This window comes from Cavia porcellus, unplaced genomic scaffold (assembly GCF_034190915.1).
Source record: "Cavia porcellus strain 051 isolate PalLab524CR breed Dunkin Hartley unplaced genomic scaffold, mCavPor4.1 scaffold_16, whole genome shotgun sequence".
NCBI lineage: Eukaryota > Metazoa > Chordata > Mammalia > Rodentia > Caviidae > Cavia > Cavia porcellus.
Window position 1 is genome coordinate 34,084,218 of NW_026947499.1, and position 121,896 is coordinate 34,206,113.

General features: G+C 47.1%; 5 protein-coding genes, 1 long non-coding RNA gene and 2 pseudogenes across 29 annotated transcripts in view; 4 read left to right on the top strand and 4 right to left on the bottom strand.

Annotated features, from left to right (window-relative positions):
• Srrm2 (serine/arginine repetitive matrix 2) overlaps positions 1–1,109 on the bottom strand; it is a 19,745-nt gene extending 18,636 nt beyond the window's left edge. For 7 of the 11 annotated variants that reach the window (XM_063226346.1, XM_063226345.1, XM_063226348.1 and 4 more), the window contains exon 1: positions 893–1,109. The gene's annotated coding sequence lies outside the window, so the exon portion shown is untranslated. The remainder of the gene's footprint in view (positions 1–892) is intronic. The other 4 variants (XM_063226349.1, XM_063226343.1, XM_063226342.1 and 1 more) reach the window with 2 other exon arrangements.
• Positions 1,110–5,540: 4,431 nt separating this feature from the next.
• Positions 5,541–10,996, bottom strand: LOC134470821 (protein PHTF2-like; annotated as a pseudogene).
• A 3,578-nt stretch (positions 10,997–14,574) lies between these two features.
• LOC134470708 (uncharacterized) lies at positions 14,575–28,231 on the bottom strand. Its single transcript, XR_010039807.1, has 2 exons — positions 27,672–28,231; positions 14,575–14,810 (listed from the first exon to the last, which is right to left on the bottom strand). It is a non-coding gene; the product is annotated as an uncharacterized LOC134470708 (long non-coding RNA).
• Positions 28,232–61,138: 32,907 nt separating this feature from the next.
• Flywch1 (FLYWCH-type zinc finger 1) lies at positions 61,139–88,676 on the top strand. Of its 4 annotated transcripts, XM_063226356.1 has the most exons (11): positions 61,264–61,402; positions 61,990–62,095; positions 63,720–63,834; positions 73,001–73,406; positions 74,448–74,915; positions 75,876–76,301; positions 76,448–76,711; positions 79,839–80,102; positions 81,238–81,492; positions 83,974–84,043; positions 87,637–88,676. In XM_063226356.1, exons 4-11 carry the CDS (start codon positions 73,082–73,084, stop codon positions 87,674–87,676), a joined length of 2,112 nt encoding a protein of 703 aa, XP_063082426.1. In that variant the 5' UTR covers positions 61,264–61,402; positions 61,990–62,095; positions 63,720–63,834; positions 73,001–73,081; the 3' UTR covers positions 87,677–88,676. The 4 variants fall into 4 exon arrangements, with proteins under 4 accessions (XP_063082427.1, XP_063082425.1, XP_063082426.1 ...); XM_063226357.1 differs by lacking the exons at positions 61,264–61,402; positions 61,990–62,095 and adding an exon at positions 61,139–61,263; XM_063226355.1 differs by lacking the exon at positions 61,990–62,095 and having other exon boundaries at positions 61,263–61,402.
• A 10,495-nt stretch (positions 88,677–99,171) lies between these two features.
• Kremen2 (kringle containing transmembrane protein 2) lies at positions 99,172–104,036 on the top strand. Of its 4 annotated transcripts, none has more exons than XM_005007446.4 (10): positions 99,173–99,385; positions 99,908–100,131; positions 100,371–100,545; positions 101,345–101,436; positions 101,522–101,646; positions 101,842–101,995; positions 102,362–102,697; positions 102,765–102,890; positions 102,984–103,065; positions 103,332–104,036. In XM_005007446.4, the coding sequence occupies exons 2-10, from the start codon at positions 100,044–100,046 to the stop codon at positions 103,540–103,542; spliced, it is 1,389 nt and encodes a 462-aa protein (XP_005007503.1). In that variant the 5' UTR covers positions 99,173–99,385; positions 99,908–100,043; the 3' UTR covers positions 103,543–104,036. The 4 variants fall into 4 exon arrangements, with proteins under 4 accessions (XP_063082436.1, XP_005007503.1, XP_063082435.1 ...); XM_063226365.1 differs by having other exon boundaries at positions 99,912–100,131; XM_063226366.1 differs by lacking the exon at positions 99,908–100,131 and having other exon boundaries at positions 99,172–99,385.
• Positions 104,037–104,675: 639 nt separating this feature from the next.
• Paqr4 (progestin and adipoQ receptor family member 4) lies at positions 104,676–108,030 on the top strand. Its single transcript, XM_003477693.5, has 3 exons — positions 104,676–105,220; positions 106,483–106,704; positions 106,796–108,030. The coding sequence occupies exons 1-3, from the start codon at positions 105,055–105,057 to the stop codon at positions 107,227–107,229; spliced, it is 822 nt and encodes a 273-aa protein (XP_003477741.1). The 5' UTR covers positions 104,676–105,054; the 3' UTR covers positions 107,230–108,030.
• Positions 108,031–108,043: 13 nt separating this feature from the next.
• Positions 108,044–116,844, bottom strand: Pkmyt1 (protein kinase, membrane associated tyrosine/threonine 1). 8 transcript variants are annotated; one of them, XM_063226360.1, is made up of 10 exons: positions 116,625–116,838; positions 116,100–116,204; positions 111,817–112,325; positions 110,882–110,974; positions 110,481–110,794; positions 109,693–109,799; positions 109,389–109,561; positions 109,129–109,286; positions 108,351–108,428; positions 108,044–108,269 (listed from the first exon to the last, which is right to left on the bottom strand). In XM_063226360.1, the coding sequence occupies exons 3-10, from the start codon at positions 112,261–112,263 to the stop codon at positions 108,158–108,160; spliced, it is 1,482 nt and encodes a 493-aa protein (XP_063082430.1). In that variant the 5' UTR covers positions 112,264–112,325; positions 116,100–116,204; positions 116,625–116,838; the 3' UTR covers positions 108,044–108,157. The 8 variants fall into 8 exon arrangements, with proteins under 8 accessions (XP_063082430.1, XP_063082431.1, XP_063082433.1 ...); XM_063226361.1 differs by having other exon boundaries at positions 110,481–110,974; positions 111,817–112,184; XM_063226363.1 differs by lacking the exon at positions 109,129–109,286 and having other exon boundaries at positions 110,481–110,974; positions 116,625–116,844.
• A 366-nt stretch (positions 116,845–117,210) lies between these two features.
• On the top strand, positions 117,211–117,333 carry LOC111754032 (small nucleolar RNA SNORA40; annotated as a pseudogene).
• Positions 117,334–121,896: the final 4,563 nt, after the last annotated feature.

Sequence of the window (121,896 nt, forward strand, 5' to 3'; positions counted from 1 at the left end):
TGAGAACGAAATGAAAGACTAGATTTTCGATTCAGGGTAGAGAACAGTAAACGGAAACCGAGGCTTAAGAGTTTCATGCAAGGTAATCCCTCAAACGAGACACCAGAACATCCAGAGTCTAGAATTTTCTTCTCAACGAAAAGCTCCAAAAGCTTTCCCAGCTTTAACACTTTTAGTATCAAACAAAAACAGCACATGGCCTACCTTACGAACAGACTATTTTTTTCTTTTTTGATTTTCAGTATTTGCAGCTTTCCCCCACCCCTTAATAATTTCACAGCTAATACTAACGAATCCAATCTGCTGCAATCCAGGCGAGCTAGTGCAAGGTCCTCTCCGCGCTGAATAGGCGTAGAGGACTATTTTCGGCCTTGAGGAATGGGGGAAGGGGCGCGGCGTCCCGCAGTCTAGGCGACTCCGGGCGGTTCACAGGCCTCCCCTCACCCCCAGAGCGTCGGGAAAGTAAAAGGCCTAGAATCGAGAATGGATGCAGGCCAGGAGAATGGATCCCTGAACAGCCTCCTCACCACCTACTTCGCGCTACTTAAAAGCCGCAAAGGGCTGCAAGAGTGAACACAGCTCCAGCTGCACACGCGGGGGAGGCGAGGAGCCGAGTCTCGCGCGCTCCCTTCCTCCAAGGGCGCGCGCAAACCCGAGCACAGACGGCGGCACGCGCTGTTGCCATGGGGGAGGGGCGAGAGGACCTAAGGCCCCGCACCAGAAACGCGCGAAGGGGGAGGGGAGGCAAGCAAGGGAGGCCTCCGCGCAGGACGAGCGCGGAGAGCACGAGCGCGTGCGCGCGGAGGACTGGGCCGCGCTCCGCGCGCTTTGGCCCAGTGCCGGGGCCGCCACCCCTCCCCCACCCAACTCGCGCGCTCCCCCACCCTCTCACCCGCCGCCGCCTCCTCCTCCGCCTGCCGCCTTCGAGGAGAGGTCCTGCCGCCGCTTGACCACCTAAGTGTTCTTCAAGGCCTGGAGCCGCTGCCTAGGCTCCCCGGTCCGCCCGCCTCAGACGACACGGACGCCACCTCGTTTCCTCAGGGGCCGCAGCAGGCTCCGACTGCGCCACTCGCACCCAGCTTGGGCCGCGCTGCACGTCAGCACGACTAAGTGCGTCAGCACGCAACCGCGCGGGCCGCAAGGGCCGCCGGGAGCAGTGGTACGCCTCAGGACTTTGTGCGCAGGCGCTAAAACTACCCCGGGAAGCCTAGTTTCTTAAAGAGAAAAGGAGATTGGGCCCGGTTGCCGAGAAACTACCAGTCCCGTCGGCCAGTGCGGGGAAGGGCGGGGGAGCGGGTCCAAGCTGCAACGTCTGCTGTAGTCTTCTGCTGGGGGAGGGGCGCAGAACCTAGCCTCACATCTAGTGGCGCCCCCCACCTTCCAAGCGCATCTTGGGCTCCGGTTTACAGCTGGCCTGGCATGGCCTGGAACCCATATATAGGCCCAGTGTGAGGCACGGCCATTTTGTGTCCATGTTCAGCAGCAATGGCTGGAGATAGGAGAAGGTGCCCAGTTCTTTGTGACTGTGACCCTCCCCAGACTGCCCACCACATGTCTTCCCATGCTTGGGAGGAATCGTCTCAGACCCTACCTAGCGGATCCCGTTGGAAGCCTTGAATCTAGCAGGGTTTTCCAGCTGGAGACCTGGGAGGCATTTTTATTATCTTCTGGTGATGAGACCAGGCATGATGCAGTTTTTTCACCTGGAGACTCTTGGACGTATTGTATATAAAAGTGCACACACTGATGAATGTGGCAAGAGATAATGTGAAAAGCACCCTGAAAGTACGGTGGGAAGCCGGGTGAGGTGGTGCACACCTGTAATCCCAGCACTCAGGAGGCTGAGGCAGGAGGATCGTTGCACGTTTGAGACCAGCCAGGAGCTACACAGTGAGCTCGAGGCCAGTCTGAACTGAATAGCGAGACCCTGTCTCAAAAAGACAAAAAGAAAAAAAAGCACACGGGGGTTATATGAGGACCAACCAAGGGCTCCTGCATACTGGGCAAGTAGTATATTTCCCCGCTGACTTTCATGTTAAGTTTTCCAATCATTTGCATATATATATATATATATATATATTTTTTTTTTTTTTTTTTTTTTTTTTTTTTTCGTGTTTTGAGACACGGACTGGTCTTGAATTCTGGCTTGAGTGAGTTCAGGCTGGCCTTGAACTCTGGTCTCCAATTCGTGAAGATCATCCTGCTTTAGCCTTCTGAGACGTGAACCACTATGTCCGGCTTCAGAGTCCTTGGGAGGATGGAGATGTTGAAAGTTAACCATTACCAGTGAAGTAGACTTGCAGAAACTTGCGTTTCAACTAGAATCCAAATTGGCTCCCACTGGCTAGTGACATTGGACTTGCCTCTTGCTATCCTGGTTATCACAAAGTAAACAGTTAATGTTCTGCATTGTTTGAGTGTAAGGAACTGACTTTGATACTGATATAGGAAAAATACAACTGTTGACCTGTTCAAAGTCAGATGTGCAGAGTTCCTGTCCACTGAGATCAAAGATTGAATTCCAAGGGGCAAAGAAGATTAAGAGTAGGAAAGGTTTAGTGAGAGCTCCTGAGACACAAGAAGGGTCCAGAGTGGGTTGTCACTGAGGCCCTTTGTCCAGAATAATTTATTCTGCAAAGTCACAATATGGATACTACATGGGGTCAAACTATAATCAATAAGATTAGAAATTTAGCTAATATTACTCAAAATAGGAAGCAGGGCTAAGATTTTATGGTTAGCATCACTAATTTTAGCATCTAAAACTGGAACATTTTTGAGGAAGGGATGGGTCCAGTCTGATGTATATCTGGATTTAATGGACTGGTTGGTATTAATTACAGTATAGTCTCAAGTTTTTCTTCTTCCCTTAGGAGAGAAGTGACTTTATCTTGAGGCCTTGCATTCTTCAAATGCACTTCCAGAAAGTTTTCTAGAAAGAGTAGAGACCATTAGTTCAATTTGGATTTGTCTGATATATTGTTAGATTCAGGTTTTACTCTTTTGGCAGGAAGACCATAGAAGAGAAGCGACATTCTTGTAAGTGATTTGTATGAAGAGGTTTGTACCTAGTGGTTTCATGATTGCCAGCACTAACTTATCTGAAGTATGGCATATACCTGTAATCCCAGCTACTCAGGAGGCTATGGCAGGAAGACTGCAAGTTCAAGGCCAACCTGGACAACTTAGCAAGACCTTGTCTCAGAAAAGGTTGGGGATGTAAGAGTGCTCCTGGGATCAATCTCCAGTACCACCAACCAGTTTCTGATGGAAACTTTTCAATTTACTCTTCTCCTATGCCTGGGTGATGGTTTAAGTGTGGCACCGCCCCACCACCCACCCAAACGTTCATGCATGATAGTTTTGGTCCACACGGTGGCACTAGCGGTACCTTTACTTATTTTTTTGTTTTTTAGGACCTTTAAAAGATGGAGCTTAGTGAATCAGTCTGGAGTATGCCCTGAGAAGGTATTAGGGGATCCCAGTCTATACCTGCTCCCTTTTTCTTCCTTATTTCTTCCTCTCATATATGCTCCCACTATTGCAATGTATCATGAAGTGATGCAGCCAAGGGCAGAAGGCCCTTACAGCCTACACAAAGCTATTTGGCCTTTCAACTTCCAAAACTGAGCTAAATAAGCCTCTTTGTCATATTAGCTTGTTCAGATATTTCATTATATAAATGAAAAGCAAACTAACATCAGGAATCATTACTTCTGGGTCCTCTTAGAAGCTGGAGCTGAGAAATGGATAAGATATATACTCATCACTATGAGTTCACACTGGTATCTTCAGTTTCTAGCTAATGCTGCTGAGTTTATTCGGTCTTTTACCTCTTTACCAGTTCCTTTCTCTTACATTGAGAAATGTGGCATCTACCTCCCTAATTTGTTTGCTGATTTGCTTCAGCTTAGAGTCATAAAAAGTAGCCTTAGAATTGTTCCTCCATGTTTCTTACGGGGGTCAGTGGAAGAAACCTACCAACTGGGGCTCAATGGTTTTTTTTAGTTCTTTCTGTCTTTTGTGTGAGGACATATACTTTTTTTTTTTCTTTTTTTTGTATTTTTACCGGTACCAGGGATTGAACTCACGACCACAGGCTTGCAAGGCAGGCGCTTATGCCACAGAGCTAAATTCCCAGCCCCAAGGGCATATACTCTTAATGCTATAATCAAAAGTTACTCCAGTTTTTTATTTTATTTTTCTCATCCTTTAAGTGATTTATGTTATTCATTTTAAATATAGATTCATTTTAAATATAGTTTGGTTCATTTGTTTCTGTTTTTTGTTTGTTTGTTTGTTTGTTTGTTTGAGACATGCAGTTCAGGCTGGCCTTGAATTCACAGTGATCCTTCTGTCTCAGCTTGGAGTGCTGGGAATACATGCGTGTGCCACCACATCTAGCTTTATCATTTTTGTGTGTATCAGCATATAAAGTAATTCCAATATTTTGGAGGGTTTTTTGTTTGTTTGTTTGTTTTCTGGGGTTTTTTTTTTTTTGTTTGTTTCTTTGTTTGCTGGTTTTTTCTTGTTACACATGCTATGTAGTTCAGGCCGGCTTTAAACTCAGAATGTAGTCCAGACTGGACTCGAATTCAAGCAATCCTCTTGTCTCCGTCTCCTGAGTGCTGGGATATAGGTGTGCACCACTATGCCCAGCTAATTCTAATATTTTGTACTTACCAACAACCCTTCACTGAATAACCAAGCGTATATGTATTTTCATATTGTTAAAGACGTATCTTCATTTCGATCCCTGGTACCGATAAAAACGAAAAAGACATATCTTCAGAATAATTTTCTAGAAGTAGGAATACTGAAACAAGAAAAGTGGCATTAGGAGTTTTACTGATGATGCCAAATTTCTCTCAGTAAGGGTTAAATTCATTTGCATTTCCAGCTAGTAATGAGATGCCTGCTTGCCCACGGCCTCACCAATAGAGGGAGTGCTGTACTTCTGAACTTGATGAAATGTATGAAACACAAAACTTGCCATTTTAACCATTTTAATTACACAGTTCAGTGGTATTAAGCACATTTATGATGCTGTAAAAACACTGTCCAGGGCTGGGGATTTAGATTTAGCACAGTGGCATAAGTGCCTGCCTTGCAAGCAGGCAGTCGTGAGTTCGATCCCTGGTACCGATAAAAAGGAAAAAGACAAAAAAAAAAAAAAAAAAAAAAAAAAACACTGTCCAGGGGCTGGAGATTTAGCTCAGCAGCATAAGCACCTGCCTTGCAAGCAGGCGGTCGTGAGTTTGATCCTTGGTACTGATTTAAAAAAAAAAAAAAAAAAAAACACTGTCCAGTTCCAGTACTTTTTAAATATTCCCAACAGGAAATCTATACTGTTTAAACAGTAACTCCAAAGCTAGGCATGATGATGCAGGCCTGTAATCCCAGCATTTGGGAGTTGAAGCAGGAGGATTGTTGCAAATTCAAGACCAGCCTGAACTCCAAAGTGAACTCAAGCTCAACCTGAACTGCATCTCTGAAAATCAGAAGAAAAATAGTTTGCTGATGAGGTGCTGGAAGAAATCTTTGGGAAGAAGGCCATCTGAGCCAGTCCTGGATCAGAAACCCCGCTAAGTGGCAGAGACATCTGATGATAGCCTATGGGCTTGTGGGATGTGAGCAGAAGAACTGCACACTTACAAACAGAGAGGGACACAATCCAAAGGGGTCACGATGGTTGGGAAGCAGATGAGGCTCTGTGAGGAACTTAGTGAAGTCCAGCACCTGGGCCAACATGGAGAAGCAAAGGACAAGCAAGTGACTGAGTCTGATGCCCCTCACAGTTTAAAGCTTATCAAAGCCCCTCTCAGAGGCCACAGCATCCTGCAAATACCAGGGTATCTTACGGATGTGTGACCATTTTCCTGCCTGTTTCACTGCAACCTCTGCGATGTTATCCATAGCCAGCCTTTATCCTTCCAGCATTTTCACTGCCCAACACCTGCATCCTGAGGCAGCTCAAAGTCTATGTAGCATGACCCACACCTTGGCAGCAGAGCTGAAGCCCTAGGATCCACAGATTTCTTGTGAAAGGACGGTTTGAGGGTATCTGGCCACTTGCAGAAAGGCAACATGATTGGTCTCACTGCATTTAATGCGTCTTTATCTACCTACTCACTGTCTGTGCATCTGTGGGCTGACAAGGCTAGGCTGCATTTTGTCTTAGTGAAGACTCTGGAACGTAACAAAACTCCTGGCCCTAGGAAGAAGTTCTGTGTTTGTATGTCCTCACCAGACTTGTGTCTATAGCAGGTGGCAAAGAATAAAGTCTTCCTGCTCCTAGGGAGATCCAAGAGTGTACCACTACAGAAGCAAGCTGTGGTCTCTGCTCTGTAAGCAGTGAGCCGAGGTCTTCAGCCCAGCTCATCTCTCTAGCTTTTTCCACCTCTCCTGACATCTCCAGGCAGGTGCAAGGACCCTGGGTCCCCAGGACAGAACTCCCACCTGGCCATAGACATATATGACTTCTGTGTTGCTGGGCACTATAGCCCTGGAGTGTAAGGGAAGCCCTCTGGAAGTCTGCCGAGCATCTTTCCACTTTCACTTTTGATTCTGGAGGTACACAGGAAGAAATAGAAATGCAAGATTGGAGGGTCTCTCAGAGGGTCCTGTTGATAGAAACATATCTAAAACAAGGCATCACCTTCTCTCTGACATGTTCCTGTCATTCCCATCTAGATAGGTTATACCACCATCCAGGTGAGAAAGCTGACAGCTGCTCCTCAGCCTTTCCCTCAGGGTGAATCAGGGCTCAACTTCACTAACTGGATTAGTCCATTAATGAGCTCATAATTTGATGGCATTATAAAGGAAACAGGAGGTTGTCCTTGGGGACTGTTTCTGGCCCCCGCATTCTCGTCTCTCTCTCTGCTTCCCAGCTGCCATGAAGTGAGCAGCTTTCCTATGCCGTGCCCTTCTGCCATGATGTTTCTGCCCTCACCTTGGGACTAGAAGCAAAGGGACTAGAAGCTGACCATGGACCAAACCTTTAAAACCATGAACCAAAAGAAAGCTTTACTCCTTTGTTTTCCTCAAATAGTTGGTTGCAGTCTAAAAAGCTGACTAACAGTGTCATACAATATAGTGGGTTGAACAGTGATGCCCAAAATTTCATATCCACCCAGGCATGAACTTTGGATTTAAAATAAAAGGATGTACAGATGTAATTGAATTAAGGATCTCAGGATAACAATGTCATGAATTTAGGGTGGACCTAAATCCACTGACTGGTCTTCTTTTAAGAAGAGAAGGGGGACAGAGACATAAGGACAGAAGCCCACGGCAAGATGGAAGTAGACTGGAGTGATACACAAGCCAAGAACACCAGGAGAAACTGAAAGAGACAAGAAGGACTCTCCCCTAGAGCCAGCAGGAATCTGGCCCTGCTTCTCCCTCCATCTCAGACTTCTGCCACCACAACTGTGAAAGAATCCATTTTTGTTGTTTTAAGCCTCCAAGTTTGTATTATAATATTAGGACAGGATCAGGAAAGTGCTACACACAGTAAACCATGTTCACCACAGGAAACATGAGGACATACAGAAAAACAAAAGTGGGGGAAGCATGAATGTAGACAGTTCTTCCCCCAGAAACAACTACTGTGAACATTTTAGTGTGTGTGACAACAGAGCAGTATGTATTTCTAAAATGCAAATTCTCAAAATACTTTTTTGGTTTTGGCTTTCTTGTTGTTTTTTACTTTGTTTTATTTACTTGTTTGAGACAAAGTGGTGTTGTATAATCCAGGCTGGTCTTGAACTCATAATCCTCCTGCTTCAAGTCTCCCAGATGCTGGAATTACAGTATCTGGGAACTACCCACTATGCCTGGCTGGCAACTTCTGAAATACTTAAAACCATTTCCCACACCTACAGAATAACATCCAAACTTCTTAATAGAGCCTTTCCAGAGCTGGGCCTTTATGGAGCCTCTTCTCCTCCCACTCTGAGAAGCAGGGGTATGCACACCTGCCTGTGTGGCTTCTCCCAGCTGGCTGCAGGTCCCTGATGGAAATGGTCCTCCTCTGCAGCTGCCTGATGTGGCTGCTGGTAGACTCCTGTGATAATGGTAAGTAGAGCTACCCCATGATCCCTGAACTGAATAAATAGGTGGTTAAGCAGGCACTGAGGCTAAGTGCTAGGGAGGTGTGGCCTATTACAGGGGCGGAGCATCCAATTACCCATCTGAGGGACACTAGCCCCAGGCAGGATGAGCAACACTTAGGGGTCAGGCTACCTGTGAGGATTTGTAGCATTAGCTTTTCACCTGGAGGCCTCAGCCCCTCCCATTGGCTGCAGCAAGGTCTCTGAGAAACCTTTTAGTGTCCAGGCTCCATGTACCTTCCTAGCTCCCTGGACATGGCCACATGGCCAGGACCAGGCCAGTGCACAGTGCACAGGAGCATGAGGTACATGGCCAGCAGAGCACTTGTGTAAACAGCCGTCTCAGTATCTGGGACCCAGAGAAAACTTGGACCTTGAACTCCTGGAACACACCCTTGTTTCTATGCCCAGGATACCCTGGCAAGGAGCCCAGTGTGAAGGACTGGCTACCCAGAGTCACAGGGCCACTTCCTTCAGCAGCTTTTTCAGCTACAGTGCCATATGTCTGCCAGATTGGCCCTGTCCTCCCCTTACACACTGATTCTCTGGCAATGTTCTCTGGGATTGGGGGTGTTCAAGATATTTTAATGTACTAACTTTATTTTCTTAGGATTATTTAAATGAATTATGACAGCCAACCTTGGCAGTTTTTTTTTAATTAAAATAACTATTTTGGGCTAGGTGTGATAGTGCACACCTGTATGCCCAGCACTAGGCAGACTCAGGCAGATGGGTCACCATGAGTTTGAGGCCAATTTGGGCTACACAGCAAGATCCTGTCTCTAAAAATATAAATTAAATTAAATTAAAATAACTACTTTTTAAAAATCTGGGTCTCAGCTTTATCCCCCTTTATCAACTAAGAATATCTATGTTTAAAATTAAAATATAAAGAGTAAAATAAATATTAAAAAACAGTGAACAAATAAAAATAAATATAGGAATTGCACAAGACAATCTGATGTAAACACTTCAATTTCCCAGTGGAGAGTCTCAAAACTCAAGAGTCAGTGATTGCTTTCCCACAGCTTATCCACTGCGTGGATTCTGAAAGAGAGGTTACATCTTCCTCTCTCTGCTTTTTTTGTTTGTTTTCTTTTGTTTGGTTCCGGGGGATTGAACTCAAGTTTGCTAAGCAGGCACTTAGACCTCTGAGCTAAATCTCCAGCCCTGACTCTGTGTTGTTTTGTTTTGGAGGGTTTTTGAGTGGGGAGGACAGGATCTTACTACATAGCCCAGGCCGGCCTGGAACTCACAGAAATCCTCCTGCCTCGTATTCTGATTGTTGGGATTAGAGACATGTGCCATCATACCTGATTATTTTCCTTTTTCTGAAGCGTTATGATTTAGTTTTACACAGTTTTAAATTAAACTCAAGCAAGTTACTGATATGCCAGAAACAGCTGACAGGATGACAACCTGGGAGATTTATAAAGCAGTGGATTCATTATAAACCCATAAAATCTAAAGAGGCTGTCCAATTCCTTTTGTAGTTTAGTAGCCAGTGTAAAGACATTATTCACAGGCTGGAGATGTGGCTCAGTGGCACAAGTACTTGGCTGGCAGACACAATGTCGTGAATTTGATCCCTGACACCAAGACAAGATAGGGGCTGGAGCAGGTAGTCGTGAGTTCAATCCCTGGTACCGATAAAAAGGAAAAAGACCAAAAAAAAACCAAAAAACAAAAAATTATTCACTAGTGTCAGTCCCTCCTTTTTGTTAGGTATCTTCTCCATTTTCAAGTAGAGGTTTATTTGTTCAGAAGTAATATTGAGGTACTGCTTTTTAAAAAATCTTGTTTCTGGGGGCTGGAGGTTTAGCTCAGCGGCATAAGCGCCTGCCTTGGAAGCAGGCAGTCGGGAGTTCGATCCCTGGTACCAATAAAAAGGAAGAAGACAAAAAAAAAAAAAAAATCTTGTTTCTGACCGCAGGGTAACAAATCATAAGAGAAAAAGTATTAAGGAGATACACCAGATTACCAATCCCCAATCATAGTGACAATCAAGGAAGAGCTCATGGATGTGAAGCAGCTGAGGAAGACAGACAAATAGGGCTGGAGATTTAGCTCAGTGGTGTGAGTGCCTCCCTGGCAAGAACAAGGTCGAGAGTTCAACCCCCAGTACCACAAAAAAAAAAAAAAAAAAAACCCAGGCGAATAGAACTGAGATATGAAATAAAAAAAGCAGGTAAGATTATTATGTCAACTGGCCTCTGAGGACCTCAACAGTTAAATAGGAACAGAAAGCTAGCCATATTGTTATACTTTGTACTTTCTTCAACCAGAAATGAGGACCACCATATTTTCAAGTCCTCCCTGAAATTAATGTCCAATGAGTTTTTCCAAAAGAAATTGCTGTTTATAAGTTATTTCTGCTATGCAGAGCAAAAGAAAAAGAAAAGAAAATCCTTACTAGAGACACATAAACTATAAAACTTTCTATAACCTTAGAGAACCATAATGTCTTCACTAGAACCAAATCCAATCACATAAATTTCTGAAGCAGAATGTGCTGTGAGTTGTTACAAGTCTGTAGCTTGAGAGAGCCAAAAAACAACATTAAATACAAGTTTAAAGAGATTGTGCTTCCAAAATCTGGTATCCTAGTCTTGGTGTAGAGCTGTTTACTCATTTACTGTGTTCATTATCATTCCACTGACTTCAAATAGAGACATGTCTGCTTTTTTATAGTCATTGCTTTCCCACACAATAGTAATTAGTTTTCTAATCCCAGGTGAGAGCTATGGAGCTAGGGTAAATGACTCTGATAAAAAGGGTCATCTCTTTATTCCTTTTTCACACATAGGTCAATTCCAAGGATTTTCCACATCTGTCTCACTGCTACCAGATGAACAGCATTCTTCTTCTTCTTCTTCTTCTTCTTCTTCTTCTTTTTTTTTAATCGGTACCAGGGATCAAACTCACGACCTCTGCTTGCAAGGTAGGTGCTTATGCTGCTGAGCTAAATCCCCAGCCCCATGAACAGCATTCTGAAAAATGCTATGTCTTCCCACAATACATCTTTTGGACTTGTGCTCTCCGAATCCTATCTGGAACTTCAACAGCAAAAGCTTTAAACAGTACCCAATTTAGGCGCATCTTCATTAGGATAAAATACTATCTTTTGTTTTTGTTTTGTTTTGAGTCAGGGTCTCTCTATGCAGCTGAGGCTGACTTTGAACTCACTAGGTAGCACAGGCTGTCCTTAAACTTGTAGCGATCCTCATTCCTCAGCCTCCCAAATTCTGGGATTATAGGAGTGTGCCAACATACCAGGATAAAATGTTTTTAAGCACTGAAAAACATGAGGCAGAAGTGGTAGGGGTTGGGGTTCAGCTCAGCGGCATAAGCTTGCAAGCAGGCAGTCGTGAGTTCGATCCCCGGTACCAATTAAAAAAAAAAAAAGAAAGAAAGAAAAAGAAAAAGACAAAAAAAAGAAGTGGTGGCACACACTTGTAATCCTAGCACTCAGGAAGTTGAGGCAAAAGGACTGCTGTAAATTTGAGGACAGCCTGGGCTACATAGTGAGTTCAAGACCAGCCTGGACTACATAGTAAGACTCTGTCTCAAAACAACAAAAAATTAAAAATTAAAATAGAGCGAGGCATGGTGGCACACACGGTAATCCCTGTACTTGGGGGGCTGAGGCAAGAAGGTCACAGAGTGCAAGGTCAGCCTGGGCTACTTAGTGAGTTCAAGGCTAGCCTGCTTTGCATAGCAAGACCCTGTCTCAAAAGACAAAAACAAACAAATTAATGAGAGTAAAAACATGTAAAAGATTAACTAGCCAATTTCATCATTTAATTTTTTGTTTTGTTTTTTGAGCCAGAGATTCACTACAGAGTTCATTGCAGACTGGCCTTGACTTCACTATGTAGTTCAAACTGGCCTCAAATTCATGGTGATCCTCCTGCATTAGCCTCATGAGACACTTAAAATTGTAAGCTAATAGAATTTCAAAATCTAAGGTAAAGTTCCCTGAGAGCGAAGCTCAGCTCAACTCAGCTCAACTCCACACTCCATTGTCCAGAGCCCAGGCCACACAGACAGCACACTGTCAACCTGGGGGAAAGGAGGCAGCCCAGTTATGAAGCAAGTGTTCATTAAAGGGGAGCTCTCTTCTCCTGGTTTTTGGTTCTCAAAGCCCCTGTGAGGCAGTCTGATTTCTCAGCAGTGGTAGGTAGGCAAATGAGGGAAGACGTGGCAGGCTCAGAGGTCCTGATGACTTCTGGCTTGAGCGCCACCTATGAGGCTGTGAAACTCTGTTAAGATCCAAGTTCAGCTCTGGCTTTGACTCTATTAGGACCCACTGTCCCTGGGCACACGCCTACCCTGAAGCCTTAACCCACCTCAGCTCTGATTCTTCAGAAATGAGAAAGGAGCAACTCAGCTCTCTGTGGGAAGATGTTTGCCTCTGTTGTTTCCAGCCAGCACTAATGTCCTGAAATAGAATAGGGGAGATCATGATAGGTAGAAAGGACACAAGGAAATTGTGATTTTAAAATTTACTTTCAAGAAAATTGCTGCATCAAGATATAAAGTTATCCAAGATTATAGTGTCTTTTTCAGCCCTTGGCCTGTTTTCTTTCTAGGCTCACTCCTAAATTCCTCAGTCGTGTGTCCCCGTGTCCCCCCCCCCCCCCCGTGTTTTGAGACAGAGTCATTATATTGTTTAGTCTAGGCTGGCCTCAAACTCATGGCGATCCTCCTGCCTCAGCCTTCCAAGTGTTGGGATCACAGGCTTGCACCACCGTGCTCAGCTGAATTCCTGATCTTTATTTTTTTAAATAGCCCTCTTCTTTTATTTCCCAGAAAAATGTCATTCAACAGAAGCATGCAGGCAAGCCAGCTTCTTACCTGAAACTGAATTTTTCCCTCCTTTTTTTGGCCTCCCTGAGGACACACAAAGCCTTGGCCCAGAGAACAGTGGCAGATGCTAGATAAATGTCAATAACTAAAATAGACATCCCAGATCACCCATCTTGACAACACCCAAGACCACATAAATTATCTCCAACCCCAGACATCTTCCCTCATCTCTACTGGGAATTGGGTTATATCTGGAGTGAGGGTAGATTTTATCTACCTAGGGTTCATAAACTTTATACCAATAAAGAACTAGGGTTATGGGCCGGGGATTTAGCTCAGTGGCATAAGTGCCTGCCCGGCAGGCACAAGGTCCTGAGTTTGATTCTCAGTACAAAAAAAAAAAAAAAAAACAAACAAAAAAGAACTAGGGTTATAAGTTTAGAAGGAGAGACAAAATTACTTTATCAAAAAGAGGAAAGAAATGATGAAATAGACAGCTACCTTGTTGGAGTAATATAAGGAGCCTAGAGCCAGTGCTCGAGGGTCTTTGTTCTTATATGGTAAGAAAGGGACGCTATCCCTTAAGAGTTGTTATAACTTGATTGGCTCTGAGACCACTGATTTGGCCATTAACCCTCTACATTGTCTATATGCAAATCCTTAAATAAGCTTCTTTTTACCTTCTTTGTTTTATCAAGGTGATATCTGTGGAAATTTATAGCAAAGCCTTACAGTTAAGGCCAAGTTATCAATTAATGAAGGGATACATGTACATTTTAGTGTATTAACAGGGTGAGAAATAATAATACATATATATGTGTTTATAGATAGTTGTGTGAGTGTATATTTTATACACTAAATGAGAGGGAGCCTTTTGTGCCTAGAGTTGTGGTAAGCAGTGGGCAAGAAGCACACAGCGACCTGAGGTGAGAGGAGGAAGCTGAAACACAGACGCAGGTGAGACACAGCTGTTGTACCCCCAAAACAAGGCCCCAAGATGTTATTCAAGAAGAAGACATCTTATTTTAAAAAGAAAAAGAGCACTTTTATTTAAGTTGACACCAGCGACGCAGTACAGATGGAGTTTACAAACCTGTGCAAGTGGGTTAGAATTTTGACAGATTTTTATAGCGATTAAACCACAAAGTAAGGAGTGATATGAAGTGAGCAAGAATGCGGAAGGCCTCTGTTCCCTTCGCTTGGGTCAGAGGCCTCTCTCAGTTAGTGATTACCTCTTTCTTTCCTTAATTTACTGCCCTTGGTCTGCTAATTCCAGGAACATTTGTCTCTCATAAAGGGAACAAAGGTTGACACAGCAAACAGGTTACTAGGGTGAAGATGCATACAGAACAGTATGATGACCTGTCAGTTAATCTATAACTGTGTGGTTGGTGCTCCAGTCAATCTTTTTAACTTTGTATTTTAGGGGAGATTTTTTGTTTTGTTTTGTTTTTGTACTCACGACCTTGAGCTTGCCAGGCAGGCATTTAAGCCACTGAGCTAAATCCCGAGCCCCTGCATTTTAGTTTTTTAGCATTTTAGTACAACAACAGCTCTCCCCAAAAATTCTGCTTCTCTCAGTGATCACTCCCAATGCAGTGGTCTGATGAATGGAGTCTCCCACCTCCTCCTAGGCAACAAGCCCCAATTCTTTTTTTTTTTTTTTTGGTCTTTTTCTGCAACAACAGGCACAGAAGCCTCTCCAGGGTATCATCTTGTGTTTGGGGGGAACTCATCACACTCCATCCAGTGGCATCCAGTGGTTCAAAAATATAGTCTGTAAAGCTGGACATGGTAGTACACACCTGTAATTCCAGCATTTGAGAAGCTGAGGCAGAAGAATCACTGTGAGATCAAAGCCAGCCTGGGCAACACAGAGAGATCCTGTCTCAAAAACACCAAACCAAACAATATATATGAAGAGGGAGAGTATCTGTGGAAAGAACTCTGATTTGCATCCCCCCATAGGTCACCACCGTGGTTAGTTGCTTCCACAATTTAAAATTGTCTGTACTTGGCAATGATCTTTTTTTTTTTTTTTTTTTTTTTTTTTTGGTACCATGGATTGAATTTAGGACCTTGGGCTTGCCAAGTAAGGGATTACACTACTGAAAGGATTTTGGCCCAATTGGGACACTGTAAAACCTTGGAGGCGAAACCAAGGGGCTCTATCTTCCCCGCCCTTAGGAATTTACCTGTGGCACATTTCCCAATGGGCTACCTGTACATCACTAACGCCCCTCAGGCACCACCCCAAACCTAAGCTACATGTATGCCCCCACACCATGTGTCTGGCGGAGAGAATGCCAGCCCCTGGAGACCCTGGAGGGTTAGGTGGTCTCTCCCTGCATTCTTAAAATAAAGGTCACTTATATTTCATACTTCTTATCTTTTCAGCCACGCCAAAATTCTATCAACTACTGAGCTAAATCCCTGGTCCCACAATTTATGCCTCTTCAAATAAAAATAAAACTGCTGCCAGGCATGGTGGCACATGCCTGTAATCTCATTGCTTAGGAGGCTGAGGCAGGAGAATTGCCATGAATTCAATTCCAGCATGGGCTATACAAGCAAATTCAGAGCCAGCCTGCACTATATAGCGAGACCCCGTCAAAAAAAAAAAAAAAAAGCTGCTGACTTTCTTCTGTAGGCCAAAAATGTAGCCTATTACATCCATAGAAAGCCAAAGTGCCCTGGCCAGAGGGCAACCCCTAGGTCAGAGGCAAGCATATTTATGAAGTCACTCTGCCCCTACCACAAGCACCAGCACATTCATTCAGCACAGTGTTGCTGATAGATCCTGTGAACTTCTGTCTCTGTCCTGGAGGGGAAATGGTTTCTGTGGGTTTTGTTTGCATCCTCCTACTTTAAGGGCAGTTGGCCATCCTTGTGCCTGAAGGCTCATTTTAATTTCCCTTCCTGTGAAGCACCTTAGTTCAGGCTTCTCTATGAGTTTCTTGTTGCTGGACCAAATGGAGTGGCTTAGAACAGCACAAACCTGTTATCTTACAGCTCCAGAGGTCAAAAGTCAACATAAGTTTCTCTGGGCTGGGCCAGCAGGCAGTACCGCTTCCTGGAGGCTCCCCTGAGAGTCCATTTCTTTCCAGCTTCAGAAGCTGCCAACCCCACTAGCTCCAGGCTCCTTTCATCTGCCACCCTCCCCAGCAGAATGAACACAGCTATTCTCATTGCTGAAACCTTATTTAGAGAAGCAGAGCTCCCCTGGGATCCAGTTTTCCAGGACTCTTAGACATTATAAAATGTTTGTCTAAATAAAGTGCACAATCACTTTCTCCTAACAAAGCCATTCCAGCCCACCCAAGTATCCCTGCCAAATACAGCTCTTGCATAACAGGGTTTGTCTCAACCTCCATTCCCAGCTGGGGGCCCAGGCTTGGAGGAAGAGTGCTGGGGAGTCAGAAGGGCCCAGCCAAATGACAGTCTTCTGAGTGCTTCCATGGGTACCCTGGACTCCTACCAGCCCAGCAGTGAAGAGTGTGGTGACCTATCTGTGGGAGGCAGGTCTCAGAGTCCTTGAGTTACTGCCCTGAGGCCACCAGCTGATCACTACAGGATGGGAGGTGGCTGGGAGCTTGTTCTCCCCAACCCATCTGAATCTACTGTTCACTGCTTGCATCTGTCCAGGCTCTGAGGCCATATGGCTCCTACCTCAGTGGTATCTTTGTGAGAATTAGATAATGATGACCCTTCTTGGCTATCCCACTGACCAAGGTAAGGACCAGGCCCTTCAGGGTATAGTCTGGACATGGCCTCTGTTGACCCAAGCCAGGTGCCCTCAGTGGCCAGGCATTCTAGCTGTCTCCCTTCCTTCCCTGCAGAGTTTGTGATGTCACCTAGCTGCAGGCCAGGCCAGGAATGAGAAGGCTGTGGTGTCTCCTAGGGTCTCCAGGTTTCTGTATAGTGTAGCCTGGCTTGCACTATCAGGGCTGTTACTGGGGTTGGTGCTGCTTGGGTCACCTTCACAGGAGTGTCACCAAGAAGCTGTCCTGACATGGCCCCTTACTTGGTCAAAGAAAGATGGTTTGTGACTCCTGTGACTGCTGGGGCTCGCACACTGTTTCCTCCTATTGGTCTGGCCCAAGCAAAGGCTCCTAAAACCTCTGGCAGGAATGGGGTGGGGGGAAGAATCCCTGAGGTTTCCCTTTTCTTCTCCCTTTGGCCTAAAAGGGACAGTTGGGGCTGGGGATTTAGCTCAGCGGCATAAGTGCCTGCCTTGCTAGCATGCAGTTGTGAGTTCGATCCCTGGTACCAGTAAAAAAAAAAAAAAAAAAAAAAAAGGACAGTTGTCCCTGAAGGTCTCCTATAGGGTCTGTCTCCATGATGTGCCTTGGCCACTACCCTTCAAAGTCCACATCCTCCAAGAATCTCCCAGGTCTGCTGGCTCCTGGCTCTGACCTCACAGAGGTGGACTTTCTCGCAATAGGGCAGCTCCAGTGAGTATCATGTCAGATCAGTGCCACGACAATCTCAAGGGTCTCTTAAACCCACTCTGAGGTTAGTAGTGTTATGGGCTTACTGTATCCCACTGCTTGCCTCCTCTGCTAGCACTGCCTTTGCATGCTGGGCCTTCACCTCCATCCCTTATCAGCCTGAACAGCATCCTTCCTAAGCCCTTAGTAAACTTAGAACCAAGAAGTAGTCAAAGAAGTAGCTTTCATTTCTGATCAAATGAAAAATAAAATAAAGTAGATGAACCAAGTTCAGAACTGGCTTACGTCATGTGCCTTCTGAAAAACCACTGTTATTCTAACATGGTAATATCTGAAAAGAAAAGACAAGTAGGCGTGGAAGAAGCAGCCACCCAGATTCTATTTCCTGGTCCTGGCCACCAGTCAGAGTATTGTGCTGTGATTGGGCAGAATTGCCTCCTTGCCCAAGTGAGTGTGAGGACACAGGCCCAGAGGAGCCAGGAGGGAGAACCAGCCCCCAGGTAAGGGCTCATTATTGGGAGGGGACATGGAGTTAGTCTGGGGAACAAATGGGTCTTTGGAAAGGGAGGTTGAGGCTGGGGAGGGAGGGCAGACAGCAGGTTGAAGGCTGGAGCTTCGCCTTCCTCCATACCCACTCAAGGAGCCCCAGCCCCTTAGGCTTTTCCCTGGCAGCTCTCAGGCCCCCTGGGTACCTTAGGGCTCCACAGAGGAGTGAGGTAGGAGCTAGGAGCCAGGCAGCAGAGGAAACCAACTGGGGACAAGCAGGGCAGAGGTGGGGAGATTGTCTCTGAGGACCAAGGGAACAGAGGAGGAGGGCAAGGGCCAAGCCTGGAGTACTTGGTGGGCTGGAAGGACAGTAGAGGTCTCAAATCTTCCCAGACGACACAATTTTCCAAGGTGGGTCAAGAGATGAGAAGCTAGGAAGCCCCAGAAGGTTCACAGGCTGGCGCCAAAGGGAGTAATCACCATTCCACAAGCTATGGAGACCCTAGGGATAGTCAACTGGGGCTAGGGCTTGAAGGCGAGGTGACAGGAGTTGGCATTCCACCTACTTATTGCTGTCTAAGGCCCTGGGCTGAACTTCCTCCCCTGCTCCAACCCTCTGCAGCTGCTTTTGCAGTCAGAACCTTCAGGAAGCCACAGGGTGGGGCAGGTGGGGTTGCGGTTAGAGAACAGTTTTGGTGATCAACTCTGGTACACATCAGCCAGCACAGGAACCCTGAGGCTGGGAAGGGGCTCAGGCTAGGCTGAGAACCACTGGGGGTAATTCCCAGTCCTTGATCTTGAGCCTTTCCCTTGGTCTGCAGAGAAGGTCCTGAAACTGCAGAGTCAAGGCACGGACAGTGCTGTATGGATGCACGTAGAGTGGGCTGGGGCACCACCTGTGGGCTCTTGGGCCATCCACATTACCTCTTGGCTGGGTGGCCCCTTCAGGGCTGACCCTTGGGTTGGAATGTGTCATGATTTGGGGCTCCAGGGCTTGCAGGGAGACATGGTGAGGGACAGAAGATGACTTGGGTTTTCCTCCCAGCAGGAAAGGAAACCTCTCACTTGCCAAGATGGGTCAAGAACTATCTGCATTAAGTTTATCTGTGGTAAGAGTCAAAATTCTCACCTTAGGAAGGCCACACCCAATTGTCAGCTCCGGAGGACAAAAGCAGGACTCTCCACATCCCCAGTTAGCTGGAAGGATTCAGGTTGAGTAAAGGCCTCAGTGGCTTAGTCAACTGTTCCCGTTAGAGCTGAGACTCCAGGACACCTGATATGGGAGTGTCCCTAGCCTCAGCCCTAAAGCTCTCAGGGAACCTGAAGGATCTGTCAACTTCCATTTCCTGCTGAAGGAGCAGTGTCAGGGCCTCAGAGAAAACCGATTATTCAACCCTTGAGCCTCTCTGGGGCCTCCTGGCTCTCACTAAGACCACTCTGAGCATCTCCATGTGTCCTCCAGGCTCCCAAAAGCCTTGATAGAGGTTTCGATCTCTGACCTGTGGAAGGCTGGGCTCAAAAGGGCTAAGTCACTGTCCTGAAGCCACCAGCTGGTCACTACAGTTGGGAGAGGAGTTGAGGTCTGGCTGAGTTCTTCCTTTCTAGCAGGGGTCACTGTGTTTTTCTTTGATCCTGCCCCACTGTCCAATGGAGACTGGGCCCAGTCTCCTTCATGCCCACAGTCTGTAGGACAGGCATGGGGTCACCAAGGTCACCTGGCACATTCTTTTCCCATCCAGGCAGCTCCTGGAGTTTCTGCATCACTGATATGCTCAGGACCTGTCACGTGGCTTATTGGGGCAGGGGTGATTGTGGCTGTCACCGTCGTTGGTGCCGTCTATGTGGTGAAGTACATCAAAACGGTACAGGGGCAAGGCTGGACTAGGGGGCACGGGATCAGAGTGTACGGAGTAAAGTGAGGCCTGTGAAAGGTTGGAGCAGCCAAGTGAGCTTGGGAGGCCCAGTCCCCTTGCTCTCCCCTAACAGGCCCCTCTCTTGCAGCAGAATACGAAGAACAGCAATAAAAGAGACTAACAAGATCCTATCCTGGCCCCGGAGAAGTGAAGGCCACCCTCAGAAGAAATGGAATGTAATGAAATCTAAATTTACAGCAATATAAAGTTAGAGAGCAAAATAAGTAAAAAATTATGATTGCATTGCTACTGTGTGCCTGACTTTTTCCTAGGACCAGGCTCTGAATTCCAGGATTCTGGGCCCTTCAAGACTTGTCTGTAAGCCAGGGGTGGTGGTACAGGCCTGTAATCTTAGAACTCTGGAAAGATGAGGCAAGAGGGTCACAGACTTTGAGCCCTGCCTGGACAATTTAGTGACTTAGCAAGATTCTATCTCACAAAGAAAGAAAGAGGAGAGAGAGAGACAGAGGGACAGAGACAAAGAAAAAAAAGAAGAGGAAAAAGAAAAGGTCTGTGTTGTACCTCAGTGTGATGGCCCTGAGTTCAGTCTGGGTGGGGAGAAAGGCTAAAAAGAGAAAAGACAGAATGGAAATTAAGCTCCAGCATTAACTAGGTGGTCCCTGAGGTTTCCACTTCCTGTTGTTCTTGTCCTGAAAGGAAGAGCTCTCCATTAACCCCTGACTCCCTGCAGAGGCTGCAGGACAGGTCTGTGGGTGTCCTTGTCTGAAACCGGTTCTCCTTTTGCTTGTGATTCTCAAGAATAATGGTGAAATGTAGTAGAAAGGCCACATCCTGGGAAAGAATCACCAGAGCTGGCCCAGCACTGTTCTGGCCTCTATTGGGTAAGTAACAGGAAGGGACTGTGGGGACAGCTTGGGTACTCTCCCTTCCTCCCTAAAAAGCAGACTGTCCCTCAAAACTTTGGCCAGTAATCATGTGATCCCTAAGGTAAAAAAACAGGATAGGCTACCTGCAGGCTCCCTCCACAAAGACAAAAAGGAGGTTCACGCAGCAGAGTCCACCCACACAGCTTCCTGCTGTCCCTTGCTGTCACTCATAAGTAATAAGCTGCTTCAGTTTCTTTGCTGTGTATCGGCTCGGTGGACTCTATGCCCTCAAGCGTGGACAGGGGCACCATCCTTTCCCTCAGGACCTCTTTCCCAGCCTTCCCTGCTTTCCTTCACTCCTCAAATTTTGTCTGAGGATCTGAAAAGGTCACATCTGTTCTTAAAGTCCCCAGTCCTCAGGCTGCCAACCAACCTCTTACATATGGCAGATATGCCAGTTTGGGCCCCCTGTCAGGGTCCTAGTTCTGTTTCCCGTCTGCCCCCCACATCTCACCCACCTGCCACCACCAGGGACCTGTACTTAACTGACAGTCCATCTTGGTGTCCGCCCCACTCCCCACCCCTGCTCCCAGACAGCACCCCAGATGCTCATCAGCCTGTCTTCCCTGGTATGGGATATACAACAGCACCTGGGTGGGACCTCAAAAGGCCCCACTGGAGCTTGCTCTAGCCAGAGGATCGGCCACCACTGCCTAGAGTCAAAGGAAATTCGAAGATGCCACAGCCTTAGCGACAGCTTCCTAGCATTTAGGGGAGGCTGCCGTGTGGTGGAGGAAGCAAGTCGACTCCCTAGGAGCAGGGCACGGATGTGATGCTGTCTGGTGGATGTCTGGCTTTCTCCAGTTGGCCCTGAACTGAAAATTGGAGAAAAAAAAGTCTCAGCTGGGCATGGTGGTGCACACCTGTAATTCCAGCACTCTGGAAGGTGAGGCAGAATTGTAAGTTTGAGGCCAGCTAGGGCAATTCAGTGACTTAGTGAGACTTTATCTCAAAATTAAAAACAAATAAACAAACAAAACAAACAAACAGCATGGGAATGCAGCTCAGAGCAAAGGCCCTGAGTTCAATTCCCAGTACCAGTGGATGAGTGAGTAAATGAATGAATGAATGAAACCATTGGTCCTACTTTATTTTAAAAATATAAACAAAGCGGGCCTGGGGATTTAGCTCAGCAGCATAAGCACCTGCCTTGCAAGCAGGCGGCCGAGAGTTCAATCCCCAGTACCGGAAAAAAGAAAAAAAAAATATATATATGAACAAAGAAACTGAATGGTGTGTGCCCTCATCTGCCATTTATATAACAATACTTGGGCAGAAATTTCAAACTGTCAGGAAAAACAAGATTCAAGATATACTTATGTTAGGATTGAAAACAAATTCTGAGGAAGGAGAGCCATCTCTCATGCATGTGCATATAGGCCTGGGCTCATGGCATATTTGTAATTCAAGTCTGACCACACAGTCCCTGGACTATTATACATTTCTTTCTCACTATCAAAAGGCTAGGATGTTCCAACACTGAAAATACTGGATTGAGGAGCCAGGGATACAGCTCAGTGGCATAGCGCCAGCCTGGCAAGCTCAAGATCATGAGTTCGATTCCTGATACCAAAAACCAAAACAAAACAAAATAAACTGGATTCAGTCAGGCCTGGTTTCATATACTGGTAATCCCAGTATTTAGAAGGCTAAAGTAGGAGGATTGCTGAGAGTTTGAGGCCAGGCTGGCCACATAGTGAGATGCCTTTCTCAAGAAAAAATAACAAATAAATAAATAAATAAATAAATAATTTTTAAAATGTAGGAGTATGTATTGTGTGCCAACCTTGCATGATGGAGCCACAGAAAACGCCAGTGTTGATATAAAATACAGCAATGACTTTTTAAAATTACTATGCTTCATAATTAGCCTAGAGGTAGCCAGGTATAGTGGCTCATGCCTATAAACCCAGTACTAGGGAGGCTGAGGCAGGAGGATTGCTACAAGTTTGAGGTCAACCTGGGCTCCGCAGGGAGTTCAAGGCAAGTCTGGATTACATAGCAAAAACCTGTCTCAAAACAAAACAACAATAATAAACACACCTATACACAATTAGAGTAACAATTAACAAGTAGTTTAAATAATTAGTGATTTTAGTATAAAAAGTATCGAAAGTGATAGAACTGTGGGGGACCGGCGGCGGCTGAAAAGATAAGAAGTATGAAATATAAATGACCTTTATTTTAAGAATGCAGGGAGAGACACCCCCACACACACACACCCCCGCGGGGCATGGCATCTCCACCCTGGGGTCCGAGATCTCTCCCTGGAACACGTGGAGTGAGGCCCATAAGTAGCCTCGGCTTGGGATGGAACCCAAGGGGGGCATTAGGGATGCACAGGTAGCCCATTGGTCTTTGTTTGGTGCCAGAGGTAGATTCCTAAGGGTGGGAGAGATAAGAGCTCCTTGACTTTACCGGCTACAGTGTCCGGCTTGGGCCAAAACCCTTTCAGAAAGTATACAGGAAATACATGTCAAAACAACCAAGGCATATTGTAGTTTTACTTTCTGGTATTTGAAATTAATGATGTAGCCAGGCATGGTGGTGCATTCCTGTAAGCACAGCACTAAGGAGGCTGAAGCAGGAGGATCTTCGCAAGTTCAAGACCAGCCTGGGCTACAAAGTGAACTCAAGGTCAGCCTGAACTGCATAGTGAGACTCTGTCTCAAAAATAGAAAAATAAATACATTAATGATGTAGAAAAATTAAATTATGGGTGCCCATAACATTGACAGAATTTTTTTTTCACTTTTTTTTTTTTTTTTTTTTTTGTCTTTTTCATTTTTATTGGTACCAGGGATCAAACTCACGACCGCCTGCTTACAAGGCAGGTGCTTGTGCCGCTGAGCTAAATCCTCAGCTGAACTTTTTTTTTTTGAGACAGTGTTTTATTGTGTAGTCCAGTTTGGCCTTGAACTTGCTGTGTGTCCTCAGCTAGCTCAAACTCATGATCCTTTTGTCTCAGCCTCCAAAATCTGGGATTACTGGGATTATGCCACAACCATCAGGGCAATCTTAATATATTGCACCATATGTGCATACGTGTGTGTGTGTGTGTGTGTGTGTGTGTGTTGCTCAAGATGAAATCCAGAGCTTTATGTAAGATAGGCAAGCACTCTACCATCAAGCTACAGCCCTAAGCCCACTGTATGCCACTTTTTAAAACCCTACATTTCTTCCTCCTCCTCTTTTACCTCTTTTGTTTGGTTTCAGTTTTGGTTTTAGAAAGGATCTGGCTGTGTAGTCAGGTCAGCCTGGAATTCACTGTGCAGTCCATGATGATCTTGAACTCACACCTCCTGCCTCAGCTTCCTTCACATAGTACCCTGCCTTTTTCTTTTTGATTGGGATTTAATCCACAATACCATTAAACTCATCATTTTAGAGAATATAGTTCTTGGCCTTTAGTGTATTCACAAAGTGATTGAACCATCAGCCCTTGTTAGACCGGTGTCGCAAGGAAGACTCCAAGGGCCTCGCTCTCATGTAAGAACAATGGGGTTTTTATTTGTCCGTGTACACGGGGTCCTCCAAACAGGTGGAAACAGAGAACCCTGAGTTGGGGCAGGGCTGGTGTTTTTAAGGGGGAAAAACTGCAATGTAAGCATTTATTACAGAAGCCAATCATTACAGTTAGTGTGGAGCGGTGGGCATCTTATCTATCTGCTATTGGTCAGTTTATAAGGGGTGACCAGCAGGTCAGAGTTAATTAACTGTCTTTGTTCTGTACAACTTGTCTTTAAGACACCTGGTTTCTGTAGACTTGAGTCTGACATATTTTACAACCTTGATTAGCATAATGGCAGGCTCTATCTCTGAGTTCCCTGGCACAGCACATCCCCAGCATATCACAGCCACAGAGGTTGTTTTTATTTCTGCAGGACTGAGTTAGGACTGAGTCAGGAGGCCCAGTGCTGTTTCTAGCTGAGAAACAGCATCTTGTTTTTAACCTTTAAATTTCTGGTTCTACACCCTATTTCCAAAACTTTCTCATCATCCCCCAAAGAAGCCCAGTTTTACTGGCCTCAGCAACTATAGTACTAACCTACTTTCCATCCGTAAATGTATGCATTCCAGACATCTCATACAGGTGGACTCATACAATACATAGTCTTTTGTGCTAGTCTCTTTTCACTTTGTATTCATGTTTTCAGAGTTCATCTATCTAGTTGCATGTATCTGTACTTTCCTCCTATTTTGGTAGAGTATCATTCCTTTATAGGGAATATTACCATTAATTCCATTATAAAGATTAAGATCTCACTATAGGTAATTTTATCATTCATCATTTGATGAACACGCACATCACTTTTTTTTTGCTTGTTTTATTATTTTTGTTTTTGAGATAGGGTCTTGCTTTGTAGTTCAGATGGGCCTTGAACTTGTGATCTTCCTGCCTCAGCCTCCTAACCGCCTGAATTATAGGCAAGTGCCACCACACCTGGTGAGTCACTGCATATTTGTGATACTGTTATAAATAATTCATACTCTGAGAGGCTGAGGCAGAAAGATCACAAGTTCAAATCCAACCTAGCAACTTAGACTGTCTGTTATTGTTTGTGTCTAGTTATCTCCTCCAAGCTTCATGGGTCACAGAGGGCAGGCTTTTCAGAGGGAAAACATCTTAGATTACTCATCTTTTTTTTTTTTTTGTCTTTTTTGTTTTTATCCGTACCAGGGATCGAACTCACGACTGCCTGCTTGCAAGGCAGGCGCTTATGCCACTGAGCTAAATCCCCAGCCCCTAGATTACTCATCTTAAAGTACATCTCCAAGGACACATATATATCTCCAACCCCAAGTACTTCTTTAATAGGTAGCAGCATACAATATAAGGGATGAAAAAGAGGCTTGCTCCTTTCTTTTTGTTTTTGTCACTTTTGATGTCTTCCATACCATTAACTGCTGTCTCTGCCATGCTACCCTGCCTTGGAGCGAATCAATTATGGACTATGAGCTAAATCCTTCCTCCTTTAAGTGTCAAGTATTTTGTCCCAGCAACAAGAGAAAGGTAACCATGACACTATCTCAAAAAATAAATAAAAATTAAAAGAGCTATGCCAAGCATGGTGGCACACACCTGTAATCCCAGCACTCAGGAGGTTGAGGCAGGAGGATCAATGTGAGTTCAAGACCAGCCTGGACTACTACAAAGTGCGCTCAAGGCCATTTAACAAATGCATAACTAAATCCTGTCTCAAAAAGACAAAATTTAATTAATTAATTAATAAAGGGGCTAGGAATGTAGCTCCATGCAAAAAATCCTGAGTTCAATCCCCAGTGCAATATAAATAAATAAATAAACAAACAAACCCAGGTCTCCAACCCGACCATAGTGTGCCTCTCCATTTTTCGAGTGTGTAGTTCTTTAACTCTGCCTAAAGAGAAACTTGTCTTTGCCTCTCATTGGTGCATCTTAAAATTCCTTTTTCTGTGGCCAGAGTCAAGATTTGGCCATCTCTTTTTGGAGGAATTCTTTGGACCCTGTCCAGTGAGCAAGGCATCCTATGTTTAATACCACATCTTACAGACATTTCCTCAAAAAGGGAAAAATAAATTGTGAATCTGTCCCTTCAAGGAAAACAAAACAATATTTGTTGCCTATTATTCCTCTAGCTATTAAGCGAAGAAGTTAAAATTTTGAAAAATTTTTATCTGCTACCATTAGTTTCACAACTTCTTGACACTTTAAGAAATTTCTGAGATTGATGGCAATATTTGTGGGGGTTGTATAATTTGATCAGTATAATCATTTGATTGTATAATAAAATGTATTAACATAAGATCTGCATTAGTCAGTGAGTTCATATTTTCTAAAGACCAATGAATATTGTTATAAAACCACATTTGGGTAAAATGCAAAACAGACCAATGGATTTTAATGAAATAGAAAAAAAAAGTCCGTTGATGTCATTTTAGATCCCACACTGCAACTACCACCTGCGTTCTAGCTGTGGCACATGCCTGTAGCCTCAGTACTCTACGAGGCTGAAGGAGAATCAGGGGTTCGACCTGGATGGAGCCTCCAAGCGCCAAGCGTTCTAGGAAACCACTGACTGGAGCCATCTCTGTCCGCAGCGCTCTGGGCTGCTGGAGGGATAAGCACTTCGTGGCAGTGCGCGGCAGGCAGAGGCTGGACCAGGGGGCAAAAGCCGGACCAAAGAGGAAGGCTGGACTAATGAACGAGGTTGGCCAAATGGAAGAGGGTTGGAGCAAAGGTGAAAGCTGCTACGTGGTCAAGGGCGCTGCTGGGCGGCAAAGTCCAGTGGATTCAGTGTATAGACACTTTCATTCCCTCAGCTCACTCAGTAATCCATCGGTGGCCAAGAAGGATTTTAAGACAAACGCTCCAGCTTTCTCCTCAAGGAAGTCTGGAGGTCTCTGTTAACCCCCTACCCCCACTTCTGCCCTTCACTGTTGCCACTTCCCTTCCCCGCCCTGCAGTGGAACCCCGCCTAGAGCCTGAATCAATTATGCAGGTCCTGCAGATGCTCCGCCCTTCCGCGACAACACCCAATCCTGTACTGTCACCGCCATTTTAATGGCCGAACGGCTCCGCCCCTGCACGCCGATTGGGCGGGCCTTCCCCTCAGCTCTGCGCTCAGAAAATCCGGGAAAACGGAGTCACCCAAGGAATGGGTCTCCCGCCCTTCCCCCAATCCTGCTGCGCATGCTTGCCCTGTGACCAGTTAGAGGTGACCGCCAAGCCAAAGCTGGTCGAGAGGCCGAGGCTCCGTTGCCGGAGAGGGAAGGCCACGCTGTTGTCAGTGAGAACGGGCCGTCATCTGCCCAGGTCGCATGGCCTGGTGCTAGAAGAGCCCCGTGCTCTGCTCGTCGGGCGCTGGCTACTTCCGTCTCGGCCACCCATGATTCACCTCTTTTGGCCTCGCTCCTCCTCCCCGCCCAATCAGCCCCAAGACAAACTGACACCCCCAATCGGGAGCCGCCACATTCATCTGCTTTCCCATGACCATGTCTGCCTCACCCTGGAAGCACCCAACCTACCCTCTCCTCCAGTCTTTGAATCCCGAGATCCTTGCGTGTGGCAGAGTTGGAGACCTGAGTTCTGAGCGGAGGGGAGACGCCCTAGAGGTCGAGTTAGGAAGTGGCAGCATTAGTGCGAGAGGAACTGGAGCCCAGGGCCATTTGGGGACCGTCACACCGGAAAAGGGAAGAGGGGAGAACCAAGATTCTGAATTACGGTGCTTAGGGGAGAGTGATGCCTTACCTGAAATTCTCACTGTGGGATGCTGTGCATACTACAGAGTACAGTTCCTGGCCTATGGGGGGGGGGCAGCTATGGGTGGTTTTTTTTCCCCCCTCTAGCTGTGTTCTTAAATCTGTGAAGCTGTGCCTTCACACGTAAGTGGCACATCATCCCATCAGCAGTCCAGGCACAGCTCTCCAGGCACACACTGTACAGTGATAGGAGGAGCAGCTGCCATAATCCTTGGAATTGTGGAAACAACTACTGTCTTGATTACTTTTCTCTCGTTGCTGGGACAAAATACCCGACACCCTAAATTAAGGAAGGCAAGGTTTATTTAGCTCACAGTTTGTGGAGATTTCAGTCCATAATCAGCTGGCTCCAACGCAGGGTGGCATGGCACGTGGGCAACAGTTTAAGGTAGTAGCCAGCAAAAGCAGCCAGAGCAAAAGGGGTGGAGCAAGCCCCTTCCTCCCTTATATTGTAAGCAGGCTACCCACACCCGCCTCTTCTCAGGGCCTATGTAGTATTCACACCACCTCTGTGCGCTCCTCTTACACAGGATGAGAATATTTATAAAGTAAGGATCCTGGCTCCCCGCTGAGCCTCTCAGTTAAATTTCTAAACTTCTGAAGTTCACACACTGATCAACCATAACAACTACTTCACCCTTCTTAGCAACCTCTGCTAAATTTACCAGAATTCCCATTACATAAGTGAACCCAGCCCATAGAAAGTAAAGCATTTGTCCTGCTGGCTGAGGATGCAGATATTGGTGGACATTGGTATCTCCGGTGCCTAAAGAGGTAATTCTGTTGACCAACTTGAGGTACCATGTGAGGTTCCAGACTTCTTAAACCTCATAAGTAAGGGATTTGTACTATCTTCTTTTGGTTACCATAAGAAATTACCACAAATTTAGTAGCTTAAAACATAACTATCTTTTTAATTAATATTTAATTTTTATTGGTACGTTTGCTGTTGTAATGATAACATTTCTTGTGGGGAGTTGGTACATGTACATAACAGTTCTTAATATTTATTTATTTTAATCTTTTTGAGACAGGGTCTCTTTATGCAGTTCAGGCTGGCCTTGAGTTCACTTTGTAACCCAGTCATATCTGGAACTCCCAAGAGTCCTCCTCCAGCCTCAGTCTCCCAAATGCTGGGATTACAGGTATGAACCACCATGCCCAGTTGTCAATTTTTAAAAATCCTCTTTCCAGACAGCCCACAACATGGGAGAAAATGTTTGCCACCTATACCTCAGACAAAGGATTACTATCAAGAATATCTACAGAATTAAAAAAAATCAATCCTTCCAGATTTAAAGAACCAGTCCAAAAATGGGCATCTGAGATGAATTCACACTTCTCAGATAAAGAAATACAAACAGCAAATCAATATGTAAAAAAATGTTCAGCATCACTGATCATTTGAGAGATGCAAATTTAAAATAGCACTGAGAGTCCACCTCACTCCAGAAAGAATGACTATTATCAAGAAATTAAGCAATAAGATATACTGGAGGGGCTGTGGGGAATAAAGAATGCTTCTCTGTTGTCAGAAATGCAGACTGGTGCACCCACTGTGAAAATCAGTACAGAGATTCCTCAAAAAAACTAGGACTAGAGGTCCCATTCAATCCAGCTATTCCCTTTCTGAGTATCTTCCCAAAAGAATTAAAAACCTCAGCTGGGCGTGGTAGCTCATGCCTGCAATCCCAGCACTCAGGAGGCTGAGGCAGGAGGATCGTTTCGAGTTCGAGACCAGCCTGGGCTACAAAGTAAGCTCAAGGCCAGCCTGAACTGCATAGTGTGAGACCCTGTCTCAAGACAAAAAAAAAGAATTAAAACCTCATACTACAGTGATATATGTGCACCTATGTTTATAGCAGCACAATTTTTTATTTATGCTTCCATTTTACTGTTTTTAAGAAACTGCCACCTCAGTAGTCTTTTTTTGTGTGTGTGTGTCTTTTTTGAGATGGGGTCTCCCTATGCGGTTCAGGCTGGTCTTGTGCTCACTTTGTAGCCCAGGCTGATCTCAAACTCGAAAAGATCCTCCCACCTCAACCTCCCGAGTGCTTGGGATTATAGGCATGAGCACCACACCCGGCCACCTTAGTAGTCTTTGTTTTTGTTTTTTGTATTTTTACCGGTACCGGGGATCAAACTCACGACCACACGCTTGCAAGGCAGGTGCTTATGCCGCTGAGCTAAATCCCCAGCCCCTACCTCAGTAGTCTTAAGAGCAATATAATGAACCATACATACATTTAGACTTACGTCCATCGTAGCTTCAAAGGTTTCCCTGAAATAATTCTGGGATTCATATCTTTTTCCTTAAGAAAAGAAACACTAACAGTAATTTTGTTTTCCTTCTACCAATCCCTATTCAAACAACTGATGAATTCAAGTCTAACATCAATTAAAAATTTTTGTCTCCTACAAGACATTCATCTGATCTGCCTCCTTGCATATCATGTTTATTAAACCTAACTTAAATCATTTTTAAAAGCCTATAGAAATTCTCTTAACATATGGAATTTTAGCATGATATTTTCTTTTCTTTTTTTTTCTTTTTTTGTCCAAAGCAGGCTAGATGGTTTCTCACCGCATTTGATGCTAATGAATTTCAAGAAAAGCTGAAGAGCTCTTCATGAATAGCTGAGAAGCTCTAAAGTGAATTTGGCTATTTTCTAATTACATAACAAAGAATGGTTTGGATTTTAATAGTAATATTTAATAGATCCTAAATAGGGAAATGAATAGGAATCAAGTTTGCACCAGTCCAAATACCTACAGTGATACTCACCCCCAACACTTCACACTATTTCACTCTCATGCTAATAACAAAAATTTCTCCCTGGAAATAATGCATTAACAAACTAGTCTCTCAGGGGCTGGGGATTTAGCTCAGCGGCATAAGCACCTGCCTTGCAAGCAGGTAGTCGTGAGTTCGATCCCTGGTACCAGTAAAAAAGAAAAAGACAAAAAAAAAACAAAAAACAAAAAAAAAAAAAACCTAGTCTCTCAAACTGCTCGGTATGAAAAGTTACTTAAGGAAAAAGTGTATTATCTTTGGCCAATCAAGAGTGCAAAGGCCAGGGGCTGGGGATTTAGCTTAGCGGCATAAGCGCCTGCCTTGCAAGCTGGCAGTCATGAGTTCGATCCCTGGTACCGATAAAAAAGAAAAAGACAAAAAAAAAAAAAAAGAGTGCAAAGGCCAGTTATATGATTTTTAACTGTTTTAAGTTCAGAAAGTTTAGGGGTGGGGATTTAACTCAGTAGCATAAGCACCTGTCTGGCAAGCACAAAGTTGTAGGTTTGATCCCTGGTACCACAAAAAAAGTTCAAAAAGTTTTGTATCTGATCATCCTAAATGAAAGTTTGTTTTGCCTGGACCAGACAGATTAAAATGGTAAATTAGCAAATAGTTCATTCTTTGTTGAAAAAGAAGTATGTTCTAAGTTTACATACTACAAACTGCCTAATAAATGATATCTGCATACTACGCATCATGTTTATATTATGCACCATTTTAGGAGGGCAGAAAAGTTCACAGGGGTTTCTGTGGCTATATAATAATATCCTAAGAATGATGATTTATACATACGAGATTTGTATAAACCCTAAGTGGTCATCTTAGCTGGACTGTAACAAGCCGCAATAATGTAAAAGCTGACTCTGAAGGTACCTATAAAGCACTGAAATTCACAATTTAGTCATCATCTTTTTCTCCAATACAGAGTTATCTGATAGTCATCATTGTTGATACCATGCTAAAATGTTACAAATTTAGATCGCAAAAAAACCAAAAACCAAAAAACAAATTTAGATTGCTTGACCAATAAAAGGAACAGGTATAATAGTTTTCAAATTTTGAGTTAGAGGAAAAACCCTTATCACACAAGCAATGAAGCCTGAGCATATGCTAATTTGTGATTACAAGAAAACATTCCTCATTAATACATTATTCAAATTCCTCCAAAGCATTTCAATTTTAGTTTAAAACTCAATAAAGAAGAACCCACATAAGCACAGAATTTAAACTACCATTTAAATGAGGTACAAATGAGGACTTATATAAAGCCTATCAGCCCTAAATATTTAGCTTAAGACAATGAGCAGAGAAAATGTCGTGTATATAACACCATTTGAACAGTCCTATAAAATAATGTTACTTAAGATTAGTATGAGGTGGGGCTGGGGATTTAGCTCAGCGGCATAAGCGCCTGCTTTCTAAGCAGGCAGTCGTGAGTTCAATCCCTGGTACCGATAAAAAAAAAAAAACGAAAAAGAACCCCCCCCCCCAAAAAAAGAAGATTAGTATGAGGCTTCATGTGATTTCAACCATTCAGTTAAAAAAAAAAACACGAATGGCAGCACACCCCTCCCCTCAGCTTGGAGCCTGTAGAGAATTACTTTGGCCATATCCTCCCGAATAATTAGAATACCTTTTTTTAAAATTTATTTTTTTAGAATGCCTTTTAATATCAATGTCTTAGTACTGGAATTCCAATGTATTTTGGTGTTCGTAACTCTGCCTAAACACAAGAAGGCATTTGAGTAAATACTTAACTATATCTCAAAATTCTTATCATTTAACAGTCTACCTTGGGCTGGAGATTTAGCTCACTGGTGTAAGCACCTGCCTGGCAAGCACAAGGTCGTGAGTTTGACCCCTGGTACCAAAAAAACCCAAAAACCAGAAAAAAGTCTGCCTTATAGCAAATTCTACTTTACAAATTTTATTGTAACTTTAGGAAATCATGGTAAGACACATGACTAAAAAACAATATGTGGCTGCACTTAAGTTCACATAAAAATAGCATTTTTACAACCATATGGAAATTTAATCCTTTTGCATAGATTAGCAAAATGTATCACAAGAATAACTAAACATCAGGTTTACCAAAAGCTGTACTTTTGAAAGTGGAACAATGAAAAATTTTCAAATTTTTTTTTTACAAATGATCACTTCTGAGTCAATTTACCACACTAGGGGAACAAAGCTGTTAAAATATAGCTGTGCTCAACCAAACCACTTAACTGCCCTACAGTATAGTACTTGAAATCAATCCTAAGGTCAAGATTGAAAGCCATTATAAGAGACAAAAGATTCTATGTGTTTTACAGTCACCTTGGTAAGAGGTACTTTTCCTTCCCAAGAGTCAAAGCTTACTGAAAAGACTGACTCATGCCTTCAGTTCAAAACGCTATTATCATTGATAATATGTGATAGGATTATTTCCAAAAGATGAGAAGTATAAAACAAAAGAGGCCTTTATTCTGAAAGCACAGAGAGAGATAACCGGCACCCCCCAACTGCTGGAGTCCAGCGATCTCTCTGGAGGTAACGTGACGTCGGGGGTCTGTAAGTAGCCTCGGTTTGGGGTGGAACCTAAGGGGCATCAGGGATGCACAGGTAGCCCATTGGTCCTAGGTTTGGCACCATAGGTAAGTACCCAGGGGTGGGGCAGATGATGTCACAGGTAAATTCCTAGGGGTGGGGGAGATAGGAGCTTCCTGGTTCTGGTTGAGGCTTTTCTGGCTAGAGTTCTGTCTGGGCCAAAACCCTTTCATATCCCATTATTATGAAAAGGGGCAAAGATTTCTCTCTTTATCTACTTCCTGCTGGCAGAGGGTGCTCTACTGGAGCCTAGGGGAGTCGATGGGATGATGGTTGATGCCCAGGTAGATGCTAGTGCTAGGTGTTTTAGCCAGGACAACTTCACTGGTGAATGTACGTATGTTAGACTGGAAAAACAAAGAGACAAGATGTTATGAGGAGACATGGCACTGTCATATTTAAGGACCCAGGTGAGATAGAAGGAAAGGTGCCTTTGATTTTAGACACGTCATTATATCAGGATGACGTTGATGGTATGAGTAACTCCTGTCAGTTCCCAACACTATGTGACCCTGGGTCTTAAATCTACACTAAGCTATCATTATACTTTTGGGTCTCATGACCAATATCATGAGAGTTGGTTGGGGCAAATAGCTGATGACTCTCAGCAGTGGCAAACCACCGGATGTAGAAGAGAATATAAACTCAAGTTTGATTTTTTAATTCATTACTGACTCACCTTTTTATATAATGCAAGATCTAATTCACTTTTTTGTGTGTGACAGTCTCACTACGGAGTTTGGGTTGTCCTTTAACATACTGTATAACCCAGGCTGGCTCTAATTTGTGCCTTAATCTCTCAAATGCTGGGATTACAGGCATGTGACACCATGCCTAGCATGATTCACTTTTTAAAAGTCTATTCACTGAACCCTGTAAGAATTTAATTTTCAAACCATGTACATTAGGGCTGGACGTGTCGGTGCACACCTGCAATCCCAGCACTCAGGAGGTGAGGCAGAAGGATTGTTATAAATTCAAGGTCAGATTGGGCTACATAGTGAGTTCAAAACCAGTGTAGCTAGATCCTGTCTCAAAAAAAAAGAATATATATATATATATATATATCAGGTTTTCTTTGTACTGAGAATTGAACCCAAGACCGTCACACTGAGCTACATTCCCAGCTGTCCACCATTACCACCACCTTTCTTGAGACTGGGTCTCACTAAGTCACTAACTTTCCCCCCACTACACAGACACCTTTTTTTGAGATCAAGTCTCACCAGTCACTAACTTGTGGAACGTGTCTCATTATGGGTTTGCTCACATGACTAACATTGTTGAGCATGGTATGTATTGGCCACTTGTATATCTTTTGTTGAGAGAGAGCTATTCAGAGTCTTTGCCCATTTTTTAACTGAGGTTTTGTTTTGTTTTGTTTTGTTTTTGCCATGCTAGGAATGAAACCCAGGGCACTGTGCCTATTAGATAGGAGCTGTGCCACTGAGCTACATCCTTTTTTTCTTATTACTCAGTTTAAGTGTTTTTTATAAATTCCAGAAATAAGCCTCTCATTACATACATGGCTTACAAAACTTTTCTTTCATTCTATGGGTTGGGTTTTTGTTTCTGTTTTATTTTTCTGAGACAGTCTCACCAGGCTGGCTTTGGACTTGATTCTCCTGCCTCAGCCTCCCAAGTGCTGGGATTGCAGGCATGTGCTACCTTAACTGGATTTTATGGATTGGTTTTAATTTTCTTGTTGGTTAAAACCCAAACCTTTTATTTTTATTTGTTTGTTTGTTTGTTTTACTTTTCTGTGGTACTGAGTGCTCTACCACTGAGCTATTCCCCCAGCCCACAAATACATTTAACTGTCTACTTTGACTTTCACCATGTTTTTAACTGCTGTCCTTTGTGTGTTCCAGAATCTTCATTTAGTCATCACTTCCTCTTAGTCTCCTCTGATCTATGGTGAGTCTTCAGTCTTGGTTTTGCTGACCTTGACAGTTTTAAAGAGGCCTGTGTCTTGTGTACACTATCCTGTGTGAGGTGGGGGCAGTCTGAGTTTTCCTCATGACTAGACTGAGGTGATAGCTTTAGGGGGATGGATCCCACAGAGCTGAGGTGCTCTTCTGGTCACATTTCACCAGAGCGCCTTAAGGCTACAACCCATCCCAGAATGAGGTAGTGTTTGCCAGAAGTGCCTGGTGCAGAGTTGCTATTTTTACAAACCAGTCACTAAGCCTAGTGACAATAAGCCCAACCTCCTGGAGGGGAAGTGCCTACTTGTGCTGTGTGGGAGTCTTCTTAGGGAAGATTTGTCCCTTCTCCAACATTTATCTATGTCATGTTTTATAACATTTTGAGCTTGTGGGTCTTTATCTTACTTTTAGGTTATGATTCCAACCACTGACTCCAAAGGCATGACCCAGTTCTGTGCAGCAGTTCTCTTCAGAGCCATGTGATTGCTTACTTTTAACATTAGCTGCTTTGGGGCAGGGAAAGGTACATTGGCTCTGGGCCAGCCAGATATGGGTTCAAATCCTGGCTCTCACCAGCTGTGCAGTTACAGGGGCCATTCACATAATGCCCAAAGCCACCATCTCCAAAGGGCAGAATGGAGAGGATGGTGATCTTTGGAAGGGAGGTCACTGGGTTATGGCAATGGAGGTCAGGGCTATTGCTGTACATAGGATTGTAGGATTCTGTCGTGTATGTGCTGGGTATGGCAGAAGGGCTAGGGAGGGAGGGTACCCTGTTCCTGTCTCACCAAGCTACCCAGGAGGTTTGTTGGTCTTTTCTGTTTTTTTTTTTTGGGGGGGGGGTTGTATCAGGAATTTAACTCAGGGCTGTGTGCTTGCCAGGCAGGTGCTGTGCCCCTGAGCTATACCCCAGCTCTAAGTCTCTTCTTTCTTTCTCTCTTGTTGTATCTATAGTTCGAAACAAAAATTTTGTTGCTTGTTTTAGAGTTAAGGTGTTAGGTCCAGACTAGTTTTGAACTCACAGTGATCCTCCTGTCTCAGCTGAGTGCTGAAATTACAGGAGTATATCACTATGGCTGGCTAAACAAAGATTTGAAAATATTTAATTTTATTAATTTCTTTATTCTAGTACTTTACACTCATCTTTTTAAATAGATAAATTCATTTGTTAGTGCTGGGGATCAAACCCAAGGCCTCATACATGCTAAACATGAACTCTACAACTGAGCTACACCCTCAGCCCCATATTAATCTTTATTTCTTTGTGTGACATATATGCACAGGAGTAGGGACTCTTTTTTTTTTTTTTTACCAAGTAAAAGACCAATTTAAAAAAAAAAACAACACTGTGAATACATGTGCCTTATCTTTTACAATTTAAACTGCCTGTAATCCCAGCACCCTGGGAGAATAAGGCAAGCAGATCTAAATTCAAGCCCAGCCTGGGCATTTTACTGTCTCAAAACTTACCAAAAAAGAGGGGCTGTATTTTAGTTTAAAAGACCTGGGTTAAATCCCCAGAACTGAAAAAAAGAAAAAGTTAAATATGTTCCTATTATAAAATTAGTTTATGAGTTTGATCCCTGGTACCACAAAAAAAAAAAAAAAAATCCGCCAAAAAAAAAAAAAAAAAAAAAGGTGAGCCCCTGGACATTGTAATTCGAAATCATTTATTTTTACTGCTGTTAAAATTAAATTGCTCCCCATAATTTGCAGACTGTGGGGCGTGAGAACCAGGCCTCACAAGGAGGAGATCCCCTCCTGAAACCAGCGCCCTGCGTGAGCCGCTGCTGGAGCAGGACGGCGGGACCCAAGCTCTCTCCCAGAGACAGCGCCATTCGCGGACTGCAGAGGGAGAGAACCGGGTCCACCAGGAGGTGACCCTTGCCTGGAAGCCGGGTCGTTTTCATTGTTTTGTTGAGTTGGGTTTCATTCTCTTTTGTTTTGTTTGTTTATATTAAATCTGATAGTAGGAGCAGCTGTTTAAAGGATAGCAAGACATATTATGGTAGCCATTTTGGATTTCCTATTGCCTTGTTTTGAAGTCCTTTATTGCATTCATTGTTTTGTTTTTATTGTTTCTATTCTATTCTGTTCGATTTTTACTATGTCCAGAAGGTAACTGCAGCTATTTTGAAGACAACAAAAGGCATTATGGTAAAACCACTTATACTGGTTTATTTTGATTGGTTTTATTTTCCTTGGTTTTATCCTCTTTAAAATAAAAAAATTAATATAAATAAATAGTTTACTAGTGGACTTTAGTGCATCTTAACATCATCCTTTGAAAACAGACTAGAAAACACCATTTTAAAATGAGGACCAGGTTAAGTAAAGTTAGTAAATATTCAGCAAGTATAATAGGAGTAGCCAGGGGAGGTATGTAGGATAGGGCAGAGCTCTCATTTAGTCCTTTTGCAAAAGATAATATTTGCTAAATTTGTTTATTGGACTTTCTTTATTTTTATTTTTATTTTATTTTATTTTTTGAGATAGGGTTTCACTATGCAGTTCAGGGTGGCCTTGAACTTACTGTGTAGCCCAGGCTGGCCTCCAATTTGCAAGGAGCCTTCTGCCTCAGCCTCTTGAGTGCTGGGATTCAGGCATGTGTTGCCAAGTCCTGCTGTAAACATTTTAAAACTCCTTTTTCTTTTTGCTTTGGGAAAAAAATGGTGTCCATTTAATTTTACTGAAAAGCTGCTCATTTTAAGGAACAACATCTCCATCTTGTGGCCATGCATAATGTGTAAGATTTAAACTGAGCATAACACTAGTTTTGTCATAAAAGCTTTTAAAATGTCATGGGCTTTTAAAATATTCCTGTTGATGAATTATTAATTTTAATTTTATGAGTTCTATTATATTAAACAATGAATACTTAATAGGAAAAAAATCACAAAAATAAAGTAATATTGTTTATTAAAAAACATCAAAATTTTCAACAGTGACTTTTTTGGTGTACAAAAATCTAAAAAAGAGTAATCCAAGCAATTGAGATGACAATTCAGGAGGATTACTGTGAATTCAAGGCCAGTTTAGGCTACATAGTAAGTTCAAAATCAGCATGAATACATAGTGAAATCCTGTCTCAAAAAAATATCTAAAAGGGCTGGGGATTTGGCTCAGCAGCATAAGCACTTGCCTTGCAAGCAGGCGGTTGTGAGTTCGATCCCCAGTACTGATAAAAAAGATAAAAAAATAAAAAATAAAAAAATCTAAAAAAGAACACAATAAATCTTATAATATGTGTGTGTGTGTGTGTATATATATATATATATATATATATATATATTTAACCTCAACTTGGGAGAATGGAAATAAACCTTATATTAACTACAATGAAAATACCAATAGCACTACGAAAAAATCTTTATTTCAGTTATCACACCTAAAGCAGTCTACTCACAGGACAATAGCACATTCCATACACACCGTATATGTGTTTTGCTTTCCTGGCATCCTAATGGCCTTGTTTTTTTGTCAGAAGGCTCTTATTATATTATGCAGTGTGTAATTAACAGGAACATGAAATATCAATAAAATAAAATATTAAATTCTTAGTACATATTGTGTGTTTAGAACAGACATCATCATTTTCGCATCAGCTGTGTACTTGCTTACAAAACCTAAAAAATAACATCAGAAATAAACTCTTATATGAACTACAAAGAAAATACCAATCGAACTCTATGACAAAAATAAACTTTGCTTCAGTTGCCACACAAGGCAATTTTAAGACATGACAACTGCATGTGCCATGCGCATGTCTCACTCACACTGACGGCACGTGTGCTTAGCTTTCCTTTTCTCTGTGGCAGTCTGGTCACCTCTCTGCCTGTTTTATCAGGAACTTTCCTACTATATTGTATGACATGCACTTAGCAGGGAGATAAGATGTCAATAAAATGAAATACCAAATATGTAATGGGTGTTTTAGAATAGACATCTACATTTTCACTTCAGCTGTTTCCTTGCTTACAAAACCTAAAATATAACATCAAACATAAAAACCTATGAACTACATTGTAAACACAAACACAAATCTACCACAGAAAAAATCTTTGCTTCAACTGTCACATCCAAGGCAATCTTCATACATGACAACTGCTTGTTTCACAAGTATTGCTAATACTGAATCCACAAGTGTTTTGTTTTCCTGTCATTTCTTGTAGGGCACAGTTGACATCTCTTTTGTTTTCTTGTTGTCATAATAGATCTTTGCGATGTTGCACCTGCTTGTTCATCTATAAGCTCAACAGTGTGCTCCACAATTTTTTTTGGTCTTTTTTGAGACAATATCTCTCTATGCAGTTTCAGCTGTCCTTAAGCTCACATTGTAACCTAGGCTGGTCTTGAACTCACAGCAAACTCACAGTGATCCTCACACCTCAGCCTCCTGAGTGCTGGAATTACAGGTGTGTAATTCTGGATTCACAGATTTTTTTTTTTTGTATAGTTCCCTGAGCAGAAATATTTTTCCTCTTCTGTAGATTTCTTATGAACTCCAGTCCCAATCCTCTAAAAATATTTCTCCATGATATTTTGCATTTGTTATTTTCTTTGTAAACTATTTATGCCATACCTGTTTAGGATTGAGTAAGGTACAACCATTGGCCAATACTTCATGTTTACAGTGATATCATAGTTGTTGCATAACTCATCAACAATATCTATTCCACTTTTGGTTTTGTTGTAGAACATTTCTATCTCAGGCTTCCATCTTGTTGAGGTTTTCTTATCAATATTTCCCCATCATAGTGAAATGTTGACATCAACCGTACCAGTTTGTTTTTCTTTTCCATATACAAGGCCGATATATCTTTCTGAAATCCAAAGATTGTAATACATAATTCTCTGTTGTGAAATTGCTTTGTTCCTATATATACAGGTCCTGTGCTGGTCAACTTGTGCTCCATTAGCAAATGTAACATCAATTAGAAACTGGTAAACCAATTGTTGAATGTCACATTCTAATTAGTTTGGGAGATGCAACAAGTCTGTTCACAGCATCACTCATTTTATTACTATACAAATAAGGACCTGATGGCTGAGTTCCAGGATAAATGCCTAAATTGAAAGCATAATAAGTCTTCACAAATACAAAGGCATACATTTTTATGCCATATTTTGGCCCATTGCTTTTGCGTAAGTCTTTTTCTTTTTCTTATTTCATACTGAGAATTAAACGCAGGACCTCATGATTGCCAGGCAGGCACTGGACCACTGAGCTAAATCCCCAGCCCTAAATCTTTTACATCTCTGTGATTACCATGAAAAATTCCTGCCAAGTACAGCAGACCTATGAATGCTTTCAGTTCATTTAGTGAGGTGCCATAATAAATACATTTCTGAATATGGCTATTGGTGTACACAGAATGTTTTACTTGCATTTCAGCCTTTGCATATTTCACAGCATCTTGTAGCATTTCATCTGTTAAAATTTCCAACACTGAATGGCAGTGCTGGCATTCTGTCCAATACATTTCATCCCTGCCAAGTCTTTCCCTATGTTTTCTGACCTAGTTCTAACATTGGATTGTTCCACTTGCTTGTGTGGCATTTTGCAATATTTCCACTAGTCAAATATGTAGTCACATTGCTGTTTTCTTGTCATTTGAATCAAGGAGGTCTGCTTTCCCTCTGCGTCAGTCTATTCTTGCTCCATTTGACTGCCACAGGAACTTCGGCTCACACTGTGAATGTCAAAGTGTCATCATTATCTTTCTCATCACTCACCAATAGTCTTCTCTTATGAAATCATGCATTTTACTGTAATAGATCATCTTCATCATCTATACATAAGTAATCCGTTAATTCATTTTTGACCTGCAAAACTTGCAAATTTGACTTTACAGGTGCCATTTTACTGAATTGGGTTACTTTTATCAGAAAAATCAAAAGAAAATGGCCAGGCATAGTGGTGCATACCTGTAATCCCAGAATTTGGAAGGCTGAGCCAAGAGAATCACCTCAAGTTTGAGGTCAGCATGGGCTACATAAATGAGTTCAAGGCCAGCCTGCACTACATAGTGAGAGTCTGTCCAAAAAAAAAAAAAAAAAAAAAAGAAAAGAAAAGAAAAGAAAACTTTTTTAGGGGCTGGGGATTTAGCTCAGCGGCATAAGCGCCTGCCTTGCAAGCAGGCAGTCGTGAGTTTGATCCCTGGTACCGATAAAAACGAAAAAGACAAAAAAAAAAAAAAGAAAACTTTTTTTTTTTAATCGGTACCGGGGATGGAACTCACAACCACATACTTACAAGGCAGGCACTTATGCTGCTGAGCTAAATCCCCAGCCCCTCTTTTTTTTTTTTTCTTAACAAATCCTGGAGTGATTCTGTTGGATCTTCTGTGATGCTCATGCAAATATATGCCAAACCAGTTAAATGGAGCATAATGTGGGTAAAAATCTTGTTTTGCTACTTTTGCACTGTACAACTTGCTGTATGTCATATCAAGTGAGTAAACACATAAATTGCTTCCTGTATCCCTCAGGGAAAGGTTCTGAGCCACTTAGCTGTACTTCATGCTATTTTTTTTTTTTGTCTTTTTCATTTTTATCGGTACTAGGGATTGAATTCATGGCCACCTGCTTGCAAGACAGGTACTTATGCCACTGAGCTAAATCCTTAGCCCTGTACTTCATGCTAAAGTACAAATCTGCAGTAGAAAAATAAGGGATGGGCACAATGGGCCCAGTGTTATGCTCCTATTGTGTATCCTGAAGCCCCTAGTGCAGATTAAATTGTGTTTTTGCCTGTAATTCTAGCACTTTAGGAGGCTGAGACAGGAGGACTGCAAGTTCAAGCTCAGCCTGGGCAATTCAGTGATTTAGTGAGAACTTTATCTGAAAATAAAAAATAATAAAAGTCCTGGGGATGTAGATCAGCATGGAGGCTCTGAATTTAATCCCTAGTGCCACACACATACACACAAGCACACATATGCTCAGAAAGAAAACAGGAATACAGTTACTTTAAAGCTGTTTTGTGACTATGAGGAAAATGTATGTAAGACACAGTAATGCAGAGGTAGAAGTAGTTTGTGATAGAATGCTGAGATTGTGGAGATTTGCTATTTAATTTTAATTTGTTCTACATTATTCTTTTCAATATAATAATTAAAATTTCAACACATTCTCTCTCCACTCTTGCCTGTAGCAATATTCAGGAGTTATTTGTTGTGCAAGACTATAATTTCGAACTGTAATCTGTGGAATGACAAGTAGCTTCCCCAACAAGTTATAAATTGAGATTTTTACATTATTACTTGAATGATGATCCTAAAAAAAATCCATATATACATATTCTGGATCCTCTGGGAAAAGTTTGTTTTTTGTTTTAAATCTTTTTTGAAATAAGAGTCTCACTATGCAGCTCAGACTGAAATTCATTTTATAGTTTAGGCTGGCCTCAAATTCACAGCAATTCTGCTTCAGCCTCCCGAGTGCTGGGATTACAGGTATGCACCAACATGCCTGGCCTGCTGTGTCTTTTTTGAGAGTTGGTCCCCAGGTCCCTAATACTCTGAGATGTTGGTGGGGAAGAATGAACCAGGCACAGGAGGAGCAAGGATTGGCTTCTCTGCAGCAGGGCAGATAATCTGCAGTGGTCTATGGATTATGTGCCTGAGTAGGGACTTCACCTCTGAGGAGGTCTCTGATTTTTGTTCAGTGGTTGTGTTTAGTTTTGGGTTTTTTGTTGTTCTTGTTTTTTGTCACAGGATGCATTCAGGGAACAAAACACCCTAGCTGTCAGCCTACTTCTCAGGTTCCTTTCAAGGAAGATGGAGCTTTGGAGAACTGTGGTGCTAGGTATGGACCCTTCATGCCAGATTTATCAGAGGAGCCAAAAACAACAGTGAAGGGGACGGGGGTAGGGGGGAGGAAACAGGCCCAAGTGGGCAAGTAGGCACCTGTGGCCTTGGCCCTGCCTGGTTCTGGAGTGAGGCTGGATGTCTGCCCAACCTGCATCTTGTGTCAGGGCTGATGCTGGACTATAAGAATAGCCCTGCCCATTGCCCATACCCAGTTACCCCTTAAAACACAAAAGGGCACCTCCACACTGCAGCTGCAGGACCCAGAACCCACAATTCAAATTTCTCCAGGCCAGAAGTCAAGAATCCTTGCTGTTTTAGTCAGGGGTTGCAAGGAGAACAATTACACACAGGACATATCATTTATGGTATTATTTTATGATGATCACCCAAGAAGTTAAGTACAAAGAAAGTGCAGGAAATCTATCCACACACTAAAGACCCAAGAAAATCTATCTGAGGGCCTGGATCCTACAGCAATGTCCTGCATGAGTCTAGCTGAAGACCATGACAGTACCCCCCATGAATCCAGCTGAAGGCTGAGAGCTCATGACAATGACACATGCAAGTCCATTTCATAGATCTGCACTGGAAAGGCCCAAAGGTCATCAGTAGAAGCTAGAAAGTCTATGCCAGCGGGGCAAAGGATCTGTGCCAGTGGGCCAAGGGTTCTATGCTGGAGCCAAGAAGTGATGCTCAAAATAAAGACCAGGGCTCTCCTACAAATTACCATAGCCGTCCTCAACGACAATGAGGTCCCAAGCTCCCCCAATGATGAGAACAGCCCAATACATATCAGGAAGCCAGCATCACAAACTTGTGGAGATTTAACAGCACACATCTTCCCCTCCAGAACCAGGAAGTGATGCTCAAAATAAGGACCAAAGTATCCCCAAAGTGAACTGCAGCCATCCTCAGCAACAAGGTCTCAAGCCCCTGTGATAATACCTGAGTTCTTACCAGGGAGGCCAGCATGACAAAGTCCTCCATGAGAACCTACAGCTCCAAACAACACTTAGGAAACCCACAATGCTTCTCTCTTCCTCTCCAGGTCTCTTTTATATGCTGGCAACAGTCGTCAGGTGGGCCATCTATACTCAGCACCACACTGATTCGGTTCAGCTGGTGTTTAAATTGACTATCAGTTACCAATCCACTATACTTGGCAACAAGCTCAGTCCCAAGGGCAGTTTGAGAACCAATCAGCTGGCAAAGTAGCCTGAGTCGCTAGGCTGAGATGGGACCCACTTCTCTTTGAACCCAGGAAGTACCACTGCCAGGGCTAACCCTCAGCACTGTGTTTACTGTGTCAGGAGGCACCTGTCCCTAGCTGCTTTTTTTTTTTTTTTTAGGCAAGGTCTCACTATGCAGTTCAGGCTGGCCTCACTTTGTAGCCCAGGCTAGTAGCAAACTGGCAATAGTCCTCCTGCCTCAGCCTCTAGTGCTGGGATTACAGATGTGCATCATCATGCCTGATTAAATTTTTTTTCTTGTTTTTTGGTTTTTTTTTTGGTGCCAGAAATTAAATTCAGGACCTTGTGCTTGTCAAGCAGGTGTTGTGCTGCTGAGCTAAATCCCTGGCCCTCCTGCAGCTACTCTTGTCACAGGGTAAAAGCCTATAGCCATTCTGGGAGGCGTCATTAACTGACCTCCTGTCTCCCATTATCAGGGCTCAGGAACACAACTTTCTAGTGATATGAATCAGGTACCCCAGATGCTGTGTGGGACAGCTCTGAATCTGCTTCTACCCTGGCAAGCAGCTGTAAACTGCTTGGGTTCGTAAGAACGGCCTATTCAAACTGGCTTTGGTGGCACATACCTATTGTCCCAGCATTCAGGAGGCTGAGGCAATAGATTCACAATGAGTTCAAAGCCAGCTTGGGCTGCACAATGTAGGCTACCCTGAAATGCCTGATTAAAGTGCAGGGCTGGAGGTTAAAGGGAAGAGCTACTGAGGACATTACTGCTGTGCTGGGCTCAGATAAGTTCAGTTATTAGTGCATCATCACTTGCCAGCCCCTAGAGAGCAGCATTTTCTGGGCACAGTTCGCAAATGGGAAAGGCAAAGCCTAGGTAGGGAGGCAATGGCCCCAAGGCCCCAGGAGAGGAAGAGCTGAGCAAAAGCATCAGTCCAAGGCCTAGGTTCCTTCCATCACAACTCTCCTTAGTCTCCCAGCCCCAGGAACACCAAGGCAAACCATCTGGCCCAGGTCCAACCCAGGTCCATTTCATTTCATTTGTTTGTTTATTTGTTTTGCCTCAGTCTCCCAAGGGCTGGGATTACAGATGTGTGCCACCATGCTCAGCATTGGGGGGTGGGGTTTGAAACAGTCTCACTTTGTAGCCCAGGCTGGCCTCAAACTCATAATAATTTTCAGGGGCTGGGGGTTTAGCTCAGCGGCATAAGCACCTGCCTTGCAAGCAGGTGGTCGTGAGTTCGATCCCCGGTACCGATAAAAATGAAAAAGACAAAATAATAATAATAATTTTCCTGCCTCAGGGGCTGGGGGTTCAGCACAGTGGCACAAGTGCCTTCCTGGCAAGCATGAGGTTGTGAGTTCCATCCCCAGTACCAAAAAAAAAACAAAAACAAAAACAAAAAAAAACCCCACAATTTTCCTGTCTCAAACTTTTAAATGCTGGGATTACAGAACAACCATGCCTGGTACCTTCAGGTCTAAAGCCCCAGAGACAAGGACTCCTCTATTGACCGGATTTTTGCCCTTCTCTTAGGACAGAGCCCAGACTGATAGATTCCTGGCCAGGGAGGAAGAGTAGATAGAAACCCTTCTTCTGGGGCTGACAGTGGCTTGAGGGTCAGCCTGACAGTGCCTGGATACCCCTGACCATGTCCAGTGAGCAGGAGAGTGGGAGCCTGAGGGATGACCTGGAGCCATCACTAAAGCCCAGCATGGATGTTGCCCCAGCAGCTCCTAGAAAAGAAAGCCCAGGAAATTTTCCAAACTGGTCCTGCTTAAGCCTCCAAAGACAGCATCAAGGTGGCTGGAGCCAAGGGCAAAGAAGTGCACTGTGTCATGTCCCTGGGGCTGCCAGACCCTGCCAATCTGGCTAAAGTCTCCTCAAGACCCACCCAGAAGCTAAGCAGACCATTGAGACAGCCCTCCGGGAGCCTGAGCCAAAACACAGCAAGCTGGACCTGGACGAGGCAGTGGAGCCTATCTAGCCCCTATAAGGAACAACCTTGTTCCTATCAAAGCTGCCCACACAGCTGGTTCCTGCTCCAAGTCCCTGTTGTCCCTCTGTCCTTACCTTCCTGGCTCCCTACTTCCTGCAGGTACATGCGGGAGGCAGACAGTATAGAGATTATGGGTACAGGCCTGCTATCCCTTGAAGGGACCAAGAACTCTGACTTGGCCTCTTCTGGTCCTGTTGCAGCAGAAAATGCGCCCCCACCCTAGCCAGTATAATTGTTTCTTTGTTGCTTGGGTAATAGTTCCTGTTTCTACTGTCTCCCAGAAATGGCTGGTCACTGGGATGCATATTGTAAAAACAAAAGACAGCCAAGTACTCTACTTCTTATTCCCCCTTTGTCATCCCATTAAAAACCTCCCTCCCTGGGCCTTCAAGGCCTGACATTTTTTTAAGGATTAGTTCCTTGTTAATACCCATTCCACATTAAATAAATCTGCCTCCAAATCCTGGATGTGTTTCAGTGTTTCTGTTGCTGTGGTTCTGCAAGGTGGCCCTGCTCCTTCCAAGTTTATCCCTTCGTTTGTCCTGCCCACATGCCTTGCTCCAGGCAGGAGTTCAAGGTGAGACAATGCGGGTGGTGGGGCTGGGGCTGCTAGCCACTCACAAGGTTAAGGTACAGGCTAAGTGTCTCTCAAGACCTAGACTCATGATCCCCTTCCTTGTGCTTTAGAGTTAATACATTGCTAGTGTAGACCACCCCTGCATTCATTCACTCAATCCTTTGTCTGCATCTCCTGAGCAGAAGCTGTGTTCTCACTGGGCTTTGGAGCTAGAAAGGCCAGCAAGACGGGCCTGCCCCAGGCCAGCCTCTCTGGGCTGCTTCCCCTCCCTGCCTCTTTGTCCCAGTCTCACCCTTCCTAGAGTCTCCCAGAATTACAGCTCAGGCTCCCAGGCATTCATGGCTGCAGGCTGACTGCAAAGGGCAGGCAGTAACCAGGCAAGCTCATTACCCTCATTATGGAGTGATGGGGTGGCAGGGCATCTTTAGCATGGCCAGCTCGTCCCTCCCACCCATAGCTCTGCACCTCAGTGGACTAAGCCTGGTATGGCGGGAGTACGACTGGTTAGGGGTGACAGCAGAGAGCTGGACAGCACATTGCTCCTTTTACTGCAGCTACCTCAGACTGCAGGTCCGTAGGTTTCCACAGAGCAGTGACATAGACATCAGGAGCCCAGCAGCAATACAAATGGGCCAGGGACAAATGGGGACGGTGGGTGTCCTTTGAGTACCACAGGAACAGAGGAAAGAGGCAAGAGGCCACACTTGGGGTGCTGAGTATGGAGGAAGCTAGAGAGCTAGGGAGTGGGAGGTGAGGGCCTTGGGACTGCTGGCCGCAGGATGTGCTTGCTGGGTGCTGGGATAGTTTATGTGGCTCTCCATGTCACTGGGTCTGAGAAGAGAGCCCCAGCCACCAGTACCTGGAAGACTCAGCAAAGGCCACCAGGGAGGACCTCCCTGGAGCAGGAGATGTCTGGCCAGATGGATTCTCCAGGCTGACTGGACAGTGGGTGTGTGCTATGTCCGTTTCTGAGCATGTCCAGTGGGTGGGTTGACCCACCCATGACCATCTTAGCGTAGTTGTTGCATGGGAAGGTGAGTCTGTGTGAGTCTGTCAGGCCGAGATCAGACCCCAGATAGAAGTGGAATTTGTCACGCCCTGAGGGGGAGGGACAATACAAGATACAGTCTTGGGCTTGGTTTGGTGCCTCTGAATGGTAGCCCCCTGGGTACCCACCTGATAGGCAAGCATGAGGAAAGGAGGGGACTCTGGGGCCCCTATCAGGTAACTAGGCAGTGGGGGGGGCTGCTTCATTGATGGAAATTTAGGGGGAGTAGTCTGAGGTCATAGGAGTCATAGCCCCATTGCTTACCCCTGAGCTGAGACCCTAGGATAGCCAATATGGGGATTTCCTGAGAGCTTCAGGGCTCTCACAGGACCTAAAGGACTGCTCAGCCTCCATTCCCTAATGCTGAGCAGCTGGAGGGACCCACTCACTCCCCACCTCAAGCCTCTCTGGGCCCTCACTGTGAGCACTCCAGAGACTGCCATCCCCAGAGGCTCTGAGGTACACTGGGCTCAGAGAGGCCAAGTCACTTCCCTGAGGCCGCCAGCTGGTCACTGCAGAGGGAGGAGGGGTTGGGGTCCCACTAGGAGCCTGTTCTTCCCACTGAGCTGGTTGGGAAGAGGGCATCATGAGGGTCCCTTTTGACTCACCTAAGACCTCTCCGAGCTGCTGGTATCCCATGCAGGTCTTGGAGCCCTTGACCTTTGTGAGAATTGGAACAAAACCTTATTTCTTCAGGGGAGGTGTAGAGCCAGGGCTGAGCTCAAAGGCATGGCTCTGCTCAGCAGGCCCTCTGGGCAGTGAATAGGCAGCCAGGCACTCACTGTCCGCTCTGAGCCTCTCACCCTGCAGACTCCCCCCATCTCTGCTCTGCCTCAGGACAGGGAGTGGGGGCAGCATCAGTTTCCTCCTATTCAGCCTAGAGTTTCCTAAAAATGACTTCAGTGCCCTTTGGATCCCTGGGCTCACAGCCTTAGGGAGCAGTGTCCCTGGAGTGACAATGATTTCTCTATATCAGCAACAGAGGCTTCTGGCCCAAGAAAGTCCCCTAGCCTGGGTGAGTACAAGAGAGACTCAGGACCCCTCCCTTGTCCCTTACCATCACTGACCCATGCTGCCTCTCTCGCCGATGCCAATGGCAAGGAGGACTGCAGGTTATCCAGGGCACCACCATGGGGCCCAGGAATGACTTCACTGCAGCAGCCGGCATTTCCCTGTAACCTTAGCAACTGTGGGAGCCAAGTGCTAGCTGTGTCTGACTGGGCTAAGGGTTCGCTGACTGCAGGGCTTCTCCAGCTCCCTTGTTAACAGGTTTTTCACACTCAACTTTGGGCAATTGTGTGTGTGTGTGTGTGTGTGTGTGTGTGTGTGTGTGTGTGTGTTACTTTTGTAACCAGGAAAAAAAATTCAAAAGAATAAAAAGCTTGCATGGTATTTCCATCACAGACAGACAGGTTTTAAACATTTCGGGAAGCTGGGAGTGATCCCAGCACTCAGGAGGCTGAGGCAGGAGAATTACTGTGAGTTCAAGGCTAACCTTGGCTATATAGTAAGTTTGAGGCCAGCCTGGACTACATGGTGAAACCCTGTTTAAAAAAAAAATTCCAGGAGACCCAGTTCCAACTTCCCTACCCTGAGGACCTTCCTTCATCAGAGATACTGGCCCTGGCCCATCAGACTCTCCTGGGGTTTCCAACCTCCAGAATTCATGGTGTTGGGCCCTCTCAGGATGAAAAGCCAGCCACTGACCCTAAGAGGAGTCCCTAAAGTTCCCCTCCTGGTGCCCCTGGCCTGAAAGAGAGGGCAGCTCTGCCCTGGGCTCCTGGTAATCAGATTCTGACCCCTACCCAATCTCCTCCAGGGGTCTGTCCCCAGGAAGCCTCAGACTCCCTCTTGCTAAGTCCTCCCAGGATTCCCCTGGTCACTACCTCCTCCAGGAAGCCTTCCAGACCCGGAGCCCCTTATGAAAACAATGGCTTCAGGGCGCAGCATGAGGAGGGGGTGAGCCTGCAGTTCACCATGGTCTGCAGAGGACCCTGGCATGAGGACAAAGCAGTTCTCAGCTTCTTTCTGAGAGGTTTGGAGGCTAGAAATTCTGAGGAACCTAAGGCTTCCCCAACCCATGGCTGCTGCCCCTATCCAAGGCCGGGGGGAGACAAGGGCACCAGTCATAGTCCTCCACTCCCTTCACCTGGGGGTCTTATTCTTTGAAAACTGCTTCTATCACTAAAGAAAATGTATAGAAAAAAAAAAACTGCTTCTGAAAATAATAAATAAGTAAGTAAACAAACAACAAAGAAGAAAAAGATAAAAAAAGAAAACTGCTTCTGGGTACAAGTACCCTTTATTTTTTAAATGTCAGATATAGAGGCCCTGTGGTAGTTTTTTTTTGTTTTTGTTTTTGTGGTACTGAGGGATTGAATCTAAGACTGGCACACTAAGCTACTTCCCCAGCCATTTTGTGGGACGGGATGCTGAGTTCTCACTAAATTGCCTAGACTGGGTTCAAACTTTAGATCCTGCGGCCTTGGCTTCCTGGAGGGCTGGGATTACTGGAGTGTACTACCATTTCTAATTTGTGTTTTTAAACATTTTTTTCTTTTTTGAAAACTTAAAAATTTTAAACTGGCCAGGCTGAATTACATGGCAAGACCGTTTCAAAAAAAATTTTTTTTTCTCAGATGTGGTGGTATATGCCTGCAACCCCAATACTCAGGAGGCTGAGGCAAGAGGATCGCTGTGAGTTCAAGACCAGCCTGGGCTACATACTGAATTCAAAATTAGCCTGAATTTTTTTTTTTTTGGTGCATTCTTGCTGTACATAATGTTTACATTCTTTGTGTGGAATTGAGTGTACGGCGGAGGTTAAATAAAAAGTGAGAAATTGTATGATTTGTAGGGCTCCAGGAGGGTCAAAACTTTCATTAAGCTCGAGGCTTCAAGGGTAAAGACAAAGGATTCTCTAGACCAGTCCCCTTATATTATGACCTAGGACAAAAGGTGGAGAAACTGAGGAAAGCACAGGCAATGAGCAGGACCTTGGGAGTGACTTCAAGGACGCCTCCAAGTAATGAATCGATTCAATTCAGTAGCACTGTCTTATCATGAAGACCTGGTAGAAGAGAGACTGTAGGAGTAACCTTTGCAGCTGCAGTCTCTGCCTTGTTAATTGGGGTTGGAGCCAAGTGTCTGAAGTTGTGGCCTTATCTTGCCCTTTGAAGTATCTCTGGCCTCACAGGCCACTACAGGCCTCAGCCAGGACCAGTGATTCATAGAGGTTCACTTACTATGAATCAGCTTCCGTTGCCAGGCAAGGGGCCTAGGCCTAGGACAGACTCACAGGTAAACATAGAAAGCCAATTAGTAAAATTTAAATCCTGTTCAGAGCCGCTTCGTAGTGGTCTCCAACAATCTACTTAGCTGTCGATGGATATATGGGTTTCTTCCAAGATTTAGCTATTATCAATTTGCTGTTACAAGCAGGAGTATCCATGTATCACTGTAATACGATATATTTAACTGTTTCAAGAAGATACCTAGAAGGAAAATAGCTGGTTCAAATGAAATTTCTAGTTTTAGATTTTGAGGATTCTCTATAATAAGTTCCATAATGACTGTAGTATGTACTACCTATCTTTCAGGAGATTGTTTCTGGCTTAACATTTGATCCATGTTGACTTTAGTTTTATGTATGATGAGAGATAATAGATCTAGAGCCAATCTTCTGCTGAGTTTTCTCTATACCATTTACCAAATACTCCATCCTTACTCGAGTGTATATGTTTTTTATTATCTGTACCAGGGATCGAACTCAGGACTGTACGCTTACAAGGCAAGCGCTTATGGTGCTGAGCTAAATCTCCAGCCCCCAGTGTATGTCTTAAACGGTTTTTCAAAATTAATCAGCATCGGCCGGTTGTAGTAGCACACACCTGTAATCACAGCAGTCAGGAAGCTGTGGCAGGAAGATCGCCAAGGGATCAAGGTCAGCATGGGATACATACTAAGTTCAAGACCAGCCTGAACAACATGGTGATCTCAAGAAAACAAAACAAAACAAACAAAAATTAATCAGCGTTGGGGCTGGAGATTTAGCTCAGTGGCATAAGCACCTGCCTTGCAAGCAGGCAGTCATGAGTTCATCCCCGGTACCGATAAAAAGTTAAAAAAAAATTAATCAGTGTCAATTGAGTCCCTCTTAGGAGGGACCTGGCATGTTTTCCTCTTCCAGCTCTCTGTTTTATTTTTACAACACCATTGTTTGCAATGTTTACTTTATGTTCTGTGACTGTAATTTAGACAGATTTTGTCCTTTTTTTCCTGGATATGGGCTACTATGTAGCCCAGGCTGGTCTGGAATTCTCAAGGATTCTTGTGCCTTAGCCTCCCCAATACTGGATTACAGGCATGTGCCGCCATGCCTGGCTTTCATCCTAATTTTTTTTTTTATAGATACAAAATTGTTTAAATTTATCACTGCACACCAAAACCATTACATCTTAGCACTTTTAAAGAACTAAAAACAGGAGCTGAGGATTTAGCTCAGCGGCATAAGCGCCTGCCTTACAAGCAGGCAGTCGTGAGTTCAATCCCTGGTACCGATAAAAAGGAAAAAGACAAAAAAAAAAAAAAAAAAAAAAGCTCAAAACAACTGCAAATCAGTTCTGAAAATAAGGCAACATTCCAGCTGGAGGATCTGAGGTGTCATTTTGGCTAAATATGTATCATTTTTGCATCTTTTGTGGATTTTTTTCCAATCAAATTTTATTGGTATATTATAGATATACATAACAATCACATTTGTCATAGAGAATTTGTATCTGTAAATGATATAACTTGCTTTTTCTTTTTCCCCATTTATCTCCTTGTCAAGTCCTCCTCCCCTCTCCGTTTACAAAAGCTTTGTTTCAATGTTTTCCTTCTTTTCTTCTCTCTTTCTTAGCTCTCCCCTTCTTTCCTTTTCCTCTCCCTTTTTTTGTTTTAGAGACAAGATCTTGCTTTGTAGTCCAGGCTGGAGTTGGGCTTCCTATGTGGCCCAAGCTAGTCTCGAGGCCTCCATGATTCTCCTGCCTCAGCTCCCTAAATTCTGGGATTGCAGCCATGGACCGCTATGTCTGGCCTTAATAGATCATTTAAATGTTAGAAAAATATCACTTGAAAGCAACTTGAGTTTTTCATTTAAAATGAATATCTTACATCTTTATGAAAATATATTCAAACTGGAGCCAGGGAAGTAGCTCAATGGCACAAGCACCTGCCTGGCAAACACAAGGTTGTGAGTTCAATCCCAATACCAAAAAGAAAAAAGAAAATAAAATATATTCAAGTTAAGTAAAATCTTTAGCTCTACATAGTCTTTAAGTCTTTTTTTTATCTATTTCATGTTAAAGAGAAAAAATAAACAATTTCAAAACACAATAATTAGAGGTGACAATGATATATACATTGCATATTGTTATCTTCAGATCAGTCACTCAGAGTACATGATATCTGCATTTATTGTCCAGACATTACTAGCACAAACCCCTTTCTTCAATGAACCCAGAGAAATCAGCAGTAAAACCATCTTAACTGTCATATATACATAGATATACATATACATGTAAATGTATATACATATTGTTTCTTTCAGCTCTCACATTAGTAAAACAATTCAATGTTTACACATGAGTGATTTATTTCACTTATGAATATGGTTTCAAGTTGATCTATTTACCTATAAAAGTTTCAAAAGAAAAAAAAGTCTCAAGTTTATCCTTCTTTATGACTGAGAAGTACTGAGTCATTATATAAAAATACCACATCTTGTTTTATCCATTCTTCAGTCGATGGGTTTAATGTTGTTTCCAAAAGCTAGCTATTACAAATTGTGCTGCTATAAACATGAGTGCACATATATCACTGTGGTATGATGCTTTTCATTCTTCTGGGAAGATACCCAGAAAGGGAATAGCTGGGTCAAATGGGACTTCCAATCCTAACTTTTTGATGAATCTCCACACTGATTTCCACAGTGGCTACACCAGTCTATACTCCCAACTACAGTGAAAAAACATTCCTTTTCCCCCATAGCCCCTCCAGCATTTGTTATTGCTTGATTGCTTGATAATAGCCATTCTTTCCAGGGTGAGGTGGAATCTCAGTATTGTTTTAATTTGTATCTTGTGAATAACCAGCGATGGTGAACATTTTTCATATATTTATTTGCTGTTTGTATTTCTTCATCTGAGAAGTGTGTATTCATCTCAGATGCCCGTTTTTGGATTGGGTCTTTAAATCTGAGAGAACTGATTTTTCTGAATTCTTTGTATGTTCTCGATAGTAATCCTTCTGTCTGTTCCTACTGTCTGAGGAACAGCTGGCAAACATTTTCTCCCAAATTGTGGGTTGTCTCTTCACTCTGTTGGTGGTTTCTCTTGCTGTTTAAAAGCTTTTCAATAAGATGAGATAAGATGAAATCTCAGTTGTTGATTTATTTTTATAGTTCCTATGCAGCTGGGGCTTTGTTCATAAAGTCTTTGCCTACCTCAATGTCTTCAAGAGTTTTACCTATTCTATCTTCCAGCAGATTTAATGTTTCTGTTTTAATATTTAGATCTTTGATCTGTTCCAGATTTAGTGAGTGCATGATGAAATATATGGGTCCAACTTTAATTTTTGGCACGTGCAGAGCCATTTATTAAAGAGGCTGTCTTTCTTCCAGTGAATGTATTTGGCACTTTTACCAGAGATAAGGTGGCTTAGTGTGTCTGGAGTTATTTGTGCATCTTCTAATCTGTTCCATTGATCTTTGAGTCTTTTTTTGTGTGTGTGCCAGTGTCACACTGGTTGTTTTTTTTTTAATCACAGTAGCTTTATAGTATATTTTCAAGTCATGGATTGTGATGCCCTCTCTCTTGCCTTTGTTGGCCAGGATTGCCTTGGCTATTCTAGGTCTCTTCTGGTTCCCGATGAGTTTTAGGATATTTCCTTTAATTCTGTGAGATATGCTATTGGAATTTTGATTGGGATTGCATTGAATCTACATAACCATTTGGAAATATGGCTATTTTCACCATATGTTTCTTCCTACCCAAGAGCATGGACTATCTCTGTTTTCTCATATTCTCTTCAGTCTCATTTTTCTGAGCACTGTTTTAGCTCTAAGTCTTTAGTTCATCACCATCAATAAAACATAATAAGTGAAAATGTTTTTTTAAATAAAAGAACAAGGGGGAAGAGCTATGGGGAACAGTCCATGGAGGTGGGCACCCCAGAAGAGCAGGAATGAAGAGAAAGTGAGGAAGATGCAGACACTACCATCACCACCCATTCCTAGCAGAGGTGGGGCAGGAAGGATGGACTCTCCATCATGCCCACGGGGCAGAATTGCCACCAGTGACTCTACCAGGCGCTTTGGTGGTACTGAGTCCTCCTGCTGTCTTCTAGGAAACCACTGAGAGCTCTTAGGAGTTTAATTTTCCTATTAAGAAGAGAATAGTAGCAAGGCTTGGTGACTCACATCTGTAATCCTAGCACTCTGGGAGACCGAGCCAAGACGATTGCAAACTCAGGCCCAGTCACTTTAGCGAGACCCTAAATCAAAAATAAAATAAATTTTTAAAAAGATGGGGATGCAGCTCAGTTCTGAACGTAAAAGCAGAAAAAGGAAGAAGAGAAAGACAGCATCCCCCACTTTGCCCCCCAAGAGCCTAACTTCTGTGCAATTTTTTTGAAGGGGCACCAGGAATGGAACTCACAATTTCCGCGTGCCAGGAAGGCACTTATGCTACTGAGCTGCCTCCCAGCCCCCTTTGCACTTTTTCCTCCAGACTAAGTGTTTCATCGGGTTAGCATGGCACGCTCATCCTCCAAGACCCTGGCTGGCGGATATGCCCAGAGGCCACCAGAGGGCGTGTGGGCTCGATGGCCGGCTGGAGTCTTCGCGGTACCCAGACCGTGAGCGCAGCCGCAGGGAGCGCGGAACTGGCCCGCAGTCGCAGTCTGTCCCGCACTGCGGACTCACCCGCCTCTGCCCATAAGGACCTGGCACAGGCTCTCCGGGACTGCGTCTTCGAGCTGGGAGGTACTGACCCTGCAGTGGTCGACTGTCCAGCAACCCTATCTGCGACACGAGTTGCGGCCCCTCCTGCCTGTTTTATTTTCCTCCTAAAGTATCAGCTTCCAAAATACTATGCTTTTGTTTTGTTTTGAGACAGGGTCTTACTAAATTGCTAAATTGCCCAGGCTGGTTTGAATTTATGATCCTGTTGCTTCAGCTTTCCGGGGTGCCAGGGTTACAGCGATGCACCAGCACGCCTGGGCTGTACTGTACATTTTACAGTTTATCGCTTTTTTTCTACGTCAAACATTTTTTTTCTTTTGTACCAGGGATTGAACTAATGACCTCACGCGTGCCAGACAGATGCTTATGCCGCTGAGCTAAATCTCCAGCATTTTAAAAAAATTTTTTAAATTAATTTTATTGGTACTCTTTTGACATACCTAATGATCACATTCATTGTAAGGAATCTGTACCTGTACCTGGTTACATCTTTTACCACCCTTCCTTCCCCCACCCTCTCCCTTCAGAAAACCTTGTTTATATTGTTTTCCTTTCTTTTTTTAATCCCTATTTCCTCCCCTCCCTTGTTCCCTGTCCCGTTTGAACACCTTCTTCCCACTTTCCAGTAGCTGTCATCCATCTGGGGTCTTTCTTAGTTTACTGCTTCTGATGATTCTTGAATCTCCGCAACTCCTGCATAAGCTCAACACCACCAGCAGGGATTTGTTAATTTGGGTCCTTGAAGCTTCTAGTGTGGCGCACAGGGGCTGAGGGAGCCAGCCGCCTTAGGGGTTGGGGCCGGGGCAGAGAACCGGGTCAAAGGCCGCTGCGGCTGGAGGCTCTGCGGCTGCGTAGACAGCAGAAGACGCCGGGAATGGGCGTGCGCGGGCCAGGGTAGAGAACTGCCCGGGAGGCTCCGAGTGTCCCAGGAAAGCAGAGCTCGGAGCCATCCTGGTCCCTGCAGCACTGGGGCTGCTGGAGGTGGACAAAAGTGTGACGGCAGGCGCGGTGGGTGAGGGCTGGATTAATGAGCGAGGGCTGCACAAATGGGCGAGGCTGGGTGTTTTGTTTGTATGACCTCATTTTGACCTACAGAAATACAGTACAAGAATTGTACAAAGCATTCCCACATATCCTTCACTTACATTCTCCCAATGTTAAGAATAAAGCAGACACCACAGAAAAAAATATAATAGCGAAATTCTGAAACAGAGTATCTAAGAAAATTACTATTGGGGCTGGGGATTTAGCTCAGCGGCATAAGCGCCTGCCTTTCAAGCAGGCAGTCGTGAGTTCGATCCCTGGTACCGATAAAAACGAAAAAGAAAAAAAAAAAAAAAAAAAAGAAAATTACTATTTGGTAGTATATGCCTGTAATCCCAGCACTGTGAGAGGCTGAGGCAGGAGGATCTCAAATACTACTGAGGCCTGGGCAATTTAGCTAGATCTTGTCTCAAATTTACAAAAAGAACTGTGCGTGTACCTTCGTGGGAGGCCCTGGGTTCATTCTTCAGTAGTACAAAAAATAAGTAAAAGAAACCAATAAATTTTGTAGCCCATCATACAGAAAGCAAGCTTATAATGTCGGATGACATTTATACTATAGTGTTAAATGACAAAAGCAAGGACACCTGACAATTATTTTTATGACCTCAGTGATATAAAATTATAGTAATCCTGTCTCAAAAAAATTGACCAGAAAGATGACAATAAAAATTCAAGGATCCCAGAATAGGTAAAACAATCCCCAAAAGACCAAGAGTATAGGATTCACATTCACTGTTTTATTTTTTATTTTATTTATTTCTTTATTTATTGCATTCACTGTTTAAAAAAAATTTTTTTAATGAGTCTGGCTATGTAGTCAAGGCTGTCCTTGAACTCACTATGTAGCCCAGGCTGGCTTTGAACTTGCAGTGTTCCTCCTGCTTAGTCTCCCAAGTGCTGAAACTACAGGTTCACCACCATAACTGACTCTGATTTCAAAACTGAACAAAGGGCTGGGGATATATATAGCTCAACAGTATATTGCCTGGCTGGCAAGCACAAGGTCCTGAGTTTGATTCCTGGTACAAGAAGAAGAAAAAAGCAATGATAATGAAGTCAGCAGGGCATTGGCATAACACTAGATGATAATAACACATCACAAGTATAGAATGAGAACACAGGAAGGAACTCTTGCATTTATGTTCAATTTATTTTCAAAAAAGATGCTGAGACATTTAAGCTGGAGAAAGAATCATTTTTTTCAAGATTCAGTTGGTGATGGTGAGAATATCCATCCACATGCAAAAGAATGAAAACAATGCCCCTCATACCATATACTATAAGACTCTTAGAAAAAACCATAAAGGAATCTGTGTGAACTTGGTTCAGGCAGTGATTTCTTAGCTATGACATTAAAAACTAAAGCAAAAAAAAAAAAAGAATAGATACATTAGGCATTATCCAAATTAAGAACTTTTATGCCGCAAAAGACACCATCTCAACTGGGACAATAATGTGAAGAGATAACCCACAGGTGGAGAGGTCGAGATTCACACATCCAATCAGGCACATATATTTAGAATATATAAAGAACTCTTACACTCAGAATTAACAGCCTAGTTAGATTCTGAATGGATGTTTCTCCAAAGAAGATTCACGTGAAAAAATCTGGAGTAATGCTCTTTTTTTTTTTTTGCCATGTTGCCAAGGCTGATCTCAAATTTGTGGACATAAATGATCCCCCTGTCTCAGCCTCCTATATAGCTAGGACTACAGGAACATGCCATTATGTAAGACCAAGGTTCATTTTTTTTCTAACAAGCCATTCTTCAGGAAACTCCTGAGACTTTCCCTCATAAAGGCCAGAACTAATCTCTTCCCAAGGCAGTGCCTCAGTGATATAATTAACTTGCATTAAGCCTGACTTTTTAAAGGCTCCGCAGTCTTTTAATACTGCCATATCTGGGACCAATCTTCCAATACACAAACCACTGGAGGATAAGTCACATCCACACTACAGTAGGTAGTGAGGGCCAAAAGGGTTTTTCTGAATGATGAAAGGGCTCCGAAACTGTGGTGATATTTGTACAACTCTGTGACTACAGTACTAAAAGTCACTGTGGCAGTTAGTGTAGGCATACATCACCATGATTGGCTTGCCTGGCTTTGAACTTGGCTTGGGTAGAGCACACTTCTGGGTATGTCTGGGTGGTTATGGTGGCATGGTTTTGGTGTCTATATGGTTCCTAACTCTTTCTTTCTGGCCCTGTTCCCCTGCTCTGCTTCTCATTTGCCATGAGCTAAACAGTTTCGCTCTGCCATGCCTTGCAACCATGTTCCTCATGTTCCTATTTGGAGTCATCTCACTATGGATGAAATCCCTTGAAACTGTGAGCCAAATTAAACTTCTCCTTCTTTACATTGTGAGTGTTGGGTATTAAATCCAGCAATGGTAAAACTAATACACTCACTGAATTGCATGCTTTTTTTTTTTTTTTTTTTACCAGTACCAGGGATCAAATTCATGACCATGCACTTGCAAGGCGGGCGCTTATGCCACTGAGCTAAATCCCCAGTCCTAAATTGCATGCTCTTTAAATGGATGAATTGCACGATACGGGAATTCTATTTTTTTGCTTTCTTTTTTGAGACAGATTCTCCCTATGTGGCCCAGGCTGACCTCAAACTCGTGGCAATCCCTGTCTCAGCCTCCTGAGTACTGAGATTACAGACATGTACCACCATGCCTGACATGATATGGCAATTGTATTTCAGGAAAGCTGTTATCAAAAATGTAATACTTGGGGCAGGGGATTTAGCTCAGCAGCATAAGTACCGATAAAAAAGAAAAAGACAAAAAAAAAAGTAACACGAACATTGTATGTGTCAACATATTTTATGAAAATTACAGAGGCTGGGGATATAACTCAGTGGCATAAGCACCTGCCTTGCAAGCGTGTGGTCGAGTTTGATCCCTGGCACCAAAAAACAACAACAACAACAATTACAGTAGTTTCCCAAACAAAAAACAAAAAGTGCCACTGTTTAATGTTTTTGAAGATCTCTTTAATGTCAGTATTTGTTTGTTTTTGATATGGATCAAACCCATGACCTTTGCACTGAGTTACAACCCCAGTGTTTTTATTTTGTTTACTTTTTGACAGAGTCTCACTAAATGCCTAATTGCCCAGGTTGGACTTTAATGCATGATCCTCCTGCCTTACCCTCCCAGAGTGCTGTGATTATAGGTTTACACCACCATTCGCAGCTTAAGGTCAGGTTTGTTTGTTTTTTAACCATGTTTTTTTTTTAACTTGTGTCTTCCAATTTTTTTTTTTTTTTTTTTTTTTTTGGTCTTTTTCCTTTTCATGGGTACCAGGGATCGAACTCACGACTGCCTGTTTGCAAGGCAGGTGCTTATGCCGCTGAGCTAAATCCCCAGTCCCTTTAATGTCAGTTTAAGAAAATTATAGTTCTCACATCTGCTCTTACATGCAGCCTATTACATTACACATCATGGAGCCTTTTTGGACTATTCCATTTTACATTTATAAAGGAATGACATTTTGAAAGGCTAACAATTTTGAAAATAGTTTTCACCTTGCACTGTCTAGAAGAGTGTTAGGGATCTCCAGGAACCTTAGATTACATTTTGAGGGCCATTTCTATACTGCAAAATTAGTATCCTCTTCTGCTATCATTAAACATCCTTTAGGGAGATATTCTCACTTTCCATTCATTATGTGGCCATTGATGACTTTTGTCCAAATCCATTATTACCAAGATGGGTGTCAAGTTGGCTTTCTGCATTATTCTTTGTGCATTTTTAAATTGGCTTTTGGGCGTAAGAAACTTTTTCCCTCTTTCGGTTTACTTATCTCAGTATCTACTCATGGATTCTTAAGGTTATTACGAGTTACATTATTTATTTTGAATCTCAAATTTCCCAGCCTTTGAAGTGAGGGTTATTCGAAAGGTTCAAAGAGAGTCATAAAAAAAATTTTCCCCCTATCTCACGGGGCCTAAGTAAGGACACATGTAAACCCACGCTCCACTCGGTAGCGCAGTCACCCTGGGCGGACCTGGGGCGGACATCAAGTCCATTTGGTCCGACTCCTTGTGTGCCGTGCGCCCTCCACCACGCCCCGATCCTGGGTCCCAGCACCAAATCCAGCCACCGCCAGCCACTGGTCGCGACTGCCTATCTCTGATTGGTTCCGCCTCTTTTGTGATAGAGGTACCCGCCCCTCACGCCGATTGGTCTAGTTCGTCCGCTCGGTGCCGCGCAGGAAAACCAGGAGGAGCGCCTCGCAGGAAGGCTCCGCGGCCTTGCTGCGCATGCTCGCCAGGAGCCCGCGGGGCGTTGCAAGAGGCCGGCTCTTCGCCGGGGCGCGCGCGGGCACGAGGCTCGCTCTTGAAGGGGCAGGTGGGGGTGGGGAGCGGGCGCCGGGGTCGTAGTGGCTGGAGCGGCCTGGACGGCCGGGTCGATGCCTGCGGCTGCTGCAGCCGGGGTTGAGGCACCCGCTGCGGCTCCGTCGCCGGAGAGGGAGGGCTCGCTGCCGTCGGTGAGGACGGGGCCCCGCTGGCGGGGAGGGTCCTGCGTGGACGGACGCGCCTCGCCCGGCCCTCCCGGGTCCCGGGTTGGTGCTAGAAGGGGAAATCCGACAATGCGCCCCGGGCTCCGACCACTTCCCTGTCGGCCACCTGCAGCTCCTCTCCTTTTTCCTTGCTCCGCCTGCCGCAGCCCACCCGACCCCTGGACTGAATGAGCCTTATAATACCCCCAAATAGGGGAGTCCCATATTCGTCGGGCTTTTCCCCCGACCTCCCACCCCGCCTTGTCTGCCCACTCAGAGTGCATCAGTCCTGCACCCTTCCAGTCCCATCCGGTCTGGGCATGCGGAGGTCTCGGTGACCTTGCACTTTTTGCTGGTTATTTCTCCTCTCTTTCTAGTTCTGACTCAATAGATTTGTCCATTATGCTTTCCAAACTTTTTTACTGAACCCACACTGAGAAATATGTTTAAGGTGCATACCCTGTGCCTGTACATATAGTTACTGATCCACAAGTTTATAAAGGAAGACACGCAGCGCAGTGCACATGACGCAGATCTATTCTAGCTCTAGTCTCATTCATTTCACTCCATTCCAGAAGGCTTTTGCTTTTGGCACCGAATGGTCTAGCAGCTTGAAACCTTGGAGGATACTGAACTGTCACACAATCAGATAATCACTGTAAACTTTAATTGCAAAGCAAGGTATATTTTTATTTTTACATTTCTGCTTTCCAAGGCCAGTATCAATTCTAGAGTTTGATTTTGACTTTCTGGTGTGATTCTGCTAGATTGGTCTTGTTCCTTTTCCACATGCCACTTGTAGAAGAAATTGAGACTGGAGCTGGACCAGAGCTCATACAGAGCTGAGTGTGTGCAAAGCTCTGCAGAGGGAGACAATTTTTATTAGGAGAGATATGGAGAGAGTTAAGCTTTAGAAAGAATAACCTGTTGGTTATTCCTTGGGGAGACTGGAGAGGCTGAGTTTGCCCGTGTGGTGTGAAGAAGCAGCAGTAAGGAAGGAGGTTCTGAAGTGACAGGAGAGGAAAGGAGATGGAAGATGAATGTGATCAGATGTGAAGGGAGCAAGATGGAAGGACATATTAGGAGAGGTAAAGGGGGAGTAAAAGCCAGGATTCTGATTTAGGGTGATGGGGCAGAGGCTTTAGTCAGCTTTCTGTCACTGTAACAAAATACCTGTGATAATTAGAGAAAGGTTTATTTTGGTTTTGGAGATTCCAGTCCACCATCAGGCAGACCCTACTTTGGGCTTTTGAGAGCAGTGCCAGGTGGCAGTGGAGAGGAACACATGGTGAAGCAGCCTGCTTATCTCATGGCTAGAAAGCAAAAGAATGAGAGGGACTGGGGTCCTACTGTCCCCTTCAGGAGCATACTCCCAGTAACCTAAGGACCTTCCTCAAGGCCTACTTTCTAAAGGTCCCACCACCTCCCAGCAGTGTCACCCTGGAGACTAAACCTGCAACATGATAGTCTTTGGGGAACGTTCACTATTCAAGCTATAAAGCAACGGCTCGGGGTGATCTCATTAACTGGAATCTCCTTGCCATTCATTCATTCATTCATTCATTCACTTGTGAGACAGGGTCACTTTGTCATTCAGGCTGGCCTTAAACTCACTGTGTAGTGCAGCCTGGCTCAAACTTGTTGCGATCCTCCTGCCTCAGTCTCCTTCATGTTGAGATTATAGGTGTGTGCAGGAATACCCAGCTTGTATCTCTGCATTTCTAAGTTGCTTTGGAACAGTAGCTTTCAAGCAGTTTTTCCCCTCAGGGGACTTTTAGCAATAGTAGTCATCAGAATTTGGGAAGGCTGGCAGGGGAAGGATGATTGTGATACTGATAGCTATGTACAGGTAAAGACCAGGATGTTGCTAAACATCCTGCAATGAACAGAACAAGGAAATATTGAGATCAAAATGCCGCTGATGTCAAGGTGGGGAAATCCTGCTTTAGAGTAGTCAATCAATCTTTGGGGAATCACCAGCACCTCCAGCGTCTACCAGGAATAATGCTACATGCACGCAGTTTCTGGACAAACTGCTGGGAGGGTGACTGCTGCTGCAGGCATCAGTGTCTAAATGTAATTGTAGGAGGGCTCGAAAATCAGGCAGAGTGCCTTGTAAACTTTGTGGTGGGGGAAACATTGGGATTATCCAGGAGGGTTTTAGACATCAGGGCCTTCCCTCCACTTCTTTCAGTGCTCAGGATCCTACCGAGCCTGCACAAAGAACTACTGGTCTTGACTAATTCACAGATTGTAGAAGAATTTCACTCACGATATCTTGTTTGCCACTTTTTCTCCTTCACAGCCAGAGGCGAAAGCAGCCAGAGGAATTGCAGGACTTGTCTAAGGCCTACACAGCAAGCCCAAGCCCCAGCTCTGGGGTGGGTTGATGATGGTGTAGTTCTCTCATGCAAATGAAGGTAATTCTTTTGCTCCACTAGCAAAAGGTCCTGTCTTTCAGTACCTCAGCAGTTAAGAGCTTGGACCTGGGGTACCTAGGAGCCTCCTGACGTTCTTTTTGTTTTTTTTTTTTCTGACGTTCTTAATAATGTGTGGCTCTTGGACCCTGTGTACTGAGCCCTGTATGACCACCAGCAGGGTAGCAGTGCCAAGCCAGTAGTCTTAGAGCTACACTCATCCTACTCTGTGACTTGACTGAGCAGGGAGAAGATGAGAGAGTGATGAACCATTAACTTTAACAATAATTGTGCAGTGTGTGTGTGTGTGTGTGTGTGTGTGTGCACATTTGTGTGCATGTGTGCATGTATGTGTGGTACCAAGGGTTGAACTCAGAACCTTTGCACTGTTACATTTCCAACCCTTTAAAAAATTGTTTTTCCCTAATTTTTGAGATAAGGTCTCACTGAGTCACTATATTACCCAGGTTGGGCTGAAACTTACAGTTCCCCTATGTCAGCTTCCCAGAGTACTTGCTGGAATTACAGATATGTACCACCATGTCTGGATTCTTTGAGACTCTTGAACACCTCATTTACATCCACCTGACCTGAAAATAATTCTGTTCACTCAACTTTTTGAGTGAAAGTTGGATATTACAATATGAACACATTAGTTCTCAAAACGATGAGCAAAGTCAAAAGTACTTTAATAAATCAGTCTAGAGACGGTAATGGTGTCACACACCTGTAACCCCAGCAACTCAGGAGGCTGAGGCAGGACGATTGCTGGAAGTTTGAGGCTAGTCTGATCTACAAAATGAGTTCAAGGCCAGCCTGAATTGCATAGTGAAACCCTCTCTCAAAAGACAAAAACAATAGTAACAAAAAATAAATCCATCTGGAGTAAATGTATGTATATATATAAAAGTTTTATGAAATAATGCTTTTATTACACCAGAGCAAGTTGAATTCCTATGTAATTTTTGAAATTAATGACTAGAATCTAATGATTTTAGGACCAGTAAATGAAATGATTTGAAAAAAACATGGTCTTAGACTAAACCAAGGAAATAAAACTTTAAATATATACAGTGAATATATACTAAAGACTTTACTTAACCTGTTGCTAGACAACCAGTCAGATTTTATAACTACTGTGTAAGAGAATCCAAGGAAGATTCCAGAAAACTGTAAGACAGGAATTTTTAAATTAATGTGCAGATGGAGGCAAAACTGATTCCTTTCACAACAGGAGAATTTATTGGCATATTCATATTTACTTACATGGAAAGGGAAAATTTATTTACTTGCGTATACACTAGAATGATTTTTTTATTCCATTTATCTATAATTTATACAGTTGTAAAAGTAATTCAAAGCTAATGGAAGAATAGAATCAGATAATTTAGAAGACTGTGTTCTACACAGTACATTGTTTTCCCCTGGAGCACATAGTTTCCATTTGGCTGAATGATCAAAAACACACCTGTAATACCAGCTGTTAGGAGGCTGAGGCAGGAGGATTGTGAGTTTGAGACTACCCAGAGCAAGATCCTGTCCCAAAATTGTCTCCAAACATTGCTGCATATATTGGCCAGGTGGCAATAAGAGCCTAGGCCCAAGGTAAATACTGTAGTTAAAAGCAGACCAGCAAACAGAGAAATTGGCGACCTATTAAAGTGTTAGGCCTCCTTGCCAGGTCATAGTGAAGATGCTTCATCCAGTGTCAAGACAGAATTCCCAAGCCAGTGCACCAGGAACCCCAGCATTCTGGGAGGCTGAGACAGGAGGATCACAAGTTAGATCATGTCAGAAAATGTTTTTTTTTAAAAAAAAAAAAAAAGGATGTAGCCTAATGCAAAAGCCCTGGCTTCAATCCCCAGTACATGGGTGGGGGTGTATGCAGGCTGGGGTCACACAGCAAATAATGAGGAAACCATGGTTTCTTGAACCCTTTTTTTCTAGAAGCATGAAAGATTTATTCCTCAGGCTCAAATGTAATACAATTCAAATATAATTATGAACTTCAAATATAATTATGAACTTATTTTTCTCATTTCAAATATGAACTTTTCTAATTACAAAATAAGGCATACATGTAAAAAGTGAGATTTTTTTTAAAAAAAGGAAATTTCCCCATTAGTTCACTACCTTTCAGGTATTTCCTCCACTTGCTCTTGCTGAGGTTTAGGATTAGTAGTGCCCCCAAGTCCCTGCCTTAAAGCTAGTTATGCCATATTGACCCAGCTTTTATAACTAGGTTGTTTTCCCTTGAAAAGTATTTTTGTGACTTGATCAAATAGATCTATTACATAGGTTCAAAGCATTGTAACCTCACTTCGTAGTTAGGTTTTCATATTTAAATTGTGGGGTTAGTTAGTTTGTTTTTTGAGATAGGATCTCACTGTGTACTTCAGGCTGGCCTCAAACTCGAGGTGATGCCTCTGCCTCAGCCTCCCAAGTGCCAGGATACGCCACCACACCTGGCTCTTAATGTTGTTATTGACAATCTCCCCTGTCTACTTGCTCAAAGCATGAGAAACAAGTCCAGTTTTGAATTTCATTGTATTCCTGGGACTTGGTATGCTGCAAACAGCAGGCATGGTTGAGTGATGTGGAGATGGCCCAACTGCGGGGTGCCCATACTGTGGAACACTACCAGGAGCTAGAGTAACACACAGCAACGTACAGTGTTCTGGTGAAAAGATCTCCAAGGGCCGGGATACTGTAAGGTAATATAAAAATACTGCTTTTTTTTTCCCCCTCGTATTTTTGACAGAATATGAAACAAGAACCTGAAGTAGACTCTATTTGCAGTAGTAGTTAGCATTTATCTGATAAAACTCTGTGGAAGATGCAAAAGGATGTTTCTCAGAGTAAAGAAAATATTTTTTTGTTTTTTGTATCTGGGATCGAGCTTACACCTTGCACTTGCCAGGCAGGTGCTGTTCTGCTGAGCTATATCCCCTGCAAAGAAATGGTTTTTGGAGTGATAGTCCAGGGAGAGTCTTATTTGTGCTTCTAAAAAATATGCTTTACCATTCACTGTAATGAGAGTCACCACTTTTAACTATATACCTTGATTGATTTTAACAGATGTTTGCAGCAGCATAGCCACCACTGTAATCAAATCAACCATCTCTGTTATCCCAGAAAGCTCCCTCACGCTGCTTTGTAGTCAGCCTCTCTTCACGCCAGCCGCTGGCCACCCACTGATCTGCTGTCACTATAGTTTCTCCTTCCCAGGTTTTATTTAAATGGAAACATGTATTATGTAGGCTTTTTGTGTTTAGCTTCTTTCTCTTAGCATGATTTTGAGATTCACCTGCATTATTGTATGTATCCTTTTTTTAAAAGTTGCTAGTTTTGGATTCTTTCTTTCTTTTTTGAGACAGGGTCTCAGTATGTAATCCAGATTGGTCTTGAACTTGCTATGTAACCCATGCTGGCCTCGAACTCATGACGATCCTCCTGCCTCAGCCTTCTAAGTGCTAGCATTACAGGGGTGTGCTATCACACTCTGTCTTAGTTTGGGGCTATTATGAATAAACCTGCTCTGTACATAAAAAAGAAAAAAAGAGCTTAATCCACAGGCAGACACTGAAGGTTTGAGTAGTGACTGTCCTTTCTGGCCTGGCTCTGGCTTGGATTCCTTCTCTCTAAAATGAAGAACACCTACCTAATTGATGAGGCTATTTAGAAGATAAAATGAAATAATGCACTAAAAAAAGTGACTGCCAACACTTAGTGTTGTGCCTTGCACATCATTAGTCTTTGGTAGCAAAATGCTGCAACCATGGTGCACGTGTGTGCAGTGCTGGAGGTTGAACTTCAGGACTTTTCCATCAGCTATAGCCCCAGCCCTTTTTGTTTTTCATTTTGAGACAGGTTCTCACTAAGTTGATGAGTGCCCAGGATAGGCATGGCATTGGTCTGATTAAAACGTCCTGACCCAGGGGCTGGTGATTTAGCTCAGTGGCATAAGCACCTGCCTTGCAAGCAGGTGGTCGTGAGTTCGATCCTTGGTACCGATAAGAAGAAAAAAGAAGGAAAAAAGTATTTAAAAAAAGTCCTGCTCCCCAACATTTCTGTTTAGCACTTGTCTGCTTTGAGTCTGTGTAGATCAGCCCATTCTGAACATTTTATGAGTAGATTCCTATAGTACTTTGTTTTTGGTAACTGGCTTCTTTGACTAAGCGTGTATTAGGACTTCATTGCTTTTTGTCTGCTGTGTGGATAGGCCACCTTCTATGACCCATTCTCTCACAGGCAGGACTTGTCTGTGAAGGCCAGAGGGAGAACAGGATCGATTGAGTGACCAAGCAAGTACCAAGTATGCTCTGTGCCCTGTGGGAAGATGGTGTCCATGGGGTGGGGGTGAGGTACCCCACAACCACACTCATAAGAGAAAGTGTGGACTTCCCCGCAAAGTTAGGCAGTTAAGAGGAGGACTTTTATTAGGGTTTTGTTTTATTTGGATATAGAAGACCTAAGTTCTTTAATGATCCAATTGGAAGGAAAGCAACGGAGGCGGTGGGAAGGTTTGGAGAGTGGCGAGGACAGGATGTGAAGGTGGACAAAGGGTGCAAGGGGCAGGGGATGTGATGAGGGGCTGGACAGAGCCTGGCCCTCTGAGTGGGCAGAGATGTGTGCTCTGCTCACCTGGGCAGTAGGGAGGACCATGAGTTTACCAGGTGGCCATCCAAAAAGGAAAAATTGTGAATAAGAGAAAATGTAATTTTTTTTTTTTGTACCAGGAATCAAACTCATAACCCTGTGCTTGACAGGCAGGCACTTACGCCACTGAGCTATATCCCTGGTGCAGAAATATGTTCACCAGTGGTGCCAGGGAAATGGGGCATTACAGGTGGTTTTTGTGCATGTGATAAAATAAAAATACCATGAAATTTGCTATCTTCACTTCTCCCTCCCTGTGTTTGTTCCTTTGCTCTCTCTCCCTTTCCTTCTTTCTCCCTAGTGCTGGGAATTGAGCCCAAGGCCTTGCATATGCCAGGCAGATGCTCTGCCATTGAGCTGCACGTCCCCCTGGCCTTTTTACCTTTTAATTAAAAAAAATTTTTTTTTATTCTTTTGCGGTACTGGGGATTGAACTCACAACCTCGTACTTGCCTGGCAGGCACTTAGACCACTGAGCTAAACCCCCAGCTTACCTTTTAAATTTGAGACAAGATCTTGCTAAGTTGCTCTGGTTGGTATCAAACTTATAATCTTCCTACTTTAGCCTCCCAAGTGGCTGAATTAAAGGTGTATAACACCATGCCAGACCATCTTGATTATTTTTACAGCAACATATATTCACTGTCATGCAGCCATCACTCTTGCTATTTCTAGTAGGACTTTTTCATCTTCTCCAACTGCAATTCTGTCCCCACTGAAGAACAAATCCCCATTCTCTCCAGCCCCTGACACAAATCATGTTACTTTCTATCTCTGTAAGAATCGCATATAAGTGGACTCATATAGTATTTGTCTTTTGTGCTTGCTTTGAGTTGCAGTTATTTTCTCAGGTGTTGGGGATTGAACCCAGGTCTTCACATAGAGCTACATCTCTACACCCCCTGCCTTTTTTTTGAGACAGGTGGCCTTGAATTTATTATGTAGCTAAGGTTGAACTTGACTTTGTAATCTTCCCATCTCACTCTCCCGAGTACTGGGATTACAGGGTACACCACAATACCCAGCTCCAGCCTTTTTAAATTTTTTCAGTTTTTAATTTTTCCCAAACATGTCAATCAGGGGACAACAATGGTACATACCTTGGGTATCGTCACCCCCCAATCATTCACCCAGAGCACAAGGCATCTTCTAGCCTTTTAAAAAACTATTTTGCTGGGTTGGGGATTTAACTCAGTGGCATAAGCACCTGCCTGGCAAGTATGCGATTGTGAGGCCGATCCCTGGTACCACAAAAATAAATAAATAAAGAAAGAAAGAAAGAAAAACTATTTTGCTAAGTTACTAAATTGCTTGGGCTGAGCTTGAATTTGTAATCATCCTGCCTCAGACTCCTAGAGTGCTGGTTAGAAAGATATACAGTACCATAGCTGGCTACTGTTGTGTTTTGTTTTTGGTACCAGTGCTCAAACTCAATCTTGTGCTTGCCAGTAGGCACTTGTGCCACTGAGCTATATCCTCAGCTATCATTGTTTTTAATGCCTAATTCTTACTCAATATCTCTTATACTTAATATTTTTGTTTTCCTCATCCAGTTACAAGTCCTTTATATGTAGTCATCTGCATTTGTGTAATATAGTATTCTGGAATACATTTATGTCAGCAAGTCCCAACCATTTGTATGATTCTATCAACCCACTAGGTTTGGTCATTCACCAAATATATCAGTTATGTATTTTGTTACCTCTGTGTAACAAATGACGTCTAGTCTTCCTGCCTTAGGAAACACCAATTAGCTGGACATGGTGACACATATTTGTAATCCTAGTTACTAGGAGGCAGAGGTAAAAGGATCACAAATTCAGAGCCAACCTGGCAAGATAATGAAACTGTCAGACAATTACGGGCTGGGGATATAGCTAAGAGGTAGAGTGCTTGCCCAGCATGTATGAAGTCCTGTTGCCATTCCCAGCATTGCACATGCGCAATAACAGTAGCCAGCCATTGCTGTGGGCTCTGGGTACCTGGCTGGTCCCATTGTGGTTTCCCAGGCTTCTTCAAGTGTCTACATAGCTGGAATGGGGCTGCCAAGCCACAAAGTACCAGATGATCGCCTCAGGGTCTGGCAGCACCACAGCACCTGTGTGTGGCCTTTTGTAAAGCTTCTTTCTCAGCCATGATGTAAGGGCTTGTAAGCCTCTTCCTGCTGCATTGTTGGGCACAGCAGACTATTGAGACCAGTTCAGAGTCACAGTAGTGACTCTGCAGCGGTGACTGCATACTTAAATGGGTAGACTTGTGCTCATTTAGACAGTTTATCACACCCAGCCCTTTAATGATGAGAGTGGGAACAGTTTATCAAGTCCAAATCTAGTTGGTAGCAGGGCCCCAGCCTCCCATGAGACTGTGGTCAGCACTTGGCAGGCCTTCTGTTCTTTTGGAGCTTTTGCATATTTGTTGATGTATGTGAATCTTAGAATCTGTGTCTCTGTGTGTGTGTAAGCACATGTGTGCATCTGTGCAGAGGGGAAGGTGCTGAGGCTTGAAGTCAAGGGGTTCACACTGACCTAAGCTCCCTCTTTTTATTATTTATATATATATATGTATATATATATATATATATGTATACATATATATGTATATATATATATTTATATATGTGTGTGTATATATATATATATATATTTTTTTTTTTTTTTTTTTTTTGTACCAGGGTTTGAAGTCATGACCTCGTGTTTGCCAAGCAGGCACTTAGGGCTACTGAGCTAAATCCCTGGCCTCCCTCTCTTTAAAAAATTTTTATTTTGAAACAGGATCTCACTAAGTGGCTAAGTTGCTCAGGTTGGGTAACTTGAGGCCCTCTTGCCTCAACTTTCTGGAGTGCTAGCATTACAGGTGTACACCTGCCTTGAAATTTTAAAAATAGAAATTTTGGTTGAAAGGATGGCACTATTTGCTTTCAGCTGGGCCTGGTGCAGCTGCATGTGAATGTGGGCATCTTTGGTTGTGCCAGCCTTGATTTAGAGAAGAGCCGCGCCTGTTGGAGGCCAGGCTTCAAGCCTGATGATCTGAGACAAAGGTGGCTGCAGAGAGCCACACCAGCCTTCCCTCGCACCTGGTGACCTGCGGGAAGCTGAGTGTCTGAGGAACAGGACGACTCAGGATGCAGCCTGGCCTGGACTGGTGGAGGTGTTTCTGGGTCCAGAGAGCAGAGATGCATGGAGATATGGAAGGATGCAGTGGTGGGTCCAGAAACCCCAAAGCCACACCTCTCAGATGTGCCTGCTCATCTGGGAACAGGGTGTGGATAACCAGAGAGTGGTCTGCCCACAGAGGGACTTGTGCCAGGCCTCTCAGTTTGTGGCGCAGTGTCACAGGGTGGAGCTGGCAGTGTAAACCTTTCCTGCCTAGGAGGTGCCCTCAAGGGACCTTTGTCTTGAGTGCCCCTATTTCCCAGCATCACCTCATCGCCCTGTGGGACAACATGGGCAGGGCCTGGAAAGCACTGAACTGGCGGCGCTGGGGTTGGCTTGTCCAGATGCTGGGCCAGAGCTTCAATCACTTGCCAGTTGCCGAAGATTTCTTTGCTGAGGAGCACCTTGCTGCTGCCAAGAAAGCTATAGGGACCCCATTCCTGGAGCTGACCAGGCCTTAGGGGAGCTAACTGTAGATTGTGAGGTCAGGGAACACAGATAGGGAACATGGGGGATGGGCATGGGACTTAGAGCCACAGAACTTGTGGGAGCAACAGTTCCATGTAAAGAGGCCAAAAATGTCAGGAGGACTGCAGTCTTGTTTAGGGCGCCTACTGAGAAGTGTGAAGACCCACCAACAGCCAGCCACCTGCATTGGCACCATTTCCAGGCTGGAAGCCTGGCAGCCCCCAGTGACCTTGAGGGGTCCTCCAGCCCATTCACAGCCCTGTCTGCCTGACTGAGGTCACACCAGCAACAGCTCAAGCAGGCGGCCATTCTTTGCCAGGCTGTGTTGTCTCCCAAGGGCTGGGCAGGCCTGCAGCCTCCAGACTAGGATAAGGATTGGCTTTTCACAGCATCCAAGTGAAATGTATAGAGCACAGGCAAGTCCCCAGGGGTGTGAACAGAAAATGGGGTTTAAATATACACGGTGAATGTATCTCCATGTCCTTATCAGTAAAGGGGGCCCAAATGAATGGCCTGCTCATATCCCAGGGGCTGGAAGTTAAAGGAAAGAGTGGATAAGGACATCACCTCTGTGTTGGGTTTAGATGAGGCTCCATAGGTAGAAGGTCAGTTGCTAGTATATTGTCACCTGCCAGCCCCTCATCACTGAGCACAGTTGATAAATGGCGAAGGTGAGGCCCAGACAGAGAGGTGATGTCTGCAAGGCCCTGAAAGAGGAGCAACAGAGCAGAAACATCAGCTCAGGAACTCTAGTTCTGTCAGGTTCCTTCACAGCCTGAGCCTCAAGGATCCTGAGGTGGCCCATCTGACCCACCTCCAACCCAGGTCCATTTCTAAGCCCCAAGCCCAACAGCTTCTCCACTAACTAAGGTTTTTGTCTTCTCCCTTAGGACGGAGTCCAGATTGGCAAATTCCAGGCCAGGGAGGAGAAACTCGTCTCTCAGGGCTGAGTGCGAACTGAGGGTCCCGGGATGCCCCTGCCTGAGCCCAGTGAGCAGGAGGGCGAGAGCATGAAGGCTGCCCAAGAGCCATCCCCAGAGCCCAGCATGGATGTAGTCCTGGCAGACCCCAGCGAGCCCCAGGAGTTCTCCAATCTGGTCCTGCTGACAGCAGCAGACCAGGAGGGGAACGAGGTGGGCTCTGATCCCACAGAAGTACATTGTATCATCTCCTTGGAGATGGCTGACCCCTCCACCCTGTCCAGCACCCTCCAGATCCTGCCAGCTGAAGGGCAGGTCCAGGCAGTGCAGCCACACCGGTGGTCCTCGGGGCTGAAGCGCAGTAAGCTGGAGACAGGTGAGACATCTGAGCTGCCACTTGGCCCTGAGGTGGGTTTGTAAACAACCATATAGGAATCCAAGCAGCCAAACTGATAAATTTAGAATTTAATTAACTGAGCTCAAGATCACTCATATACAGACCCCCACACACACCCCGGGTTAGGGTCCAAACAAGTGGCACTGAACTAGAAAGTTACAGAGTTTATGTTTTGGGGTTTTTGTTTTGTTTTGTTTTTGTCTTTTTGAGACAGTGTCTCGCTTCACAGTTCAGGCTGTCCTTGAGCTTACTTTGTAGCCCAGGCTAGTCTTGAACTCACAACCATCCTCCTGCCTCAGCCTCCCAAGTGCTGGGATTATAGGCATGAGCCACCACACCTGGCTAGTTACAGAGTTTTTAAAAGAGACAAATCATAAAAGACATCCTGTTGGAAACAATTTAGCTCAAATCTTTCATTAATTTTTAGTTGACATCTGTATCCTGCTGCTTTTGTTGAGCAGGTTAATTTTTCTCCAGTAGTACAGTGCATTGTGCTTTTCTCATGAGACTTATACCCTGAGTAGCTTTCTATTTTCCTGAATACAGGGCATTAGTTAAATGCAGGGCTTAAGATGGCGTCAGGTATGCCAAGCTACAACAGGCTCTACTCCCTTGGTGGATCTGCATGATGAGACATGAGCCTGTGCACCCCTAGTCTAGCAGGGTGACCTCTTAAGTGCCAGCCCTTCTTGCAGGAAGGCTCATGGTCTCTAATCTTGGCCTCACCCCAGGCCAAGATGTTCCTTGCCTGATGTCATCCTGCCTAGTGTAGCACCTCCCTGCTGGGCATTGCATCCCCTCGGAGCTCATGGGAATTGAAGTGATGTCCAGAATTCCTTCAGCTCCTTAAAACATCTCCTCTCCACATAAAACCAGCCTCAAGAGTCTGGGCTTCTTGCCTGGCAGCCAGGAATCAGAGGAGATTCCCTGCCCACAATGACCTGCCCCACTCTGGGACTCATGGCACTCACTGGCTTTTGCTCCCAGGCAGCTAACCCAGCTTTCTCTTTGTCCCCACAGTCTCCCAGCCCCTGGAGTTCCTGAAGACCCCATTTGGGGGTCGCCTCCTTGTCCTACAGTCTTTCCTTTACAAGCAAGAGAAGGCTGTGGGGGACAAGGTGTACTGGAAGTGCCGCCAGCATGCTGAGCTGGGCTGCCGGGGCCGGGCCATCACCCGTGGCACGAAGGCTACAGTGATGAGGGACCACTGCCACCCACCAGATGAAAAGGGCCTAGAGGCCCGGCGCCAAAAACAAAAGCTGCCTGACTCCGCCTTGCCAGAGAGCTTGAGGGATCCCCAGGATCCTGAGGACCCTGGAGGCCCAGTGGAGGAGCTGCTCAAGGAAGTGAGCCCATGGCTGTACCCTAAGGAACCAGAGCCTACACCCCAGCAGGTACAGAACAATCCAGCCCCAGAGCAGAACCAGGTGTCTCAGACCCTGTCCCTGCTGAGCTTGCCGTTCAAGAAACGCCGTACCCGGGGCCTGGGTGAGTACATGCCACCCCTGCCCCCCTAGGACAGTGGGAACCCACAGGCTTTCTTCATGCCAGAATAGAAATGGAGGGCTTCCACGTCTTGTATTAAAACGTTCTCAGGGAAGCTGGGCATGGTGGTGCACACCTGTAATGCCAGCACTCTGTGAGCCTCAGGCAAGATAAGTGGAAGTTTGAGTCCATCTTGACTTAGCAAGACCCTATGTCAAAATATAAAAATAAATTTTAAAAAGGCTGGGGATGTAGCTTAATGTGATGGCCCTGAGTTCAATCCCTTGTAAGAAAAACAAATTGCACTCAAGGATAAAAAATGCTCAAACTAGGCATGATGACACCATCTGTGAGCACTCAGGAAGCTAAGGCAGGAAAATTGCTATGAGTTTAAGGCCAGCCTGAACTATGTAGAGAAACTCTGTCTCAAAACAAAACTAAGTGTATGCTCAGGGTCACAATAACTTTGAAACATGTCCCATTAATCTTAAACCTATGGGACACTGCTCTTTACTCAGCTGGGATCTGGATTTAAGCATGAAACGATGCTGGGCTGGGGAAAGGGATGGGGCAGGAGAGCCTTTTTTTCTTTTTCACTTCAGACCCTCTAGTTGCATTTAGTTTTATAGCAGTATGTGTGTATTATTCAAAAAATAGATGAAAATTTTAAACAAAGTATAAAAGATATGGTCAAGAGTGACTGGAAACCTCCTGCCAGCTCAGCTCGTCCAGTGTTACCTTGGATATGCATGGTGTTTAACCCCTGAAAGGGAGTTGGGTCCTCCCTGGCTGTCTGCTGGGGCGCAGACCTACAGGGCACAGATGCCTGGCTGGGGTGGGGGCGGGAGAACACCTCCGTCAGAGGCTGCTGCACCGGAGAAAAGCACCGGCCAGTCTCCAACTCTGCCCTGGGCCCTCCTGCCCTGCCTGCTGGGTCCTGACCACCCTGATTGCTCCCTGCAGGCCTGCCTCCAGGCCTGGAGTTCCTGAGGACATGCTACGGGGGCAGCTTCCTTGTGCACCAGTCCTTCCTGTACAAGCGGGAGAAGGTTGTGGGTGACAAGGTTTACTGGACATGCCGGGACCATGCACTGCATGGCTGCCGCAGCCGCGCCATCACCCAGGGGCAGCGCGTGACGGTGATGCGTAGCCACTGCCACTCACCTGACATGGAGGGCTTGCAGGCACGGCGGCAGCAGGAGAAAGCCACACCAGCTGGCCCTGGGGGCTACGCAAACAAGTTGTCCCAAGGCATACACAGTCCAGTCTGTCACCAGGGGCCAGGTGCTCCTACTGTCACCAAGTCCCGGCCCAGAAAAAAAGCAAAGGTCTCTGCCCAGATCCAAGCCCTACAAGGACCTCCTGAAGAAGACCAGGATGCAGATCTCGGTGAGCCATTGTCATTGGGGGCTTTCTGCCTCAGGTCCTATCTGAGGGCTGTGGGACGTCTATCTGCCAAGCCACCCCACACTCCTCAACCTCATCTCCACCATCTGGCCCTGCTCCTCTCTGATTGTCTCTCTTTATCTCTACAGGTGGTCCCGAGTTCATACGAACCCCACTGGGGGGCAGCTTCCTGGTGTATGAGTCCTTCCTGTACAGGCGGGAGAAGGCCGCGGGGGACAAGGTGTACTGGACGTGCCGGGACCAAGCTCGCATGGGCTGCCGCAGCCGCGCCATCACCCAGGGCCGGCAGGTGACAGTGATGCGTGCCCACTGCCACCCACCCGACCTCTTGGGCCTGGAAACCCTCCGGCAACGGGACAAACACCCGAGCCCCACTCATCGAGAGAGCCTAGGTATGTGGGGAGACCCTACAGCCTTTCACCTGACCTCCTGTGAACATTCTAGAAAGAGCCACGGTCTTATTCTGACCTTCCTACCTGGCCTCTACACCTCAGCTCACATGTGTACCCTGCTTTCCCACACCCTCCTCACCCCTTCCTCAACCAGCCTGCACCCTAATCTCCTGAGGAACCCAGATTTGTTCCTTCTTTCTTTCCTTCTGTCCTTTTAAGAGTTTACCGTGCTTCCCCAGGAAGCTGAGTGTGTGAGGTTGGGTCCTCGTCCTCACTGGGTATGGGTGCTGATTCTGGCTGACAGAAGACTCACCATCTGGACTGAGGGAGGAAGTCAGATTTATTTGGAGCCAGGTTCTCCCCCAGCCTTCTCCATGGCCACCTGCCCCTGTGCCACCACTCAGCTCTGCCCAGCTCAGTCCCCCAGGTCAGGAATGTGCCTGGCGGTTCTGAGGGTCACGTTCCTGCCCCCCTGTGGCTGGGGAGAGGAAGCAGGGCCCCTCACCTTGCCAGCTGTTCGTTGTGTCCACAGGCGCTTACCTCTCCTAAGGCTTCCTGTCCTGAGTTTTTGGCGTCACTTGAGTCATTTTTCATTGCACAGCACCATGAGGTACCCAGATGCCCAGCCTTACCCTCTTCTCTTCTTCCTACCCCACAAGTTGCCACTCTGAGCAGTTTCTCTTGTTTCTTAGGATACTTGTGATCACACTCTCCCTTTCTGTCTTGCGGGGGCCGGGGTGCACAGTACTTGGAATTGAACCCAGGGCCTTCACACAGAGCTACATCCACTGTCGTTTTGAAACAATTTTTATTTTGAGGCAGGTCTTGCTAAATTGCATAGACTGAACTCAAATTAGCAATTCTCCTGCCTCAGCCTCTTAGAGTGCTCAGATTACAGGTGTCTCCCCCGTCCCTTACCCAGTTTAAAAATGTGTTTTTGTGGCTATTAACTAGTTTTCCATTTCTTTGTTGCCTGTTGAATTCCAGTCAGAAAAAGTAAGGATGAGATTCGTACTTGTTGCACAGGTTGTGTTTTCACTTTGTCATAGAAATCTCACTGTTTTGCTGAGAGTGTACTGCTTGGAAGGAAGTTCCATTTCCTTCCCTGCTTGGCTCTTAGTTTTCTCTGGGGTCCAGCAGCCACTTTGTTGCCCAGTTTTCTGAGGACCTGTTGGTGTTTACTCCCATCTCACGCAGTCACATCAAAACAGCTCTTGGTCTTGCAGTAGCAGCCTTCTGGTCCCTGCTGCAGCCTGGCCTGGACTGGGTGAGGCCCAGCCACCACCCCAAGGGCTCTGCACCAAACTCTGCTTCTCTGCCTTTCTTCTTCTTGGTTCTCTCGTGTCTTGAAGTTGAGGAGGTCCCTCCTGAACCATGAACCTGGGAGGGACCACTGTGACCCTCCCTGTCTGGGGTTTTGGTGACTGTCCAGACTGTAATGCATCCTTCTGGAATGGCTCAGCCTGTTCTAGGACAGCGCAGCTGATCCTGCTGCTGCTTCTGGATGTGGCTCCTCCTGTGCACCCCTGGAGTGCCAGGCTGTAGGGGTTCACGGCTCAGCTTGTTCCTTCAGCACAGAGTATCCTCTTTTTTTTAGACCAGGTCTTGCCGTGTAGTTGAGGATGGTCTCAAACTCTCTGTGTAGTCCAGGCTGGCTTCAAACTTGGGCGATCCTCCTGCCTTAACCTCCTGAGTGCTGAGATTACAGGTGTGTGCCATCACAGCCAGCAGCACAAAGCATCTCCTTGCATCACTCCATAACATCCTTATCTGTCTCTGTGACCCCTGTTACTCTGATGTTGATTCTCCTGGGATGACTGATCATTTTTGCAGTACTATCTGAGATTTTTCTAAGCTTTGTTTTCTTTTCCTCCCATTTAAATTTTGTTGTGTTGTGTTGTGTTTTGGTACCAGCAATCAAACTCAGGACTTTGTGCTTCCCAGGCAGGCATTTATGACACGGAGCTATACCCCTATCCCTTTGCAGGGGGGTGTTATGGGTTTTTTCTAAGTCAGGGTCTGGCTATATAGTCCAAGCCTGGCTTTGAACTCAGAGCAATCCTCCTGTCTCAGCCTCCTTAGTGCTGGGATTACAGTGACCATGCCTGGCCCGTGTATGTTTTTAAGCTTTCGCTCCCATGATCTTACCTCCTCACCCTCAGCTTGAAGGATGGGGTAAGCATATTCTTAGTGAAGGGAAGCTGGCCATGGTCCCCTTGCTTGCCAGGGCATTCACCTGTCTCATAGCCCTTCATCCTCCAGTCTCCTGTGTAGGGTCCGCACAGGGTCCTCCTGTCGCTAGGCCCTGGCCTCTCAGCTGCTTCCTGCCCAGGCTGACTGAGTTCTCAGTTTGCCGTGTCTATGAGCCACCACTCATTCTTCCAGCATCTCTGGCCACTGTCCTGTCCTCTCCAAATCTGTGACCTTGTGCAATGCAACTTTTTTATTCCCCTACAGATCTTTGACTACAGTGTGGAAAGTGGGGAACCATACCACCATGGCCATGTATCTTGTTCCTCGCAGCCTGCTGTCCCCACTTCTTGGCTGGCTGTCCCTGTGTGCCAGCCCCCTGACCCCTGTGCTCCTGTGTGCTGCAAGGTCCCACCCCCAGCTGCTGCCTTGGATTCTGCCTGCTTCACCTTCCCTGCCTCTCTAGGCGGCTCTGTGAACATCTACCTTCAGGGTTTCCCATCTCAGTGCTTATCTCCAGTCACTGCTGTGTGGCCCCCGCCCTACACAGAGGGTCCTCTCTGGACAGCAGGGAGTAGCCTCCCAGACTCCATTCATCACATTCCAGTGGGTAGTGCCCCTCCTGCCTGCTCCCTCAGCCCTCGGCCTATACCCCTGCCCATCAGGGCTGCCTCATGTGGGTTCTGTGAGCCACTGTGGTCACTTCTGCCTGCAGGCTCCTTGCTTGGCCAGTTCTGAGCCTCAGTAAAGGGAGCCCCTGAGCCAAGTTGCAGGGATGTGAGGTCTGTGTCCTGGCCCCAGGGCCTTTTCATAGAGAATAAGAAATACAAAGCTTGAAGTGCGGGAGAGCCTGCTCTCATCTCTTCAGAACAGGGGTGCCCCTCTATTCCTTCCCTCCTGAGGCCTCCTCTCTGATTGTCTCTCTTTGTCTCTACAGGTGGTCCCGAGTTCATACGAACCCCGCTGGGGGGCAGCTTCCTGGTGTATGAGTCCTTCCTCTACAGGCGGGAGAAGGCTACCAGTGACAAGGTGTACTGGACATGCCGGGACCAGGCACGCATGGGCTGCCGCAGCCGCGCCATCACCCAGGGCCAGCGTGTGATGGTCATGCGCAGGCACTGCCACCCGCCCGACCTGGGGGGCCTGGAGGCCCTGCGGCAGCGGGAGCACCTCCCCAACCTGGCCCAGTGGGAAGGCCCAGGTGTGATGGGTGACACATAGGCCTTGGGTCCTGATCCCCTCCTGGGTGTGGACTCCAAGGCAGCAGCCGTCATGTGCAACACTGGTACTGGTCCGAGGTGGCCACTGGTAGAATAAACCAGCTCAGACCAGTAGAAAAAGGGCACAGGGGTAAGGAGTGGCATTATTGGCAGCTACAGGAGCCCTTCTCAGTACCAGTTAATGGGACCTGGACCTTGGAGAGCCTCTGTCCCCACTGGGACTGTCTGTCTGCTCTCCCTGCCCCCATGCTGTCCCCTGCTTTTTGTTTGTTTGTTTGTTGAGACCGGGTCTTGCTATGCAGTTCATCTTGGCCTCGAGTTTATTTTGTAGCCTAGGCTTACCTCAAATTCGCAGTGATCCTCCTGCCTCAGCCTCCTGAGTGCTGGGATTACAGGCGTGCACTTACCTCACCTGGCTCCCTGCTTTTCTTATGTGGTTCTCTCTGGTCACCCCACTCCTACCATGACATTCCCACCACCACATGACCTGTAGTTCAGTTACTTATTTTATTTTTAATTTTTTTTTGTGGTAATCTACAGCCTTTGCACTGAACTACATGTCCAACCCTTTTTATTTTTTGCTTTCTGAGACAGACACTCTCTAAGTTGCTCACTTGGCTAGACTGGACTCCAGCTTTCGATGCTCCTCTCTCAGTCTCCCAGAATGCTGGAACTGCAGGCGTGCTACCACCACACTCGGCTTTAGTTCCACTTCTTTAAAACCCAAGAGTTGGCTTGGTTGCCAGCTGGCTCCTCTGGGTGGGTTGACAGAGAGCCAGAAGGCCCCTGGTGCACAAACCAGGTCAGCCTTCTGGGGGCCCAGCTTCTGTCCTGGGTGAGCACTGGTGGGCATGGAGTCCAAGTGGTCAGGGCAGGGCTCAGAGCTGCGGTGGCAGCAGGCCACACTGGAGCCCTTGCTGAGGGAGGCCCATCTGCAGTGGAAGGTGCCTGGGTGCGGGCTTGCGACTTCTGTGTGTAGGGCCCCAAGGAGGAAGTAGAAGGTAGGGGCAGGGACCAGAGCGGGAAACTTGTGGCCGAGGGGACAAAGTCCACCATTCCTGGTACACCTAGACCTGGGCTCTAGTACTCCACTCACTGTATTACTTTGCCCTGCAGAGCCTCAGCAGCCCCTGGAGTTCCTGAGGACATCCCTTGGTGGCAAATTCCTGGTGTATGAGTCCTTCCTCTACCGGAAGGAGAAGGCTGCTGGAGAGAAGGTGTACTGGATGTGCCGGGAGCAGGCCCGGCTGGGCTGCCGCAGCCGCGCCATCACCCAGGGCCGGCGTGTGATGGTCATGCGCAGCCACTGCCACCAGCCTGACCTGGCTGGCCTGGAGGCCCTACGGCAACGCGAACGGCTCCCCAACCCAGGTACCACACAGGCAGAGAGGGTGTCGGAGGCTGGAGACATGAGATCATTGGTGTCTTGGTGTCTGCCAGCCCAGACCTGGTGCCTGAGGAACCTTCATGTGGCCCTTCTGCTTTTCAGGAACATTCCTATCTTTCTCACTAGTTGCTTCCTGTGACCTGAAACCACACCTACATTTTGCCTATCCTTAAAAACAGCTTCCATTTCAATTGCTGTTCCTGTCCTTGCTTTTATACTCAGATGTCTTAACTTTTTTTTTGGTATCAGGGATCAAACTCACGACCTGGGGCGCTTATGCCTGCTGAGCTAAATCCCCAGCCCTAGATGTCTTAACTTTTCTTAGGTTGTTGTCTCATGAAAATACGCTGAAAAAGAGAGACTATGCCAGAAGGACATGCTGATGTTTGTGCTTGCATGCGTGTGCACATATGCACTCACGTACATCAAGTTTGCAAATAATTAGTTTTGTTGAACTGAAGCTGATTCCTTTCACATAAACGAATGTAAAACCAGCTTGTAGGAAGTATGCCTCCTGTTAGTTCTTGTGAGCATTGCAAAATAGAAATGAATCCAAGGTATATAAAATAATCTGGAAATATTTTATTTCTCCTTTAGAAACAAATTTTCATGAGAAAGACTCAGTCTGCCTTAACCAAAAAGTGAGGTCACAGGCAGCTTTGGTACAGTGGTGGTGTCCCTTCTTTGACACTGAGTTGATTCCCAGTTCCTTATGACAAGGGTCGAAGACTGGTTCTTAGGATAGCAAGTAGCTTATTTTACCTGGTACAGGTAGTTTGGGGATGTTAGAAAACTAGAATTCCCAGTGATTCCCCCAGTCAGTTACTCTGCCTGTTTATGTTAGGAGCCTTGAGGTCATCTCTAACAAGGTGTGTCATTAGCTGAGTTAGCTTTGGCAGAGAAAGAGAAAGAAAGAGCACACTATATGTATGTGTGTTCTTTGAACAATTTATGCTAAGTACAGGGCTTTAAAGGAAAATTCCAGATCCTTAAAATCTAGCTATAGGGGCTGGGGATTTAGCTCAGCGGCAGAAGCGTCTGCCTTGCAAGCAGGCAGTCTTGAGTTCCATCCCCGGTACCGATAAAAACGAAAAAGAAAAAAAAAATCTAGCTATAATGTATTTTTCAGGATGAATTCTTCCTAGCTTGACTGTAATACCATTGATTACCTTCCATTTCTTTTCATCTTTTTCCATGATGACTTAGAATGACTACTTCATAAATAGTTGCTCATTTTCTAATCATTGGGTAAATAGTTGTTGCACAGTAATTCATTTCACATATTTTAGCAAGAAAAACACCGAATCATAAGAGAAAAAACATGACACAACTAACTAGGTACAGTGAGAACCAGCTTTAAGTATTTACTTGCTTGTACTGAGGACACACACACACACACACACACACACACACACGCTGAGCATAGGGGTGCACACCTATAATCCCAGCACTCAGGAGGCCCAGCTAGGAAGGTCAGTATGAGTTTAAGGCCAGCTGGAGTTACATAGTGAGTTCAGGGCCACTCTAAACCATTTAAGTGTGATCCAGTCTTTAAAAAACATACAAAAACTGCCCCTCCCCCACAAAAAACAAACAAATGACCTTTAGGTGATTTTCACCCTCATAATTCAAAGAACTCTATATAATTTTTAGCAGATCTATGAATTGAACCCAGAACACCTTTGCTGCTCACTAGGCACTGAAGTGCAGAGCTGCACCCCCAGTCTGTGCTGTGAAGTTGCAGGGAATGGGTCCAGGAATTCCGGCTCTTTCCCACCGGGGTCTTACAGTGTGCTCACGTGGGTGGGGCAGGCCAGCACTTCAGCTGAACCCATAAGCCTTTCTCTTATGGCTTTCTTCTTTTTCTGATCACTTTGCTTTGCATGTTTCAGGAGACTCTCTGGGCTCTTAAGAGGCCTTAATATGTTCAGCACACACACATTAATTCTCTTGGCAAGCATCTTGCCCTTAAGTAGCTTGTTTACAGTGCCAACACTGTACACTGTTTCACTTTTGCCCTGTAGCTAAGTAGTAAGCACCTAGTTGCTTACTACTTAATTTAAATTTTGATATAAGTTCTTACTGAGTTGCTAAATTGCCTTAGCAGTGTGGGCTCAAACTCAAGATCTTCTTGCCTGTGCCTCTCAAGAGTGCTAGGATTATAAGCATGTGCCACCATGCCTGGCTGCTAAGGACTGGTTTTGCTGTATCTCATTGTTTGGTATACTGCGTCTATTTCATTTTTCATTTTCAACAGTACTCATTTCTTCAATGTCTGTAATATCACCCTTTTGACAGATTCACATATATGTGGCCAAAGGGACAATGCCTAATGTTTTCTAAAAGGCCTAGAGCGCATACACTGAGATTCTCCCCTTTTGCTTTTGTTTTCATCATTTTGACAAATAATTGAAAGATTGTCTACCAAAAGAATTCTTAATTGCTGTTTTCAATTTTTTCCTCAGAAAAGATAAAACTTCTACCTGAAGCTCAACCGAGCACCGAGACTTGTTCTGAAAGCCAGCAGAGTTGTGGGTAATTGTCTCAGTTTTTCTGGGTTGAGATGTAAGGAGTGGTTGGACTGTGTGATTCTGACTTGGAATCTCTTAGGAGGTCGAAGAAAGCCAAGGGCTACAGTCATCTGTCTGAAAGCTCCAGTGGGGCCAGTGCAGCAGCGGTGACTCATTCATTCATGCTGTGGGCTGCAGGCTCAGGTCCTCACACATGGGACTGTTCTTAGTGCTCCTCAGAGTCCCCAGGTGTGGCAGCTTTTCCCCCTAAAGTGAATGAGCAAGGGAGAGCAGGAAAGAAGCCACCAGCAGCAGGAGAATTTATTTCTTCTCAAGTACACATAGAACATGCCCCAAGATAAACCATGTCTAGGCCTAGAACAAGTCTCCATACATTTGAGAGGATTGAAATCATACAAAGTATGTTTTCTGACCACAATGGAATAACATTAGAAATCAGTAACAAGCTGGGGATGTAGCTCAGTAGCACAACACTTGCCTAGTAAGCTCAAGGCTCTGAGGAGTTCTATTCCTGGCACACAAAAAATCAGTAACAAGAAATTTGGGAAATGAGTATGTGAAAATTAAACAACACATTCAGAAAAAAAAAAAATAAACCAACAACAAAAATTCTTCATATGGGAAATTAGAATTTTTGGGGTGGGGGGACCAGGAATCGAACTCACAACTGCACACTTGCAAGGCGCTTATGCCTCTGAGCTAAATCCCCGGCCCTGAAATTAGAATTTTTTTTGTCTTTTTCTTTTTTATCGGTACCAGGGATTGAACTCACGACCACACACTTGTAAGGCAAGTGCTTATGCCGCTAAGCTAAATCCCCAGCCCCCAAAATTAGAAATTTTTAAAAATATATGCAAAATACCAAAATTTATGGGATGCAGCAAAACCAGTTCTTAGAAGCCAGGCATGGTGGTACATGGTTGTAACCCTAGCACTCTTGAGAGGCACAGGTGGGAAGAGCTCGAGTTTGAGCCCACACTGGGCAATTTAGCAACTTTGTGAGAACATGCCTCAAAATTTAACAAAAAATAAGTAAATCAAAAGGGCTGGGATGCAGCTTAGCACTTGGCTGTAGGCTCAATTCCTAGTACTGCAAAATAATAATAAAAATAAAAATGAATTAACTAAAAGAGCTGGAAGGGCTGGGAATATAGCTCAGCAGCACAGTGCCTGCCTGGCAAGCACAAGCTCCTGATTTGATTCCTGGTACCAAAATAAATAAATAAAAATAAAAACTAAAAAGGCTGGAAGTGTAACTCAGTGTAAAGGCCTTAAGTTTAATCTCTAGTACCACCACCAAAGGGGAAAAAAAGTGCTTAGAGAAAAATTTAAAACCATAAGTACTTACATTAAAAGAGAAAATGAGCCATGAGCAGTGGTGCATGCCTATATTCCCGGCAGTTGGGAGGCTGAGGCAGGAGGATTGGCATGAATTTGAGCCAGCCTAGGATACACACTGAGTTCAAGCTTGAACTACACAGAAAGACTCTCTTAAAAAAAACCAACAAGAACAACAAAAAAGGGAGACTGAGGAAGGAGGATGAGTTTGAGACCTGCCTGGATTATATAAGTAAGGCTGTATCTCAAAAGAAGTAGTAAGGGGGAGTGAGGAAGAGGCCAGATCAACAGTTTACATGAGATACACTTAAAAAGGAGAGCAAGTGAGACCAAAAGTAAGCGGAAAGAAGGTAATAAATATTAGAGTAAAAATAATAAATAGTAAAACCCAAATTCAGTTTTTGAAAGGATCAACAAAATTGACAGGTCTTACCTAAACTGACCCAAAAATTTAGCAAGAGACATGACTCAGATTATTAGAATCAGCCAGATGTGGTGGCACATGCCTGTAATCCCAGGGAGGCTGAGTCAGGAGGATCACTGCAAGTTAGAGGCCAGTCTGTGCTATATGGTGAGTTCAAGGCCAGCCTGAACTACGTAGTGAGATCCCATCTCAAAAGACAAAAAAACGAAAAAAGCAGTTGGGTGGTGTATGCCTGTAATCTCAGCACATGGGAAGTTGAGGGAAAAGGAGGATCACTGTGACTTCAAGCCTGGGCTATACAGTGAGTCCAAGGCCAATCCGAACTACATAGCAATAGCCTGTCTCAAAAAACAAACAAAAAGGAATTAACAGTGGTGCTTTCCAATAAGAGGAAGGAAATTCCCAACTCATTGTGTAAGGCCAGTATTCCCCTGACACCAAAACCAAGCAAAGGCATCACAAGAAAAGAAAGCTACAGACCAGTTTACTTAGAAATATGGAAGTCAAACTCCTTGGCCAGCAAACAGAATCCAAATTTTAAAAAAAGCTTATACACCAGGACCAGCTGAGATTATCTCAGGAACTGGAGAATGGCTTAACATCCCAAACCCAGTTGATGCAACACACGCCTGCTCACACAGGGACTTCATTGGCATCAGGGAGCCTGGTATAAACACTTCCCTCTGTTGACACAGTGCTGTCCCTAAGTGGTGGGGCTTGTTCCCTCATTTGGGAAGTTTGCTGAATACTGCTTTTCTTCTGAGAGTCTAGAATTTCAGCGACAGCTGCCAGTCATCCAGGCATGCTATCCCCTTGGGACTGATCTCCAATAAAAGCCTGAATTTAGCCAGGTGTGGTATGTCATGCCTACGATTCCAGCTACTCCAGAAGATGAGGCAGGAGGATTGCAATTCTGAGGCCAGTGTGAGCAACTTGGTAAGATCCTGCCTCAAAAAAGCATATGTTTTTAAATGTTTATTTTGGCAGTACTGGATCAAACACTTGGATAGTCTAGTACTAGTTACATCAATAGCACATTTTTTCCCCACCACTTTTTTTTTTTGTCTTTTTCGTTTTTATCGGTACCAGGGATCAAACTCACGATCACACACTTGCAAGGCAGGTACTTATGCCACTGAGCTAAATCCCCAGCCCCACTTTTTTTTTTTTTTTAAAGACAGGGAGCCCTTTTATTTTTATTTTGAGACATGGTTTCATTAAACTGCTGAATTGCCCAGGCTAGCTTGGATTTGTGGCCTTCCTGGCTTAGCTCCTGAGAATACTGGGATTACAAGTGTACACTATTATACCTGGCTTTTAAAACAAAACTTTGGCCAGGGATATAGCACAGTAGCACAAGTGCCTGCCTAGCAATCTCAAGATCGTGAGTTTGATTTCTGGTATTAAAAAAATTCAATAAAAATAAAAATTTCTTAAATGATCAGGAATATAGCTCAGTGCAAAGGCCCTGGGTTTGATCCCTACTGCAAAAAAAGAACAATAGGGGGCTGGGGATTTAGCTCAGTGGCATAAGTGCCTGCCTTGCAAGCAGGCAGTTGTGAGTTTGATCCCCGGTACCGATTAAAAAAAAAAAAAAAAAAAAAGAACAATAACAAAAAGCCCAACTGGATTCAGGCTGAGAGGGGGCTCAGTGATAGAGCATTTGCCTAGGGTGTGCAAGGCCCTGGGTTTACAAAACTTGGTGTGTGTGTGTAAAGATGCTCTGACTGATAGTTATCTCTAGGAAAAAGGATCCCAAGAGTCCTTATCTTTTTCTGTCATCTGTTTCCACCATGTTTAACTCTTTGTAATCATATGCATCCCCTCGCCATCAGGAACATCGAGGAGACCAGGCCGGAGAGCGAGGCCCAGTGAGATGTCTCCGTGTGAGCCGCAGAGAGGCATCAGCTGCTATCCAGATGCTTCCCATCCACGCAGGCATTTTTCCACCTATCTAGAGTTGCTTGACAAGTTCTTTCATTCTTCCCAAGTATTGATAGCCATTTCCTCAGAGGTCTCCCAGTGCTTGGACAGTGTCCCTGTGTCAGCAAAAATAGCACCCAGAACTGGTGGCACATGGTGGCAGGGAGATGCAGCGCAGGGCACAGAAAGCTCTGGAGGGGGCATCTGGATGGGGCAGAGAGACCCTGTCCACACTCTGCTACCCAGAGCCACAAGCACCAGATCACAAATTTTGCAAGGACTTTGCAGTAGGTATGGTCCATGGGCCCTATGAAATGCCACCCACTAGGCCAGCTCAGGCAGAGGCTTTTGCTCCTTCCGGTGAGCATCCTTTCCAGGCCAGCACAGGCCACACAAGGTCTTTTCTGGACTGGTGGGGCTGGCAGTTCCTGGTCTGGCTGCCTGTTGCCCACAGGGTGTGGCCAGCCCCAAGCACAGTGGAGCAGACTCTTGTTGGATTTGCCATCCTGTGTGCACAATTCCCATAGCAGGTGTCCCTCCCAGCAGTGGCAGCCAGCACTGGGCAGATACTTGGGCTGCACAGGGCCCCTCTGGTCACCTGCATTTGCCCACCGCACAAGAGTAGAGAGTAGGCAGTGGTAGATGCAGCCCTCCTTCCGCCTGGGAGCTTAGCAGAGAACCTGCCAAGGTCCCCTGGCTGAGCTGACCTCCAAGGGGCACAGAGACACCTGCCAGGGACTGCAGAGCCTCCTGCATGCCAACCAGGCTGCGCCCCCAGACAGCAGGTCCCTGTCCTCACCCTGTAATAATGGAGGGAGCATGCAGTGTGGTGGCAGGGTCTCCTCTTCTAGCAACCTGGCTACAGAACTGTCATCCCTGTTGAATAGAGATAACTTATGCCCCTGGCCTACAGCTTATCTGCTTCCTCCAATAAATCCTATTTTCCATCTCACCGCAGGCCTGTTGTATATCTACAGCTCATCCATGACAACAAGTGGCCACCAGGAAGCCACAGTCTTGAGTCTCAGGGCTGTGTATCTGGGAAGTGATAGGTGTGGTTGGGCAGTTCCCTGGGCAGAGGTGGTCACAAAAAGGGGTGGGGCCGTGGAGCCGGAACCTCAGGCAGGGCTGCTGAGGTCTGGTGGTGAGGCAGCACCATGGGCTCTGTAGGCTGTGACTGAGCAGGTCACATTGCTGAGAGAGGCTCGAGTCTGCTGCCACTGTCTCTCAGCTATGAACATGCATGCATTAGCCTGGGCAAGTCTGAAATAGGAGTGGTACCAAGCAAAATACAGTCACCCCACTAACACCTCTATCTTTTGGGCAGCTAACCCCATTTGTTGTAGTAGTCCATGACCCAACCCTAACTACTGGCTTTCCTGGGGTTCACCAACCAGATCTGCCCTTAGTCAAGAAAGTGGGCTAGGCAAGATGTGGTATGTTCCTGTAATTCTGCACTCTGGGAGGTAATTTAGACCTTGTCTGAAAATAAAACCAAAAAGAAGAATTGGATATATGGACTTGAGGCAAAGGGCTTGGTGATTTGACAGGTGGCTCCCAAGCAGTGCCGCTGCTGGCCCTCAGCAGTGGACACTCAACACAGTGGCTGCACCTGACATGAGGCACCTCCATCTGAGGCTGAGAGAGGAGATGGACTCCATAGGGTGGGACAGGGAACCCCACCTGACCCTCTGTGCTATAAGTGTGCATGCCACAGGAAGTGCCACAGCCAGGGGAAGGCATCCACACTCAAGAAGAGCGAGTGGCAACCTGTGCACCTTGGGTCTCCATAGGTCTGACCATCATCTTCCCTGTTCACTTGTTACAGTTCACCACACCCAAAAGAGGGCATAAAGACAGTGAAGGGGAACAGTCATGTTGCTGACAATGGCCAGTGTGCATATGGACAGGACGCCAAGACAGTTGTTGCCCTGGATGACTGCAGGCCACCCAGCTCTGCTGCGCATCCACTCAGCCTCAACAGGCTGGTGTCAGCCCTTCACAGCTGCACTGTGGCTCAGAGCTGTGAGCTGTCCCAGAAGGAGACTCACCAAGTCTTCCTCCTAGATGCTGCTATTGTGGGTTAGGCAGCAGCCAGTGAGGGCCCTCAGCAGCCTACCCTCTGCTTCCCACATTCTGCTCAGAGACCTCCAACACACCCTGTGATGAGCCAGGTGTTGTGGCCAATGCCCATAATCCCAGATAACAGAGGCTAAGGCAAGAGCCTTACAGGTTCAAGTCCTGCCTGGGCAATTTAGTGAAACCCTGTCCAAACAAACAAAAACTCTATACTTCAGGAAAAGAAAAATTTGTATAAATATTTTAGTACTAAATTTATTGAGCTATCATAAGATGAATAAAAGTTACCTTTGGCTTCTATGATTACAAGAGGTGCTCAGAGTGGTGGCCCTTAGCTTCAGACATTTACCAGCACGGAGAGCTGCTGCTTGAGTTACCGTGGTCACTGACACTGCTGCACACACATTTTCAGTTCTTAAGAGCCAGCAGTGTGAGGTGGGTTTTCTGGGACCCCCCCCCCCACATCATCTAGGGGCGCGCATCATGCAGAAGTAATACCATCTGTTGAAAAAGCAATACTGTTTTCCTTTTTTCTTGACACAAGGCCTCACTGTGTAGGTCACATTGTCTCTGAACTCACCGTGTAGCCCAGAATCGTGGCATTTCCCCTGCCTCAGCCTTCTGATTGCTGGGAATACAGGTGTGCATCACTAAACCTAATTTAATAAATAACTTTTTTTTTTTTTGTCATTCCTTTTTACTGGTACCAGGGATCGAACTCATGACTGACTGCTTGCAAGGCAGGCGCTTATGCCACTGAGCTAAATCCCCAGCCCCAATAAATAACTTTTAAAATAAAAAGCCAGGTATCCAGCCTGGGCTACAAAGTGAGCTCAAGGTCAGCCTGAACTGCATAGTGAGACCCCATCTCAATAAAAATAAAAATCCAGGTACAATGACATACCTATAATCCCAGCACTGTGGAGGCTGAGGCAAAAGGATTATAAGTTTGAGTTCTGCCTGATCTGTGTAGCTAGTTCAAGGCCAGCCTCGGCTACATAGTGAGATCCTGTCTCAAAACAAAACCGAAAACCAAGAGCAATAAATTAAAAGGAATGAGGAAGTAGCTCATGTATAGAGCTCTTGCCTAGCATGTAGGAGCTCCTAGTTCAATCCCCAGTACTGCAGAAAAAATAAAAAATGTATCTGCACCACAGGACACTGGCATGTGTCTGTGCCTTTAGTGTGACTGCAAACAATGTCTCATGAATTAAAAAAAATTGGCTGGGCATGATGGCATGTGCCGATAGTCCCAGCTAGTCAGGAGGCTGAGGCAGGAGGACTACTTATGCACTGGAATTTGACTAGCCTGGACAACACGATGAAACTGTCCTTTAAAAAAACTATTGCCAAGCATATGCCTTGCAAGCAGGCAGTCGTGAGTTCGATCCCCGGTACCGATAAAAAATGAAAAAGATAAAAAAAAAAAAAAAAAAAAAAACTATTGCCAAGGACAGCAAAAGTGTGGACAAGGAACTCAAACTGAAAACAATGGCAGTGGCCACCTCTCAGAGCCACTGGCCTTCCTGACCTTGTCCCTAAGGTTGTAAGATGAGTTTCATGGAAACACTTAATGGCTCTGTCCTCTTGTCAGTCCCAGCTCAACTCCTGTCCCCATCTATTCTGTCAAGACAGAATAAGGACAGCCTGGTCACCAAGGTTGGTGGGTGCTTCTCAGAGCTTCCCTGAGCACTGAACATACCTCCTTGACCCCTCCTGATGGCTTCTCCTGCCTAGCACCCCTGTGTGGGCTTCTTGTCACCACCCAACCTCTTAGCGTGGGGTTGGTGTCTTGGGAGCTGGACACAGCCCATCTGCACATCCACTCTCACAGGCCACTGAGGATCGGTCTGTTAGCAGCTCCAGCCTGGCCCTCTTTCCTGCTGACCAGCTTTGGGCATTGAGCTGCCCTGGACCTTCCCCAGACTTCCCAGGGCCACTAGCAGTACCCGGTTTCTTGACTGCTGGACCACTACCCTGGCAGGAATCCCTGCCAGAGAATCCCTGGCAGAGGCACCCTGTCCTTCCTCTAATCCATCAGGTGTCAGTACTGCTACCAATCTTGATCTGTTTTTTTCCTCATACTGATTAACCTCAGTACTCTACCACTGAGCTATAACTGCAACCCTTTTCTAATTTTTTTTTTTTTTTTGAGATAGTCTCACTACGCAGTTCAGGCAGGCCTCAAACTTGAGATCCTCCTGTCCCAGCCTCCTGAGTGCTGGGATCATAGGTGTGTGTTGCCATGCCTAGTAAAATTCATTTTTGTATTTTTAAATTTTTATTTATGTATTGGTTTATTTTGGAGTACTGGAGAGTAAACCCAAGGTCCTTGCTGAGCTACATCCCCAGCCTTTTTCTTTCTTTTTTTTTTTTTTTTGCCTTTTTCCTTTTGATCGGTACCAGGGATCGAACTCACGACTGCCTGCTTGCAAGGCAGGCACTTATGCCGCTGAGCTAAATCCCCAGCCCCCTTTTTCTTTTTTAGACAGAATCTCACTAAAATCGCCCCACCTATGCTTGAAATTTATGATCCTCCAGCCTCAGCCTCTTGAGAGACTGAGATTGTCTTTAATAACAGTTCATTGAGATATAATTCACCTATGACACAATTTGCACAATTTAGTGGCTTTTAGTGCCTTCATAGAGCTGTGCTCCCATCCTCACCATCTGTTTCCAGAACAATTTCATCCTCCAGGATGCAGTCCAGTTTCTCCCACTCTCTTCAGCCAGTGTTACCTGGCTAAAGGAGGCTCTTTCCTACAGGATCCTCTAGGGTGCTGAGAGGATTTGGGGAGTCTGAGTATGGCACCATAACACCATTTAGTAGGTCTCTGTATTGACAGATATCCCCATCCTTTGGCCCCCAACTCACTTGGGCGCCAGGCACACAACACCAATGACTGTAGCAGCCTCTACTTGTGCCACATCTCCAGTGGGCCCCACGATAGCTAGGCTCCATATCAAAAATGACTACCCAGCTCAAGGACCAGAAGCCAGAGGCCTCTGGAGACAATTGAGCAGCATCCCACGGGCCTCAGACCACCTGTTTAGAGAATATAGTTATATCTCCACCCACCCCAGTAGACAGCATCCCATTCTCTGAGGAGGAGACCCATTGGTAGCCTGTCCCCAGTCTGAAGTCCCAGATAAGGGACAGGATGCAACCAGGATGCTCACCTGCCTTCAGGGGGCCCACTTTGGGCTGAGCGTACTCCTGTCAGCATGCCCCTGACCCCTCAAAGCCCTTGGCTGACACCCTTGCCAACTTCACCCCTGAAGCCTGTCCTCTCTGGCATACACTTTGCTGCCCAAAACATCATCACACACTTGGCGACTTAAAATGTCCATTTATTATCTCACACATTTGGTGGCCCAGGGGTCTGAGAGAGCAGACAGGGGTCCTCTGCCCAAAGTGTCTCAGGCTGCGGTCAGTGCAGGGTCCTCTTCCAAGTTCGCACAGCCATGGCAGAAGTCATCTCTCTGAAGCTATGGGTGGGACTCAAAGCTATTTGTTTCTCAGCAGGAAGACAAGCATCTCTGTTACTTCTGCTCAAGGCTCACTGACTGAATCCAGCCCTCCTGGCTCGTCTCTCCACACTTTCCTTTGTGCTTTCGTTTTGAGACAAGCTCTTGTTGTGCTGCCCAGGCTGGCCTCTAACTCCTGGGCTCAAGCCATCTGCCAGCTTCAGCCTCCCAAATCACCTATAGGTGTGCAGCATCACACCCAGCCCATCTCCTTTGTTTAACTCTAAGACAACTCCCCAGCCCCTACTTTGTTTTTTAAGATAGGGTCTTGTTAAATTTCCCAAGCTGAGCTCAAACTTGAGATCCTCCTGCCTCAGCTTCCCAGAGTGCTGGGATTACAGGCCTGCACCACTGAAGGCTGTTTAGAGACTTTTAATTACATCTGCAAACATCCCTTCATTGTTGCCACATAACACAACCTGATCACAAGAAAGACACCCATACACTCACAGGTCTGCATGCAGATGCCTGGGAGTACGAATCTGGGGCCCATCTGAGAATTCTTCTGGCCACAACCCCTAACCTACTTCCCTTCCTAATTTTCCCTTCCTGTCTCAGAAAGTGCTGTCACATAGCCCTGGAGGCTGAACTCAGGAGCCCAGGCAGCATGAGCAGCTCCCCTGGGTCTGGGAAGGTGAGTGTGGGGTCCCCACCAGCTTTGTGCCCCCTCAGCCAGGAAACCCACACATGCTCAGGTGGACCTTAGCATCTCCTGTGCTGCCCAAGCTGAGGCAGAAAGACTGAAGAGGTCCCAAGGCGCCCTGCATGTGGGTGCGTCCTCTTGGGGGAGAGGCCAGAGGCGGAGCCTGGGGTGCCAAGCCCAGCACCCACCACCTGCTTGGCAATACCTGACCTCCCCTCTCCCCACTCTGCCATTCCCCAGTGACTCTTCCAGCTCCTGGCTGTCCTTTGGGTAACCCTGTTTTCCCCAAAAGAGAGGCTACTGCTAAAAGTGAGAGCAACAGAATCTCTGCCACACTGGGGTGAGGAGTCCATGCCACAGCTGGGGGAGGGCAACTGTTCCTGATTGCTACCCTCCTTATGTCCCCCAGCATGCTGCTGCCCTTCCCTCATGGACTCAAGCCACAATATCCATATTAACATATTATTTCTGAGTGTTTGCTAGGTGCTAGGCCAACACTCTATTCTTCTCTGATCCAAAGCTGAGGGTCCCTTGAGGGATGGAGGGGAAGGCAGCTATAGCGAGCTGGGCTCTGTGGAGAGGGCTCCCAGTTGCCACTCATCCTAGCTTTGAAGGGATACAAGCTGCAGGTCATCTCCAGGGCGAAGGTGCCACCACCTCTGGCAGCAGGGCCTCCATTTGGATTTCCAGGCCTGGGGGCACAGAGAGCTGTGTGAGGTGGGGGAGCAGCCAGCACAGGGGAGGTCTGGAGGGCATGGGTCGGGGGAGCAGGCACCTCTGCGAGGCAGTTACAGGCCAGGGCCAGCAGGGCGAGGAGGGCCAGGACTCCAAGTGCAATGGGGATGCCTATGGGCATTTGTAGCCCCTGGCTGCTGCTATAGTTCTGGGGAGAGAAGAGAAAAGACAACAGTGAGGGGTCTGTGGAGATGGGGGGTAGGGGGTGTGGCTCTCACCTTCGTGTTCCAGCCTAGCTGTTTCTGGAACCAGCTCATGATTGACTCTTCACCTATCTGGAAAGGGTGAGAGACAATTGCAGACCACGCTCCATCCACCCAGCCGCTCTCCCAGAGGCCCCAACACACCCGGCCACACTCACCGCAGTACCGAGCCCAGCTTCCCTGCGAAACCAATGCGTTTTTCTGGAGCCTTCGAAAGCGAAAGCCTTCCTGCCCTGACTGCCCTAAGAAGGAGGAGCCGGAGGAAGTTGCCTGGTCACGCAACACAGCCCCAAACCCCAATCACAGCCCCTCCCCAGCCCCGCACAGTGACACTGTGAACTGGCCAGCGAGCTAGACAGACAGATAGATGGAGGATTCCATTGCTCCAACAGTTTCCAAACCACAGGGCCAGACCAAATTCCAGAAAGTCGCGTGGATTCCCGAAGCAGCAGAGTCCTCTGGCGCCCCCAGCAGACCACTCCCGGTTCTGCATCGGCTGCTGGTCTACCCAATTCCCCAGCCTCCTTCCCTCACCCAAGTTGCTGAACTACTGTTTGATGAGGATCCAGTTTCCCTAGCTGTGAGCATTTGGTGGCATCACAGGGAAACTGAGGCCTAGGGAGATCAAGATATGTCAAATCCTAGGAGATCAAGGACAAAATCAAAGTGAGTTTCCAAACTTGGGTCCCTCTGGCTGTGTCCAGGCTGGTGTCCATGTACCCCTCCCAGGGGGAAGTGAGCCTGGCTCCCGACTTTGGGCCTCTTGTGCAAAGGTGAGCAACACCCCCATTATGGTGGAGGGGCCCACTATGCAATCCTCACCCAACTCCTAGGTGAGGGCAGAACCAGGCGACTCCAGAAGTGGTGAGACAGCCATGTCTCATGCAGAGGAGCATGCAGGAAGTGGCCCAGGAAAGGAAGATGGGGGTGGGGGGTGGAGGGGTGGATATCTTCATCCGGAGGGAAGCACAGGGTTCAGGCTCAGAGGTAAGAAAGAGTCCAGGACTGGGGAATGAGAAGGGGCCCAATGGTGGGGCGAAGTGGGGGTAGGGGCAGGGTGGGAAAAGATCATTTGGACACAGGCCTGCACATAATGTGACTGGTAAAGGCACCTTGGAGTGATGCTCCTATATCCCAAAGAATGCCAGAGACTGACACAAACCGCCTGAAACATAAGCCCCTCAGGAATCAGCCCAGCCAATACCTCCATCTCCAACATATGGTCCCCAAAATGTGAGACAATGATTTTCTGTTATTTGAGCCACCCAGATTGTGGAACTTTGCTACAGAAGCCTTATGAACCAAACACGGATGAAGAGAGGTGTGTAGAAAGCCTGGTGTGGTGATGCAAGACGCTGTGACAGGAAGATCCAAATTCGAGCCCAGGTTGGGCACTTAGCAAGATCCTATCTCAAAAATAAGGTGGTAGGCATGGTGGCACAAGCCTGTGATTCCAGGCCTTGGAAGGCTGAGCCTTGAGTTAGAAGCCAGCATAGACTACATAGTATGTTCAAAACCAGTGTGAACTACTATCTCAAATAAGTACATAAATAAGTAAAGAAGAAAGAACAACAACAACAAAAAAGGACTGGGAATATAGATCAGTGCAAAGGCACTGGGTTAAATCCCTAGTACTGGGGGGGGCAGCTGGAGAAGGCAGGGCATGCTAGGTGTGGTGGTGCCACCTTGCCCTGCCTGCTCAGCATTAGCATCCTCATCAATTAGCGTGACCTCTTCTTGTGTCTTGGGGCCCCTCTTTACTCAGTAAGTAAAGAGAAACTGAGGCTGTTGCAGAGCAACTAGCAGGGGCCTGCATCAGTGTTTCCCACACTGTAGCACCCAGGGATCTTGGGGAAAGGTAGATTGTAAGACAGACTTGCATTTGTAACAAGCTGCTGGCAGTGAGGAGGATGTGCACCGAACTTGCCCCTATAACTACACCTAATGCAAAGGAAGGCAGGAAAATAGGGTGCAGTGGTTTGCGCAGGAGCTGGCGGAACCAGCATTAGTAAACACATGGTGGGTAGAGCAGGTGGGAGGAACAAGGCTCTCCCCTGAGAAGAGATTGCAGAACCACAGCTGTGTGACTAGGGAGCGTGTGACTGGGACTCTGGGATCGCCCTGCAGGGAGCTTCCTTCTGAGATGCTGAAAGGTGCTCCTCACCCCGCACCCCTCTTCCAGGTCTCAGGTGGAGAAGGGGCTTGGAGATGAGGTCTACCTGGTTCATTTTCCCCAGGACCTGCCCAGGGATCCCCAGGGCAGTTTGCTTCACACAGAACATTCTGCTTCCTCCTTTTGCCTTGGTGGCTGCATATACCCTGTCACGAGGGCCAGGCCTCAAAGGAAAATTTATCCCCACAGAAAAGTGAAAAAACAAAAGAGACAAGACCAAAGCACCTGACTCCACACCAAGTCCACCCTCTCTGACTGGCTTTCTGCACAGAAAAGTTCTGGGCCCAGGAGCCCCAATCTCTGCACCTACTCCCAGGGATGTCTACTGGGACAAAATGGCCTGACTCCTCATCTCAGCGTCCCCCACATTTTCACTATGTTCCCCCTGAACCTGCAAACTGGTATTACATGGCAGGAGGAGAGAAAGGACAAGGCCCCTCCTGGCACAGGACTCTTCTCCATCCAAGCCCAAAGCCTGAGCTCTTTGCTGCCCCCATGTGGCAGGCCTATTCCTGTGAATTCCTTGCTTTGAGTACCAGCGTACCACCAGGGTTAGACACCCCCCTCCAGTGATCCTAGGTTGACCCCTGTCCCTCCCTGGCCTCAGTAGCCTCATCTGTGCAATGCACTGCAGGGATGTGAGACTCTCAAAAGAAGACAAGAGAGAACTAATGTCTCTATACTCAGAAATTCCTGCGGTTAGGGACCTCCCCCATCCCCCACCCCCCAGAAAAACAGTATAGGATGAGGACAGCATTTGCAACTAGCTTTTGGGTCATGAAGAGCAGAATGCTTGAGTCTCAACTCCAACACCACACCAGCTTGCAGTGGCCTCTGAACACAGTTGGTGGGTCTGGGGAATGGGGAAATGAAAACCTTGCCACTTCACTCACCCAGCATGGCCCTTAGGAGCAGTCAGGCTGCTGCTAGCAGAGCACCGAGTGCTGAATGCTGGGTGGGTATGGGTGTGCACGCACGCTCTGAGGCCTTTCTTAGTTCTGGGAGGTTCCAGGAATGAACTGAGACAGGAGAAGCTTGTGGTCCTTGCCTACATCTCCTCAGCTGCGCTCTGCAGGAGGCGCCAGTCCCCGAGGTGGATCCTTGTCTTACTCCCATCTGTGTGATTCCTCCACCAAGCCTCCCATGATTTTCATTTAGAACACGAACAGCTTGGCCCGGGGATACAGCTCAGTGGCCTAAGCCTCTGCCTGGCAAGCACAAGATACTGAGTACAATTCCAGTACAAAAAAAAGAATACAGATGTCCTGACTGACCCTGTTCTCTACTTCACCCTTTTTACCACAATGTCTGCACCCTGACATTCTTCATAGGCTCTCAGGTGGGGGGGACAAGGGAGACCAGTGTGGACAGTAGCCCCTGATTCCTCTGTGGTTAGGGGGTGCCTGGTGGGTTTCAGTGTAAGGCCAGCAGAGGAAGGAAACTCCCACTCCAGTACTCAACCTGGGAGGAGGCACCCCGACTCTGGGCCACCTCCTTCTAATGCCCTATCTCCCAGCACACGTCTGTCCCCAACCCCAGGAGACACAAGAGACTTCCTGAGGCATTAACTGCAATCTCGGTGGGTCAGATCACCAACGGGCACCTTGGTCTCTCAGAGTCTTCCCCGTGCCATCCTGTCCCCAAATCTTGCTTCTTCGTTTGCTGCCAGAATGGGTATCAGGCTGGGATCAGGGAGCTAGCTGGGCCCCCGGTGGACAGCCTCTGGGGCCTTGACGTAGGGTGACAGGCTGGACTGATGGGCAAAGGATCTGGGGCCCCTGCCTCCCTCCACCTACTTCACTCGGCCTCCGCCCTCCCACGCACCTGCGCTGGCCTCCCCCCAAACCCTGGGGGCAGCGGGCTGGCAGCGCCAGATCAGACAATTCTGAGGAGTCGGGCCCAGGAGGAGGGGGCGGGGAATTTCCCCCCACGCCTGCCTGGGCCTGCTCCCCTCCCCCTCCCCCGCCAGGTGGGGGGCACCGCTGGGGGAATTCCACAGCACTGCCATGGCTCTGAGCGCCGGGCCGGGGTCCGGGGAAGGAGCGGGGTGGGGGTGGGGGGAGGCTGGGGCCGGGGGCGCAGCTGCCTTCCTCCCCAGACGCCAGCTGCCCCTGCCTGTCCTGAACCGAGCGCCCGCCGCCCATCGAGGTTCGCCTGTCTCGCGGGTGCGGGGGCAGGGAGTGGCGCTTCCTCCTTGAAGCCAGCGGCATCGGAGCTTGGGGAAGGAGGAGTGAGCGCGCGTGCGAGCTGCTGACGATGAATGGGTGAACGAGGGGGAGAATGCAGGCACTTGAACCAGGGTGCGTGTGACCTGGAGACTCCCTGCTGCAGCGGGAGGGATCTTGCATGTCCCATTTTAGGATCCCTTGTCTGCTAGATCGGCCTGTCCCCCTCCACACCCTTCCACTAGAACTCGCATTGACCCTTGGAAGGGAGGGAAGGGGCGGGGAGTGGTTTGCCGGGATGTTGGGGGTCCTGGGGGGGGGGCGGGCGGGAGTGGGAGGCGTCTGGACCTGCTGCCTGCGCTCCTGTCCCGGGCGGGGCTTCCCGCTCTGGGGTGGGGGTGGACCCGCGGGGTGGGGGGTAAGGGGGGTAAGAGCTAGCGCCTTAGAGACCCAGGCGAGGAAGAGGCAGACAGCCAGGCGCAGCGGAAGGGGGAGGGTGCGGACGCCGAGGCACTACCCAGAGCAGGGACGCACAGACTGAGAAAGCCCCGGCTGGATCCTCCCGAGAGACCCCCGGTCAAGGACAAGGGCAGAGAGACACCTCCAAGAGGCACAGACCCTGGGAGGCAAAGATCCCCGGGAGATATCTTCCCCCAGGCAGACAGCGCCGTCCAGAGAGTGAGAGGAGGACAGCAAAGGACAACACCCCGAAGGTCGCTTAGGAGACCCCAGAACGGCCCAAGGGGTGGTCGGGTCGTCTCCGGGCCAAGACAACTTTCCCAGGTTGGGGACGATGGGGACACGGGCCCTGCTGGGCCTCCTCCTCTTTATCCCGCTGCTGCAGCCGCGCAGGGCCTGGGCAGGAAGCCTGAAGAGTCCAGGTGAGTCAGGTAGAGGGCCAAGTCTTGGTCACCGCTCCATCCTCGGCCTCTCCACCAGGGCTGGTTGGGGCCTCGAGGCTGAGGCCGGATAGGCGGCAGAGAAGGTGGCAGGAACAGCTGAGCAGCTCAAGGGCCCCGCGGGGGGCGGACACTGGGGTGTGTTGACGGTGATCCAGGCGGGAGTGGGGGTTCTGCCCTAGAAGGGTCCAGTCTCCCCAGGTCCCGTGATTGCCCAGCAGGTCTGTCCGAGTGCTTCCAGGTGAATGGGGCCGACTATCGTGGCCACCAGAACCACACAGGCCCACGCGGGACAGGACGCCCGTGTCTCTTCTGGGACCAGACACAGCAGCACAGCTACAGTAGCGCCAGTGACCCGCAGGGCCGCTGGGGGCTGGGCGCGCACAACTTCTGCCGGTGAGGGCAAGGCTGGACCCCGAGCTCTGGGCAGTGATCTGAGGGGGCTACTTGTGAACCTCAAAAACTTCTGCACTTTAGCCCAGCTGGAGGATCTAGGGGTGGAGTCAAAGCCGGGGCAAGGCCTATCTTGCGCTGGGGGAGGCGCAGGGTGGGATGCACAGACCGGTTTTTTTTGTTGTTGTTGTTTTTTGGGAAAGGACTGAGATCTAAGTAGGGCATTGTTGTGCATGCCTGGAATCCCAGCACTGGGAGGCTGAGGCAGGAGGATGGCTGTGAGTTTGAAGCCAGCTGGGGCTCCATAATGAGTTAAAAGCTGGCCTGAACTATACAATGAGATCTTATCTCAAAAAAACAAATATAAAATAAAACAGCTGGGCTGTATGGTGGTGCACACCTGTAATTTCAGCACTCGGGAGGCTGAGGCAGAAAGATTGCTGCAAATGTAAGACCAGTCTGGCCTACAAAGTGTGCTCAAGGCCAGCCTAAACAGCATAGTGAGACCTTGTCTCAAATAACCAAAGGGGGGAGGGGAAATATATATATATATATATATATATATATATATATATATATATTTCCAAGGCAAGGGAAATGGCAAGTGAGGGTAAAGTCCTAAAATATGAGATCAAGTCCCTCAAGTTTCCTTTAATGACTTAGCTACATGCATTGATATTCAGAAACACATGGCAAAAACTAGAACATGTGTGCATGGCCTCTAACAGAGTGGAATCTTGGTGGTCACATTGCACATAAGGGAAAAGGGATCCTGAGCCTTCCACCCGTTCCCCCTACCCAGGAACCCAGATGGTGATGTGCAACCATGGTGCTATGTGGCTGAGACGGAAGAGGGCATCTACTGGCGTTATTGTGACATCCCCACATGTCACAGTAAGTCGGCCTGGCTGGAGAGAGGGGGAAGTATAATAGGAGAGTTGTTTTCAGAGGTGAGAATCTGACCCCACTGTCTCTTCAGTGCCTGGCTACCTAGGGTGCTTTGTTGACTCTGGTACACCCCCGGCTCTCAGTGGCCCCAGTGGCACCTCCACGAAACTCACAGTCCAGGTGTGCCTTCGTTTCTGCCGCATGAAGGGCTATCAGGTACAGTACTGCCCATGGCCGCTGCACAGTGATCCTTGATTGACCTTAATCTCAGGACACCAGTCAACTCCCAACACTCTGACGCCAGACCTTGGCACTGGTTTCTGAACCTTTAGTCTGATTCCCACTTCTGACCCCACCACTTCACCCCTACCTGGGTCTCTGCCTTTGGGGTCACCCAGTCTGTGCTCCCAGCTGGCTGGTGTGGAGGCTGGTTATGCCTGCTTCTGTGGCTCTGAAAGCGACTTGGCACGGGGACGTGGAGCACCTGCCACTGACTGTGACCAGATCTGTTTCGGCCATCCCGGCCAGCTGTGTGGTGGCGACGGGCGACTAGGCATCTATGAAGGTGAGTGGTAGGCTGGAGGGGCCTTCTGATGAGGAGACAAGTCTAGGCGGGGCAGAACCCTAGGTGTGCTGTACCCTGATATGGGCAGAATCAGGAAAGTAGAATGGGTGGCTGGGGTTCCTGCCTGGAAGAGAACTGGAATTGACATCGGGTCTAAAGAGGGATCTAGAGACCAGGACCTAAGCAAGGATTATTCTAAAGGCAGAGCCTATGGAAGTTAGGCAGGACCTAGATTTGGGGTGGAGACTGGGCTGTCTGGGTTTGGACTGGGCTGACCTGGGCTGAGGCCTAGCTAGAGTGGAAGCTGCAGCCATTAAGGGACAGTGCCGCTGACCTCTGGGTTCTGACCACTGGCCCCGCACGCAGTGTCTGTGGGCTCCTGTCAGGGAAACTGGACAGCGCCTCAGGGTGTCATTTACTCTCCGGACTTTCCTGACGAGTATGGACCAGACAGGAACTGCAGCTGGGTGGTAGGCCCGTCGTCAGGCGCAGCGCTGGAGCTCACCTTCCGCCTTTTCGAGCTGGCAGACCCGCGCGACAGATTGGAGCTTCGCGAAGTCCCCTCGGGAAGCCTGCTGCGGGCCTTCGACGGGACCCGCCCGCCGCCAGCCGGGCCTCTGCGCCTGAGGGTCGCTGCAGTCCTGCTCACCTTCCACAGCGATGCTCGTGGCCACGCGCAGGGCTTCGCACTCACCTACCGTGGTGAGCCCCGCCCCGGCCCCGCCCCGCTGCCCACCCCCACCACCCCGCCTCACTCTGGGCTCCGCAGGGCTGCAGAACATAGTCGAGGACCGTGCACAGCCAAAGGGATCTGCCCAGACCCCCGAGGAGACTCCTGGCAGGGCCAATGCGAGCTGCAGCCCCAGGCCTGTGACTCTGCAGGCTGCAATGGGGGGTGAGGCACAAGAAAAGTGGATGGTGGGGGTGAGCCAGGGAGCAGGCCCTGGAAGGGAGGAGGAACCTGCCCTAACCACAACTGTATCCACAGCCCGGGTCTTCTCATTGGCGACAGTTGTCTCCGTGCTGCTCTTCCTGCTCCTGTCGCTGCTGCTGCATCTCCTGCGCCGACGGTGTGGGCACTGGGGCAGGGCTTGAGGGTGGACCAAGCACCAGGAGTCTGACACCTTAGAATCCAAGGAAATGAGGCCCTGGTGGGAACTTGGGATCCTGGTGGGGACTTGGGCGCCCAGGTGGGGGTGAAGCTAGAAAAGGACTCCTGTGCTCTTGAGGGGGTGAGGCTTTGGATGCACACACAGAGCTACATGGATCCCAGACAGAATAGGATGCTGGAGGTGGGACTGAGTAGGGGTCCTGCTGATATCTGCTCCTTTCCTAGGAACTGCTTGCTGGCTCCAGGAAAAGGGCCACCAACGTTGGGACCTTCCAGGGACACTGGGAGAAGCTGGACTGTGTGGTACCGAAGGCCCAGAAGGATGGCCCTGCCTTGTCCTACCGGAGACCCCCAGGCTGAAAGTCCTGCTGCAGGCTACCGGCCCCTGAGTGCTTCCAGCCAGAGTTCCTTGCGCTCACTCATCTCTGCTCTCTGACTGCTCCCAGACTTTGTCCCAGAGGGTCTGTAGGACATGGGACCTTGTGCTATCGAGATGGACACTTGAGACATTACACTGCACCCTACCTCGGTCTTCTACCCCTTCAAAGGAAGATCAGCCTCTGACCATCTTGGGGACACCAGAAATTGGACAAGAAACATCTAATGCTATGGTGTGGACTTGGCCTGACCTTTGGGGTCCAGGTGTTCTAGGCCAAAGGACAAGAAAAATCTAGCTTTCCAACCCATGAACCTTGATATGGGGGTGGTCTGTGGTTTCAGTGGTCTTTGAGCTCCTCGTGTGGTGGTCCTGGACTGCTGTCCTCAATAAGAGGTCAGCAGTCAACAAAAGTTCCACCCTACACCTTAAATAGAGAGTCTATTTTGATTAGGCCTCCAAAGTTCTTACATGGAGGGAGCAGCTATGTTAGTGAGGTACAGCAGTGGAGAATTCCCTGTATTCATGAAATGAAAGGTGTTTTACACAATTAATTTGGTGGAGCCTTCTGGAATGCAGAGGATAAAGGGACCAAATGGATGAGTGTGTCTTGTAGGACAAGGAAGGCTGAGAGGTCTTGTAGGACAAGGAAGGACAAGGTCAGTGAGATGTGCTGACTCATCCAGGGTGGACAGGATGGAACCACCCCTCTCCTCGTACCTTCTACCTGGGGGCAAAAGGTTCACCTTGTGGGCACGATAAAGACTGAGCTGGTCCAGGCCCAGACTAGACTCTTCCTCATACACCCCCTCAAGTCATAGTGGGGGCGCCCAGGAGCTTGCCTAGACCCTCCCAAAGTGGTCTGCGCCAGTAGCACCTTGGACAGAGCCCCAACAGCAAGGTAGGGCTGGATGTAAGGGGCTTTGCCCTTGAGGATGTGTGCCCAAAAAATGTGACAACCTGGGGATCACAAGAAAGATCAGGTGCGAACGTGGGGGACACCAAATGCCAGGTCACTTCAGCAGAACATGTGGAGCCAGGACCTCAGGTCCCAAATCAACAACTGCCCCATGCAAATAAAGCTGAAACTGTATATATATTATGCTAACAGAAGGAGGAGGCCTAGGCAGCTCGGGGAGGAGCTCCCCCGCCAGCCCTGCCCATTGGGCCGGGCAGCGTAGACGTCAGGAATCCAGCGCGCGAAACACCACCAGGGTGACGGGGGCGAGGAGCCCGGGGCGGAGCTTGGCGTCCCCTCCCTTGTCCTGCCGTGCCTGTCCTCCGTGCTTCCTTGAGAAGACCTGAAGACTCGCTGTGGCCGTTTCCTCTAGGAGAGCTACTCCTACGGCACGCCTTCCCGGAGCGCAGCCGGTCGCTTTGCGCGGGCGCCAGCATCTCCAACCTGTGCCCACGCGCGGTGGCAGCGGGTTCGCGCAGCGCGAGAGCGGAGTGGGCTGGGTCCACAGTCTGGTGTGTGAGGCGTCGCTGCGTGAGGCAGCAAGCATGAGCTTCTCGGCACTGCAGCCCTGCTGAAGAGGAGGCCCAGCTGCAGGAGAAGCGCTGCTCGGGGCCATGGCGTTTCTGGCTGGGCCGCGACTACTGGACTGGGCCAGCTCGCCGCCGCACCTCCAGTTCAATAAGTTCGTGCTGACCGGCTACCGGCCGGCCAGCAGCGGCTCGGGCTGCCTGCGCAGCCTCTTCTACCTGCACAACGAGCTGGGCAACATCTACACACATGGTGAGCCGCACCCCGCTCCGGGCATCCTGCTCCCCACCCTGCGTGTGTGCCCGGGCTCCAAACCAGGGAAAACCTCCGCGCCCTGGCCCAGGCTAGTCCCGGCCCTGACTCGGCTAGGAGCTACAGTGACAAAGCTGCCATTGTCCAAGCCGCGCTTGCCAGCTTCCGCTTTTCTCAGCAGGGGGGCCCAGGACCAGAGAGGGGGGCAGAGTGAGGGGCAGATGCGGTTAATCCCGCTGAGCCTTGGGGGTAAGGAGCCTGGTGTCCGACTTTTTCGTAATCCCAGTGCCCTGGGCACCCTTCCCAGCCGGCACCCATCCTGGAGATGGGTGTTAACTGTGTGGACAATGGCCTGGGACAAGAAGTGCACCACAGCCAGGCCCCAATGCCACCCCCGCTCCAGCAGCCTTGTCTTGGCTCTGCCTGATAGTGTGTCCCCGGCCTCCACCTCCGTGCGCTCCGCCCCTCCTCCACCACCCACAGCGCTCTGCTGACACAGACTTGCCCGTCCTTGAGCCGGCCCAGCCAGGAGAGGGGCCCAGAGCCCTCTGGGTTTAGCCTGGGGGCCTTTCCCTGGTGACAAACTATGGATAGGCCAGTCCCCCTCCAAAAATATGTTGGCAGCTAATGTCCTGGTCTGTCCACAGTTAGGCCACTACCATTGCCAGTAGGGAGGGCTGGGCATCTCCTAGAAGGGCTTTTGAGTTCGGAGGAGTGGAGCCCCGGGAGAGGAAACAAAACAAGTTCTTTTAGCCCCTTGCTCTCCCTCTGGACATATCTGGCCTAGGCCCTTTCTGGAAGACAAAAATGGCTCAACCCTCCATTTGTATGGGGACCAGCCCTGGGGCTAGTATGTTACCCACATATTCTACTGAGAATGCAGCCTGAGGTCCTGCCTCCCAGGGTGGACACTCAGGACAGGCAGGCCTGGTGGGGCCTGCTGTTTGAGGGGTGAGGGCAGCTTGGGAAGTAGGTATCTTGGGCTTCTTCACAGTCCTTCGCTTACTGCTTAGTTTGCCTGAGGCAGGTTACTTGGCTTCTGTGTCTGTTTCCTCACCTGCAAAGTGAGTCTCATCATCTTTACTTCCCAGAACTTCAGTGAGCCATGACAGTTTCTGAAAGGCTGTAGCCCTGAGCTGCCTCTATGCTGCATTGCTGGTCAACTTCAGATCTGTCTCATCCCTCTTGCATCAACTCTAGACTGGTCCTGTTTTGGAAGTGACCTAAGCTGAAACTACCTGTTTACTGTCTGCTTCCCCCAGGGGTGGCCTTGCTGGGTTTCCTGGTGCTGGTGCCGATGACCATGCCCTGGAGTCAGCTGGGCAAGGATGGCTGGCTGGGGGGCACACACTGTGTGGCTTGCGTGGCCCCCCCTGCAGCCTCAGTGTTATATCACCTCTTCATGTGCCACCAAGGGGGCAGTCCAGTGTACGCCCGGCTTCTCGCCCTGGATATGTGTGGGGTCTGCCTCGTCAACACTCTTGGTGAGCCAGGGTTCCAGGGAGGGGGAGGCAAGGGTTTCTGGCATGATCCCTGAGCAGCCTCAGCCTGATTGCCCTCTCTTTCTCTCTGCAGGGGCTCTGCCCATCATACACTGTACCCTGGCCTGCAGGCCCTGGCTGCGCCCGGCTGCCTTAGTGGGCTATACTATGCTGTCAGCCGTGGCTGGCTGGCGTGCCCTCACAGCCCCTTCTACCAGTGCTCGGCTCCGAGCTTTTGGTTGGCAAGCTGGGGCTCGCCTGCTGGTATTTGGGGCCCGTGGAGTAGGTCTAGGGTCAGGGGCCCCAGGCTCCCTGCCCTGCTACCTCCGCATGGATGCACTGGCACTGCTTGGAGGGCTGGTGAATGTGGCCCGTCTGCCAGAGCGCTGGGGGCCCGGCCGCTTCGACTACTGGGGCAATTCCCACCAGATCATGCACCTGCTCAGCGTGGGCTCCATCCTCCAGCTGCACGCCGGTGTTGTGCCTGACCTGCTCTGGACGGCTCGCCATGCCTGTTCCCCAGACTGAACTGCTTCCTGCCTACCTGTGGCCTCTTGGGACCAATAAAGGCACTTTCCCACCACCTGCTGGTCTGCAAGGGGCAGGCTCCCTGGACGCTACCAGTGCACAGAACTTCCCAGCTGAGATTGCTCATCTCTTCATTCTTCCCTATGGACTAACCTCTCCTTCTACCCAGGCGTGAAATTCCAACTTCGCTTCCCTTGCTCCTTTACTGTATCAGCTGGAGGACATTTCACACACATACCTCTTTATCTCTGCGACCTATAAGGGTTGGGCAGAGGGGCTCTGGGGTCATATCTCAGACAGAACTCCAGTGTAGAGCCATCATCCCACCCTTCCCCTTTTGTAGAGGGCAGCCCCTCTGTTCCTGCTTCCTGACCTGTCTGTCCCCTTGCATGCTTCCCCAGCAGCCAGAAGCTCCTCCTGTCCAAGAGATTGGAGTAAGCGTTCAAGGCAGCAGGACCACCTCCTTTTCTTAAGACCAAGTAGGTACTAGACTTTCTTCAACCAAGTGTCCAACAAGCAGCAGGACAGTGGCTGCTTTTCCCAGGCAATAGGCACAGACGTGGAGTGACCCTAGACCCAGACCCCATTTAAGGACCATGGGCTAATGCCCAACCTGCCCACTGGGGATTTATACACTCAGGAAATCTCTGCTCCACAGTGTGTTGCTCTGGTCCTCTGACCTGAGGACAGGGTAACTACACTCTGCAGCAGGGGTCAACCTCAGCTGGATCCTCCCAGAGGCCTAAGACCATGGGCAACATTAATAAAGGGACAAGAAGCATTGTGTTCCTACTCAAGCAAGCTTGGAGACTCCCAAGATTCAAATACTTTTTATTAGATACAGGAATTCCCCAAGGGATCCCACCTTCCTAAGGGAGGAACAGGAAAGGGGTTCCAAGGTTAAAAGCGCCAACGTTGGGCCTGTGGTTCAGACTGGGTCTAGTGAGTCCTCAAACAGGCTGAGGAGGTTCCGAGGCTCAAAAGAGGGACAGGAACCTCTAGGATGCTCTGAGTCCATGTCACTCAGGTCTAGGGCATTTCTTGGGGGAAGGAACAAAAAAGAATGACATTCATGATCCCAAAGCCAATCCCAGCCAGCCCCAGCCCTTGAGCCTGCTCACCTCAGTGTGTGCCTGCCCTGGGGTGTGGATGTGCTCCTGATGGCTGGGCCCAGGACGGCCTCTGGGGAAAGTGAGGGCCTGCAAGAGGGTGGGCAAGGCAAGAATGGTGTTGGGGTTTGGGGGCACAGGACAAATCCAGCTCTGATCCAACATGGGGCAGTGAAACACAGTGTGCTTTGACTACCTCCAAGCCTACCTGACCATACCCCAAAGGTCACCTGTGCCCCTTTCAAAGCACACACAACTTCAAGCAGGATTTTAAGTGAACTTCTGATAAATGAAGTTTTCCTAGCACCACTTCTGTGCTCTAAAGTGGCCTCCAGATCAAGGATGGTGTTAGTATAAAGAAAGGATTCTTCCTGAAAGCTATGTGTCTAGAGCATGCAGCTTTCCTTTGTAGTAATTTCTTAATTACACCCTCTTACTTGGGACTAAGGTGAGGTGGTAGGGGATGCCAAGGTCTGGGAGACTTTTTTCACTTAGGAAAGGGCAATGAGCACTAGTAGGCTCTACTGAGGTGGGGGCTTCCCCTTGCCTATCCTGACAAGGGCACTGGCCTGACTGCTGCAGCTGGTTGACAGCTGGCTGTATGCAGCTGTCATCCCAAGGCTGAGCTGCATTCACACAGGCCAGACTGCACCCTGAGGTATGATGGGACCAGGTCTGTGGTAGGCTTCAATCCAACAGCTCTCTCCATGGGGCCTGGACCTCTTCCTATGTAGCATTTGGTTACAGTGATGTCTACCCTCACCCCAAAGCATCCTGAGCATTCACCTACCCTATGCTGTCATCCTCCCAGCTGCTAGAATGGCTGCTGTCCAGAAGTGGGCTGCAGGGTGGTGAGCCAGGTGGGGTAGCTGGTGGGCCTGGGGGCTGCAGCCAGCTGGCAGGGTGAGCTAGGCCATGCCAGAGCCAGCACAGTAAAGTGAGCAGGGCCTGCAGGGAGACTGAGCCTTAGGAGGCCAGGTAGGTCTTGATCCTGGGCACAGGTGGTCCTGACTCAGGGTGTAGATGGCATCCTGGCACGTGGGTGCTTACCTGCCACAGGGCCCAGCCTCGACTCAGGGCCTCGGCAGCCATGTACCACAGGACACTCCAAGGCCGTGGCTGCCTCAGCATGGGCAGGGCCAGCAGGGCCTCAGCTGTGGCCCGCAGCTGGGGGTCAGGCTCCAGCATCATGACAAGGACAGAACGCAGCTCAGCAGAAAGACCTGCTCATGAGGCAGGGTCATATCAAGGACCCGAGGGCACAAACCAGACCAAACCCACAGCTTAATAGTAGCCCTGTGGGGAGCCACTCCCTGCCATAGGTAGAGATCATCATCCCTGGATCCCCACTCACCAGCAGTGAACTCAGGGGGCAGGTATCCCTGGCGCAGCTGCTGCCAGCCCTCCCCACCATGAGGTAGCTCCATGTTGCAGGCTACTTCAAGGATAGTGAGACCCAGGCTGGGAAAGACAAGGGGCGGGGACAAAAATGAGCAGAGTAGGCCCTGGGACACTGACCCCAGTCCCAGATGGCCTCTTAGAGGGTAGTGAAAGATAGCTCTCATCTACCATAAGCCACAGAAGTGAGGAAAAAAAAAGTGAGAACCTCTAAGGAAGGGCCAATAAGTCACAGGCAGAATGGAGACTTTGTCATGAAGTGTGATCTTGTATTCTAGTGTAGCCTACACATTGCCACTGCCATGATGGGTCCTATAGCACCTCAGTTACAGGCTCCAAGATTTCCATGGTTACTGGTATTACCATCTTTCTGCTAAGATCATCAGATACAACTGTTGTAGGAAGGGCAGTGCTTGCCAGTGTGGACTTGGAACTAGTGCCCAGACCCAGGATCAGCTACTAACTGAGGACTTTGGGGCAAGTCCCTTTTGCAGTGGAGTAATGGTTGATCATCCTGCAGAGCTATGAGGAGATGGTGAGTCTACACAAAGGATCTCCGGGGGACTTGCTGTTTATGGGCAGCCAGCTCCACAGACTCCTCCCAAGGGCAGGGGCATATCCCCCAGGCCTGAGGCCAAGTATTTGTCAGACTTGACAGGGGTCAGGGAGTCATTCTCTCTGCAGACCCCCCACAGGAAGCACTGCCTACAGCCCAACATGACCCTTTCATGTCCCAAGCCTTACCTGAATATGTCTGCTGCTGTCCCATAGGAGCCCTGCAGCAACTCAGGAGCCATGTAGCGGGGATCTCCTTCCTGAGCCTCACCGGCTCCGGCTGTACCCAGCTCCACCAGCAGCCCAAAGTCACCCAGCTTGCAGCGGCCACGGGGCCCCAAGAAGATGTTGGCTGGCTTGACATCAAGGTGGACCAGGCCTTGCCCATGCAGGTGGGCCAGAGCCAGCAGTGTGTCCCGAAGGTAGCCCCAGACTTGAGTCTCTGGCAGGCTGGTACCCCAAGCCTCAGAGTGTTGCTGGAGGCTAGGTCCGCACAGCTCTGTCTGCAAGTACAGGATACCGCCCTCCTCCCAGGCCTGCTCCAGTCGCACACAGTGTGGGTGCTGCCCCACCTTCTCATGGCCGCATACCTCAGCCAGTTTTCGGGCCCGATCCTTGGGGCCCCGAAATGGCGACATGGAGCGCTTGACTGCATAGAGCTGGCCATCTTCCTTGGAGCGTACCTGGAAGAGAGGTGATGGAATGGGGAGGTGGGCCACAAGGGACAAAACCATAGTTCATATACATGAGTTATGGTAGCACATGCTTATAATCCCAGCACTCTTGGAAGCTGAGACAGGAGGGTCACAAGTTCAAAACTAGACCACTTAGCAACTTACACTCTGTCTTAAAATAAAAAATACAATTTAAAAAAGGCTGGGGATACAGTTCAGTGCAAAGGCCCCAGGATTAATCTCCACTGTAAAAAAATTTTTTTGTTAATTAAAAAACCCCATCAGCAATGTGGTACACTGAGACAGCCTCTATTCTGACTGGAGAGACTCCAGGGCTCCAGAACCTCAGAAGCAGTATGCTCGTTGTATACAAGCTGTTTTCTAAAAAGATAGCTGATCCAAAGGTCTATGCTCCTTGCATTTTTAACAATATTGCCTTCAATAGTCCAAGGGAAAGCTATCATTTCAAAGAAAATATAATTAATAACAAAATGTATTTTAAGAAAAAAACACGGCAGACAGGGTGGCAGGCCTGCCAGTGTTGGGGGGCAGGTTGGACACTGCACTTGGGCCTGCTCCCAGAGCCAGGCAAAGCTCGCCAAGGACCCCAGCACAGCTGGCTCCAGGCAGAGAGATGGCAGCTGGGAGCACTGAAGGGCATGCCAGGCTTGAGACAAGGCACCAGTGTACATAGAACAGCCTGGGGAGAGCTGGCATGGGAGAGCAGCCAATCATGCACAGTGGAGAGGCTGGCTGTCAGAAAAGGGCAGGTTGCCCAGGACACTGTCCCACCCAGGGGAGGGAAGCCAAGGGGTTCATAGGCAGGCCTGGGAAGCCATTCTCTCACCCACCTTGAAGACCTCTCCAAACGAGCCGTGGCCCAGGCGGCTGAGCCTCTGGAAGCTCTGCTGGAAGAAGGACTCTGGCCTGTGTGGGTCATACCCAGGGCTTTGCAGGAGCTCTGAGGCCTCATCCCGGAATGACACTCTCCGAGGCTGGGGCTGGTGCCAGCCCAAGGTCCGAGGAGGGAAGAGACGGCTGACAGGGATGCTGCCCTTGGCAGGGGGCCGTGGAGGGAGGCTCCGGCTAAGCCCCCTGGGCCTCTTGAGAGAGAAGCCAGGCTCTGCATGGCGGAAGTAAGCTGGGACTGGGACAGGGGTGCCATTCAGGGTTGGTGGGGTGCCCTCAGCGGGCACAGGCATGGTCAATGCAGGAAGCCCTGGAGGCAGAGATGGAGGCCAATTACAGAGCAGTGCGTCCACCCAAATGCCCAAACTTGTGGCCCCTAAAAAAGCCATGTCTACATCTCACACATGTGCTGCCTTACATACATGAAGGCTGTGGGGGGGGTCACACACACCTGCAGAAGAAGGCAGAGGACAGGCAGTTACACACCTGTACAGTGTGTGCTGCATCTTGGAGATGATAAAAATATGGCAGGGAGACCATAAGCCCACATCCCTGAGGGTCTCACAGCCCAGCAGAAAAGACCATGGTGGCATACCCCCATTATTCTAGCACTAGGAAGGCTGTGGCAGGAAGATCACACAAGTCCAAGGCCAGCCTGAGCTAGTGAGTTTAAGGTCAGCCTGGAATACACAATGAAAACTTGTCTGAAAAAGAGACAGCTGGGCATGGTGGTGCATGCCTGTAATCCCAGCACTTGGAAGGGTGAGCTAGGAGGATCCTTGTGAGTTCATGTTCAAGACCAGCCTGGGCTACAAAGTGAGCTCAAGGTCAGCCTGAACTATACAGCAAGACCCTGCTCAAAAAGACAAAAAAAAAAAAAAAAAAAAAAAAAAAGGGAGAGAGAGAAAGCGAGAGATGTTCTGGAGTTGACACCTATACTTCTAGTCTTCCTCTCTGTGACTTTTCCAAGACCCTGAGATGGATATATCAGCACCATCCTTTATATCCAATTCCAAAGTAAAAAAAACCTGGAGAACCTAAAGTTTCTTTCTTCCTTTCTTTTATTTTTGTAGCTATGGTGCCAGAAGTGTGAGTGCAGGTCTGCTTCCAGAGCCCTATAGGAGCCCCATAGGCCTATCCCTGGTGACACAGGCAAACAGGTGAAAATTATTCATAGCAAAAATTTGAGTCTCTGGGTATAGTAACAGGAAGAGAGCAAATGAAGAAATGTTTGTATCAAATGTATAAGAAGAAAATCTACCAAATCTTAGTAAGAAAATCAAGAATGTGTGGTACCTGGAATCATAGCACTATGGGCAGATGCAACCAAGACTAGGTCCCTGTTCCCCATTAAAGTTAAGTTACCAGGGGCTGGGGGTTTAGCTCAGTGGCGTAAGCACCTGCCTTGCAAGCAGGCAGTCGTGAGTTCGATCCCTGGTACCAATAAAAAGGAAAAAGACAAAAAAAAAAAAAGTTAAGTTACCAACTCAGGAGGGGCAGGCTCTCAGCACTTCTCAGTGTCCCAACTTTCCATGGAGTGTAGTAGGCAGGCCAGAGACTTCCTTCCTCTACCTGCCAGCCCCTACTCACAGGTTGGGCGGAGCCGGAAGGGCCAGCCTCTGTTCAGCACAGGAAGGAAGCTCCACACTGCTCCATGCCCTAGCCATTCCTGCTTCTCACTCAGAGGGAAATATACTACTATCCCGGTCCCGAGCATGGCTCAGGGGTTTTGCTCATGGAAGCTACCCCCTCCCCTAAATGAAAAAGTGTAGGAAAGAGGGTTTGGCGTATGCAAGGTCCTGGGTCCAATCCTCAGGCAAAAAAAAACCCCAAAAAACAAAAATAAGAAAAGCTCCAAAACCTGAAGGTCTAAATAAATGGAAACACACTAAAGATGTTACATGTTCATAGATCCAAAAACAATATAGATAAAATGGCAATGCTCTCCAAACTGTGGTCTGTGAGTACAGCTCAGAGGTAGAGTGCTTGTTTAGCATGTGCACTGTCCTGAGGATGATTCTCAGTACCACAAAACAAAAATAAAACTACTCCAAATTAATCTACAGATCCACCCCATTCTAACAGCAACTCCACTGGTTTCATCACAAAAACTGACAAGCTGACCCTAAAATTCATATGGAAATTCTAGTGACCCAGAAAAGTAAAAACAAGGGGCTGGGGATTTAGCTCAGTGGCATTAAGCACCTGCCTTGCAAGTAGGCGGTCGTGAGTTCAATCCCCGGTACCGATAAAAAGTTAAAAAAAAAAAAAAAAAAGTAAAAACAAACAAACAAAAAAAACCTCAGAAAAAAATAAAGTTAATGAACTCACATCTCTAGTCTTTTTTTGTTTTATTTTGTTTTGTCTGAGTTTGGTTTGGGTTGGTTTTTGATATAAGGGTCTCACTATATATTCGAGGCTGGCCTTGAATTCATAGGGATCCTCAGCCTCCTAAGCATGCCACCAAGCCTAGTCAGATTTCAGAACTTACTACAAAGTCACAGTAATCAAAACAGTGTGGCATTCACATAAAGATATATAGGTCAACTGGGCATGGTGCCACAGGCTTGTAATACCAGCACTCAGAAGACTGAGGCAGGAAATTGCCTGGAGTTCAAGGCCAGCCTAGGCTATCTAGTGAATTCAAGGCCAAGCTGAATTACATAGTGAGACTCTGTCTCAAAAATAATAAATAAATACAGGCCAGGCAGGTGTGGTGGTACATGCCTATAATCCTAGCATTCAGGAGGCTGAGGTAGGAGGATCACTAGGAGTTTGAGGTCAGGACAGGCTACAAAGTGAGTTCAAGGCCACCATGAAACTGCATAGTGAAACCTCGTCTCAGAGAGACAAAAAATAAATCAAGAAAAAGATAGATATACAAGCCAAAGGAATAGAATTGAGGGTTAAAAAAACACTTGCTGACCATCGTGGCACATGTCTGTAATTCCAAATCTCTAGAAGGCTGAGGAGGAAAATCTCAAGTTTGAGGCCAGGGCTGGGCAACTTAAGTGATTTAGCAAGACTGTGTCTCAAAAAATAAAAACTGTGCTGGGAATGGTGGTACACACCTATAATTCCAGTGCTGCTACCTAGTAAATTCAAGCCCAGCCTAGACTACATATTGAGACCTGTCTCAAAACAAAAAAAGTAAAAGGGTTGTGAATGTAGTTCAACGCAAAAGTCTTGGGCTCAATCCTCAGCACCATCCTAAATAAATGATTAATTAGTAAACCCAATCATTTACCATCAACTGGTTTTCAACAAGAACACCAAACGATTTGATGAGGACAGTCTTTTTAACCAATGACGCTAAGTTTGTACATGCAAAACTAATTTAGTGACAGGCTGTCAAAGACAGCCCTGCCTTGACCTATTTTTCTCTCTTAGTAAAAGAGTTTATTTCTTGGCAGGAATATTAATGTTTGATCTTGGAATGACATCTCAGGGCTATCAGTCATATTACATATATGCAATATGCACCATATTAGTTTTCTAAATCTGAGATATTTTGAATTCCAAAATGTTTCTAACTCCAAGGGTTTGTGGATCTGTCACACTGAATTGACCTCATCGAAGTATTAGCTTGGGGTCTGACACAAATGCTAACTATTACACACAATACTTTGGCTGGTAACTGAAAGAACATCCAAAGTACAGTGGACCCAAGATGCCACTGACTGTATATTGGGCAGAGAGGGCGGTTACGTTGCTATAATGTAACTGAAACAAAAACAAGAAAGCAAAAGAAAGAAAGTCAATTTTGAGAGCAAGCCACAATGTATCAGCAACATACTTAGTAGAGGGTGCTGATTGTGCAGGACTAATCACCTGAAAAGCAGTCTGACGTTAACCGAGTAAGTGGTGAGGAGAAGACTCTCCTGGCTTGGCTGCAAGGCTGCAAAGTTCACCCTACACCCTCACCTCTGCCTCTATTGAGAATCACATCCTAGAGCTTTTCAAAGTGAGGAATCAGGGTGCCAGCATCTTGTAGGGTTCTGATTAGAAATGCTGCCTATAGGACTTGCCTTGGTGCAACCAACACACCAGGCACCTGCCGGTTAAGTCAGTTTCCAGACTCTCCCAAAATGACTTACATTTTAGCATCACTGGCTTAGGCAAACAGCCTTAGGGATGGGAAAGGTTGGTAGGGAAGCCAGGCTGGGGGTGAATCACGGTGACCCCCGCAGTTTCCAGGGTCTCAGGACTGGCCGTTGGCCCTCACCTTCTCACTGGGCTAGGTACATCTGCTGACCTCGGTCTACCACTAGATTCTGAGTTCCTCTCTGGTAGGGCTGTGGCTCAATCCGCTCCGTGGCGAGGGGGAACCCTAGCGAACAATTGGGTGGGTAGGTAGGTGGCCAGTTACCCAAGAAGGGGTTGTCTCAGGGAACAGCGCTGTAGAGGACACTGGCCGCCTGGCGGGCGTGGCAAGTCAAAGAGAGGAGCGCTGCGACTGGGGCTTGCAAATGGAAGGGGGCCAGACCGCGGGTGAGGGGAGGTGCGCGGCGCCAGGGGCGATCACGGGGGTGGAGGCTCGAGGGGGTGGGCGGAGCCGTCGGGATAGAGCTGGCTGGGGAAGAGGACACGAGGTGGGGGAAGGCCTCTGTGGGGCCTGGAAAGGTGAGGCCGTTGCAGAGGGTGGAAGGGCCACTGACGAAAGGGGCTTCTGGGAACGGAGCGGGGCAGGCCCGGAAAGGGACTGAAAGGCTGCGGGCCGCGTACTCTCAGGGGCTGGGGCTGGGCTCACCTGGGGCGGCTGGGCGGGGCGCAGTAGCGAGGTGCCAGATTCGGGTCGGCGGAGGCGGCAAGAGGCCGTGGCGCAGTCAGGCGGACAAGACCCGCGGTCGACGATTTCGGACGCTCAGGCTGAAGGCTCTCCAAAGAGGGAACGGCCCGAGAACGCGCGCGGAGTAGGCTCGCGCCAAAAATTCCAAACCCGCCTCGAGGCCCCGCCCCAGCCCCGCCCCCGCGTCTTGCGTGCGCGCCGCCCAGACTCTTCGGCGGAGCGCTCGCACTGCGCAAGCGCAACGGGTTCTAAGTGCGGGTCGGGTAGTAGGTTTTCCTGTAGTTTAACCTGAAGCTGATTTCTTCTACCTACTTTACAGGTCTTGAGACTTTCCTGCCCGGATCCTCAGAAGCCTAGGGGGCTCCAGAACCTGGTTCTGTCAACCCGCAGCTTTCTCTGGGCTGCCTTAGTTTTTTGTTTTTGTTTTGTGTTTCGGTGGTTTGGGGGATCTAACCCAAAACCTCACATTTACCAGGCAGGCACTTAGGATACTGAGCTAAATCCCTGGTCCTGCCTTAGTTTTTGCGTCTACAAAAGAAGTGATCTTGGCATTAGTGTGTATAACTTGTGTGTATAACAAAGCTATATAGAGAGGTGCAAAAAATAAATCCTCTTTTGCAATTTAAAACTCATTGTTAAGTATGTTTTGATACTTATAAGAAGGAATATTATTGCTGAGTGTGATGCTGCATGCCTGTAACAGGTTTTCAAATTGAGGCCAGCCTGGGCAACTAAGCAAGACCTCATCTCAAAAAAGCTTTTTTTTTTTTAAAGATGGACTATTATAACACTCTGAAAGTGGTGGTTGGCCAGGCCTGGTGGCTGTAATCCCAGCACTCAGGAGGCTGAGGCAAGAAGTTTGCTTCGAGTTTGAGACCAGCCTGAACGACATAAAAAGATCCTGCCTCTAAATAGAAAAAAACGAAAGAAAGATAGATAAATAGATAGGTAGATTTGGCAGATATTGATGACTATTGAAGTTACTTTCCAGAGTTGTGAGGTAGAATGTACTTCTGTAATCCCAGCACTTGAGGCAGAAGGATTGCCCGGAGTTTGAGGCCAGCAAGAACCCATTTCAAAAAGCCAAAATGACAAACAAAATGACAAAACACTAAAGTGTTGAGAAAAGTATAGGACATGAGAGGAATCTTAACTGTATTGACACACTATTCCCATTTTCATGTAACACATGAAGAAATTTTTTTTTTTTTTTTTGTCTTTTTGAGACAGGGTCTTGCTTCGCAGTTCAGGCTGTCCTTGAACTCACTTTGTAGCCCAGGCTGGTCTTGAACTCGAGAGGATCCTCCTGCCTCAGCCTCCAGAGTGTTGGGATTACAGGTGTGGCATGAAGATATTTTTTTTTTTGTTTGTGGTTTTGTTTTCTTTTAAAGGCTTCTATCCTTAGAACATAAGGTCTGGAGTTGAAGGAATGTCTTACTGTATTTGGATCATATTTGTTTAAATGTAGTAAGTAGTATATTATCAGATTAAATTTCCCACAGGTTGCACCTTAATAAAAGACTTTTGTGTCTTTAAAATAAAAGATGTCACAGAAGTGTGCTGGAGGCTTAGCCTCAGGGATGGGTCACTCTGGCAGAACACGAAGTTCTGGAAGGGTCTGGTGCACTGGGCCTCCACCACCCCAAGTTGCAATGAGAAGTCAGACAGATGTGCTTCCCATTTTATGTGGCTTCTACGCATTTTCAAAAGCAAGAAAATGCCACCCCTTCCAGGAAGCCTTCTAGACAGGCAAGCAGCTCCTTGACCTGGCCTCTCCTGCTCACAGCCTTCCTCTGGACAGACCCCAACCACTTTTGAGACAGCCTTTTCAGTCTCTGGGTTTCCCCTTCAGCCCCTTCCTAGCTAAATGACCTTGGGAACACACTGGGCTCTCTGAGCTTCAGATTAGTTTCCTGTCCTGTAAAAATGGAGCTGATGATTCAGGGATGATCCCCTTAAAGCGCTTAACTGGTCAAGCTGGGCTGGAAACTATTTCTTCCTTCATGGAGGGGACTTGCATCCATTTCCTGGGGTGGTGGAGAATTGTGTTGCTACCTCCATCTCCTCTACTGTCGCATTTTTGCTATTTCATCTCTCTCTCTCTCTCTCTCTCTCTCTCTCTCTTTCTTTCTCTCTCTCTCTCTCTCTTTCTCTCTCTCTCTCTCTGAAAGTGTTTCCACTTGTTATACACTTGTTGATACCCATCTTCTCTCAGTCCTGGTTACCAGAGCAAATCCCCCAGCCAAACCCCACTGCAAGTCTCCAAAAAGCCACTGACTGCAGGTCTCCAGGCCCATTTAGCATTTGAGCAGTCAGTATACATTCCCCACATGGACCAGCAATAGGGGAGACCTGGCATCTGGGTAGGCCCAGAGGTGAGGGGCTGTAACCTCCTGCTTGCATTTTTTTTTTTTTTTTGAAACAGGGTCTTTTTATGTAATTCAGACTGACCTTGAACTCACTATGTAGCCTAGGCTGGCACTGAATTTATGATCCTCCTGCCTCTGTCTCTTGAGTATTAGGATGACAGGGGTACACTACCATGTGTAGCAATTTTATTGTTTTGTTGTTTTGAGACAGGGATTCACTATGCAGTTTAGGCTGGGCTTGAACTGTGTAACCCAAGTTGGCCTTGAATTCCCCATGATTCTCTGCCTCAGTGCTGGCATTACTTACTGCTATTCCTAGCTCCATGCCTGGAATTAAAAAATATTTATATAAAGTGGGGCTGAGGCTGTGGCTCAATGCAAGGGCCTTGGGTTCAATCCCCAGATAGATAAAATACAAATAGTATGGAAATGAATGTAATATATATAACTAAATCCAGGTACCAGGTAAGCACACCATCTGTGGTAGCAGAGACATTAGTGCTGAAATCCTGCTGTACACAAGTGTCAGATGGGATAACAGTTACTCTTTCCTAGAAGAATTAGGTATAGCTGAAAAAATGCCTGTGAATTGTTTAGCCTAGGGCCAAACACACACCAGGGACCTTTTCCGCCCTTCAACTGTCTGTTGTAACTGGTCTATACATACGTTTTGCATTTGTCAAAACAGCTGTCTGCGCCAAAAGGAGGCCTCTGCAGGAGAAGGGCCAGGAGGCAGAGTAGGAACCAAAGCACTTGACAGGATTCTGTTGTGGAGTAAGCCCCACAAGTCAGCCCTGCCTGGGCGCGGGATTCCTCGGGTCACGTCCCAGGCAAGAGCCGGGCGCGCCCCCTTGGGTCTCGTTGCTGCAACAGCACCGCAGAGCTCCCATGAGCCCCAGACTTCGGGAAGAAGCGCTCGCCGGAAAGGGCCATCAAAGGAACAAGTGACCATGTCTGATAGCAACCTTAAAGGGTGGTGGACTGGGGTCTGTGGTGGGCGCTTCTGTGGGACCGGCCACGCTCTATTTTGGTTGCGCAGCATTTGTAGTATATTCTACATCACTTCTTTATGAGTACCATCTCACACTTGGCATAGTTTTAACAAACTGGCCGGTGGAAAGAGGTCTGCTTTGCACAATATGAGAGCCTGAGAGATGCCTGGGAAGGTGTCCCAGAGGCAGCCAAGGCTGAAACTCAGATCCAGACTACAGAGCTTCTCTGAGGCCCTATCCAGAAGGGTCAAGTACGCAGCTGTGCCGCAGAGGTGTCTGCTCACAGGCGCCTGGCCGCCGCCCAGCTGTCCTCCTAGATGCCCGCCCTCGCACGTGCGGCTGGGGTCAAGCAGCTGCCCGGGAGTCCCTTGACATGGCCTGAGCCGTTTTAGGCAATGCGCTTCCTGCGCCTTGCTTGTACTTTTCAGCAGCCCAGCTGTTGGCTTGCCCTTGATGGGAGATGTCGTCGTGGGGTGGGGGTGGCGGGGGGCGGTGTCCAGCTCTTCAAATGTTGTTTAGAGGTTGGGTCATGTCTCCTCAAGCCAGAGTCCCCAGTAGTTCAGTCCAGGGCTCTGTCAGGGCCTCTCAGGTTGGTCCTGCCTGGGGTGAATGAGGCTGGGCTGGGGTGGGAGCTGTGGTATTGTGGTCCGGAGTGGTGAGCAAGTTGGCCTACGGCCCCAGGCTGCCTGGCACTTTCCACAGGCCCATGCCAGCAGCCAAGCAGCTTGGCAGCAGCCAAGGAAACAGGCACACAGCCTGAATCTCCTATACGGTCCCTCCCAGACTCCCTCCCTGCTCACTCCAGCCAAGCATCCCTGGCACCCTACAGGTGAGCCCTGTGTGTCTACATGTCTGAGTGTCTGTGTCTGCCTGGGAGGCCTAAGCCAAATCAGGTCAGATGCAGACTGGGTTTACTGGGCCTGCAGCCTGTCCAGAGCATGTGGAAAGCTGGGAGCAAGACGGTGGACTTGGGGCCCTGGGGACTTCCTGGGATCAGACTCCAGCCCCACCATTTAGCTCTATCATCTGTGCTAAGTGCCTTCCTACCTCTGTTTCCCCACTATAAATGATGATAAGTCCCAATAGCACCAGCAAAATGGGCCCTGCCAATATCACTTTAGAGGGGGTGAACAGCACTCAGAAAACTGAATTCCTGCCCAAAGTCCCTGGTCAGTTGGAATGGATAGTGAACCCTTTCTGAACTCAGCACCCAACATGCTTCCTCCAGGCCACTGAGCTAACTTCCAGGAAGACACCCAGGAACCAGTGCCACCGTCTATGGGATGTGGCAGATGGCCTGGTGGAAAAGCCCTACCCAAGGAATCCTAGCTGTCCTGGGCTTCCCATCCACTGTGGTGTTTTTTTGTTGTTTTTGGTACTGGGGTTCAAACTCATGACCTAGCACTTGCCAGGCAGGTGTTCATGCCACCGAGCTAAATCCCCGGCCCTTGTGTTATTAGTATATGATATTTGCAATATATAATAAAACATTCATTGTGGGGAATTGGTAAATACATATGTATTTGATTCTTTTTATTTCTCCTTCCTCTATTTTTTTTTATTGGTACCAGGGATCGAACTCATGACCGATTGCTTGCAAGGCAGGTGCTTATGCTGCTGAGCTAAATCCCCAGCCTCTCCTTCATCTCTTCTCTGTTCATTCCCCCTCATCTCCAGATCCCCTTCCCATCTTCGCAGTCTATCTCCCTGTTTCCTATATTCTAGGAATTATTTATATTTTGGGTTTCTCGTCTGAGAGAAACTATGGAATATTTAGTCTTCTATGTCCAATTTACTTCACTTAGCATTATGGTCTCAAGGCACATCCATTTTCCTATGAATGACCTGATTTATCCTTCTTTTTGGCTGAGT

Coding starts and splice junctions, on each gene's coding strand:
- Kremen2 (XM_005007446.4), top strand. CDS start 100,044: ATGGGGACACGGGCCCTGCTGGGCCTCCTCCTCTTTATCCCGCTGCTG. Junction 101,437..101,521: donor TGACATCCCCACATGTCACA/GTAAGTCGGCCT, acceptor CTGTCTCTTCAG/TGCCTGGCTACCTAGGGTGC. Junction 103,066..103,331: donor CTGCATCTCCTGCGCCGACG/GTGTGGGCACTG, acceptor CTCCTTTCCTAG/GAACTGCTTGCTGGCTCCAG.
- Pkmyt1 (XM_023560809.2), bottom strand. CDS start 112,263: ATGGCTTTTTTAGGGGCCACAAGTTTGGGCATTTGGGTGGACGCACTG. Junction 110,975..111,816: donor CGTTTGGAGAGGTCTTCAAG/GTGGGTGAGAGA, acceptor CCTCTCTTCCAG/GTACGCTCCAAGGAAGATGG. Junction 108,270..108,350: donor CAGGGCAGGCACACACTGAG/GTGAGCAGGCTC, acceptor CCTTCCCCCAAG/AAATGCCCTAGACCTGAGTG.
- Paqr4 (XM_003477693.5), top strand. CDS start 105,055: ATGGCGTTTCTGGCTGGGCCGCGACTACTGGACTGGGCCAGCTCGCCG. Junction 105,221..106,482: donor GGGCAACATCTACACACATG/GTGAGCCGCACC, acceptor TGCTTCCCCCAG/GGGTGGCCTTGCTGGGTTTC. Junction 106,705..106,795: donor CTGCCTCGTCAACACTCTTG/GTGAGCCAGGGT, acceptor TTCTCTCTGCAG/GGGCTCTGCCCATCATACAC.
- Flywch1 (XM_063226357.1), top strand. CDS start 73,082: ATGCCCCTGCCTGAGCCCAGTGAGCAGGAGGGCGAGAGCATGAAGGCT. Junction 74,916..75,875: donor ACGCCGTACCCGGGGCCTGG/GTGAGTACATGC, acceptor TGCTCCCTGCAG/GCCTGCCTCCAGGCCTGGAG. Junction 76,712..79,838: donor CACTCATCGAGAGAGCCTAG/GTATGTGGGGAG, acceptor TTGTCTCTACAG/GTGGTCCCGAGTTCATACGA.